At 40.0% G+C, this 144,179-nt stretch overlaps 2 protein-coding genes across 2 annotated transcripts; both read left to right on the forward strand.

Annotated features, from left to right (window-relative positions):
- Positions 1–72,922: 72,922 nt before the first annotated feature.
- Positions 72,923–95,822, forward strand: OBI1 (ORC ubiquitin ligase 1). The gene is made up of 6 exons (XM_054654820.2): positions 72,923–73,273; positions 77,827–77,962; positions 78,942–79,033; positions 80,684–80,932; positions 84,084–84,172; positions 93,491–95,822. The coding sequence occupies exons 1-6, from the start codon at positions 73,202–73,204 to the stop codon at positions 94,992–94,994; spliced, it is 2,142 nt and encodes a 713-aa protein (XP_054510795.2). The 5' UTR covers positions 72,923–73,201; the 3' UTR covers positions 94,995–95,822.
- Positions 95,823–104,487: 8,665 nt separating this feature from the next.
- On the forward strand, positions 104,488–106,770 carry POU4F1 (POU class 4 homeobox 1). The gene is made up of 2 exons (XM_054628014.2): positions 104,488–104,825; positions 105,672–106,770. The coding sequence occupies exons 1-2, from the start codon at positions 104,703–104,705 to the stop codon at positions 106,719–106,721; spliced, it is 1,173 nt and encodes a 390-aa protein (XP_054483989.1). The 5' UTR covers positions 104,488–104,702; the 3' UTR covers positions 106,722–106,770.
- The last annotated feature ends 37,409 nt before the right edge of the window (positions 106,771–144,179 follow it).

The raw sequence follows: 144,179 nt of genomic DNA on the forward strand, positions 1-144,179 counted from the left end.
TCACTTCCAGATGAGAATTCCCCTCTTAACTGAATGTCAGTCTGCACTCACCCTATAGGTGATTAGTTCTCACCCAGCTGGTTTACTGAAAAACTCACTGGTGGTTGGATGGAAACTAAAACAAAAACAACTCTGTTGCTGTTCAGAAGATATACTAGAAGAGCTCTGTATGTCTGTATGAAAGAGAACATCTGAAGAAATCAATAGTTCCTGGGTGAAAACAGAAGATATTTGGTTTTGTTTCATTGTCTTCTTATTTCATATATATGTTTTATCTTACTCCTTAAAGATTTTTTTTATGGTGAATATCTGTTGGTATGTTTTTGGCACATATATCTTGCTTTTTTAGATATAAAAGACTAATATTTTTCAAGTCAAATAAGGGCAAAGTTTTCATGCTTATATTTTGATTACTGTTGTGTCTTAGCATCTAACAGCACAAAATTCGATTTTCTCTGTGTATCAAAATACTAATGCTGGAAACTAATATTTAACCCTTATGTTAGAAAACCTAAAATAAAGTTGTATGCTAGGAGTTGCTGCTTATCACTATTCAAGTGATCAGCCAACATAAAATCAAATGAACCAAAAATGCCCAAGCTGACATTCTGTGTTTGGTGGGTTTGGAGACTGATGTGAAAGCTATTGTAAATACCCATTCATGAAATCCTTCACTATGATCAGAGGTACTGCAGTCTGTGAGTAGTTGAGTATAATTTCTGATAATACAGACATTGAAATGATGACAGGGACCATAAGAGGACATAAAAGTCATTTTAATTTGTGGGTATGTTGCCTGTATCCAGCCAGCAGAACTGAGAAAGCAAGAAAAAAGTGTGTAATAAGACAAAGAGAATTATTTAAGGGAAGTCAATGTTAGAAAATGCCAACGCTCTGCTATTAGCTGCTAATTTTGAAAGGGACTTTTAAACTGAAGTATCTCTGTATGGAAGAGTTTTCTGAAAGCCTTGCTCAAACTGCAGTGGGGAGGAAGCTAATTTTCCATGTAATATTAGCTGAGGTGTGGAGGATCCTGAGACGATACAGCAACACAAAAGAGAGCACATGACCACGGGATTAGTTTCAGTGAGCTCAGTAGTACCATCTACAGACAGCACATTAAGTAATGAGTTCTAGCAGTCCAGTCAAGCTGCTTGTGCCATTTCCCTACCTAAATATTTTATATATAAAAGTATCACTGGGACACCAACAGTGAAATTATAACAAGAAAGCATGTCTCTCTCTTTAGTGCCCAATATCCTTCATTTGCTGGATCTTGCAGCACAGAAAGAGAAAAGACTAAGCTGAGTTAGTTATAAAATATATTCATATAATACATTCTCTGATTTTTGCCACCAAACCAAATATATAGTGGCACATGCCATTCTGACCTTGTGGTGGGTGTAACAGCCTCTAAAGTTTTCTCAGCACTATGCCATCTGAAAAAATGTAAGTAACCCTTTTTCCAGTTAAAATATCTAAGGGTAAAGTAATACACTCTCCACTTTTAAGTGAGACGGGGAAATTTTTTTGTTAATATTTGTGCTATCAATACCATTACAAGGTGCTTACAAAAAATAACAGGCATTTGAAAGGACTGGCCCCTATTTCAGGATGTTTTACATCAGGACACTTGAAATACTAATGAAAGAAATGGGAGTAAAGAAAATTAACTCTGAAATTTACAAATTATGTTAATCTTATGATAGAATTTAAAAAAAAAGATGGAACAAAGAGCATGAAGATTTCTGAATGTGCTCAAAACTTGTCTTTAATACTAGAAAATCTATGGAGCACACTGTACAACAGTATAGGCAACTGCATCACATACTACTGATCTCTAGTAGATAAAAGAGAAAAAAATAGACTTTAAACAGAATACCACAAAGAGCACAACAATATTTGTTTACTTTTGTTTTCCTTTTTCAAAGCATCTTAAAGATTCATAAGCAATCAATCTACCTGCTTAGGTCAGTTTGAGAAAAAGATAAGTTAAGGCTTCCAAAAATGTTAATATTAGTGCTCAAATTTATTTGGTTAATTGCTGGAATAATCAATAACTAATTTTCATTCTAAACTAGGTCCTTCATGTGTCTTAAATAACCCAATGGAAGATCATTTACATCTCAATAACAACCCTTAACAATGTCATGTCATCAAAATCCAAACTAAATCTCAATAATGTAGGTTAGTGACCAGTAAAGGACTTATTACCTGGGTCAAGTCCTTGGGGGCCATGGTGGGCCAATTGGTGAACGCCTTCCTTGTGTGTGGCTTTTGCTTCAAAACATGAGCATGTCATCCCATAGGAATGGTGCCATTATTTGGTGCTATGTCATTTTCTAAATGGTTGTACATTACACATATTTCAGGAGCCTGCAGCAGATTCGTAATATGAAGGTCAACCAAGCATAACAAAACAAAACAACCACCAAAAAAGAAGCCAAAACAGACATCAAAGTAATATGCATCAGAGCACTTTAAAATAAACAAATAAATAAAGCTTTGAAAGCTTATTTGGATCTTTACCTTGCTTTCATTAAAGTGTTCCTGTGTAAGATGATAATTAGCAGAAATGGGAAGTTAATGTATATTAGTCTTATGTACAAGCTAGGAAGAGAGAAAGGCATAACTATTTTAAGATGCATTTTTAACAATGCTTTTGTGATACCAACACTCTTGCTGATGATATTGAAATTTTTATGTTAATTAAACAACCCCTAACCACTCAGTACATCTCAGATATATACACTTTGTAATTACCTCCATTATTGAAATAGCTAGTTTGATTTATCCTTGCCACAGTAACATTCTAGCTTCTGTTATTTTTGTCTTTAGAAAAACATAGGTCCCAGTGAGGGAATATAAAACTATTACTGTAAATTAAATATTAAAGCTAACTTATTTTTGCATAAGAACACTGTCAAATAATGGTGATAACTATTCCTAAGAAATGAACTTTTTTTTTTTTATTTTTTTGGAACACAAATTAAAATCCAATTTTCAGTTCTTTTGTAAATTCATATAGTTAGTGGGTTTAGTTTTACTGATGGCAGTAGCTTAACAGGGAGCTATTATAGTCTTAGCTTAGTGATTAAGAAATACAACATTTGTTGAAGAGCTAGGCCTTTTAGTCTAGAATGGATTATCACTTGATCCTTCCTTAAGCATTTTTATACAGGAGTGCATTATCCTTGGAGCCACCCTGGGCTCCATGCCTCATTAACCTGGGTGTTAGATAAATCAAAGGCAGCCTCAGAGACAAAGATAAGCAAACTGCAGGCCAGCAAGACGATGATGTATGGATCCAGGAGGCTAATAGGAAAGTATTGACAGGAAAATGGTGTGCTTATCCTGCAATCACTGCATATTGCAATGAGAGCTCCCAAAAGCAGATGGGAAACACTTCAGGGAATGCAGGAGTAAGAGATTGTTAGGCAGAAATGGATCTTCACATCTTAAATTCTAGCAAGAACTTTCTTTGGGGCTGCACTTCAAGCACAGCAGAGAGGTTAATACCCAAGCAATTGCAAACTCTAAAAAGTGAATTCATGGTAGGAGTAAACATTATTATTATTTTAAGATTGTAATATAACCACCAAGGCTGAATTTCGCATATGTCAAACATTAAAGCAAACACACTTTGAAGAGACAATACACAGAACAAAATTCCATATGCTGAGAAAAATAATTTCTGCAGCCTTCTGGAGAAAACAGCATTTCATCTGTTAATATCTTTCCAATGAGGAAGGAGGTGGGGGTCGGCAAAAATTCTTGCAAAACAGGGTTCGTTTTGTGTTTTCCCCTCGTGCTTGTTTTCCCTTCAGTTGAAAGGTAACATATTCTAAAGAATCTAAGCCTTAGCCACACATCAACTCTTGGGTCCAGTAAGTGGTCATCTTCCACTACTTGGAAAAGATGCAAAGTGCTCCAAGTATTGTAAGGCCTGCTTCTGGTTTTCTGGGGTTTCTTTTCCAAGAATCAATTCACTGGATTGATTTTAGGAGGATTTGTATGGGGGGAGGGGGGTTGGTTTGGTTTGCTTTTTTTTTTTTTTGTTTAAAATACAGATCAAAAAATAGCTGCATTAAGGAAAAGACCCTCAAAAAGTTTTGGACCAATCTCAGTATGAACATACAGCTCCTAGAAAATAAAGCTGGATATGACATGATTCATTCTTCCCTTTATTTATTTTCCTTAACCATGGTTTATTGTAATAACTTTTGTCTGAAATTAGTAGGTGTCCCCCCCAAGTCGTTTACCATGCTGTCTTTTTCCTTCTGTACAGTGACTGCCAGTTTAGTAATTTTAAATATTCCCGTGGACCACCCTGGGAGCAGGATCAAGCCCCAAACCTACACCCTTAACAGCATTGATCTTATTTTCCCCAGTGTTGTGACTTACTGGGGACAAGGGCCAGGATGAAGAGCACCCAGCAGCATCCTGAAAAGAGTAAACAACTGAAAATTTGAGTTAAGCTACACAAAATTTGATTTTTGATACACAAAATTCGAGGCTATTTTACCAAGCCTAGACCAGCCAGACTTTTTAATGCCCAACAACAGCTGGTGTTCAAAAAATGAATGTGCCCTGAAGGAAGGTGCTATTTGCAGAGATCCTCTGTCTCTTGCTGCAAAAGTAGGAAGGGACATAGGCAGGAAATTACTCAGGTCATGGAGAGAAGGAATTCATGTTGCTCCAGTACTAAGGCACAGATGAGTAGCACACTGGGTTCTCTCTGCACTTCTGCCATGGAGATACCATCTACATCTGAGCACATATTTTGTTCTGCAGTTTTCACTTTCTCAATGAGTACCTTGAAAAGAAGTGCAGTCACCACAGGTGAACTGATGGGCAGATGGACACCTCTGGGACTAAGTGTCAATTTTTGTTTCAGGGTGCTCACCTCAGCATGCCTGAGGCTTGATGCACCCAGGTGCTTATCAAAGGAAAATTTTGAATGTGAGGTTGTCCATTAACTCAGTACAATCCATACCTAATGTCACCACAGTGTATGGATTAAGGTTTGCACTTGACACTCCTAGGTGGAAACTCAAGGTAAAGGGAGTTTATATTCTTGGCCTTTGGTATGTTAGTTTCCCTTGCTGTGTATTCATCCAGTGTTTTTCTGCCTATGTCCAGCCTCTCTTCTAAAATTCCACCTGGCTCTATGACTACTACCTCCTCCTCATTCATGTTCCCAGATAAACTACTCCTTCTTTCTTGCAATCTTGGCATAACTAGGGAAAAGGATAAAAACCTGTGAGCAAGCTTCTCTGTGGTTCCCTGGCTGATAAAATGGAAGGATTTTGTAACAGGCTCAGAGAGTGCTGTGGAAGCAAAGCTTGTCTCTATGCCTGCTACAGGTTCTCATAGTGAGAAGGAGGAGGAGGATCTAGAGCCTTTGGTGCTGACTTCAAACATCAGCCCCCTTTCCCAGCAGTTCTGAGAAGCCCAACCAATCTCTAGCAAGCAAGTGAAAAGAAAGCAAGCCATGGATTTATGATTTGGCTGAGATTGGAGAGGTTTGAATAGGGATGGTGAAAAAGTATTATCTGAATTTTCAGCAGCATCTCTTTTTTCTGAGATGCTTGACCTTTTAAATAAAAGGTTAAAAAAATATTGTTTCCAGCAAAATACTATTCTTTTATTGTCAAATCTAGTCCCGAAAACACTGAACAATCTTTGCCATTTTTTTCCTAAATCAATATTTTTTCAGGCAAAAATATGGCATAGAAAATTATAGTCCAAATAGTCAAAGAGCAGCTGAATTAAAACTAACTGAACAAAGACTTTCAAAAGGGAAAATAGCATAGAACTTGATGTATATGTTCATGAGAGCTCCACCCTGAATTACTCTGCTTTGAAAGAACTATGGAGCTTTCAAAATTACTTTTTTTCATCTAGCTATTCTGAAACAATGCTTAAAGGAAATATCTAAGTGCAGAGCCACTACAGAAAGAAAAAATACATAAATAAACTATTTTCTAATTCTGAAATTTCTAGTAGCAATATTTTTCTACTATGGGACTTTTAGAATTTCTAGATGTTTTTCCACCTTCTCTTTCACTACCTCTTCTCCTCACAGAATATATAACTGCTAAATCTGTGATGTATACAGACCCGAAAATTTGGGAGTTTCTTCCTTGTACTCCAAAAATCCTTCTGTCATTTTCATCCAGAGGAAGACCAGGTGTTTTTTCTGTGATATAATGTATCTCTTTTCTTGTGTGACGAAGTGTTGTATAAGACTTTCTATTAAATCTGGGCATTGCCAAATGGGATGAGTCAAGTCCTACAGAAATATAGAATTGAATATATAGTTTCATGTATAGTCACAGTAATAGTTATGACTAGATACTGAAGGAGCTCAATCCTATTGCTAGGTCCTATTGCTTTTCTCTGTGAGACTACTTTCCAACCAGTTTTGGAAACTCTACCAACACCTACTGAGTTGATTAATCAGTAGTTTCATACTTTAGAAAATCTGTCCTCAATGTGGGTTCAAATTATGCACTATTGAAAGGATATTTCTTGAGCTTTTCATTACAAATTTTTATTATTCCAACAAATAACATGATAACAAAATGGAATTTCCTGAATTACAGATAATGTTACTATTATGCTAGGCAGAGTAATACTACAAATGTCCTCCTCTGCAGGGACACATGGACCATTTGTCTAAGCTAGATGCTTAGAAACTGAGCTGACCTTCAAATTTACCTGATATGTTAAGCAAAATCCCTCTTTATCATGGATGCTCTAGGAAACCTCCAGTCAACCTTTTTACCAGCGATAGTAATGCAAATCACACCACTTTCAAAGCAACATGCTTAATAAATTAAAACACAAGTCTTATTTACCTACTTGCTCACTTCTCAGTCAGCATGAGTCGATTCCCTGACAGGTTTGTTTACTAAAATACTGCTTACTTGTTTTGCTATCATCACTGACAGGGAAAGAAAATGACGAGTGTATTTTGTAGCTCAGCAGGTAGCTGGGCAATTTTGCAAGGCTTAATTTTATATATATATATATATATGTATATATGTGATATATATATATGTGTATATGTATGTATGTATTTATGTTATGTATATTATATATTTTCATATAGTAAGAATAATATATATAAGAAGAAATATAATACTATAATGCATTATAGTATGTATATATGTAATATTTACACATATAATGTGTAATAAAATAATGTAATTTCGTGTAATACATATGAAATATAATACTATAATACATATATAGTATGTACTATATTCTAGTGCATATATATATATATATATATATATATATATATATATATAGGTATGCATGTATGCATATACATTTCCAGCAGTAATTCCCAGTGTGAACAAGGCATCCTGAACATTCTCTCCCTCTGAATAATAGACCAAAATTAACTAAGCATAGCCTGAATGCTGTGCATTTTCCAGCCTCTTCCCTGCTCTTGATTTGTTTGCTGCACTTTATCTGGTCCCATACACGATCCCAGGGAGCAGGTTGATTAATGCCAGGCAGAGCAGGCAGGTGGGTACCAGAGGAGGGGCAGGGACCCTGCCGCTGTCCCGGTGGTGACAGTGCCTTTAACATCCCCCTGGGGGCCTGCCTGTTATCTGCCTGCCCCCACGGGCAGCAGCTGTGCTTCCCGACGGCCTGATGGACTGGCTGGTGTACCTGGGGACGCAGGCAGGGTGCATCCATTACTCATTTGTGACAATAACCAATCGAGGAAGATGTAGAACTCAATTCCAGCAGAAAGACCTATAATGTTGGAGTCAGGAGGTTATCGCTGTGGGACCTGCACCTTGCTCCTTACCCCTCTTATCGAGAGCTTTACGGCCCCTGCTGGAGCAGCATCTTGTAAAGCTGAGGGCTGCAGATCTGGGGCCCAGATTAGCATGCATCTTCCTAAATGCTACAACATTTAATTAAAAAGTAGGTCTTAGTCAAATTGTTACTGGCTGAAAAGATGCTTTTGGTAAACAGGAGGCAAAAGCTAAAGTATTTTACCACAGAAGGAGCTGTCAAACAATTTCCTTAAATCATATCTATGTAGAAGATGACATTTTTCTCATTATTCTCATTTCATGGTGAAATTTCATACAAGGGACCAGAACAATCCCAAATCCATGCCATAATGCCTGTTAATCCAGGTGAGAATTTGTGATTAAGGATTACCTAAAAAACCATAGCCCTTGAAAAATTACAAAGGACATAGCTTTTGGTAAAGCACAGATGTTGTTTGATGGCAGCCTATTCATATTTAAATGTTCTGAGAAAGAGCCTGTCTTTCAGAGATACATTAGTTAAAAACAACTCATTTGGTGATTTAGATGTTTTCTCTAAATATCTTGATCCTAGGAGGATTCAGGTAGACTTTTTAGGCGCCTTAGTTGATTAAAACAACTTAAACTTATGAAAGAGCAGAGAGAAATAGCACTCATTTATCATTAATGCCTTAAACTATATTTTGGAAGCTCTTTTAATCAGTCACAGAGACCACAGATTCTGGCAGTACCTTAGCAAACTGTGCCTGAACTGGAAATGGAAAGAAATAGTTTAAAAATGGTTTCATCAAGGATAGAAAGTCCTGGGTTAACAGTGTAAGACTCTTAATTGCCAAATTAGTGGTAGATGATATCACCATCTGCATCACCAGAATACAGAATAAGAATTTAATTTTATTCCTACAGAAGACTATAATCCTATTCACTTAGCTATAAATCAGTAGATCTAATAAAAACAGCATTCAAAAATAATCTGTAATCTTTTTACACCTTCTAAGAAAACTTGTAACATATTTTTAAACTGGAATGAATGAGGGGTTCAACTATAGAATATTTAGGCATAAAACTGACAATCAGTTTTATGTATCTATCTCCATTTATATCTACTTTCTTTAGGAGAGTACTTCATGATATATGAATGGCATTTTAGCATAGCTCATTTTAGTATGCTTTCCTCTGTGCTTTTCCCAGGTTTATTAACATATTTTAACCTTTTTTCAGCATTACCAATGTGGACTTTAGCAAATATTAATTATTCAACAGCATCAAAAGCCCTATAAAGGTAGGATGAGAATAGAGACAGCAGTAAAGAACCTTCTACTTTGCAACCCTAGAATAAAATTAGCCGAATTAAAAATTATACTGCGTTAGAATAAAATCAGGAGAAGCGAGACTTAGAGAAATATTTAGGTCAGGGGGAATAAGAGCATCCTTGAGAAGGTAAGAGACAAGAAAAAAAGGAGATAAATAAATTTGAAACTGGAAATGAAGAGAGTCAAACAATAGTTCTGGATATTGAAAATTAGTATTTGTCTGGACAGAGAGGAGCTTGCAAAAGAAAGATGGGAGAGGGAAGTGATCACAGCTACTGAGTAAACATATCTACAGCTGGGCTACTTTACAGAGGCTTGAAGAGCCCAAGCATCATGATACTAAAAGAGAAGAGCAGCAAGAACTGCCAGGTGACCACTGACCAGAGTGTTCCCTTCATCTCTGAAGGGCCAGAGTGGCCACTCTGAAATACTGATGGTTTCAAAAACCAGGAGAGAGTTCCAGCAGTTTATACTTTGAAGAGTGCAATCAATTATTCCTGTTCTCAACCGAGAAATCAAACCCCATTAGAGTCAGGAATGAGCATAGATAAAATAGCTAAAGCTTGGCTGAGGATCTGGGGACTTAACAGCTTTTTTATCTGCAGCTGGAGAATACAAAAGTGTCTAACCTCAGTCTTATGAAAGAAGATTAAGGGCACTTCTGCCTAAATCTCTCATGTGAGATGTTTAGACTTCAAAATTTCAGGAAATTACAAGCTACTGGGAAAACAGCAGAGCCTTCATACAATAGGGCCTTTCTGGAAAACAACACAGTCTATATGCCATAAAATTGAAGCTGTCTGGATCTTTGGTTCAGGCACTGATACTGTACAAATGTTGCTGTGCCTCCTGGTATGGCTAATGCAAGGGCCTGCCAGTGCAATGCCTGAACACAACTCAGGGAACAGCTCCAGCCCAGCACTGCTCTCTCCCTGTTGTAAGGGGAGCTAATTGTGCTCTGCCATTTGTTCAGGGGATGGAAGAGCCCCTGACCCACAAAGCTTACTAGTATAGACTTTAGGTTCCTTGTTCCTAGTGCTGATGTAGTCTAAAAGACAGCATGTACAGACACCGCAGGGGCAAAAATAATAAAATTCATAAAATCTTTTATGCTGGAAAAGATCTGAAGTATCGTCCAGTCCAACCATAAACCTAACACTGTCAAGTCCACCACTACTAACCCATGTCCCTAAGTGCCATGTCTACATATATTTTAATATTTTAAACATGTCCAGGGATGGTGACTCAACCACTTCCCTGGGCAGCCTGTTCCAATGTTTGATAACCCTTTCCATAATCAGGTTTTTTCTTAATATCCAATCTAAACCCCCCCTAGTGACTTTGAGGCCATCTTCTCTTATCTTGGGGAGGAACCCACCTCCACTTTGCTACACCCTCCTTGCAGGTAGTTGTAGAGAGTGTTTAGGTGTCCCCTGAACCTCCTTTTCTCCAGGCTAGACATCCCCAGCTCCCTCAACTGTTCCTCATCAGACTTGTGCTCCAGACCCTTTCCCAGCTCCTTATCCCTTCTCTGGACTCTCTCCAGCACTTCAACGTCTTTCTGGTAGTGAAGAATCCAAAATTCTTGTAGTGAAGAATCATATGCTACTATGCTACTCAAAATACACACACACACACACACACACACACACATATATATAGATATATAGATATATAGATATATATATTCAGAGAGGTAGGATATATATATATATAAATTCACAATAGTATATGATTATATATCTATATATATGTCATTGTGAGCATCTTATGCACACTAAAACTACTTCTGATGAGCTTTTCAAGTAGGATGTCTGCAAGTTGAATATCTAAGTCAAACCCGTGATGTATGGTACTTATGGTAATTTACAATCACCAGGGAAAAATTAATTGACTTCCAAAAGCAAACCCAGGCAGCTCAGGTTTGCCTCTTAGGAGGAGGTTAATTGTTCTCTGGAGGTGTTGCTTCTCCTTATTGGTAATCCATAAAGCCCAAAAAGATGAGATCAGCCTTAGGTTTTGGATGGCTAAAGTAGGCAAAATGAGTTCTACTGCTGTGACTTTTTGGCTGTTCGGACAATGCAGTGTCAAGTGTGCAAATCAGAAACATGCCCCTGGTCTTCTCCTTCTCTCACACATTGACCTCCCACATCATTCTCCCTAGCAGTGAGATTTGGCTCTCCACATGTAGAAATGGAGTTCCAATATTCCAATTCACTCTGGTTTGACTGCAGCAAACCCAGGAAATGCTTGTGAGACAGTGTCAGAAAACATCAAAAGGAAAGAAAGCATGATGGAAGAATAACTACTGTGCAGAAGTGCCTGAAAACAATATTCACAAGTTTATTTTAATTTGGTATCATCTAGATAGGAACACTTTGAAATATTATACAGCTTAATTAACTTCAACTAGTGTGCTTTTCTGAGTTAGCCCTCTAAACATGGGGTGAATCTGCAATAATATCTTTAGTCATTTTTAGGTCAGCTGTAGATTTAATTAGGTAAGCATGTGAACTTCAGCTTAGAGATGAGGCAAACAAGTTCAGATCCATGTGGTTAGATCCAGTCAGTTCACCCTGTTTTTTTTAATTAATATATCATAAACACTTTAAATCACTATACAATAAATTCACCTTGTTTTTCACCCTATTTAGGATCACCTGGTCACTGCCTATGACCAAAATGTTTGTGAATGTAAAAGAATCTACCCAGCTCTGCAGCCCAGTTCTAATTAGCAAAATTACACCAGTGAAAAGGAAAATGCCTGTGCTGAGACTGATTATTTTTGGTTCTAACATTCAACTTGTGTTGTTTTTCATCAACTGTAAATTAAATCATGATCAGAAATGCCCTTTGTGTCTCTAGAATGGCTCACTAGTCACAGCTAATAAAAGATGAACTTTCTAAAGTAGATCTGGGTAGTGCCTTACATGTATATTTCAACTGGACCACTTTGAAATAATGTGTCTATAACAGGAGCCTAGTTCACTTCAGACCAATGATAACATTTTTACCATATCAGTTGTAGTGATACCTCAGCTTCCTGTAATGTTCATGAGTATGAGGGTTTAGCTTTTCTTTCTTTTTAGGATATTGAGGTGGCTCTCTTTTTTTTCATGTTATTCCCTTCATTTGAAAAACCAAGAAAATTGAACAGCACCTTATCTGAGTAATATTTTCAAAACTGCAAGGGAAAGAAACAGCAATGTCCTTTAATCTTGTAAGAAAACTCACTAAGAACAAACTGCAAGCCTAACAATTTATGATACAGGGTTTTTTTTGGTAGCAATGTATTTCCACCAAAAAAGAGTTAATACCTGTTTATCTGTACCGTATCTGGCATAGCTGTTGGAAAGCTGCTTGGCAAAAGAACAGCCTGAAGGTCCTCATAGACACCAGACTGAACATGAACCAGCAATGTGCACCTGATGCAAAACAGGTAAATGGTGTCCTTAACTGCATTAGAAAAATTGTTACCAGCAGGTCCTTCCCCTTTATTCAGCACTGATGGGACCATACCTCAGTGCTATGCTCAGTTCTGGGTTCCTCAGGAGAGGAAAGACATGGACATAGTGGAGAGGGTTCAGTGCGGAGCCACAGGAATTATGAAGAGACTGGAGCATCTCTCATATAAGGACAGGCTGAAAGAGCCAGGACTGTTCAGAGTGGAGAAGAAAAAGCCTCAGGAGGTTCTTATTAATGTGTATAAATACTTGAAAGGAGGTTGTAAAGACGAAGCCAGACTCTTCTCGGTGGTGCCCAGTGATGGGGCCAGAGGCAGTGGGCACAAACTGAAATACAGGAGGCTCCCTCTGAACACCAGGAAACACTTTTTTACTGTAAGGGTGACTGAGCACCAGCACAGGTTCCTCAGAATGTCTGTGGAGTCATCTCCATCCTTGGAGATACTCAAGGACTGTCTGGACATGGTTCTGGACACCAGACTGGAGCAGGGGGTATGAACCACATGACCTCCAGAGGTCCATTCCAACTTTAGCCATTATTTGATTCTGGAATTCTGTGACTTTTTTTACTGGAAAGAGTTATCACACTTCTGTGTATACCCAATACTAATTTCCCCCAGGGTTACTCACACAATGTACATTACACAGCTTGTAACACAGTTGTATTTTCCATGGCAGCAGGAAACACTTGAACTGAGACTGCATGCAGTCTTTAACCATGTTCCATTGCCTTATACAAAAGGGGAGTTTCACAAAGTCTAGGTAGGTTTGGAATATCTCAAATTTTTAGTTTAAAAAATCAGGTATATACTAAAGATACATGATACATGAGTTCCATTAAAGAATAATTTAGCTGCTTCTCTAGCCTGTCTGGATGCAACCTCTATCTTCCTGGAGACAGAATAATTGTATATATAGCTGAATTTCAGTATCACTGTATTTGATGGAACACAAAACTTCAAAAACATGTTCAAATCTCCATGAAATGTGAAAAGCCACTCCCAGCACATATTCACAAACAAGGAGAAATTCTTGAATTTAATTCAGTAGAAACTGGTAAAACATAGAAAAATTTTCAACTCCCCATCACTTCTAAATGAAGTTATACAGACAAAATATTCAGTAGTAAAGAATTTTTAAATCACCTCAGATCAAAGGGTTCTACTTAAAATCAGGAAATCATGGCTTGGAAGGATAGTGGAAGTTTAGATAGCTTGGAGTTAGACTTTGTTACCACCAAAGGAAAAGTTAGGGTAAAGTCATAAAAATATCTCAATAAGAAGAGCTATTTATTAAGTCTTGGACAGCTGAAGAAATGCCCAGAAGTCTTAGTGCTTTTCCTGTTTCTCTCCTCTTCCATGACAGATTACACTGATGGATTGACATTATATCCCGGATAAAAATATACATGATTGAATCTCTGAATTTTAAATTTAAAAGTTTAAACTTACCTTAAACTAAACTAAAAATTAGCAGCTTAAAAAGAAAGTTTCAATGCTTTGATTTTTCCAGGAATTTCCAGTGTGAGAGGTAGGAAATTGTGAAAGTTTTGACAGCTTATGTTTTGAAGAGCAAGATTTTATATAGTTTAGATTATTTAAGAGTAATGGGAATAGTAAAATAAAGCATAAAAACCTTCACATAATACAGCACAATAGAAATTATTGGCAAAATATAAAATAAAACCCCTTTGAAACAAAGAGTGGAAAAAAAATAAAAATAGACTATATTTCACCTAAAACATAAATAGGCTTTTAAAATTAAATCATTCCTACTGTTTTTCAAAGCAAAATATCACTGGATCCAATACACTTGTTTGATGAATTGAGACTTTTTTCAGTAAGGTTATTCTCTCCTATAGGTCCTTTATGGGAATCATACTGTTGATATTTTGGTATCTGGATAATTTATAAGGTGTTGATTGAGTTTTAGTAAGACAAAGTTCAAGACTTTTCTCAGTCATAATTCCCAATCAAGCTAGAAGGAGTTCTCTTCAAATTGAGATGAGAAGCCTGATCCAACATAATGAAGTTTCAATGATTCAATGGAATTTGCAAAAGGGTCCTAATAAAAACTAACAAAAATATTGTTAGTTGGTTTGTTGCTGTTAAATGTCACTATAATACTTAAGAGGTGGAAAAGCTGCTCACTTCGAAAGGAAGCACTTTTAAAAAAGAATAACAGTAAGGGAACTTAGCAAAATGCCAACAAGGTAACTGACCACTATATTTGTTAAATAAATCTGTCCCCTGCAAATCTCCAACCTTCCCTTCGTAGATCAGTACACAGCCCACACTTTAATTGCATTTAAGTCTGCTTATGCGGAAGTTAAGAGACTTGCCCCAGCAAAATGTGATTCTGTATGGAGAAATAATTATATAATTAAGTGTGCTTTTCCTGTATTTTCTTCTCAATGTGTTTGTCTGCCAATGTTTTCCTCTCCCTTTCCTTCCATTATATCCCTTGTAACGGAGATGAAGCAGCCTTGGTTTCCAGTGAGATGGAAGGATAGCAGCAGGTCCACAGGAAGAATTCAAGATGCTTGCCATAAACCATCTACCACATACAGCAAACCAGGATTTTTTCCAGGATATTTGGAGCCAATGCAAGCCTGCAACATACAGTGAAACGTTTGTCTTGAACACCCTATGGTGATTTTAATGAGGGAACAGTTGTTCACAAGTGTGTGGAACTCCCTCTTTATTCCTTTTTCTTTTTTTTTTTTTTTTCTTTTTTTTCCCTTTAAATTTTTTCATCAGTTTTGTTACCGGAACATAGCTTTTAAAAAATTTCCCGGTTATCCACATTAAAAGTACCTTCATCACTGACAAGTACAGAATTCTTTATGAAAACTTTAGACATTATTTAAGCCTACAACATTATTCTAGTGAAATCACAATGTGTATCTTGTAAGACTTCAGTTTCAAAAGCATAGCTTCAAAACTTACATAGAGTTTGTCCAAAGTTTCAGAAACACCAGCAAACTGCAAACATATTTTCACTGGTATGATTTGTGGATTTGAGGTCTCACATATTTTTCATTTTATAAAAATGTTTTTTAATTGTTAAAAACCAAATCAATGAGAAATAATAACACTAAACATAAATTAATGGTACCTAAGTTATTATTAAAATACAAAATACATAGTTTCAAAAGAAAACTTATATTTGTATAAGAAAATCTCGAGACTCTTGAAGATTAAATATTTGTCTCTGATAATTTTGACACTACTTGGGCAGAAGCAGAAAATGTGGCTAAATAGTGCCCTAAAGTTTGGCTCGCATGACTGTAAAATCCAATGTACATAAGCCAAATATTTATCTGAAGAAAAAGCTGTAGAGTAGACTTTTGGTCATTCCTTCAGTAACAGTCCCAGAATATTGTAAATGACTGTAAATTATTGAAGTCATCCTTTAGAGTACAATCACACACAAACCAATTTTTTGTCTAATGAAAAGCAAAACATTTGATTTATACGACATTGTTTTACTGGCTGACCATTTCATTCAACAGATACACTCTTCAATTCTGCACAAACTTATGCACTGAACACTGAAGCAGAGAAATACATTCCTTGAGATCAAAGGTACAACACAGGCTGGAACTCCTGGTACTTTGAAGAGTAATAAAAGCTCTGGTTCTGGGGGTTTTTTTTAATTTCCAAATGTGAAATCCCTTGTACTTTTTACCCAAGACAGTGCATGTGCTCAGATCCACAAAGAATCTCAGATAACACCACAAAGCAGCGTGTTGCCAGCTGTTTGGATGGACTCCCCAGTGGAACACTGCTATGGGCCCAGGAATGGCCCTTTTCTCCCCCTCACTGAGCACTCTGTGTAACAAGATACAAGAACAGGCTGAGAAAAAAAAGCTCAGGGCCTCTCCACAACTTTACTTATCTGCTACAAAATATGCAATTGGCTTTCTGGATGTTCTCATACCACAATTTTTTCATCTTGAAATGTGCAGAATGGAGCCCTCAAAGCAATTTCAGGGGAGGGGTCCTGAAGCCAGGACTGAAACTTCACATCACGCTATACCTAGAGCATCAGATTTCCTTCCTCTGAGTTCCACTGCCAACATGCACGATTGCAGTTAAACAATTGTTCACACCTATACATGAAAGGGGTTTTAGGCAGAAAAGAGAAATATAGACGTGCACCATGTGCCAGCGACCTCTGCAGTGGCCTACCGTGGTGAAGGCTTTAAAATTCTCTGCATACAAACAGTTAATCACCACAACCATTTAAAATGTCAGTGGAAAAAGAAATGGTTTCCAAGAGCATATAACTGCCCAGATAACTTTCATCAGCCCAGCCACATGAAAGACCCAGAGGCAACTGCAAAGCCACCATCAATACAAATGCCTGTGGAGTCCTCTCTGGTGCCAGATCCTGCTGCTTTGGCTGTAAACAATTGCTCCTGTAGTGCTGCATCTAGGATCTCTGGCTGCCAATCAAGCAGGAAGAGAAGGAGAAGGAAGAGCTGTCTAATGCACTTGAGTAAATGTACTATTGCCATTAAGTGCTATATTTTATACCTTTGTGGAGTATGTGGTTTTGCAAAAGAGCAAACCTCCAAAATGTTAAAAACTCATTGCAGAGCAAATGTAGCAGCAGCTTTGATGCCTAATTTCTATGAATATGAACGTTTTTATAGACTTCAGTCTCCCCACAAAACATTAGGCTAATGGATACTGGGCAATTCTTCTTAAGCAACTTTATGGTCAGTCATTCTTGCATGTTTGGGTCAGTCCAGGTGATGCCCACAGTGAGCAAGAAACAGCAGACAGTGTTTGCAACACACATCCCTCCTCCTCATTGGTCCTGACACAGGTGCTCCCACTGAGAGCAGGGTTTATATGCTGAAAGCAGACAGGGAAGCGGTGGTTGTAGGCTGCACACACAGCACACACTGAAGCACTTGCCCTTAGCACTGCCATAATTTTGCACCTGTGTCTGAAGGAGTTCATTTTGTTTCACTGTGAACAAGGCTAAACATGATGCCCAAACAGGGAATATCTGATTTTGGTGCCCTTTTTTGGCTGGTGTCTGGTCTGTCTCTTGGATTAGTTTCATGTAATGGCTCAGATTATCATGAGACTCAACCCAGTCATTTGTGTTCACTGTCAGCTCAGGACATAATCAATTGAAAAAGAGCAGACTAGGCTCCAGTCTGCAAACACAAACTGTCTAGTTTTTATTAGGGTTCACATTTACCACAGTAGCAGTGATGCCACTTCCATAAACCCATCTGAATAAGAAAGGAGTGACAGACTGCAATCCTAGATATCTAGTCTATAATTTCTCTGTACTTATTTAGATATGTCAGCAATAGCATCTGTATCAGGGGCTAATTTTCCCTTCAGTTTTATGCTAGTAATTGACTACAAGCCCAGAAGTGCAGGCAGAAGGAAAAAAAATAGAAACAGAGAGGAAAATAAAGTCTACTAAAAGCTAAATATAAAACTTATCTCTGAAAGCTCTGGTATTACTTAGATAAAAATGAAGTTATGAATAATTATTGCTGTCAAACTTCTCCTAATGAAAATTATGTCCACTACAAATGTATTCAACAATTGCAGACTGTGGCTGAAGTCACAGTCTAACCATGTGGCACTTTCCTCTCTTAGCTGTAAGTTTTTCTTCCAAATTAAGGTAACTCTTCATTTATAGTTAGCTGCTAATATTTTAGGCAAACATCTGAACTCAATTGGCAGTGCTGAATTTATTACACATTATATAAAAGCTCAGAACCTCCTGGCAGTACATAATTAAACAGCACATTGGCTTGCTCTTTCTTTCTTTCTTTCTTTCTTTCTTTCTTTCTTTCTTTCTTTCTTTCTTTCTTTCTTTCTTTCTTTCTCACTTCAAGCGACTGGCTAATCAGAACAATTAGAACTTTTCTATTAATTCTTCAATAGGTCAACAGAATGCAGAAATTAATGCCCCAGTAAGGGTATTTCAGGTTTTATTACAAATCCTCATAAAATTATAAATATATATTTCTAATATATTATATAAAATATATGCAATATTTACAGGTAAATTATTAGTAAGGAGTTGATCAATGAGTTTATTTTTTTCACTGAATTCCAAGGTCCCATCAGTTCTTTACTGAGGTGATATATTACTGAAGGACAGAAATTTACTTTTGAGTTACAAGTAAGATGAAAATCAGAAAAATCAGATTCAGCATGTTCTGTGCTATTTCTGTATCAAACAGATATTGCATTGTTCAAAATCAAGTATAACATAATACTAAAATAGCATAGGTGATTAATATTGGAGACTGGTTAATGCAAAAATATTAGCTCTGCCTAAAGATGATTTCACTGTGAGACATTTGTTTTATTTTTATCAATTAGCTTAATCTTTGATTTGAGTTCTACACCCTCTGGCATCAAGAACATGCTTGTTTCCTTTTTTTTTTTTTTTCTTTAAACAAAGGATTATTCTTTCTCGAAAGGGGATTGTCAAGTTCTTTTATTGTTTTATGTCACACAGGGGAAAAATGCTTTTGAGGCATTACCTCTGAATTTAGCAGGGACGAGAGTTTACTGCTATATAATCATTAGTCAATGCAGTAGCTGAAACCTTAAACAAAAGAAAACAAACTACAAACAGGCAAGCATCCCCTAAAGGCACATCAGAACACCAGAGAGAGGAAGCATGGATTTCAAACACGGCTGCCCAAGCATGTGCTAAATATTGCCACTCCTGACTTTCAACAGCACACTGAGGAATACAACATCACCTTCTAGTCTTTGAAACAATACTAGGAAGCAAGAGAAAAAGAATTTAAAGGGTTTAGAAAATGTACTTCTACTCTTTTTCCTTATTTTGAGGCTTCATGAAAATTGTATCTCCAAGCCAGTAAAATCTTTCAGTATAAGGGAACCCTGCCATAAAGCTATCAGAAAGATAGGACGAGACCTCAAATGCCTTTTTTCATGATATGTGCTTCACCAAAACAAGCAAACTGCCTGATCCTTGTGAATTGTCTCCCACAGTTTCTGCTCACACTGTGCTTGTGAGTCACAACAAAGCTTTAGAAAGATTTTTACCGTGGCTGTACAATTGTGTGTACAAACAATCGCCAGGGCCACATTTGCTTTCATGGATGATCACCAGCCTGGGGTAACTGTAAGTACGTGGAAGGAGCTAATTAGAGAACTGTATTTCATCCTGATATATGGCCAAATACTATACAAATAATACATACAGTGAAAAGCATCTAATTTATGCTACTTGTGAAAAAGGAGGGTGATGCCTCTAACACAAATGAGAAACATTAAATACATTCTATTTTCTTAGTTTCTTTCTACTGGCATATTAACCATGAATTCAGAATATATTGTTGGTGTTATTCAAGAGAGTGATTGCTTCATTAATTTAAGTATTTGTCAACTCAGAATAAATTGTAGGTCACTGATTTGAATACAATCTACATCTGAAATGAACTGAGATTGTATCCAGCCCCTTCTGCAGAATTGTTTTGACAATTTAGGGTTCCAAGCAGGAGTCTAAATTACACCATCGGATGATTGTCCAATGATCTCTACATCTTGAGCTCCTCTATAAAGATGGGTGTCCAGCATGCATAAGCTTAAATCTGTAAGTAATTGACTGAAAAAAAATGGCTCTGTCGCAGTCCATCTCCCCAAGAGAACTGGCCATCCACTGCAGGATGCTCATGTAGGGAGGGGCTCTCTGATATTGGTACTTTATACACTTTCAGAACTCAAGATTCTGGAACTGCTGCTTCAGTTTGCAAGATTGAACCTCACCACTTGATTGTCTGTAATGACTAGAGGATTTGCAGGAGTCACTGGGAAAACAGAGAAGACAGGAGGCACTCACAGGAGTTTATGAGATTCAGATGCAGAGCAATAAACTGATTCCAAGCAAAATTATGGATTTCACGTGCCATGAAAGGAAAAGTTCCAGGTAAGAATGATAGTTTCAAAAACAGTAGGTATCAGAAAGAGTTAGAAAGCATTCTGCTGTGTTTGGTCTTTAGCTGTTTTTGTGAAAATGTGGAAAGGCAAAGAGAAGCTGGATGAGGTTTTTTTCAGGGAGAGCTCCATGAGGCAAATGACATATACTTTGCCATATTTTATTCCTCAGATTGATTCTTTCTGACAAGAGCATGACCTCATGGAATGATCTCTAGACTCACTTCCAAATCTTATGACCACATAAAAAAGCAGAGAAAACTTCCATCAGGGAGAGGTATTTTCCCCAGTGTCACAGCACTGTGACTGAGTGGGAGCTGCCGTGCTGGGTCCTCTTTTCCACCACTGATGCTGGAGCTTCCCCTTAAGCAAAGCCTGTCCTCTATTTCCAAAAAATTCAGAGTTTCTGCTGTCGGGCATAGTTTCAGTGGGACAGCAGAGCAAAAGACAAAGAACTGACCATTTCTTTTTTCTCACAAAGGACATGGGACTGACAGAAACTCTCCATTAGGTAATGAAGAAAGGCTCCACTCAACTCACTTGGTGGTTGACACCGCTCTTAGTACTAATAAAGAACAAATGCTTCCTTATATGGTCAGATTTTAATATAAGGCTTTGGCCTAGCCTAGCTGTTATTAAAAAAACACAATCCTTGAAAAATTGACTTTTTAAAGGTATTCTGAAAGTCTGATTTGCTGGAAATGCACTAAAGATGATACAAACCATCTGCTATACTACAGCCTTGTAAAACAGACTTTTCCATTGGATAATAATGTGGGATGAGAGATATTTCATCTTTCATACATTTATTTGACAATGATAAATTTAATTCATTCTATCACATTGAATGATACATTTATATTCAGTATGTAGTTTAAAATTTCATAAATGATTAAAGTCTTTGCCGTTTTAATTATAATATGAAGAGAGCTGCTAGAACTTATTTGCAGAGAATAATGTTCAAGTCAATAAATTTAGTAAGTTCTCCTGACAACATGTAAATGATGACTTTAGTTGCATGACTACCTGTGGAAGACAGCCCGATAACAAGAGTCCTTGTGTTTCTTTTCTAGCAGAGTGAAGCCAGAGTCTGATCACTTCCTAACTTCAACAGCCTCCTTTCAGCAACTGGTAGCAAACAATTCACAGAGCCTTAAAAGTTCTTCTATACTCCTGCCCTAATGAAAAAGGTCAGCCTGCTAAGCAGAGCTGACACCTATTATCTACCAAGACATGAGCTGTAATTTACCTCAAGAAGAAGAAGAAGAAGAAGAAGAGGAAGAAGGAGGAATCATCACCCTGGGAGAATCAATAAGGGCTCTGAATACATAAGACAAGTAGCTTTGACCAAGCTTTGCCCTGTGCAGGCAATAGTTTTGCCTTCTTTGTGCTCACCCCTGAACTGTTTGAATCATGGGAACAACACCTAATTAATCACTTGCACTAAATGCCAAACTAAAAGCCTAATGCAAAGATTTCATTGACTTCTTTTGGCTTTGGATGAGACCCACACGTATCAGCCACTACAAGGGGACTATCCAAGATCCAGTGGTGGCATTAGTACCATCCACAAGGAACTGAACCAGTACAGGTAGCACACAAGTCAGACATAAATCATAGGTCGGTTACTGTCTCTTCATGCACTTTGGCTCAGGCATTGCAAAAGAATTGGAAGGAACTTTGGCTAACTTCATGCAACTGAACAAATTCTCCTCTGGTCCACACAGAATAATTGAAGAGAAAAACAGTTGTTGAGTTGACCTTCACACAATTTTCTTCATAACACTCAGAGTGCTTATTTTAGAAAGAGAAATATTTATAATCTTCTCAAGAAACAGTATAAAAACTAAAAAAAATGTTATTTTTTTCCTCTAATCCTAATTAAAAACAAAACAAACGAAACAACCAAACAGCCAACAAAGCAACCCAATATATAAAGCAAATTTTGCCAAATTTTGTTGAAAAAGAAAAATGCCTTTAGGCTGAGGAATCATATGCCAAAGTATAGCCCAAAGCAGGTTAAACCAAAGGAATCAGAAAGTCTTCTGGAAAAGGAGGGCATATAATGGGAACAACAGCAGACCTTTTACTGTAGCAGTGCTGCTGGGTGCCACTATAATGAACTGAAACCTACAATCTCCTAGGGTTAATAAGACACCTGTCTTGAAACTAGCAGTCATATTGGTTTTCCAAGCCTGCCACAATAGTTAAAGTCTTGATGAAGTTCTTACTGTGCCAAAGGAACTTACTAACAAAGCCACTGAGTCAATTTAACCTAGTGAAACTGGACCCTGTAGACTGGGTTATCAGAGTTTTGTGTTGAGATAATTACAGCACTAAAGAGAGCATATGGGCTGTCAAGGCTGGCACATGGCCTGCGCCAGCTGTTACCTGGGTGCTTTGGAAAATCTACTGAACAGCATTTTGGACGCAGAACAGCTATATGTAAGTTTTCCAAGATATCTAGTGGGAAATCCTCATAATAAATTTATTTTTTTATATGGGGAAGGATTACACCCAATAACATGACTGCAAGAAGTACAACCATAAACTTCAAAAGGAAACTACCAGAGGAAAACAATTTTGCATGGTATGAAGTGTACCAATAGCAAGCTTCACGTTGCTATACAAAGTAAACTATTCAAGAAATTAGCTTTTGTATAGTCCAGCTGAAAGCAATACTGAAATAGTCCTGCTTAGAAGCTTTTCTAGAAATGTGCTTCTGAGTCAATGGGATTTATCCTATTATTCCTGGTATTGCTACTCCATGAAAAATGTCTTCCAAATGCAATGTCATAGCTAATCAATTACTAACAACAGTTATTATTGATTAGCTGTGATGCTCTTACAGGGTCTGTCTTTATGAGCTAATATCAACCAAGGAAAACGTTTCAAATAGGATGTGTCCAATGAGTTAGAGAGAAAATTTAAAGAGGAATCAAACAAAAACATGTCCAGATAGAATATAAAAAATGGAAAAACACACACCAAAATACCATAACACGTGAGGACTGGAAATTATGATTATTGGATCCAGGAGGATCATAGTAAATTACATTAATTATTTCGATAAGTAGACTTAATCACCCAAACAGAACTTCCTAAAATACAACATTATTCTAAGTTTGCATACTGTACTTGCAATATCTATGGTCTGAGAGAATGGCTGAGAAACATGGAGTAATAGGGGGGTACAAAACACAAGTAATAGGGGAGCCAATGCTGAATTTTCAAAAACTGACCAGATGAATCAGAGTTTTGTGAGTAAAACCTGTTTGCCATTACTATGGCTGGGAATAGTGGCAGTGCACAGATCTGAAAAACCCCTGCAAGATCCCAAATCTTAGTTTCTCAAACCAAGTTAAACTTTAAAAAGTTGAGGTAATGAAGCTCCAGCTTCAGTTTCAAGTCACCTTAACAGGCAAAAACATAGATTCATTCCTCTGACATCATTACCTTCATGGTGCTAAGGCAAATATATCACTATTTGTTTCACATAATTCAATTTCATGTCTTCATGAATCTCTCAAGAAATTTATGAATGGAAAATTTAAGATTTACTATCTCTTTGAACATGTCATTTAATTAGAAACCTAGTTAGCCCTTATTTCCTCCTTTTTTCACTCAATAATACAACTTCATTGCTTATGAAGAATATATGCTTATATTTTGGTACAGTATTTTTTTTCAAAGCAAAACCTGCATTTTTTAGCTCTCTAAACCCCTATTTGATTGAAAATGAATGCATTCTGGAGTTGAAAAATTCAGTTATTAGATTCAAAATTTTTTAACCCTGTCTTAAAAATGTTAGGAAATCCAGTTGTGTTACCTCAAATTAAGTGCATTTCTGCATTATATTTTGCAAGCTTTAGCAAACAACAAAAAAAATTCCCCAGAAGAATCTTAATTCTTATCTATGGAAAACATTAAACTGCTAAGTGCTAACAACTGGAATTAGTCCTTAAATCTCTAATGAGAATAATAAAACATGAGTGCAGTTTGTGCTGTAACTTGATAAGGCCTGAATTTACTTGCTGTTAGTAAAAGTTCCTGATCCAGCAGTATGGCGTTTTACTCCCTGAGGTACAGGAAACAATATCTGTCCTTTAGGAGCATCCTCTGTGGTAAGCACTTCTTATCAGGGCTATCAAAGGACTAAGATAGCAGTGTAATATCTAGTAACAGCAGCTTTATGAGCAGATCCATTACTGATTTAAATCAATCTAAAGCAGGTAGTTCTGATTAACCCATTCAGAACAAAGCTGACCTCCTCACGAGATTATTTCTTCTGAAAGTAAAGCAAACTCTATCTATGCTACCAGATGTGACATGAACTGAATCTAAGAAGTAGCAGCAGCAAACACCACAATGTCGTAAGCCACCTTAATGGACCAAACACCACAATATCGTAAGCCACTTAAAAAAAAAATCTTGTATTAAAACCTTGTCACTCTGCAAAGATGTAATGCTTTGCAGTAGTAAAATTTAATACTCTTGAAAATTCTGATTTGAACTAAACTAGGATACTATATGCAGAAGAAATTGATTTAACTGAGCCTGTCTAAAATCACCTTGCTCTCAATTTGTCTGAAAATCTTTTTTATAAAAGGCAACCTTCAAACACTGTTCACCACAATTTTCTGTCAAAACACTTATTGGAAGGCAGTCTTCAGGTTCTTTTTGCCTGTAATTATATTTTTATTCTTTGCAATGGAAAATGTAATTGTAACTTTTCTTGAATTTCCAAAAGTAAAATAAAAATGTTGCAGTCAGTCAGCAGTTTAGCAAGTCACAGCTATTTTAATTTCTAGTGTTTTCACTTAATGTCAATGGTGATTCCCTCCCAAGTTTTAATTAAAAATCCTTAAAACCATTGCTTATATTTTTTCATATGTGTTAAGAAATAAGGGGGCTAAACCCAGATTTCAAACATTCCAAATGTAAAATGGTTTCAATGATGATTTGCTAATATGGCCCGTAATTAGATCACAGAGCATTACCTTTTGATTGGTGTTTAGAAAGACAAAAAAGCCACTGCACTCAGCTTGACACAGCTGGGAAATGCCAGTGTGCTCCTGGCTGGGGGGAGGCCCAGCAGATGAACACAGCAAACACAGCGCTGCCAGAGATTGCCAGAGCACATAAACAGCACGCATTGCCGACATCCTCGCACCACTTGCTAACTTCAGGCAGTTGGACACACTAAATGGTCACCTTCACCATTATCCTGGGCCTGATCCTGCTCTTTCCAAAGTCAGTCTGAGCTAAATTATTGATTGCAACAGCCAGTCCCTCGTGTCTTAGGAGTTAATGGGATCGAAGTGACATATAATCAGCATGCGTAATTTGAGGAGCTCGAACTTCTTGAATTCCCTTGTGACTTATTTTGGAGACATTGCCTTTATTTCTGAACTATCCCTCTGAATTATAAAAAGAAAGGAAAAGAAATTTGGATTCTAGCAAAGAAGCTGCTTTTTCTCATTCCAATTTTCTTGGAGCTTGTTTATAGCCTGACCTTGTAATCCTCCCATAACCCTTCCCCAGTGACATACTTTCCTACGCTTAGTCTAAATCCACTCCCTATAAGAAATTTAAAAAAATATTGGATAGGGTAAACACACACAAAAAGTCAGCATTTCTGTTCCTGTCTGCATTACAAAGGTTCACAGACCAAATGAAAACCCTTACACATATGAACTATTTTAATTAGTGTAATTTAGTATTCTCCACAAACGCAAAAGGTTACACTCTTACTGATTCTTTGATTTAAACAATTCCTATTAAACTGTGTAATTTTAGTTCAGTATGTGCTTTTGCAGTACTTTATGCAAACGTGAACTCTTTGAGATAACAAAATCAGCATGAATTTTGTATTAGAAATATATTGCAACATTAATAAAACAAAGCAGTGTATTTTCTTATGATAATATAGTTTAAAGAAATTGGGTTTTTTAAGATTCATACCATACAGGTGACAAACTATTTATTTACTCCTGCTTTTACTGGTAGCTGTATATTTCTTATTAGATAATAAATTTGATCTTCCAAACTATTTTGCTTGAGCATCAGAAAATATCCAAGTGCTAAAGGGAGAGATGGCATCTAAAATATGCTGCTGAAGTTCTCTCTCTTGAAAGCACTGGAAGCTGTTCTGTAACTTGATCAATTTCCTGCATTTACAGAATATTGCTTTTTAAGCCTGGTATGGGAGAGAAATATCAAAACAGGCTGAGATATTTTCAGCTCTTCAGAAAGAGATGAAATTAAAAACTCTACCTTCAGTGACTTTCCAAAAGAATCTTAAAAAGGAGAAAATCCTTTTTTTTCCTCTGTCAGATTCAGGAATAAAATTTATGCTCTTTATATCACATATTGCTTTAACATTTTCAAAATGAAAGCTAAAACCAGGCCCAGAGCAATAGAGTATAGTTTTAAGAGTGTCAAATTACCTTCAATAGCCATTTTTTAAATAAAATATAAAATCTTGAAGCAGACAGCAAAGAATTGCATTGAGGGCAAAATCTTTCACTTAGACATAGATTTAAAGAAACCACATCCCTGAATCTTAAAAAAACACAGGGATACTGTTTTCTAATTGCCATACAATGCATATGTCAGTAGTATGAATAACTTTCACGTGTCAGTTTTTAACTAAAAAGTTCCTCTACATTTATTTCTTTTAAGACACTGCCATTTGGTAGCTCTGCAGACCTACATGAACAGAAGAACAGTAGTATTTGCACAGGCTTTTTGTTCCAGGCTGTAAATGTAATCCTGCATTTCAAGGTTACCAAGAAGGAGGAAAGGCATTATCATTGTTTTTTCAGTCTGACTGTCCCATTTAGGTGATGTACATACTCTGAGCAAATTAATTGCTTTGAATTTTACTTATATTTATTAACTGAGATTAGGAAAGGCAGTAAAACACTATATCAAAGCATTATGGAGAAAACAACCAGAATCAATCTTTTTCATTTGTCACAGACGCCACTTATTTAAATCTAAAATATGTTCTTTGCTGTCCTTGGTCTATTCTGGTAAATAATAGCTTATACCAAATACAGGGCTACAGAATCCTCTCTTCTTTTTGAACATAAAAATACAGAAATAATAAGTTAAAAAAGAGACATATCAAACTTCTAATAATTGGGCAACAACAATAAAAAAGCCCCACCAAAACCCTGTAGTCTGTTAGATCTCCACTCCTTAGCTAACTAGATTTTATTTCCATTTTCAAAAATCCTAAGTGCATTATTTTTGCAGGGCTACTTCCAGAATTTAATCACTGTACCCCATCATTCCGACATTTATTTGGGGGCAAACCCTGCAATAACAAGAAATTCAGAAGGGCCTTGTAAAGAGAAAAAGACAAAATTGCTAAGTAATATAGTGCATTATAAGTCCCTAAATAAGGCAGCTGCACACCACATTTCTCATTCAGACAATTCTGCAAGAAAAATATTACCTGACTGTAATCATTTAGAATCAGAAATTAATTTAAAATAGACATGCTTGCATGTACCCAATACTGATTCCTTCTCCCCAGTTTTTGAAAGTTTGGTATCTGAAACACTGTGACACCATCACCTGCTCATTATTATTCTTTTTAAACAATGTAATACTGAATCTCCCACATAGGAAGGAAGATAAGTAACAATATAGTGCAGGCTCCAAGTTAAATCTGGTTCAGACAGCGTAATAATGATGTCATTAAGGCTCCGAGCTGAATGGGAATCAGACAGTGCCATAGTACAGCTGCAGACATAAATCTGAAAGAACTTTTTTGGCTACATTCTCAGACTTACCTTGAAAGATATTTAGGAGCTCCAGCAATGTGAGTTGAAAGAAATGTTCTCAAAGGGAGGTTTGCAGACTGAAGAACCTGTGTAGGCCTTATAGGCACTTTCTTCTGTGGCACAGGAAGGAACATTTTGTTAAATGAATAAACTAAGAGAAATAATTTCAGAAGAAGTGCAAACCAGAAAACAAATAAACCTTAATACTACCACAAATAAATGAGACTAAGGCAATTGTGGGACTGCTCAAAGCCTTTTTGCCTTGCTGAATGAAAGCAATCCCTAAGACTGAATGGGTAATGAGATCCTGGCTCCTGAGATTTTAGCTTTCTTAATCATGTTCATAATTAATTCAAGAACATTGATAATTTCATTACATTCTTTTTGTCTTATCAATAAATGATGTGCCTGCACTTTTGGTCCTGTGTACAGGGAGAAAGGAGATGCTTTGGGTAATACTGCACCAGGAATTGTATATGTATATATGTATATATACATGCATATATATATATATATATATATAATCTATATGACCCAAAATAGCAATGTGGTAGCTATTACCCATAACCAGGCCTCTATTATCAGAATACGATGGCAAGCAGTTAGAAATAATTAATAAGCTTTTTATGTAGGAATGAAAAACCCTTTAAAGAAAAATATGCTGCAAATAGAATTCCTGTCTGAAAGATATGTGCCTAGAAAAAAAATACATTTTCAGATATATTTAGGAATGGATTTCACATTAATTCAAACTATAAACATATTTTTTAAGCATCTCTAGATATGTTGTTTAAAAAAAAAAATACCTTTTGAAGAAAAACCCAACTTCAGCTCCTTTTCCTATTTGGAGGGATGTGCCCTTCTGTTTGTCCTTCCAAACACATTTCCAGTATCAGCTTACATCTGACACCAAGCTATACTTGCCCTCTCAGTTGAAACTGTCTGGGGCTTTTTACATTGTGGCTTTTTTGGTGGTGGGATTTTTTTGGAGGTTTTTTTTGTTTTTGTTTTTTTAATGAGGACTGAAAGGTTTCTCTTTATCTAACAGTCAGTCAAATGCTGAAAGCATCCCTTTAGGATTTACAGCTTGCTCTGTGTAATCTTCAACAAAGCAACAAATCAGTTTTTGTCCCTTTTTTGTTGTTGTTGATTTAGAGGCATCATCGATTTTCAACAGCAGAGTATGTAGAAATGAAAAGTTTCTGACTGGGAACAAATACTGCTGTGTTATTTGCTCTCACTTGCACCTTATTTCATTCTGACATCAGTGAAATCATCCATGGAGAATGTCCCTGTGCAAGAGAAAGCACCATAAATGAATTACAAGCAGTTTAATAAGTGACTTCAAAAAGCTACACTCAGGAAACATCTACCACCCTGTAGGAATTTCTGTGGTTCAGCTGATTCTCTTTTAAAAATAATAAAATCAAGCATTTACTCCTTAAAAGCAGGTTAAATGTCAACTTAAGGACAAATAAATTCCCCACCAAGTGTTCTCATTTTCCACTCTGTTGACACCAGCTTCATGAGGATGTTACTCCACTGAAGGTCTCGGTGGCTCTGAGCCAGCACAGCATGTGACAGGTCACCTGGGTGCTGCATGTTCCCTGTTAAAGAAAGAACATTGATGCACGTACAGATAGAGGGTTTCCAGTCTGAGGATACTTATCAGGGCTAGGAAAAGGAGAAAGCCTGAATTTCATGTGTGTGTAATGTTCTGGGGTCATAAGTAGCTACGTACATATCACTGCTACTGATAAAAAAAAGGAGATGGAGGAGGAATCCCTGCTTCAAGGTCAAATGACACCAACAGACTGCAGCCTGTGCTGCTCACAGATAGTGCCTTGGAACAGAGGTGGCTGGGGAGACCTCACCCAAGGAGCCCAAAATACAGCTGTGGAACACACCAGCAGTTTGGCAGGGTGGACAAGGGGGGCACTGCACTTAGCCTGGTCTCTCAGCCTTCATTTATCTTTTATGACTCTGATATCCAAAGAGGTGCCAAAAGGTCTAGTATTAAAGACCTAGAGCAGCCCTAGAACCTAAGCAGCTCAGGAGACCTGTGAAGCAGTTTTGGTTCTTTAAAGGGTTCCTCAAGGGGTGGGGAAGGCAGCACAAAGGATCTACTGCAGTGTAAAAGTAAAACTCCCTCTTCAAGTTTCAAGCAATGCTATATGAGGATAACAAGAGATAAAATCAGGTAAACTCAGATTATTTAGGATGTTTGATATGTTTACCTGGACAGAAAGGCCCTGAACCATCCTTTGTTGTGTCCCTCCCAGACTACCAGCACTGTTCCTTGAGGATGTAGAAACAAATCCAGATTGATTTAGGCAATCCAGGTACTTCTATTCCCAATAAAGACAAGAGTGTGCAAGTCTTGAAGATGCCTTTACCCCAATGCTCCTGAGCCTTTATGGCCATAACTCCAAACCAGATTATCTGAATTGCCTCCTAAGGGGGCTCATCTCCCCACTCACAGTGCAAAAAGGCTCTGACTACACTCAGTTGAGGCATTTTCAGGGAATACCTGGAGTCAGATGGGATACCATTCCTGGATACGAAAAATTAAGAATGCTGAATGCATTCAATTAAGTAGAAAACACACCCCACACCACCCCCCTCCTTCATCCTTGCTGTTTTCAGAGGGCAGAATTCAAGAGAAGTAGGTTCAGATCCTGGATTCTGATTAGGTTGCTCTTGCTGTAGGTCAGTGTAATGCCTTCAGGTGTTATAAATCCAAGCCTTATTGCTGAGATCAGCAATGGTAATGCCTTTCAAATTTAGGGCAACATTTCTTTGAAACAAGTCTGAGCTATAAATGATGTGGAAATCTCTCTGAACCTGATTATAACTTTTACTGCAAGAGATATTGATAAGATGCTAAGCATCTTTGGCTGGTCTATGGAGTTTTTCAAGAATAGTCTCAAAACTGAAGCTGTATATGTGTTTGAAATACCTGATCCATTTTTATCTGTAATTAATATATAGTCTTAGGTCACCCATGCTTTATTCCTAATCTTTAAAATGTAAGTACTATTCCTTGGATTTGAAACTGTCTCATCAGAGCAGAAACCTTAAAATGTTCTAAGGGATTTGGAGAACCATCCTGAAATTCATGAGAAGAATCCACATCACAGTTACTGGTAGTTATCAACAGTTTTTTCCACAGATAAGCCATCTATAAATTCACAACAGCAAAAATTATAGTCAAGTTTATAGAATTGCTCTTTAAATCCACTCATGAGCATGAGCAAAATTATGTGGGGATTGTAGAATGACCTGATTACATGAGAAAGAAGTCCAAAAAGAGCAACACAGAGTCACTTAGCAAGGCAAGCTGTTGCTTGTGACAGTGATGTATGAGACATAGGTGATATATGTACTGGGTGGCTTTATCAGTAAATCATTGAGTTATTTACTTCCCTGAGGAACTGGGCCTGTCCCTGGAAGAGACTGCACTGTGAGATGCACCAGTGGGGGATTAATATTGGCAAAAGAGTCAATTTTGATTTGTTCACACAAAAGAATCATAAAATAAAATTTAATAAATAATACACCACAGATGTACTGTCTCTTCTAAGTATGAGTACTCTAAAAATGGTAGAATTTGGATCTCCCTCTTATTTCCCTCATTTACATGAAAGGAAAAATCTCCATAAAATTTGTTTAAAATAAAATATTTAGCCAAAACATCCCTGGCAGGGTGTAAACAGTTGCCCATTGAATAATAAGAAAAAGACAGAATATGGAGCTCATAAACTGAAAAGATATATTCTTTATTCCATATTAAAGGTAGACAACAATCTTTACCATCTGCAAGGAACAACTGTGAGGCCGCTGCAATTTCGAGCCTCTCCTATGGGTCTTTACTATAGGGCCATCCACAGGGACTCTCAAGCACGGCGATGGACAGGGCGCTCCCCAGACCCCCTCAGCTGGCAGAGCAGATGGAAAACCAGCCACTGGTGCCTGACCCCTTCCCAAGCTCCTGGGCTTGCACAGGCAGCAGCATCACCTGTGCTTGGCTCCTGGGCTCCAGCACCTTGCCCTCAGATTCACTGCATGAACCTGCTGCACACACGGCTTGAGAGAGAGCTCAAGAGGCTGTCCTGGTGTTCAGCCTGGCACTGATGGATAAGTCACTCTGTTCCTTGTCTCGTAGCAAATTTTTTTGTGTGTCTGTTTTTAACAAATCTGAGTTAAAACCATGTAGACTGAAACACTACAGAATATGTACTTGGTCAAAACTGCAAAATAAACAAAAACTAATCTATCATTGACATAAACACTATAACTATGGCTACTTTCTACATCAAAAACATGGAAAAAAGCTTAAATGCTCTAAACAATTGCTGTGCAGAAAACAGTTCAACATTATAAAGTGTTATAGAAGTGATTCTTTTAGCATTGACACCATTTTCCGAAAATCTTTGCACAAATAAAGAAAAATCAGGCACTAATTTTCAGAGTAATAAAAGCAGTGACAACTTTATCATGGGTAATGTGTGTGATGCACAGCATATTATGGCAGAAGTGCAAACAAAATACTTTTTCCTCTTTAATTCCCCCACAGCATGGTCATTCATTGGAATTACACCACATTTCCAGCACCATAGAGTGAATGTGCCTTATTCTGATTTGGGGCTGCTATTCATAAAAAAACTTTTTTTTCTTTCAGTTATTATGTGAGAGCTTTGAAGAATCTCAGCCTAAAACCTACACATTACTAATGGCATATGCCAATATTTTCAAATCAGAAGTGTGAAGTACAGTGGATATGGTACTCACCTTGGTCATGAAAATATGACTGGACATTAACACATGGCCTGACTCAGAACAGGGACTAGAAGTGTAATAGCCAAGGAGTATCTGGTTACAAGTAGCATTCCTTAAGGCTTCATCCTAGGCCCAATTACATCTTGGTTGTCATCCCAGACAATGAGGTGGAAAACATCCTCAAGAAGTTCATGAATGACCTCAAGACTGGAAGCACATTCATTATGCTGGAGGGCAGCCATTCAGCAGGATCTCAATAGGCTGGAGAGAGGAGCTTATGGAAATATCACAAAATTCAGTAAAGAAAACTGATAAGTCCCATTCCTGTGCAGAATAACTCCATGGATCTGTACAGAGTGCTAGCAAACACTGCTAGAGAGCAGCTTTGCAAAAGATAACCTAGATTCTTGAAGAAAATACGTGGAGCATTTGTCAAGCACCATGCTCTTGCAGACACGTGGACCAAATGCATACTGAGCTGTATTGACAAAATTCTAGCCAGCAAGTCAAAAGACATGATTATTCCTCACCATTAGACACCTCTCTGCCTGCACCTAGAATAAACTTCAGTTTTGGACTTCCCAGTAAAAGAAAGATATTGACATGTTGGACCAAGTCCAGAGAGGGACCAGGAAGATAGCTGAAGGCTTGGAGATGACAATACAAAGAGAAGGCTGAGACAGTTTACTCAGGCTGAGTGAACACAGCCCCAAACAGTCTGATGTAGCTAAACTGCATTGAATGGGGACCAGACCACCCTCTCCAACTTGGGTTAATCCACTACCCTGTGAACAGAAAGGAGTTGAAGAATATCATGACATATTCTAGACATAAAACCTTAGTACACTCAGAAAATGCTCCAGCCATGACCTGCACAGTTCCTGGTTTCCCATATTTTAAACTTGAGAGGTGGTGGGTGAATTGGTGTCATCAATTCCTTAGAGTACTTACCACTGCCATTTTTTCATTAATCACTTTAAACCTCATTTAGAGAACAACATTAATTGCATCAAAGCTTCAAAACAACTATAAAATTTCTTCTCTCTCTAAACAGAGACCTTCATGAATGCTAAACCAACCATTACAAAGTAGGATATTAAACTGCTATATACAGAAGCTCTGTTCTACTTGCTCTGACCTACTCAAATGTTATTTGCTTTAAGTATTTTTAATACCAAAAATTGACAGTGATTTCAAAGTCACAACAGCTATAGTTACCAAAGGCTTCTAGAAATGAAAATGTTTTCAAGGAGGTCCTCTTTATACAACAATTATTTTATAAAGGTTTAAGTATCATAAATATGTGACCAAATTCCAAACATCTGCATTCTAACTGCCACTATTTTTTTTTCTCCAAGCCTCAACTCTTTTTAGAGATCAGAACTACCTCTGCTTCTAGTAACAGTAGGAACAGCATGCACTTTCTTCTTCATATTAATCCTCATATTAATTAATAAATATGTGTAAATCCACTCATATTCAGCATACATAGATGTGAAATAATGTAAAAAAGATTTAGGTAAATCACACATACCTGACCCAGAAGGATCTAATAAATGAGGAACTTATAAAATGTTTTTTATGTATGGGAAATATTTGAGCAGGCAAAAATATGTCATTGCAACTTTTTCAAGGAGCAGATGGATAGGTACATGCATTGATAGTGAGACAAAAGATGGAAGGTAAGATTGGTCAATGGCATGTAAAAGGTGAAAATGATAAAAATAGAAGAAAGGCATGGAGATTACCAGAAGGGTAATTAGAAACACCAGGGAGAGAAAAATATAGTCGTTGTGGAAATAACAAAAATCAGAATAGGAAATATCTGCAATAGATAGAACTTGCTCTAAAAGCCATAATCATGGAAGATATTAAGCATTTGCATTAAAAAAAATCTTCTGATGTATCTAGAAAGTAGTATTCAGTTAAATACTCCTGAAACTAGAAGCTGCATTTACAGTAATTTACATTTTAAAAGAAAAAAATAACACAAAAGGTCACAGGAAAGAGAATAAATTTCAAATGCTGTTTCACAACTTTGTGCAAAATAATAAAGTGAGATGCTTTTGATTGAATTTGAATTGACAGGAAAAAATTCTCATTTACCGTTATTTGATGCTTCATTGAGTGACTTGTGGGTCGTTACCAGCTTTTTCAATTGATACATCTCTTTGCAGCCAAATAATGGATAAGTGACACACACTATGAAATATGCATTTCACTAAGAAACTGCTTTCCACATCTTGAGAACCCTGGGTAGTATTTATGCTTGAAATTAAACCAAACACTAAGCATTGATTTTAATATGTTTAGATGAAATCAAATTGCCCTAACTGCGTTAACGCTGTGGAACATGCAGTAATCCATGTATTTTATAGGCTGATAAATCTGAAACTACAGTAAATGCATAATTATGCCATCAGTGATATCTGTTTCTGGTGCCTATTACTCAGATATCGTGCTATCTACAGCATTATGCATGAAAGTAACACCAAGGAAGCAATTCATTTTTCTCACAAGTTACTGAATCAGTTTAAATCAAAAATCAATGGCATTAATCAACTGCATTTGTAATTTCAAGGAACAGTCTTTTGCTTCCTTGCCTATGGAGTGCCAATTGACTTTGAGGAAGCTTCTTGCATTAAATATTTGGAGAACTGCAAGTTTGTTGAACCCCTGCTCATTTCAGTTCCTAATGCTGTTGTTTTCCATATGCATATTAGCATGATTGTCTGAAGTCTCTTTCCATACTAGCCAGAGAAGCATTGTTTTGATAATTTCCACTCCAGGACAAACTTTTTAAAAAATCCAAACCTCAGACTGCATATTGCTCAGTAAATACTGTTTCTAATACTCACAGAAAAAATCAGATATGTTAAAAGAAGAGAAAAAAGGAAGCAGGCAAGGCACAAAATGGGGGGAAAGGAAGGCAACAGTGAGGAAAGGGAGACAGGAGGAAGGGAGTAATCAAACCATCATTTCCAGAAACTGCTAGATAGGCAACTTCAGGGTTTGTATTTTACTTTTTTCTTCTGATGGTATTGGAATGATTTTTTTTTTATTATTCATTAAAAAATGAGGAGAAAACATGAAATTATTTTGACAAATAGAAAAAAAAGTCACAATTAAGTGAGGGGGATGGCAAACAAAGGGTGAGCAGAAGAAACTTCAGTCATCAAAACAGGGCTTTAGGGTGACCACCTCAACCACATGTACACAAACACAGGAGTGATTACAGGACAGCATCATGGGAGCAGTTCTCATGCCTTTTCTGGGAAATCAGCATAACTGTGTTTCTGCAGCATGTGCACACAGTGTGCATAGCATGGAAAAAAAACCAGAGGTGTGTGCAGCTGTAGAGTAACAATCTTATTGAAACACAGATACGGTGGGACAGCACACACAGCTGCAGTACTGCAATGGATGAATAAAAGCTCTTTAGATGTGGCAGGAAAGGGTGGCAAGGGTGAGTAGGACTAGGAAAGCAAAAGTCTACCTGGAACTGAATCTGGCTGTGATATAAAAGGCAGCCAGAAGGGATTCTTCTGGTATATTAGTTACAAAAGTAAGACCAGGAAAAATGAGGGCCCACTGCTGACTGGGGTAGAAGATGTGGAAAAAGGTGAGATACACAATACCTTATTTTCTTTACTCTTTACTTACCTTTAGCAATCCCAAGGCCCCGAGGTCAGTGGAAAAATATGGAGTAAGAAAGACTTACCATCACTGGAGGAGGATCAGATTAGAGAACATTTAAATAAGCTGGACACTCAAGTCCATCAGATTTGATGGGATACACCCATGAGTGCTGAAGTAGCTGATCAAACTCTCTGAAAGGTCATGGAAGTCACAGGAGACTCTTGACAACTAGGAGAAAGGCAGTGTTTCTTCTGACCTCGGGAAGGAGGATCTAGGGAACAGCAGGCTGATAAGACTCAGAACATTCCTGTTAAAAATAATGGAATGGATCTATCTGGAAACTACTTCCAAAACCATGAAGGACTGAAGGATGATTTGGATTAATCAGCACAGATGTATTCAAAAGGAATCACTTTTGACTGAACTCATAGCCTTCCTTCCTTCCTTCCTTCCTTCCTTCCTTCCTTCCTTCCTTCCTTCCTTCCTTCCTTCCTTCCTTCCTTCCTTCCTTCCTTCCTTCCTTCCTTCCTTCCTTCCTTCCTTCCTTCCTTCCTTCCTTCCTTCCTTCCTTCCTTCCTTCCTTTTCTCTCTCTTCCTCTCTTCCTCATTTTCTCTTTTTCTCTCTTTTTCTCTTTTTTTTTTCATTCTCTCTGCTTTTCTTTGACATGCAGAAGATGAGCACTGTGTTTGGAGGTGACTGTCTTTCCTCATTATGGAGAGCCTAGATGATGTTTTATCTAATTTTTACATAACTAACATGATATTCCTCAGGCACAATACAGGAATCGGACAGCAAATGCACTTGCTGAAGTGCTTGTTTGGTCAACACAGAAAAATAGGCATTGTTATTCTGTGTTCCTTTTAGCCTGAAACTGATACACACATTTGGTTAATCAAACTGCTCCATGGAAGCACTTTCAGATACAGAGGTGTAAAATATAAGTTTACACATTTTTAGATTTTTTTTAAATGTATACAACAATATCAAAAAAAAAAAAAAAGTTTGGTTTCTTTTCTTTCACTAAGCTGGTGAAACAGAAGTGTAGCTGAGTTATGCCTGTTGGGAGACCCTTTCCAGGGTATTGTTTGTTGGTTTTTTTACTGTAACATAAGCTATACTGACATAAGAACTACTATATAACTGTAGCTGCTTGAAGAGGTTTGACATCACTCACTACCTCACCATAATTCAAGCTACAAAACTTGAATACTGACAATGATCAAATACACCAATCCATGTGACATTTAGCACTAGATTTGTTGATGAGATAAAAACCTGTAAATTCACTGATTTATAACATGATTTGATATGCACTTTCTGTAGAAGAAGTCATCTGCCGACAGGTGCTTTTGATTAGCACATTTCAGTTTTGTATCCAATACAGGAAGAACATATTAATATTTACCTTCAAATGATGATGCACACTCTTTGTTATCTAAAAGCTTGGATGCTGTTGGTTCCTACTCTTTCCTACTGTCTGCAGAGGGAACAAAGAACAGTGCTTCTACCCTGTGTGCAGCAAGGCTCCTGAAGGAAAGCAGTCGTCAGTCCAGAACAATCTGCTTTAGGCACCATAAAACACCAAACCAGATCCCATTCTGAACACCCAGAATTTACAGACCGTGATCATTTTTCACACACTGAGTGTGTGGTGGTTCAGAGAACACAAGTTACAGAATTAATGTTTTACTGTCCAACTACTAAAGTAATTTTTTCAAACTGGGACTAAGGTGGCTAATTACTTTTGAAAGTTAATAATAAGATGTTTCAGGCTTAATTGCATTGTGACTGTGCCTACAAGAGCCAGCTATTAATCAAGCTGTTATGTTCAATGCAGTACAAAGATAACATAATAGGATAGCCCTGGTTCTCTTTTTGCAAATGCCAGCAAATGGTATGACTTTTACCATTACTTCTAGAAATTTATGCCTGGATGAAATTAAATAGTTCTTCCCTCTCTTTTGCTGCTTATGGTCCTTGCTGCATAATTTCATGCTGTGTTGTTCTTGATTCTGAAACAAAAACAAATATGAAGTACAGCTCCACAAGGAATGCTACTGTAATTCTTTACTCCATTGCTGGAATTAACAAGATTTTTTTAAGGGACAAGCCTTTTTTTTGTAAAACTGCTACTAAAATAAAAATATAAACAATTATTGAAAATATATAGTCACCAAAACCCTATTAAATTTATCTCTTAAACAGGTTTATTATTTCACTACATATTTGAATAAAGATTTGTCTTCTGTAGCTTTGGCACAAGAACAGATTTATTTAGTTTATAGAAACAATTATTTTTTTCTCCATCATCTACCCAGAATAGAATTGTTTAGGAGGAATATGTGCTTTGTCAAATGTTATTCTCACAAAAACAATCTGTTCAAATCTATTTAGATCTTTTAATAAATATATAGGTGTCAATATTTTTTATGGCTAGTTCACAAAAGCTTCTAATTTATCAAGCTTTTTTATTGTGTATCACTGGAAACATGCTAGAGAGATGCCTCATCTACACTAATATTGCTACTCTTTTATGTTATTTAGGGAAGATTCAGCAATCTTAGGACTGACACAGCTAATACAGTGAAATACATGTATACATAGCATCAAATTTAAGGGATGCCATCACCCTGAGTTTTTGTAAGCTTAGCAACACAAGACATTCCTCAAAGTTGGACATCTTGCACTGGAAGAAGTGCAGTTACCAGTTCTGGCCTTGGTATGATGTTTCACACTCCTTTACAAAGCTATACCTGCACTGTTTCCTTTCTCAGGTGTTACTCTGTCAGTCAGTGTCACCCAGAAAAGTTCAGCTCCATTGAAATAAAATGAATTTCACAAATGTGTGGTCGTCCTTCCCACTATTTTCATTTTTACTGTTAAAACCTAAGTCACCTATGGACTACTAGAGCATGGGAATGAAAAGGGAAACACATCTCTCTGTTATACAGAATGTAGGGGGTGCAGCAGGTATTTACTAGGATTATTCTGCTTTGCCCACCTATTTCTGTAGGATTTCCTGAGGAGAAGGCAGGCTATGTAATGCAAGGACAAAGCACACCAGGTAAGTCAACTGTCCTTGGCCAAGCTTCCCTGAGAGCAAAGGGAACTTTGCCATTGACTTTGCTAGGTTGCAGGTGAGAACAGCCTATATTTGCATTCTTACACACCTGATGGCAGTAAAAACAAGCTCTTTTTTATGCCTTCCTTTAAAAATGTTTAAAAACCAGCTGAGGAAATGGCTCTTAACACAACTGCCAGCATATTTAACAACCTCAGCTTCTAATTCCTAGCTCTCAATTTGTTTTATCCAAAGTTTAGCAGAACTGAGAGTGCTTGGGTTAAATAGCTCCTGCACTGGAGAAACTCCCCTCTCTGCCATTGCTCAGGAAGCCCAGGGAATGCAAAGATGTCTCTTTGGCAGCTGGTTCGTTCAGCCTGCCAACCAAGCACGGAATGATTAGCAGTGCACTGCAGAATAGTATCTGGTAACTGCACCAGTGGTGCAGCAGCTACATCATCCACAATGACTGAAGAAAATACCCCAGGTTTAGATTTCTTAGCCAGCTTCACACTTCATACTCAGACAGCAGTTACAATGTACAGAGAATTCCATTTCCTAGAATAATTTCTGACTTAAGGATCTTGATTCTTTCACACATTCAGCAGGTCTGTGTCATTTAAATTACATCTCATTAATGTATCCCTCTTCTTCCTGAGGATTGTCCCTCTAAATTATTTTACTTCACATTTCTTACTCTCAGAATATTCCTCTTTTCTCTTCTGCTCTCCAATCTAAAGCCATTCTGTCACAAAAGTGTCCCTGCCCACATCAAGGGTTTAGAATTAGATTATTTTTAAGGTTCCTCCCCTACAACCCACACCATTCTATGATCCCATGACATTAGTCATCTCCAAATCAATTTACATAAGTATTTACTGGCTTGGTCATTATCATTAAGCAAATTGCTATTGTCTATTTTTTTGCTTCTACTCTACTTACCTTATGAATCTTGTGATTATTTTTCTTCCATTTCCCCTCTTTTTTCAACATATTTGTGTTAGAAATTCTATCCTCTTTAATTTCTCCTACCCTAATTCCAGTCTTTCTGCCACACTTCAACACTCATTTCTTTTTATTTCTCTTCATGATTTCTGAAATACAGTTATTCTACCTGATTCTGTCTCTGTTATTTAGACAGGCATCTGACACACAAAATACAAAATTGTTTAGCAGTTTGATCTTCCACACTTCCTTTCTACTGAAAATTTACATAGTTAAGGGATTTAAATGAATTTTCCCTACCTTATTGACCTATTCATACATGTTTTTTGCAGATGTGACTTTCTTATTCCAGGAAATAAATTGTCCTGTGGCTAATATGAATGGCAGGTCTACAGAATATTCCATTGTGAGTCTTTTAACATTCTATGACATATATTTCATTATGAACAGGAGGTAAAAATAAAAGGTGTCACCTACTGAGGAGGTAAAAATAAAAGGTGTCACCTTCCTTGAGAAAAAAAAAATTGGTTTGTGGTAAGAAACTCTAAAATATGCAGATTGAGCACAGAAGGCAGAAGACAGGTGCTTTAGTTTGAGGATATAATCCTGCTTTTTAAAGGTAAAGGTAACTAACATTTTCATAAGGCTTGGGCTGAGTCCTAGCACATGATTCAGCCAGAATGTAGATAAATAGTTTCCAATTGTTTAAAAAAAAAAATCTCCTAAGGTAGATAACTCAATCCTCTTTGTACAAAATAGCAATCATCTCAAATACCTGTTGAATGATGAATTTCCTTTGCACCCTGACTTGAATGGTAGCAACTCAGGCTTGTAAAATTATTGAATTTACTGACCACTATATGTTTTGGAGTCTCTTCTCTGTTTTATGCTACAATCCTTTTGACAAAATTTTCTTACCACCCTTCATTCAAAATATTTTAGATGGAGAGTCAATCACTTGTTATAATTGGATTGCATTATTTCCAAGAAGAAGGCTGATACAATGTCCATTTTCCCTTTTTGAGGCAGGTATCAGAAGTGTTGGAATAGATCACTGACAACCTCAGCCTAGCTCTGGAGAGTAGAATTGGCTAAGGTTATACTTACACTAGAAAATCAAGGCCATGATTGGTAGAGCAAATGGTAAGGCCAAATGGTAGAGCAGAGTGGGTACCTGTATTCCAAAACTCACCTTTTTCTTCCTTCCAAAACACCTACTAGTAACCATTCCTAAGTCTGTCTCCTGAACAACACTCAGTCATCATCTGGCAGAGGGCTAGGTTGTAGAGGGCTAGTTTGCACAGCTTCAAAATTGCAAGTATCAATCAATGGCTAATTGCAGGGCTCCAAGGATGCCAGTGTTGGAGCCTGCAATTTGGCCCTGTTCAGCTTAATGGAGAAGATGTTTTTGTCCGGATAAAACTAAAAGTGCAAACATCTCAATTTGCCAGCATCGCTGGAATGGAAGGGAAACACAACTGGTACTACTGAGCATCCCCTGCCACTGAGAGGGAAAAGTCAGCCTTCCAGCCCCCAAGGGAGTGAATAAGACATAAAACTTTTCTCCTTAGAGCTCACTCATCTCATCTCTAAAGATAGGCAGTGTGTGACCATAAAACTGACTATGAGTAATGGGCCATTAATTTTCATTTGCAAAATGAGACAATATGATACCACTTTTTACCAGGATGATAAAATGGAAAAGCTATTTATTACTTTGCCAGTAAGAAACTGGCTTATGCTATGGACAAATTATTTTGAAAATTTATTTTGAAATATAGGAAATTTCAAAAATTACCTATATTACCTGCAGAAACAGTACAACCCGAAAAAATAGAAATTACGTAAGGCTACTTCTTAGAAAACATGACATTAATAGGTTGCTACAGAATCTGTATACTGTACAGTTTGATGGTGCCTGCAGTAGTTTCTATGGAATGGAAACCTATTCAAATGGAGAAGAGGTCAATATAACTGAAGCCTGAGTAAGCAATGCCCAGAATCCTTGCGAGCTGAGCTTTTCTTGAAACAAGAAAATGCTTTGCTTGTTCTGGTTAACTCTGCATAACTGTGAACTTCTATGTGAACGCGGAAGACTTCTTTATAGGTGTGTCTGCAGATGAGCATGCACATTCATAGATGACCTTGAACTGGACATAGTTTAAATTCAGACATACATATGCATGAACATATTGATTTCCAATTGTGCATCAAGGGGAAGAGTTTTCAAAATATTTAAAAAATAAATTTATTTAGCTATTTTGCATGTCTCGGGTGGGCTTATTAATAAATTAGAAACACCTTATAAAACATTTTACATACCACCTGTTTTTACATAACACCTGAGTACTATAGAGGATGGACAGATAGACATCATAAAAAGGGAATTTGATTTTCTGTTCCAACTGCACTGGTGTCTTCAACACTATAGTAAGTGTACCTTGGTCAGCTGAGAAACATTCACCCAGGCTTTCTCCACAGCCCTCCTCCACAAAATGGGTGAGGAAATAGCATGAGAACCTCATGGATTGAGATAAAGACAGGGAAATCACCATAATGAGCATTACAGACTCAGTTAGGGAAAATTAAAATAAAAATTGAGTCAGAAGATTAAAAAAGAATCCATCCTGCTCCTTCCCCTTCTTCCCAGGCTTAAGTTTTCACCTTCATTCCCAACTGCTCTGCTCCACCCCCTCCAAGTAGTACAGGGCAGTGGAGAAGGGGGGCCTTGTGCTCAGTCCATAACAGTTTCTCTTTTCTGCCTCTTCCTCTCTCTGTTCCTCTGCTCCAGCTTGGGTCCTTCCTTTAGGCCACAGTACTTTAAGGACTGCTCCAGTCTGAGTCCTTTCCATGAAGTGCAGTACCTCAAGAACACGCTGCTCCACTGTGGGTCCCCCAAACAGGGCACAGGTCCTGCCAGAAAACCTGCTCCTGCCTGGGCTCCTCTCCATGAGGGGCAGTTCCTGCCAAGAGATTTCTCTGGCCCAGGGTCTTCATACACTGCAGTTTGGTATCTGGCCCACCATAGTTCTCTCTATGGGCTGCAACAGACCTCTGCCCCACCATGGAGCAGCTCCTTCCCCTCATCCTTCAGTGACCTTGGTGTCACTGCAGAGTTGTTTCATGGTTTCTCACTCCTCTCTCACAGTTGCTGTTCTGCAGCATTTTTCTACCCTTTCTTAAATATGTTATCACAGAGGCACCATCAACTGATAAGCTCAGCTTTGGCCAGCAACAGATCTCCCCTGGAGCCAGCTGGAACTGACTCTGTCTGACACTGAAGGCAACTTCTTGTGTATTCTCAGAAAAAACACCACTGTCAGCTCCTTGCTGTGGACACCCAACACAACAACCTGGCTTACAGTACTACACTCTCTGGAGAGCAGAAGCTTGACATGAGACAGCAACGTGCACTTGCAGCCCAGAAAGGCAACCATATCCTGGGATGCTTCAGAAGCAGTGTAGCCAGTGGGTGAAGGGAGGTGATTCTGCCCCTCTTCTCCACCCTTGTGAGACCTCACCAGGAGAGCTGCGATCAGCCTCGGGGTTTCCAGCACAAGAAAGACACGGACCTATTTGAGCAGGTCTGGAAGAGGGCCAGGGCCACAGAAATTATCAAAGGGCTGGAGCACCCCTCCTATAAAGACAGTCTGAGTCGGTTGGGGTTGTTCACCCTGGAGAAGAGAAGGCTCTGGGAAGACCTTAAATAAGGTCATTTAAAACTTAAAGGGACTTATAAAAGATAGAGAAAGACTTTTTACTAAGGTCTCTTGTAACAGGACAAGCAACAAAAGTTTTAAATTGAAAGAAGGTAGAAGAAATTTTTTAGAATTATATTGGTGAGACTCTGGAACAAATTGGCCAGAAATGTTGTATATGGCCCATCATTGGAAATGTTCAAGGCCAGGTTGGATGGGGCTTTGAGCAACCCAATCTAGTGAAAGACATCCCTGCCAGGGGACAAACATGAGAGTGATCAGGAGTTTGGACTAGATGGTCCTTAAATCCCAAGCCATTGGAATTGTCCTTTTCAACCCCAGCTAACCTATTACTCTAACAATAAGTATTACATAACTCAACAGCCAGCTCCTCTGTCATTAAGGAAAAGAATAGCACTTTTTCAGGTCAAAAGCTATTGAGAGATCATTGACCACAGTGTTGAGACTGGAACAACTCATATATGTTCAACTTGTTGGCGATGTGATTTTATGAATGCTTGACTAGACCAGCAATGAAGGAATTGCTGCTCTGTGGCCCCAGACAAGCTGCAGCCTGTCTTCCCACCAATTTCTAGCCTGTCTGCTTGAAAACTAAGTTTTCTGGGAAGAGATTATCTTTTGTCTGTATTATTCAACATCTGGTATGATATGGTATCTTCCAGTTGGAACCACTAGACACTATTGTAACACAAAGAGCAAATAAGAGTATTCTGAAGTATTTCTATTCTTCATGGTTATTCCTTAAATTTGATGTTATTCCCAAACAACTTATAGCAATATAATTATTTTCCTGAAATGCAATGTTTGCATTAGCACTGACAGTCTACATTTTCATTGTCTCTATCTATATGACATTTCCTATCTATTTGTCTACCAAGGATGTATTCAAATATCTTAAAAATATTTTTTCACTGTCTTATTTTCAAGTCATACAAAGCAGAGGCTCTCTTCCAAACAAAGAAACAAAAGCTGTAATAACAGATGAAATGTATTATCCATATGTATTTTCACCATTATTTCACAGGACTGTTTGAAGAATCCATCTTCATGGCATTGTTCCATCTTGCTTGAAAGATTATGGCAGTCAGTGTTCAAAGGATGAAAGCAATCTGTGGAAGTCCAGCCACCTCCAGTGACATCCTGTGTTTTCTATCTATTAAACACTAAGCCATTCCCTGGAGGTCCTTATTAGGCCTTTTAATTTTTTTATATTGTTTTAAAAGTTGTCCTCAAACACAACCATTTTAGATTTAGGATCACAGTACTTTCTTATGCATGGGACAAGCAAACTGCAGTAACCAATTTGCAACTCCATTCCTTCATTTCAAATACATGCAATGGTTAACTGCTTGCTATATTATTTCTTCTGCTTTTTCTCCATACGAATATAAGTAGATGTGTTTTTTGACCTCCTCCCTTTCCTCACACCACCACCTGCCAATGAAGATGCTTTACAGCATAAATAATTAATGCTGTCATCGTAATTCCTAGGCTGCTACCAAGAAGCGTGGCCTCTTCACAGTTTCCTTTCTGTTTCCTCAGTTATTGCTGCATCCATAATGAAATTCAACATGAATGTAACATTAAAGCTGCAAATTTAAACAAAGAGATGTTTAAATACACTGTCGCAGTAATGATAGGTGAACAAAGCTGAACATGTCCACTATTTCTGACACTTACCAAACATAAGGTCTTGCAAAACAATCTGCTAGTTAGCAGATTAGTGGAAAGAACTTGACCTCATAGAGCATGAAGAATCCCTCATTATCCATGATTAAGATCTTATGTTCCTGTTTCTGATTTCCGGAATATTGCTGGCAGATGCACTGTGAAAGTTGCTTTCCAGCTTGCCTCCAAGACCCCCCAGCCTCAGAAGCAGGAAACAAGAATTCACTTTCCTCTGCAATTACAAGATAGACTGATACAGAGCAGTTCCAGATTTTTTTCAGAACAAGTTAACCGTCAGCACTTCTTATGAAGCATCATTAACTCAGATCCAGCATCAGTAAAATTATGTTAAAGACCATGTAAGAAACTTTAAGAAGATCTGTTCTTGGATAGATTTTGGGTTCTAAACAAGTGCTTACCCAAACATGCTTCATAGCCTTACAGAGGTGTTGTAGTGTTGTTATACCATACCGTTGTGTTGGTTAGGTTGCCAGTTTTCAGGTAGGGGACATTGCCCGTAAGATTGCATGCAGACCCTGGAGTCATTGCTGCTGGCACAAGCTCGGGATGATAGGGAATATGGGAGGGCACTTTTACATATTTAGACATTACATATAGGGACCCAAAATATATAATCTGGTTTATGCCAGGAAAAGAGTAACTTGAAGAACCGGTGAGCAACAGTACTTGGTGCTTTCAGAATTTCAGAAAGTACCTCAATTTGTTCAGGACTTCAAGGAATGGCCAGTCATCAGTTTACTTTATTAAAATTGAGATAATCCCTTTAGTTTGATTCAGTTATCCTCCACAGTTACCTGAAGACATTTGACATGCCCTAGGGCACTCTACCTGCACTTCTGCTGCTACTACAGAGAGTCCCCAGTCTCCCATGACTCCTGGGTGATATCTGCCAGCCCCATGTACAGGTCTGAGATATTTAGGGCACTTACAGTGGTCAAAGGAATTTGGATGACCATATATGGATGACCAACTTGAGCCCATAGCAACAGAGTAGAATCTCACCTAAAACATTGTTTAGTCTAAGATGCTTGTCCAGGCTTTGGTCTATTGTCAGTAGAGAAATATGAGCACCATCAGAGAATATTCATTTCTTACTAAAGTAGATGTTGAAGATGACTGAGATGAACTGTCCTTGGAAAATTATATTTTCTTAGCCCAGGAATGCAAGATTTCTAGTAAGTGACTATTCACCTACTATAAATAAAATGCCTCACTATTGTAAGTGAATATTTATCTACAAATGCAATTTTAAGTATTTTCATACAGACAAATGTATTAGAATTATCATGTATTTCATCCTAAATATTATTTAAAATACTATAGATGGAATGTTAAAATTATTAAGCTCTTCAAACACAGTATTTTGACTTCTATTTTATTTAGTACCTGTGAAGTTTTAGACTTTCAATAGAACAAAGCACTTTTTTCCTTTAATGTTCAAAATGTTGTTTTCACAATGTGGAAACAAGTGAAATTTACACTTTGGAGGAGTATCATGAGGCCTACCCTTGAATTATATCTCCCAATTCCAATTTAGTGGTTCACACAGATGGCCCTGTCTTTAGTTTAAAGATTAATATCTAGAGAATGTGGTTTTCTACAGCAGCAGTTTCCAGACTTTTTACCGTACTGAAAATCCCTCATATATATTCCAGTGGAGGCTCCAATCCATACCAAAAAAAAAAATTAAGCAAATTACCTGTAGCAGCATTTTCATGTTTAATTTAGTAGGTCCTCATATTTGTTGATGAAATTATAGACTATTGGTTGAAGAAAATAGACTACTAGTACTCACTTTCAAAACAAAAAAGGGTAACAACAGCTTTCAGATCTACATTTTAAATATAATTACTGAAGCACAAAGAAACAGAAATATGACCAACCCTTTTACTGGGAACTAGAAGTCTATAAAATTGAAGCCACATTCTATCAGAAGTAACACCCATTAAAAGGGTTCAAGTTGCTTTTTGGTCTTTTTTTTTCTAAATTAAGATTTCTTAAAACTCTGAATAAGATTTTTATGCTATTTTTTCCCTGTAAAATCAGATGAGATGAACCCTACCACCCTTTCTGTCTGAAAAAAAAAAAAAGCATGTAAAAGCAGCTGGAAATTTAATCACAAAACTCTTAAATATGTAAGAAATTCTACTAATAAGTTTAACCACATAACACACTTCGGATTATCCCAATAACTTGCCTTCAAATACAAGAAAGAGCAACTCCAATCAAATATCATTATTCTAAATTAGTAAGGTTGTGAATCTTATCAAACAAAAGTGACCAAAGTTTTCTTAGAATGACCTTCACAAAGCTGAGGACTAAAGAAGCAGAACTCAGAGGAAAAGTGCATGTGACAACGGAGGGAGTCCCTTCACATTGTGATGATGATGATGACATTTCAACATCTGCTGTTAAAGCTTTTGTGTACCTCCAGCTTCTCACATGCTAATAAGTTAGATAATTCAATTTCATAAGAGATTAAAAGTCCAGAGACGCAGAGTTGATTTGGGGTTATTCAGCTGTATAAGAATAAAAATATCAGAGTAAAATACATGCATGTATTCCCCCCCAAAACCTGTCTATTATGATAAGTCTTTCCTGTGACATCTCAGGGCCTGGTTGCCAATAAAGACAAGGAGATTCAAGGGAGAAGGTAGTTGCAAAAAATACTGAACATGCACTGGACACCATGAGCAGAAAAGCATGCATATCCATCACTGCCTAGAGAACTTCCCCAGAGGATTCACCAAGTCTTGTCTTTGAAGCAAATACCTGAAGGAAAAATTCTGTTCCTGTTCCTGTTTATTTCACTTACTAAGAGAGTTAGGGTTTTGCCACTTAAATCTGGATAAAAATACAAATCAGGACTTTGGTATTATGTAGAGGGATTTCTCATTTCATATTGGTTAAGTCTTGACACTTTGACAAAAGAAAGAGTTACACACCAATTAATTTTTCAATATGTTTAAATCATGGGATCTTCTGAAATATGCAGGATTTCCTTCATTCTGCAACACAGTTTAATATTATCCTTAAAGTAATTATTTCCATTTTGCCTTTTTAGAGGAATCCTTGACAATATCAAAGCCCCTTGTATTCTATCCAACAAGTGTGCACAGGCAGTGGAGATTTAGCCTTAGATACTAGTTCCAATAGAGAAAAGCAGAATTTGTTCAATTCTTAATTTCACTGGGATTTTTCATGATAGACAAGACAGGAATAAGCAAGATAATTTGGATTGTCTTTTTAAATGTCACACTTTGGTCACACATGACATGCAGAAAAATTCTCTGTTAGGAAGGTGTTAGGCAAACTGTGTACACTGGGTTGCAAAATGCAGTCTATCATTAACAATGCTGAAACAAGAGCAACTGTTGAAAACAGCTGAGAAACCTCAAGTATATTGGGGAAAGCTACCCAACACAAATATAAGGAGGAAAAAAAAGAAGGCAGCAATTTTCAGGAGCAATATACCTTGAACACTGAGTTGCCATCATCCAGAAAAGTGGGAGTCAATATGTGCTACCTGGAAGGAGGAATGCAGGATAGGAAGAAGAAGGAAATCTGGAAGGTAGCTCAGGTTTGGGAGTCCTCTGACTTCCAAAAGAACCAAAGAGAAAATGCATCACTGCACTGAATTCTCTATTCTGCAAAACAACATCCACTTACCCTTAGAATTTCCTTTTCACCTCATCCTGCTGCACACAGCCTGGCATCAAATGTTGTGAAATACAAGTCTTTGTATAGGCTCAGGAGTAGTAAGTGTCTGGTTCCCAGAGACACAGAGAACTAACTTTGCTAACTAACAAAGAGGGCTCTTCCCTCTTTGCAAAGGGTGGCTTTGCTAATGCTGTTTTAGACTATAGAGGAGAGAAAAAGAAATGCTGTCAGGGGCTTTTTAAGACTCTACAAGGCAAGCTACCAATACAGTGCAACACAGTCCTTGTGCTGCTTTCTTTAGTAACCTCTTCTATTATTACAATAATTGAAAATTATAAGTAAAAATCCACCCCGGTATAGATTAATCCGACTTTAATTTACAATTGCCACCAGACTGCAAACTGTTTCCACTTACAAAGAGTTTGATATAAAATCACTATCTAAGAATAAGAAAAGAAATTGCACAATGTTTAGGAAAAAATACAAGAACTGGTCATAATCCTCGAGCACATTAGCAAAGTCTAAGGTAAATTAGAGAGCTGATAAATATATTATCACCAACAGTGCATAAAGAAATATTTTAAGTAACATAAGGGAAAGGAATAAAGTTATTAAAATATAAATGACTTTTTCTACAATGGTATATGCAAGGGGTCTCCACTGTATTAAAGCATATAAAAATAATGGAAAGGAATGAGCTGTGAGTACTGAGGTTTTCTACATTTGATTATTTTTAATGTAGAATTCAGACAGGTATATAAGGCAATATACTACAGCTTCATATATAAATGAAGCAGTAAGTTTCAGTAACTTGAAAATAATTTAGATTAAAATTGAAGTTAGCTCCAAATGGAATTGAGTTGTGAAATAGTCCTGTCAAAAATGAACAAAGATCTAAATCTAAAGTTACTATTGGTTAATGGAATATTGGTTAAAGACTGTGATTTGAAGCCCATACTTACTTAAAAAAGAGACAAAACCAAGTCTTTAAGGAAAAGAATCTGGCCCATGTAAGACATAATTTCAACTGGTTACCAAGTTAGCAATATTTATTTTTCTTATTAGTTTTATAAATACAAAATCATCTTTAAAATGAAACCATAAAAAATTTAATCTGATTTTTATAGTAAAGTGTCAGAAAAATTATCTACTGGTAGATAATTCCTTATCTACCAGTAATATTTTAAACTCTTTTTTATTTAGAAACAAGCAAGTCAAGAACTCCTCAGTTGCCTTATGACAGTAGTCACCAAATCATTTGGCTATTTTATTAAAATATACATCAATAAGAAACGTTAAAATCAGAAGTGACATTATTTTGGAGGGTGAATTTCTAATGAAGCAACACAGATTTCATCCTGTGTGAAACAGCTGGACCATGACGAGATCACATTAGCACTAATTAAAATGATATTTTTTGGTGCAGTTTTTGTTAATCCAGCTTCATTGGACTCAAAAGGATTTTTGAAATCTGTAATAAAAGCTATTATGTAATCTTACTCCAGTTCTCTTGCATCAGGTTACTGTGTGAAATTTCCCTATAATAAACAATATTTTCTTAAAATTCTCACTCAATAAAATCAATATTAACTTTTTACTATTATAGCTGGTTTTTCCCAATATATGATCCTCATTTAATTAAAAAAAATTAAAGCTCTAATTTATTTTTGCTTGATGAACAAGAAAAATATCATATTAAAAGCAACATTTTGCCATGTTTCTCTTTCTCCCTCACTTTCCCAGGTCCCTGTTGTTCCCAATGTATAATTTGCAAAACATATTGCTTCAATACTTACAATGAGAGAGGCGGCCCAGCTGTGGGAGGGAAAGGACAGCAGTCTCCAATATTACCATAATAATCTGCCTAAGGTCCCATGAGCCCTCTGGAGTATACAATTCTCTATACTGCAGGCCCCAGCTGGAGAATGTTCTCTTGACATGTATGCCAACCTTTGCCTGCAGGCAAAATAAAAAAAGGCAGAGAAGTAATCATGAAAATAAAAAATCTTGTCAACTGTGGTAGGATGCAGTTTCCATGTTTTTTTGCTCACGTAGGCAGTCGTGCTAACAAAATGATAGGAGACTTTAAAAGACTGCAACTGGTATGTGTTTTGCTGGAGAGGGGAGCACATCATATGCCACACTAATTCTGCAATTTTAACTTTGGGGCAAAAAGTGAGCAGTGATATTGTATTACTGTCAATATGCATGACAGCTTTATTTACCTCCTCTTCTGATGGCTGCTCATTATGGGATTTAAGCAGGAAAGTGAAACCCTGACAGTGTTGAGTTAATTGCAAAGGGCCAGATTGTGATCTCATTGTTTTGTGTTGGGTGGTTGGGGTTTTTTCATGGTGATGAGGGCTCTCAGGCAAATAGTCCTGCTGGCTCAGTGGGACTAATTGGGAAGCAAATGCCCATCCCTGTGAAAGGCATGCAATTGGCTCAGCAAACTTTCCAAGAGAAAAAATATAAACACGACTTTAAAACAAATAAAGGGAAAAGGTGGTTGGAAGACGCATGTAAAAGATCAAAGACCTAATATATGCTTTTGCTCTTCAGTTTCAAACTCAATTTGTATGCAAGAGCCCAAGGCCTTTCTTCTGGTTTCATTCAAACAGAAGAGGAACACCAGCACCACAGAGCTCAAAACAAGTCCCATGTTGTGGTGGGTTTCTAAACTGCTAAAAATAGCCTTTTCTAAAAAAAGAAATAATTTGTGTGCACGAGTCAGAGGTGCATTTTCAAAACAGTTTTCAAAGTAGGACAAAGTGCTATTTACCATTTTAATTCTAATTAGCAACAAAACCAGATTTCCTTTTACTTTCTTTTCCTACTAGAGGACATATTCCCACTCAAATGCATTGTATTTCAACTCACAATAAGATTGCAGATTTTGCAGGTTGTATTCAACATGGAAGATCTTTGGTATTAAACCAGTATTCAAATTAAAAATGTCATACCTCCTGCCTGAACGAATCCAGAAAATACCATCCTCCAAAGAGATACATTATATTTCTTAATCTTACATATTTTGGAGAGAGCAGATTTGTGTAACCATAAACCATTATGTAAGCAGAGTGAAAATGACTGTGGCAAGGTAACAGACGAGAGATGCTCCAGGCTCAGAGGACACAGGCGTGGGAGACATCCAGAGACAGGAGCTGCTCCAAGCAGGAGAATTTTTTATGCAATCACCATCTCACTCCTTCCTTCCTGCTCCCCACTAACCACACAGTTTTTGTTTATGCAATGAACAATAACAAGCCTGTTAATTTAAAAGTACTTTTCACATACCTACCTATATGCAAATACATTATTTAATTCCACAAAATCTGTTTAAATCTCCTTTGCCTCCTATCTTAAAGGCATTTAGAAGTAACAAGAACATGTTTAGCTCAATAACTGGTCTTGAAAGGTATGCACAGTAGCAAGTTAAAGAAATCAATTTGTTGTCTGAAAGTGGAAGTCATTATTTATACTGGGTGGGCTTATGAGAGACCCTGTCTGTCTGGCAAATGAAGGAGGTCATTTGTTAAGTCTGCCAGCCATGTGAAGCTTAACTGAAGATGCTGTAAAATTTCAAATGAGAAGATAAGTAAAACAAAATCAAATAGATATTGAAACTACTGGGCGAAGATTAAACAGGAATATTCCACGTGAGTGCAAGAGAAAGAAGGAATCACAGCCAAAGTGCATTTAGACAGACTTGAAAAAATGTCCCCTCGCAAAACCCCTGAAACTGAAGAACATAAAACTCCAGAAATAAAGAGATTTTGGACTCCAACACACTCACCATTAGGAGAAGTTTTCACTGCAGCTTGGCACCTAGGTTTCTAAAATGTCTTTTTGTCATCTGTAATAGGACATGGCAGTAAAAATTAACAAATAAACCCCACTTATTACCATAGAATGAGCTGGAAGTCTGGTTACAATCACTGTGGCTAAGCATATAACCTTGCCACCAGATTCATCTGTGTATTCATCTGTGTTTTTACAGGAATGAATATGATTTTAGGGAGGTTTTCCTTCTCTATTTTCTTGTGTTAACTACATAGTGCTGCAAAGCCACAGGTCCATCAGTAAATCAGATACACCCTGGGGCACTCACTTGTGCTGCGGCCAACCTGCATCACATAGCCCAGGTAACCATGTTTAAACCCAAACCCCACTATTCACTGTAACAAGGTGGCCTTCCTATCCAAGCTGCCTGCTGGGAATCAGAGATACCCTTCACAAACTCTCATATCACCCCCAGGAGCAGTTTGAGAAAGCATAACTCACCATGGGCCAGAACCATGGGCAGAAAGATTTCCAGTGACATTTACCAGTGCAGATGTAGTACTAACACAATTTCCTTGTATTTGAAATAAATGTAACAAATTTTTTCAGGTTAGTGAGACCTCCAGAAACACATTAAAAATAGTTATCATCCTGCAAAGCTACTGTAAGTAGTTCAAAACAGTAGTCTAAAACTAGGTTACAGATCTCTGCAAAGCATTTATGCTTTATTTGCTGGCTCAATCACCTAAAAATAAATAAAGTTTGATATGATATGTCATTGTGAAATGAAATAAAAAAATGAGTTTTCACAAAATGTAACTTGAATATATGCTAGCTTTAAAAAAAAGTGTTTGGTTTACATCTGTACAGTTTTATAAATCCAACCCAAAAACCCATAAAATTTGGACTTACATGTGTTTGCATTTTCCTTCAACTAGAAGTACTCATTGATATTAGGCATGGTAGTAATTATTTTGGTTGATAAGCATTAGGAGTAGGACAGGAGGCCAGAGTAAATAACCACAAAAAAAACACTGGCAGAAAACATATTTCAACAAATTTAGTCCTTCCATAATCTTCAAATGACACAATTCCATAATTCCATGGTTTTGTCTTGTTAGTAGCAATACAAGTAATACAAGTAATACATAATTTTTGCAAATTAACTGTGTCTTACTTTCATCATCCAGTGAGATATGAGAGACTGGTCTAATCCATTTGTTTTAGCCAGCTATTTTTGCTTGGGATGAAATCTGAAAATTCTTGTCTCTTGTTAAGATATGATTACTGAGAGATGCCTCTGCCCGAATTAAGCTGCAAACAAGACCATAGGCCAAAGTCAATAGTACAGATTTAATTTAACCATGAAGAGATGGTAGAAAGCAATAGAAAAGAGAGGAGATGGGGAAGGAGAGACAGACAGATTAGGCAGAAGATGGATAGTCTCCACACATGGATCCAGCAGTGTTCCATGGGTTCTTCTTCACTCTGGGCTTCTAAGTGGTGGGGGTCCCAAGGTTGTTCAAAACTTTTCACTATTTATACATTTTAGCAAACAAATTAATGTTCATTGCCTACACAGTTCTCCCACGCTATTAGCTAAATTATTTCCTTGACTCTAATGCTAATCATTTTGCATGTTCAGTCTTCTTTTTTTGAGTTGTGGGTTTCTTGGGTAGATGGATTGTGAGCTGGTGATCATGGTCACCCCTGGCTGGAATTACCTTTTACCCATTCTGATCTGATTTCAGCACAGTTGCTGAATTGACTTTCCTTGTGGCCCCATAAATTCTGCATTCTTTGTGTCCATTATCAGTGATGCACTCTTCTCCCAAGTTTTGTTATCCTCACCCTAGGTCTGAGATAGCGCTCAGACAATTGTATCACCTTTATATCTTATCTTACAGTCGAAGTTCCAGGTATCTAAAGAGGCATATTTGAAGGGGTGGGGATATGGGGGCACAGTTGAATGCTTGGTGGTAGTTAAAGATGCCATCTGTCCCATAACTTGGGGTGATCTTTGTTTGACCAGTGATGTGCGTGTGAGCAGTTGCTTCTTTACAAATTTTGCCACAGTGGGAATGTTTGTCTGACTGCAGTACCCAAGTTGTGCTAGCCAGATCTCACCACTGCTGGGCCTGGAATCAGCACCATCCTATCACTCCCTTCTGTGCTTGTCTCATGGCAGCCTCCTTCTGTGGCTTTAACAGTGTTTGAGACAAGCAATTGTGGTTTTTAAATCTGCATATGTCTCTGCAGAGAAAGTCAAGTCAGCTAGCTGATTAGACAGCCAGAGTTAGGTAAAACAAATGGCCTGTTTCTGTTACTTCAATTAGATTTGGAAATTCTCTCTAGGCATGAGGTGTGCCAAGTGCCTTTAAAAACCCAGCTCCAAATCTCTACAAAATCCCAACCACCTGTGTTATGAGCTCAGTCTGCAAGTACTTTTTTGAAAGTACTTTTCCATGCTTAACAAAGTCCCTTGGCTCATGTTAGCAGAAAATATTTGCCACCAACCCAAATGGTTCAAAACTGCAGATGCTGCTGACAAGCTGTCTCACCCCTGCAGGAGGAGTTCAGATGGCACAATAGTGCAGGACACTGACAAAAAACAAAAGCAAAGCAAAACCACGTACAGCCAAGAGTACCCAACAGACCTGAGATGAAGAAAGATACCTCCCAAGCCTTCCCAGCACATTTTGGGATTGGGTACTCCACAGTGGCTACAGACCTGATGCTGAAAAACTTTCTGTTGAGTGTCATAGAATCATAGAATATTCTGAGTTGCAAGAGACCTGAACATCCACACAAACAGAGAGACAAAATACCCCAAGCATTTCTGAAAGCAGGACTAAATATTTCTACCCTGCACTGAGAAAGAACCTGGGATGTTACTTTTCCCAATGGGCCTTGAGCATCTAAGCTCAGCCATGCAACATAGTTGTCCAACAAATCCTGTTGCTTCTTTGGGGATAGCCAGCTTACCACTTTTACTCAGAAAGGAAGTAGTAGACAACTATACATTCATCCTAGAAGAACAAAATCCCTACATTATTCTGGATATAGCTCAGGACCAATCACTGAGTCTTAGCAGGTTAAAAAGAAAAATAAAACAAAACCAAAATACAATTAATGTCTTCAGTATTTGCACTGTCAAATAGTCTCCTGTCGTCTCAAAAACTTTTGGATGATTCTGAAAATGCTCTACATCTGTTATGATGCTTATCCCACATCAAAGGATTATATTTGCCAAACACAACACACCATTCACACACATGACTAGGAAGATAGTATTTGTGTGTTGACATTCACAAGTTAGAAAGTTAGTGATAGGATTTTAAAAGAACCCCATACATAAAGAGGAAAATAAGCATTAATTGCCAGGAAAAACTGACATAACAGATACACTCCAAAGATGTAGGGATTTTTGTTTAGAAAAAAGAGAGCTTGGACAATTGAAGAAAGCAGGATTATGATGTTAATTCCTTGGTGAAAAGAAAGCTGGGTCAGTTCTCACCATCTTTTCTGTTTCTGAATTGTCTAGTACCAGTAAATTTTATTCTCACCTTCTCTATGTTTCCTAATGCTGCCAGCATGCTGTGCCCAGTACACCTCCAGTTCAAGAATGAGATTGTGATGCTGTGATTGAGCTGGTTACAGAGGAAAATTGACTGTGATAATTCAGATTAATGTACACACATCGGTTTCCTTGGCAAGCTGTTAACACAGATGCAGGTCTTTACAGATGCTCAGCTCTCTTTTTTGCTTCCAGAGTTTTCCCTTCTCTGATTCCCTGTCTCCCAGTGAGAATGAAAGGGACAGTGCCATCACAGGTGATTTTGCTTCTTAGTTGTTTTCCTTGACATCCACTTACAAGCCTAAAAGCATATTTATTCACTATTTGTTTTGCTGTCAGAACTAAAGGCCTCCATCAGATACAAGAACATCACTTTGAAACATACCAGAAGATTACCTCTGTCTCAGAAAGCTCTAGGGGGCAAGTCTAATTTACTTCTGTAGACTCAAAGACAGGGGAGAAGCTACTGGTGGAAATGTCATTCACTGGAGGGCCAAAACTAATAACATTCCACAGGAATGGAAATATAATTCCTTCCAAACAGGAAACATAGGAATGCAACTCATACAACCATAACTCAAACATTTTAAAAAAGTCAGATTTAGGAGTGGAACAGCGTGGAGCCAATTAGCTACTTTGTCTGAGAGATACAACAAAAACAGTGGCAGGTCCTAGTTAAGTTATTAATAAAATAACTTATAGTGGCACAGAAGGCTGATCCAAACAGCTTAATTTACAGCATCCCAAACACAAGTTTGCAGAATCCAGGAATTCAAATCAGGGCTGTTCTTTTGGTGTATGGAACAGTGCTCCTATAGTGGAGCAAAGGTTAGGAAACCATGGCTCCACAGTTACATCCAGAAAGAGACTTGAGGAACCCTGTGACAAACAACACTAAATTAAAATCCTTCATAAAAAGATCATTAATCCTGAATCCCAAATTCAAAGGCTGAAGCATCAAGTTGAAAATATGTGTGAAGTTTTACTATTGTGAAAATGCCAGAACTGAGAGTCACTGGAATTCATGTTGTACACAAGAAAATGTAAGGGTTTTCAATTTCAATTTCCATGCTTTAGAACCACTTACAAAGCAGTGTGCAAAGACAGCAAGTAGCATAAGGGAGTTGGAGCCACAGAAAAAAGCATGCTCAGGTTGTTTGCCCTTACACTGCTTAAGCCAGAACTTACAGCAAGAAATCACGACCTATAATAGCACTGTCCATTATTAAAGTCCAGGGACATGTTCTGGCTGTATCTCAACTACACACTGGGAGCACTAGGCCACTGCATGCAGCAGTCTCACAAGTTTTTATGCTGCTATTATTACTTTCAGTTCAATATAAGGAATCCCAGACTGCTGCCCAGGCAGGATGTAGATGGATCCAAACTATAATCATAGAACCATTGAATCATTTAGGTTCACAAAGACCATTAAGATCTTCAAATCCAACCATTAACTCAGCACTGCTGAGAACACCACTAAACCACGTCCCTAAGTGCCACATCTACACATCTTTTAAATACCTTCAGGTGACTCAACCACTTCCCTGGGCAGCCTGTTCCAATCCTTGACAACCCTTTCATTGAAGAAATGTCCAATCCTCAAGACACAAATTGAGGCTGTTTCCTGTTGAGCTATCCTTTGTTACCTGGGAGAGGAGACCAACCCCCACCTCACTGCAACCTCCTTTCCGGAGTTTTAGAGAGTCATGTCACCCCTGAGCCTCCTTTTCTCCAGGCTAAACAATCCCAGCTCCCCCAGCTGCTGCTCATAAGACTTGTGCTCTGATGACCCTTTACCAGCTTCACTGCCCTTCTCTGAGCACTCTCCAGTGCCTCAATATCTTATTTGCAGTGAGGGGCCCAGGACTGGCCACATTTGAGGTGTGGCCTCACCAGTACTGAGTACAGGAGCACAATCACTGCCCTGCTGTGATACATCATTGCTGATAGAGGTCTGGATGCCACTGGCCTTCTCGGCCACCTAAGCACACTGATGGCTCATGTTCAGACAGCTGTCAAACAGGGCCCCAGATCTTTTTGTGTCAGAGAGATGTCCAGTCATGTTCCCCTAAGCCTGTAGTGCTGCATGGGCTTGTTGTGACCCAAGCACAGGACCCCGAAACTTAGTAGATGGGCATCTTTCTGGAACTCTTGAACAGTCCAAAAGATCTCACAGTCAATGTTACCTAATATTGGATCTCAACAGTTTTCCTTTCTCCACTGTACCCAAGTACCTAGAATGCCATTTTTTTCAGAAAAGCTAGATCAAGATGACCTTGAGGCTGGGACCCAGAAAGAAATTAGCTTGATTATTCTTCACATTTCATTTCATATTCATGAACAAAAGGTATTTGTATCTCCTATGTCACATATATGACAGTGTTAGCTTGCACAACCATGTGATAGGCAATAGTCAGCCAGGTCATATTTGCCTTTAAAAATATTTTACCAAAAGTGGACTTGTACCACAATTGCAAATGCCCATGAGTCAAATGAGAGAAATTCATCTCAAAGTGACAACAATTTTTTGGGCCTAAAAATGTCAGGCACTGTTTTAAGCACCATTTCCCAACCTTCTCATGCTAGAAATGGGAGGTCTGAGAGAAGGAGAACCTTGACTTTTCAAGGGAATATTTCACATGTTTTTTACCATGTAGTGTAATGAGGTGACATAGTTCAAGATCATGCAATGATACACATTCATAGAAGAGCTACCAAAGATGACCTCACAATGGGAGAAGTTTCAAACATACTGTAAATAATGTTGCTTAAAACACTATAAAATAGTGAATTCCCTTAAAATAAATTGACTTAAACTCTTTCCCAACATGTGACTGCTTGGCATCATCCAAACTTTTCACTGTTATTCATCTGCAGATGACCTGCACAGCTTATTGTGAGGTTTTGCTACCTGCTGACTCTGCACCTACACTAAACACAGGCTGATAAAATTCCCCACTAGACCATCCTGCAGTTTGTATATATAAAGGCTGACAGAACTTCCTTCAGGACAGATATAGATGTTGGCTTCCTCACCTGGGGCACATTTGGCCACAATCAACAGCCTTTCACTCTCCAGTGACGCAACATTATTTCAGTTGTTGACTCCAGCCAAGGAAATTGGGACATCAGCAATGATGGGGTGCTTTAATCCTTGAGCACTGATCTCTAAAACAGGAAGCACAAAGGTGTTCCAAACATGATAGCTGACATCAGTCTCTCCTTATATACTGACTGGATTACTTTTCCAGAGAAGGTTATTGGTTTTCTTTTCAATTAATATCACCTTCCTAATGAACACCTGAATGCAGCATGCTACTGCCCCTAAGAAAGAAAACCCAGTCTTGGTGATATTCCATGGATGCCAGGGTTTTGTCCACAATTTCTAAAGTATCAACAGAAACAGTCAAATAATATACACCAGACACCTGGACCCCAACTGAGCAAAACACTAATTTTTCTTGCTTAAGGTCACCCTAAAAAAAAAATTAATGGATCTTTCTTAACTGAAGTGCTATAGAAATAGTATAACCACATCTTTATTCTTCAGACTAGGCACCCTATTACCCACTTACACTTAGCCTATTTATTAGGGAAAATTTTGGCATTTGATTTTTTTGCTAATTATTTCCCTGTTAAAATGATAATGAAAAATATCCTCTTATTAAAAAGGTAGGAACATATGCTGGAAAAAATGACTATGTGAAATATGAGCAGTGACAAACTTGAAAAGTGGTCTCACAACATGGCTATTGACATATGGTACCCTTGGCAGCATAAGCGGTCATTTAATGAGGCCCATTGTAGGCTGTACATGTAACTTATGCTTTAACTTTTGTAAACAGCACCTAGTTGCTATGGCTTGAGGCTCTCTATAAATCATTAAACAAATATATTCAACAATTTATACAAAATCAAGAAGCAGGAAATCTCCATTTTCGTATTTAAATCTGCCTATACATACATCATTATTTTATTAACTTCCCAATAGATGCCCTCCATCTCATACTGTATTGACAACAGTTGGCTTTTTTTAGCCTATATTCACAGAATTTTGTATGGAAGTGTGGAAGCATAAGTTACACTGTGGTTTGTAACCTTTCTTCAAGTATTCAAGTCAAAAGGGTCCATGACCAGATTAATAAAATAGCTACTTAGAAGGAAATGAGCTATGGCCACAAGTCGCCATCAAATCAAGAATTACAGAGCAACCATATACAACCTTTTCCAAGCTCACATCAGGCCTCTTTCAGAAATTGAAAGAGACAGTCCTACAAAGGCTCGAGAACAGTTTTTAAACTTAATGTGAGTAATCACATTAGCATCAGTTGAACTTTTCTTGTGCTTAAACACGTATAAGTCTTCATGGTATTGGTATCTAAATTCATATGGTTAGACTTTATGGAATACAGAAACTGCAGAGTGCATAAGTCTGAAAAAATGTACTTCTATCGTTGATTTTACACCCAAACAGTTCAGAGTTCTAATAAAAGGCACACAGAATAATGGTATAAAATTATTCTTATCCCTAATTCTCAGAAGCATCAGTCAATGAGAAGAAAAGACTATAGCCTATCCATATTTAATTATAAAGACGGTTTCTCTCTGATTAATTGAATCATTAAACATGCACAGATACATTTCATGGTATTAAATATTAGTTACCTTCCAGTATATTAAGAAGTAAAAATCAGAGTGGATTAAATGGGAAGAATTACTCTTAGAGTACATCTTGCAGTGCATACCACCCCTCACTTGTTTCCCAGGAAACCAAATGAAAGCATAGACATTTCACACAGAACAAGAAAATGTGCATAGGCTGCAGAACAACTGGCAAAAAATCTTGACTTCTTTTTAATTTATTTATGGTTTAGCAATTGTACTGTTTATTCTAGTCTTTACAAATGAACAATTTCAGCACTACTCATAATCTGGTGCTGGCACTTGGTGTCTCCATTAAAAATACAATAAAAACACTAGTTCAGGCATTAGGAGACATGGAAAAACATACTGAACCAAAATATTCACAGCATATGTTCATAATAACAGAGGATTTATCAAAACATTTTTATCTGAGAACCCATGTTTTAAGTGGCAAGGAACAAATGGCATGCTTCAGTTCACAGGTTAGCAAATGCCATACCTCAGTTCACAGGTTTGTTTATATATATTTATTTATTTATTTATTTATATACAATTTACACCCAGAGAATTTATTTCTGCCCTATAACTTAATTAAAAGAGAGTATAAAGGAAAAGATTAAAAAAAAAAAGGAAATTAGGTGTCACTCAAAGAAATGACAAGGCTGAGAGAATAGTTTGGAGCAGAGGCTTTGAGCTGCCATGCTGTGCCTTTCACAGCTGCCTGCACTTCATGTCATTAATAACCAGTAAATAAGATCTGCAGGTGGGCATATAGGGCACCCTGAGCCAAGAAGCTGTAGCTAGGGCTTCTGTCTCTAAGATGGGTGGCCGGGCTCATTTGCACAAGGCTGCTTATGTTTCCATACAGAAGTGTAACCCTACTTAGCATAGCTTCAGGGAAGCTGCTACAATAGAGAGAATGCTAATTACTGTAACCAACTGGCAATGATGCATCCAAAATTAAATGGCCTGTGACTGAGCAGATGAACAATTTTTATAGCCCTAAGTTCAGGGAACATGGATATTCTGTCAAATTAACAGACAGTCTATTTGGTCTTAATAGGTAAATTGAAGTATTTTAAAACACATTTAGGTGTGCTATTAAGTGCATATCAGTTATTAAGTGCAGTTCTCCTTTCAGCTTAAAGGTATACAATTTAAATCTAAAATGCCTGTAGTTATTACATTTAAAAAAATGAAAACACACCACCAACCAAACAAAAATAAACCTACAACACTTTATAGCCCCTAAAAGCTTAATTTTCAGGTGAAACTGCAACATTGCCTCTGCTCCTACTCTTAGTTCCTGCACCTCTCTTTGTACTTAGGCAGAATTCCCACTGAAGTCAGTAGCAGCTTTGAACATAGAGGTCTTCAGGTACTGACACGGGAGGCTGCCTCTTCAGTCTTCAATTCCAGTGAATGCTGGGATTTTTTTCTTTTCAGAACACTGTAAAATCAAGGTTTTCTACAGTGAACATTTATAAGAAAATCAAAACCAAGGCCAGATATAAATAGTCCTTGATTTTTCCTCATTGCACTTAGCAAATTAATTAGCCATACATTTCGGCACAGATGACACAGCAGTCCAGGTTTCCTATAAGCATTTAAAATAAATTAATGTATTCCTCAATCAACTTTATTATACTCTTTAAAGTTACCAAAGATCTTTCTCTGAATACTAGAAAATACTTGATAAAATGAAAAAAAAAAAAGGTGAATAAACAACATACAAAAAAGTCCCAAAAGGCAGATTTTATTGCCAGAGTACAATCCTTTTCAAAGGATGTTTTGTAGCAAGTAAGACTCACAAAGAAAATTATTGGTGCAGTATATCTGGCAAAATGGTTCATTTAGAGAGTTTTCAGTAAGCAAGACTGGTTCATTTCGGGAAAATACAATTGTAAGCAAGTCTGCCTTAGTGTCCCCCCAGAAAATAAACAGCTGGCTCTAAAATCCACTGCACTTAGGATACTTTACAAAAATGTCACTGAAATCAAGATCTTTAGTTACTGGGCAGACTTCACTTTTTTTGTCAATTGAATTCAAACAGACATTTCTTCACCCAGCTTTCTAATACCAAACTGTGGGATTCACCTTGTCAGCCCTAAGAGAAATCTACAATGACTGGCCAACTCACTCCAGCAACCCTTTATAGGCCCTGGATTAAAACTAGACACTTGTAGAATACAATTCAGCAAATTTATTTAGAATGTTTATCTGAAGATATGATGTCTCATATCCTAGAAAGCTCTGTTTCTTGGCAGTGACTCCCAGATGTGGTTAGTGAGATCTGCTTTTTGTTGGGTGAAAAAGAATCTAAAAAAATTTCTGACTCATTTTTCAGACAGCCAAGCTGGAAGTTGTGCACACTGCACTCCCTCTTCAAAGGGCTCTTCATGAGTTCCTTGAAGAGAGCACACACCAGGGAGCCCTTCTCAAAGCTGCCAGGACACCACCTCCTCCACCCCCATGAGCACAGAGGGGTGGAAGGAGCTGCAGGGATGAGCTGCAAGGAGCAAAGCTGGCAAGAAGAGCTGCAGCCATCACTCAAGCCAGAATTGATGGATATTGATAACATCACCACAGCATCGCTGCAGTTTTCTCATTGGCCCCTCACTCCTCCTATTCATTGTTCATTCCAATCACTTCTCTCTTTACTCTTCTGTTTCTCCATTTCCTTCCTAACATACTCCCCCCCCCCCCAGACAGATTTGAAAAACAATAGCACAAAGCTTATAAAACTGCAGCAGTTCCTGGATATATGTTACATCCTTCCCTCCCTTCTTCTCTTGTCAATTTAAGATCTGTACAGCAGCCTATTTCTTGACCATGTTTTTTTGTGAAACTTGCCTCAGAGGCTAAGACCACATTTACCTGAACTGTGGTGTCCCAGGAGCACTCTGAAGTCACATCTGACAAGCTATTATAAAATACTAAAAACAGGGTGGAAGATTTCTGTTTTAATCCGGTGACATTACAATGACAGACAAGAAGAAAAAATTCTTGAATATTTAACATCTTTGCTAAATATTTTTGCAATGAAGAGATGGAGAAACTGGCATTACAGTTTTCAGAGGTAATTGAGGAAGAAAAGATCTGGGGCTGATTTGGATCTATAGCATCTTTTACATCTTTCTGGCAGACACTTGGTCCTGCAAGGAGCCATGTACCATGCCCTGGTTGCCACTTCACTCCAGAGGTCTCTGATTTTGAGCCAAGGGTAACCATATATATATATCAACAAAATGTAAAACTCCATTTTTTTATATTTTTAAAAGAAAGGTTTTTCAAATATCAGCTGAATTTAATCAATTCAATCCACTTAATGGAAAATTGAAAAAGACAGGTGTATCTACTGCATATACTCACAGGAAATGCATTGGTTTTCTCTTATATTATTCTGAAGTTTAAATAATTTCATTGAAATACACAGCTCTGCATATTCTAGACTAAAGGAACTCTGCACATTTAGGGAAAGATTGAATTTTTTTAGAAAAAGGCATTTTCATAAGCTTGTACCTTATATTCAACTACCATATCCATTCTCAGAAGTGCTGAAGTTGTTGAGCAGTGAATTAGTAACACAATACTTCAGTGGGAAAACACCAATTGGGCCATTTTGCAGGTGTCTGCAGCAAAAAGCCAGGAAGAGTTGGGGCACTGTCACAATCATCTCTCTCTATTGCTTTGCAGCTTTCCTTTTTCTTCTTTTCTGCCAGGAAAGATTGTCTGGGATTACCAAACTCAACATAAAACACTGCTGAAATTCACAGTAGCACCTGTCAAACCACTGGATAAACTGGATAACCTGGTTCCAGCCATCACACTATTGCAAAGAACTGGTCAGAGAGTGACATATTTACTGGATCTCCTTGGCAACCCTCCTCTTTGAAGATGTTAGCTGCAACTGGCCTCAGAATCCACTTCTGATCACACAATACAGAGAACAGACAAGCATTTTTTAAGGTTACAGCTGAAGCAATTTAACATGTCCCCAGTTGCATACCCTTGCTAGCTCTTCTCTGCTGGAAATGACTGTGCCGTAGCAGACAATGCCCTTCTAGATTTGCCATAATGCAAAACCAAGAAATTATGTCCAGCATGTTCATAGTCCATGGATAATGAAAGTAAAAAATGGTCTAACTTTGCAGCAAACAGATAAGTAGCAAACAGCTCAGAGATGAAAATATCTTAAATCTTCACAGCTATTCATAAAATAAATGGGCTATCTGAATGCCCTCTGCACATGTTTCTGACATGATCCTTACAGGCTGACTTTTCTGAAAGTGCAGAAAAGCAGTGTGTGTGACAGATTTAAAGGAAGGGGTCTGATAACTTGCTGCAGTGTGATTTAATTTTTTATGGTAAATGAGTGGTATATTTGATTGGGGAATACATCAGCTTTCTGCAACTTTAGATAAATGGATAGTCACAAAAGTGATCCATTCTCCATCAGCCAAAAAAAGGAATGCTAACAGGGGTCTGCATGACTCCATACTGATGCTGGAGAGCACACCAGGACACTCTGCTGCTCATGATTTGAAGCTGTATTTCAGAGCCTCTCAGAAGAGCAGTGCCAGAATAAATAAGAGTTTTGGAGTGACAACAATGGGCAACCAGTTTCGATGTCAGACATTAAAGATGAATCATAGAATTTTTCAGAGCTGTAAAAGATAATAGTCCTTACATTATCCCATTACTCTAAAGTCCTTAGTCAAGTGAGATTTTAGGAAACATTGACATGCTTTTTCTACCAGAGCATAGGACAAAGAACCAAATGTACTGCAGAAGCCAACAAAGAAATTTGTCAATCTCAGCATGAAGTACAGCATTCAAAGTAAAATACAAAGTAGGGGGTAGAAAAGGATGCATCCTGCATGAGGAATGCTTCAGGTCACTCTTCAAATGTGTCCTGATATGTCCATATATCTGTTTCTTAAACTACAACATCAGGCATAACCACAAACACACACACAAAAAAAGATAATTAATTGTCAAGATGGAGATTATTAGGTGCAACTGGACCAGAAATGTTAATAAAGATTGCTTGTATTGCTTCAGTACTGCTTCAGGTGTGATGAACATGCTATGAGGAGGACTGTGTTCCCTCCAAATGCTTGGATTTTTTCCTAGGCAGAAAAGAGACAGTAGCAAGCCCCGCAAGAGCACTCCCAGGTACCCTCACCATCCTAGAATGACCCACAAGGTCATGTGTGACCTCCATGACAGGGACTGCAGCAGGGCTGGGGACATTCAACCTATGTACCCACAAATATACCCCTCACACGGCTTGTGGGATGTCTGGCAGAGGCCAAGGGGCAGCCAAGTGCTGTATGACAATCACGAACACACCACCATCTGTGATGGACTACCAGGAATCAGGACATGGCCACTGAGGGCAGCAAGAGAAATATCAGAGCCCTCTTTACTCCTCTCAGAGAAATCCACACTTAGTCACAAATTACTGCTGCCTGGGATGAGTGGTATGTAGCTTCCACATGAAGAGGTGGCAGATGCCAGTCAGCAAGCCCTACAGGATGACCCGTGGGCGCTCAGGACCTTCCAGGAGGAGGTGACAAACCTGCCAAAAGGTGGCACAATGTGCAGTGGCTGCACTGTTGGCTGGCTGCTCAAATTAAATTTTAATAGAACTTTTAAAAATAATTTCAGTGTAAACCACAATGTATGTGAGTGAGCCTAAATTAATAAAAAACTATCTTTCAAGAATGAAGAATAAATGTAATCTGAGATCAATATTTATGAAGCTGTGATTAATTGACTGATGACCAAATGATTACAAACTTCTGTCTGAGGCAACTACTCAAATGTATTAGCTTTGACAAAAAAAATTTAAAAAAATACAAACTGGGTCAATGAAAAAATGCATTCCTAATCAATTTTTAATAGCACTTAAGATTTTATGATTTTTTAAACTTTCCTTTTAATAATTAATCAGAAAAATGAATCTAATTTAAACAAGGTGGTGTAAGGTGTTCTGTATCTGTTTAATGGTGTTCTTAATGAAGAAATTCAATTAGGGCTGACTTTTCACTATAAATCTCTGGTTTTAAGGAATGCTCTGATTGGCTGGTAAACATTTGAGACTGGGAGAATAATGGAGGTGAACCGCACTGCTCAGCACAATCTACTCATTAAGATTTTACACTGTTAATTCCAGCCTCCCCTTGCTTAACAAAAGGGAAGGGAAGGGAAGGGAAGGGAAGGGAAGGGAAGGGAAGGGAAGGGAAGGGAAGGGAAGGGAAGGGAAGGGAAGGGAAGGGAAGGGAAGGGAAGGGAAGGGAAGGGAAGGGAAGGGAAGGGAAGGGAAGGGAAGGGAAGGGAAGGGAGACCATGATTTCTGTAATCTCTGTAACTTTATCAAACTTTTCTGATGTTTTGCTTCATTCTTCACTACATCCTAGGGGACAGATCCTCTGCTGGCAGCAGGCACCACAAGATTTTCTGAAAGGCTTTTGTAATTACAATTTAAATCAAGGCCTGTTGCATCAAACCACCAAACACTTGGAGCAATGCCAGAGATAAGGTAGCAACCAAAACTTGTAGAATAATGGCCTAAATTTGAAGATATTCCCTGCAGAAGCAGTCTCCTAAGTCAGTTAAATCTACGCAGATGGGTTAGCAAGAGACCTTCTATGCATAAAAGATAGCTAAAATTCACCCCTCTTCGCTGTTATATTGCCTATTTCACAAAGGCTCTCTATGTACTAGCCAGTAAAACAAGCAAATAAGATTAGAAAGTCTGTTTATCCATACCTCTTGATGGTCAGCACCTCACCTGGTACATCTGTGGCTCATTGCAACCAGCCTTCATCCAGACAGTCTCCTGTCTGGTGAAAAGTCCATGGAGACATCCTTAAGCTTAACTATATGTGCAGGGTAGAAGAGTACCTACACAGCACAACAGTTGTGGAGCTTCTCCCTGCCCTCAGATGTCATTCTAGTATAATCCAGTTTGTTTAGATAAAATATCTGAACAAGGATCTAAAGGGAAATCAGTCTCTTGCATGACCCTCAAAAAGAAAGAAGGGCACAGCCTAATGTCCTGAGTATGAAAGCTGCACCGACTTCAGGTACAACCCAGCATTTTCTATTTACTTGTTTGGCTCCTTGCTGACACATCAAGAAAAATGGAAAACATCAGAACTGCAAGATCAAAAAAATCTAAAAGAGATCATGAAGAATGGGGTTTTTCTTACTGAACTTCAGATGCCTAGAAGCAAGATATCTACATTTGAGCTAGTTCTTGAATTCCTTTGTGGGTTTGGAACCTGAGAGCAGAAATATTCTTCTTTAAGAGGGTAAAGTTACAGCGGTTAAACTCAAAATGAAAACTCATCTTTTACTATTTCTTGTGAAGAAGACTAACTGCACTAAGGTTCCACAAGACTGTCAATCTCAAATATTATTAAATTAACAAGTTATTCTCTTTCTCTGTCCCAGTTCTCTTACCCCATGGCCAGAGATTAATCTTCTGGCCTCTAGCATTCATTTTATTTCCTTTCTGGAAATACCAATTTTTTTTTACAGCCAAGCCCCAAAATACCCTTTTAAAGAGAGAGAAATTTGTTTACATTTTAAAATGAAAGCCACATGGGAACTCCCAAAGAGCAGGTGGCAAGAGCAGCCTACAGTCCTCAGGCAGCATAGACAGGGATATCTGAGAGCTACATATTTCCACTGAATGGTCTCTGAATGGAAGCAGGTGAATCCCCAGGATAGTGTCTCACAACAGGAGCCAGTGAGGCCACCACTCTGCAGGGCTCCTCAACAGTAAAATTCTGAGCTGGGGGAACCTGTTTTCACCCTTTAATAACCACAGGTCTGATTTAGGCACCTAGAATCCAATGCTTCTTTACTCAGTTTGAGGCAAATTTCACTCTATATTCCCCTAAATCATGCAAAACCACCTGGGAAACCCTTTTATGAAAGCTGAAGATCCATCCAGTCTTGTTCCTGAAGAAGAAACTTTTCAAATCTAACTTGAACAGACTTCACTGTTGCAGAAGTGGCCACTGAGGGTGGATATCTATTTGACTGTCATATCTACTTGTGTTGGTACAATAAATGACCTTTAAGTTAGGTTTTCATGGCATAAAGCCCCACATCCAAATGTATATATATATATATATTCAAATTATTGGAAGCAATGTGACTGCATTATTTGTCACTGGGCTAATCAGCCAAGAAGACAGACATTTCATACCTACACCTGCTCCTTCCTGTCTCCGTACACTACTGGGAAACATGCACAAATCCAAAATAAAGGAATTTATGTACTATATGCCAAAAATATGGTAATTTTATTAATCTTTAGAAAAGACTTAATTATCTCAATTTAGTACTCTGATCAGTTTTTCTTGTCCTGTATTGGTTTTTTCCAAGCTCTCATCAAAGTACTTTTCACATTTTGTGACAGATGCTACTTTCATATTTCCACTATTAATCCTCTCAGATTTCTGAGATTTCAGGAGCAGGTAGTGAAGTTGCTGAAGTGTTTCACAAATGAAGCCCTAATCCTAGGAGATCATTCATGGTTAGAGTCTCAGCTTTTAACCCATCTTTTCTCTATAGATTTACCAGCAGTGCCTGTTTGATCCTTATGCCTCAGTGCCTCAGCAGAGGCATGCGAGGCATTCCAGGAATTTTTTTATCTGTTTCATCCTGGCTCCAGCCCTCTTGCAAAAGTATCCTTCATGCTATGTGGACTATGGTGTTCAATAGCCTGGACCTGTTAAACATTTGTTACCTCCTGCATTTACATGGTATTTCTCAGCTCCCCTCAGCTGCAGCAGATTGTTACCCCTCCAGCTCCTTTCTCCTTGCTCTCAGAGGTCTCACTTTCAGTACTACAGAATTAAGTATTTTCCATACCCCTGAAGAGTTGGTAACATCAACCCATAAATTTCAACAAAACCTGAGGCGCTACTAGATCACAAATAATTTTTTAAGTATTTCTTCACAGACTATGCATACAACTTCAGCAGAAATCCACTAAACAAATACGTTTAACCTTCTTAAGAGAAAACATGTTCCTTTTAGCAGCTTATTCAGAAAAATAAACTCCTTTACAAGTTATTTTTGGTTGAGAGAAAATGTATTCATCCCAACAGAGCTTGTTCTCTAACAGGTCACTTTCCAGTTACATACACTTTTTTGAAGCAGTGGAAGTCATGTCTTTGAAAGGGCTCCTGCTTTATCCCAGATTCATCTAAAAGAGTTTCACATGTCAAATGTAAGACATATTTCCTTGCTTTTCATTTCTCTTTCATGCATTTACCCTTTCTACTCTCGATATTGTCTTCTCACATTTTTTCAATAAAATAAAAATAAAGGCAAAAAAGATAAATAAGAGGGATTCATTGCATTCCTGTGTAGTTTGCTGGCTGCACAATAAACTTACTCAATGAATTTCAGGCTTCAGTGGTTCTCTTTCAAGCTCAAAAATCTCAAAAATTTTACAGTTCTCTTGAAAAAATTTCTCTGAGCAGCACGTCAGTAAGTGCCAAGACTAAAAGAATCTCCTTGAAGTGGATGTCCACTCACTCCAGGCTAAATAATGGTACATGCATTATGTTGGTAAATGGTTCTTTTCTTATTTGACAGAAATTTTTCCTGAAGTTTACTAGAAAGTGTTGTAACATGTAAGCACTCAATTTTTATCAAGCACACCTTATTTAAATCCTCTCCTACCCAAGCATTGCGTTACCACCAAATCCGCTAGGTCTTGTCTATGCTGGAATGTCACTGTGGATTAGTTCCCTCGCTTTATTTGCAGTGACTTACCTATATCAAATTGAAATGCATCCATGCAACTCTGCTATGTCAGTCTAAGATACTTTCCTTGTTCATCATTGCATCCACAACTTTATGCTTGTTTGAATTAGCTGCTCAGCGTTATAAGCATTTATCTTGTGGTGCAATGTTAAATCACTCAGGTCTATAATTTTCAGCATGCTGTGGCACATTTACAAGAAACTACAGGAATCCTGGGACTGAGGTCAAGTGAGCAGGCTCCTAGGAGCCTCATATACCGCCAGCATTGCTTCCCAGCTGCTCTCCATCAGCCCAGAAAGTGCAACACAAAAACTCCATGATTTGAGGAGTCATTAGCACAAGCTGGGCAGCAGATGCAAAATTTTCATCCTTGGATTTGGCCCCTTGGTTTCCATGGATCAGAATCTTCCACAGGGCATCATCACACGCAGCACCTTGCAGGGCATGAGGGCTTATCCCCGTCCTCATTTCCTTGTTGCCCCCAGAGCTGCATGGGCTGTGCAAATCCCACCTGAGCTGCCCGGCAATGCGGTGGGCCAAGAAGCAAAGCTGCCCGTGCAGTGGGAGGGCAGTGTGGGAACCCAGCAGTAATGCCAGGAGAGGCTGCAGATGGACTACAGGTAATGGGGAAGGTGGGCTCATGCCCTAGGAGCTTCCCCTAGAACATGAGAACATGTTCCCATATCCCAGGAAGGACTTGTGGGACTGAGACCAGAGGAGGCCACCAAGTTGGTTAGAGGGGTGGAGCACCTCTCCTAAGGCTAAGAGAATTGGGAATGTTAAGGCTAGAAAAGGCTTCAGGTGACCTAATAGTGACCTTCCAGTAACTGAAGAGAATTTACGGGAAAGATGGGCTAAGACTATTTACATGGGCATGTAGTGACAGGAAAAGGAGGAACAGATTCAAATTTAAAGAGAGTGGGTTTATATTAGAGATTGAGTGGTGAGGCACTGGAACAGGCTGTCCAGAATTGTGGATGCCACATCCCTGGAAGTGTTCAAGGCCAGGCTGGATGGAGCTCTGAGCAACCTGGTCTAGTGAAAGGTGTCCCTGGCCATGGCACCGGGGTTGGAGCAAGACGATCTTTAAGGTCCCTTCTATCCCGAGCCATTCCATGATCCTGTAATTCTATAACTCTGTGATTCAGGGCAATTAACAGAATTAAACCAGCCGTTTATTTAATTCAGCATGATGAAACCTGAGCACAGCAAAGGTTTACCAGGGGGAAGGCGATCACCCTTTCTACCGCGTCGGCCTCCTCCTGCACAGGCACTGTGCCCGCGCTCCTCATGGCGCCGCGCTTCCCCCCAGGAATGCCGTGCGTAGGCTGAGGCCTCCACGGACTCCGTGCCGCCCCTCGGGGGGCAGCAGCAGCACCAGAGCAGAGCCGTGAGGGGCCGCGGCTCCCGCCCGCCCTCCAGGGGAGCGCTGCCAGCGCGCAGGGCGCTCCGCTCCGCCGGGCGGCGGCTTGGCCTCGCCGGCTGCCGTAGCGGGGCTGGCGGGGCCGGGGCCGCCCGCCCGCGGGACTTCCGTGCTGCTGTGGCCGGGCCGCGCCGCTCGGGGCCCGCCATGGCGCAGCACGGCCCCAGCGTCACGCTGTCCCTCACGCTGCCCATCACCTGCCACATCTGCCTGGGCAAGGTAACGCCGCCGCTGCCCGGCCCCCGCGGGCCCGCGGTGGGTGCGGGGGACAGTGAGGTCCGGCCGGTGGCGGCAGCTCAGGGGCCCCGCCGCGGCTCGACGCTCTGACCCTCGCCGGGGTTGTGTCCTTTAAGGCTCCGGGCGGGGAAGGAAATTTGTGTGCGGGCCGTTCCCGGCAGTGGCCGAGGCTTGCTGGCACCCTCGGGATGTTGGGAAGCGCGCGTTGTCCCGGCGGGAGCGGCCCGGGAGGTGTTGAATGGGCCGGGGGGGCTCAGGTACGCGGGTGTGCAGCTCCCCAGGTGCTGGTGCTGAGGTTTGGGGGTTTCTCCCGGTACGAGTAGGATACTCTGTTATAAAATGCTCGGGGAGCTTGCGTTTGAGTGTGGTGCTGTGTCGCGGAGGACAAGTGAAACAAAGAGGGGGTGTGTAAGCAAGGAGGTTTAAAAAGTGTTGAGCAAAACTGCAGCAGTCTGGAGAAAAAGTTTCCGTTTCCTCTCTCTGACCCTTTCTCAGTTCCTTTCTCTTCTCCCTCGGGAAGCAGAGGGCTCTTGCTAGCCTGTTCTTCTCTAAAAGCCCCAGAGCTAATTTCATGGCTGTCACTAATTGCTTCTCAAATTCTTTGCGCATTCCTTACTACTCTTTTTTTTTTTTTTTTTCCTCGTTTTCTTTTCTTAAAGCTCAACAATAATTACAAGGGGAGACGTAGCCTTTTATGTTTGTTCTCTGGCATTTATCGTCTGGTTTGTTTTTACCTCACCTGGCCTTTACTCCCAGACCTTCTCTGTTGGAGTGATAACAAAAGAGCAAGTACATTTGATGTGTGAAGTAAGTGTGTAGCACTGGCAGTGAAAGTAGTCAGACGTCTCCCTTTTCTTTTGTCTCATAGTTCTAACAGTGTGTTACTTTTAGAAACCGTGTTTACTCATTTCTTGCGGTTTTTTTGTGGAAGCTGAGCAAGACTTTCTGGCTGTTGTCCTGTTACTTTTCTTTTTCTGTTTATCTGTCTAATGGAAATGGAGGAGAACCCAAGTGTACTCTGAATGTAATGCAGCGTGGATACCTTTCACTCTGCAAAAAGTGGAAGGAATGACAGGAGGAGACTGAAATTAAACTGACAAAGATATTTGCTATTTGAATCCATTCCTAGTTACTTTCTGATCTGAGCACTTACCATTTTGGTTAGGAATTCATTCATATCTTGCTCTAAAGCCACTGTGTTATTCCAAGCCACTATTTCATACTTTTGCTTCCTTTTTAGATGTTCCTGCATTTGTACTGGAAGAGGCTTCCACCCTCTTCCTTGCTGTCTTGCACTGAGATAATATATTCACATATATGAATGAGTTGTGAATCCATTGGTGATGCATGTAATAAAGATATTTGAATGCTTTCATTTTTAGACGTGTAAATCTAATTAAATTTTGGCAAAGCTGACAGCTCTGACTGCCCTTTCTTTTTGATCGACATCTTTGTCTCTAGCTCGGAAGTTCATTGAAAAACTTCACCAGAAAAACCCATTTTCTTAGGATTAAGGTTAGAGGAAGGAATTTGTTTAGCTTGAATTAGGGAAAAAAATCTTGTCAGTTTTTACTATCTCTTGAGGGAAGCAGGGAGTATCATGGAGGGTTGACATAATCTGATACTTCCGTGGTTTGTAGCATAGACTTCAAATCAAGTGGAAGGCCCACCCTAAACTCAGAATGTATCTCTTGCTATCCCTGCAAAATTTGCAAAAGTCTGACTGCAAGATAGGAACTATTCACTGAGTATTATGGTAAGAGGATAAAAAAGAAGATATTGCAGAGAAATTCTTTCAATGAGTTGGGCGCTCATTGTTTTTAATGGAGCTGAAATCTTGGGCAGCAGGGACATATCAACCCATTTTGTTAATGTGAGCAATGTCAGAAAGAATATTGGCAAGATGTGCAATGACCATTTAAAATAAGAGTGAATTGCTTGGATCAATTTCATGTTTGTTACCTGAATGTTCTTTTGGTACACTCTGGGCTGTCTTCTAACATACCTGTATTTTTTAATTAGATAGCAGATCAGGAGCCATCTGCTTCAGACTGTTTTACTTGTCCCAGGATGTCTGAAGATGTCTCTTGTTGGTTTTGGTGTCAACAGGTTGTTTGGGCTCGAGACACAGTTCTGTGTTGGTTGAAACACTGTAGGATGTCTGAGGATTGGTTCTCTGATGTGTATCTGATTTTCCATGTGCCTGCTCCTCCATTAGTGCTGCCTGAAGGACCAGAAGTGCCTTCAAAGTGAAGTAGATGAGTACAGGATTGGATGTGGATCTGCATAGGAATGGCATTATGTTGGAGAGGAACATTAGGAAATTGCTCAAAATCACTGAGCTGATCAAGCCTTCTGAATTAAACTATAGTCTTTCTAGACATTATGGTCAATGAATGAACTGGAACTGTGCTGTAATTCAAATAAAATGCTTTTTTAGTAATTGGTATGTCCTGATCCCCCACCCCCTCGGCTTGTCACAGTTAGTGGGAAGGGCAGTGGCACCACCAGCCATGGTGTGACATTTCTATAGTGGCTTTTGCTCTTCTGGTGTGCCTTGCTTTGTGTGGATCCTGAGCCAACAAAAGTGTAAAACCCCAGCCCTGAAATGAAACTTGTAAAGGTGTGTAAATCAGAAGCACTGTACCCCGGAGAGTAATAAATGTGACTTACTATTTTGCTAGAGATATGGAGTAATCATTCATGTGCAAGAAGTGTGCTTCTGTGTCAGGTTTGGGGTAACTGAGGGTCTCTTGCTCCCTGGGGGGAAAACCTGCACTCATGAAATGTCTTTTCCTGTTTGGATTATTTTATGTTATTCTGCTCTGTATCTTTTCATCACCATCTATATAACTATTCTCAGGCTGCTTCAGAGTAAGAAAGAAGTATGGCTAGAGAAAAAGTCTTTTTTTCCCTGCTAGCTGCAGGTGCGAAGGCTCTTTTTCTTATAAAAGAAAGCAATAAGTAACAGGATTTTTAAAATTAGAAATAATGGAAATTTAAATGTTTCCAAAGCATTGGTGTGCTAATGCTTGCAATAATCATAAAAAAAGTCTTCTTAATTAGAGGTGAAAGTTCAATCTCTCTTTGTTCATACTTTTAGTAACTTGAGTTTTTGTTTATGTATAGATAACTTCCTTTGACTCTCAGGATTGTCATATTGGAGGTGTTAAAAATACTGTGAATCCTGTAAGGTGACAGAGGCATAGAGAGTGAATTGGAGAAGAAGGTAACAGATCTGGGCCTTAATGAATATCCATGAATATTTCAGTGGTTAAACAGTTGGGGTTTAGCTCGTGCAATGCGGATCATATGGGTACAGTTGCTACAGGACACGTCTGGTCTTCTGGCCCAAGTGGTTACTGACTGTCCTTTCCAGGTGCTTGCTTCTCTCTGCCAACATTTCATTTTTCCTTTTTAGTTTGACTACTTTACTAACAGAATGAAAGAGGAATATCTTGAAAATTATGAGGAACTTCATTTAAAGATGAAGATTCTCTTGAACTTGGGTTTTAAGTGCAGTACAGTAGAATTTACAACAGTGTATTTTCTGACACTTCTGTGTCTAAGAATAAGTTTCTTGGAAAAAGACAGGAGTGAAGGAAAAACAGTTATTTAAGACCCCTAACACAAATGCTAATGTTAACAAGTAAGAGATTCGAGAGTGTGTGTTACAGTAAGCTGTAGCCAACTGCAGTAAGGCATTAAGTCTTTTTCTTCTTTGTCATATTTGGTCCCTCTATGCACATTTACTTTCAAACAGGGTTTATAGTTAAATGACAAGAGAGAATAGTGCATTGTCATTAATATTTTCTAAAAGTTTGTTTACCCTGATGTTTTGGAAGGGGAGGGCAAGCTTGAAAGAATCTGTGTCTGATTGGAATATTTAATCCTTCAGTTAGCTGCCCCATTCTTGGCTAATGACTTATTTAGTAGCAATGCATATCTAGCAGGAGACTTGAATTAGTGATTGCTGGTTCACATTTCAGCTCTGTGGTTTTGGCCCTGATCCTTTTAAAAGCTGCTTTGCATGAAGCTGATTATCCGAAGGCTAAAGTTAATCTGTAACACTTTATGTTCCAATGATACCTCTTCCACAGCAAAGTGTTGGATGGTGCCAGTAGAGATCCCTCTGTGCCTCGTTTTTGAAAAGGCACCTACTTTGATTGTGTTCTGCCTTGGGAGGAGAATGCATTTCCCTGGAGTGGCTTGCTGTAGTTCATGGAGGTTGTGGGGTAAAGAAAAGGTGCTGCTGCCCCTCTGGTTATTAACAAGCTCTTGCAAACAAGGACCTTAGTTCTGCAGAAATTGTTATAGCTTTGGTGCCTTTAATAAGGGAAATCTGGTGTTGTGAGTCAGGAGATTGCTCCTAGCTCGCTTTGCAAAACAAGTGTCACTTTCCTGCAAGGCCAGACTTACACTGAGAGATGGGGTTGTGTATTTTTGTATTTTGTTACTCGAAGGAGTTTTAAGATATTCATGGAGTCTGTTTGTTTTTTTTTTTTTTCTTTTTATTTCCTCTTTAATGCTAAAAGGTCCGTCATCCAGTTATCTGTGTGAACAACCATGTTTTCTGTTCCATTTGTATTGAAGTGTGGCTGAAGAACAATAATCAGTGCCCAGCTTGCAGGATTCCCATCACACCTGAAAATCCCTGCAAGGAGATTATAGGTAAGGACAAGTTTAGGCTTTGAAATAACTTTCTGGTATTTAATGCTGGAGGAGATTTCTTTGAGTCCAGAAATGCCTAGATACCTTTTCTTCTGTGTGTTTTTTACCAACATCTAAGGAAGAATTAACTGAATCTTTAGCCTTGTAGCTATTAGGGATGTTGCTGGAAAGTTCCAAACACGTTATGTATATTAATGGCTAGATTATCCAAACACAATAAGTACCCAATGGCTCTAATTGTTTTTAAATCTTGGTTGGATGGTGCCTTTAACTGAAAAAATGCATTAAAAATGCATTCTTACCTATGCATTGCAACCTGTTCACCTAAGAGACCAGCAATTATCTCAGAAGTAGTGTACTTCAATCCAGAATCTTGAATGAGTATGCGGGTTTTTTTACTTATTTATTTGTTTTGTTTTGTTCATCACTTCCTCCTTTTCTTTTTTTAAGAAAATTACCCTTAGCATAGAAATAAGACGAAGCTACAATAACAGCATGAGGCTCTTAACTTTGCCAGAGCTAGGAAATACTGCAGTCTTTATTTGACATAAAATATCAGCCCTGCTATTTCGTTCTAAGAGAAAAATATCTGAATAATCTCACTTTAAAAACTTACTTAGTACAGTAACTTGTACTAATTAAATGTATGTTTGATACCCTGCCCCTTTCCTTCAGTTCTGTTTTATTAGTATGGTCTTAAATAACATAGGATTCTGTTAAGGAAAAAAATAGTTAAAGAATGTAAAATTTTCTTCCTGTTGTTAATCAAGATTTTGACTTCTAAACATTACTAGTAGGTACTCAAGTTGAACCTGTTTTGAAGGTGAAAGGACTTTAAATCTTCCATGGTAGCCAGTTGGTCCAATTTAGCTTCATTTGTTGTTGATAATATGAAAAGTTGTATAAGGTGGATTACTAGTATTGAATTGACTGAAAAGGAAACAGTATCAGTTCTTCTTTCATCCTATTGTTGCTTTAGGAGGAACAAGTGAAAGTGATACTATATTTAGTCCAACAGTCAGAAAACACCTACGTAAAACAAGACTTGAATTGCTCCACAAAGAATATGAGGTAAGGACAAGGGGGAGTGTTGTGACTTTCCAGATGAACTGCAGCTGTTAAACTACAACATACAAATGGTCCTTTTGCTTTGAGTCCTGCTGTTTCTAATTTGAGTAAAGGTGTATACTGTATCTACATGAAACTCAGTTGCATTAAAATGCCACCTTTTGACTAAGGTTACAAGAGAGCATTTGCTGGTGCTGGAAGTGTTCCCACTGAAGCCATGGTAATAGTCTTTCTAGACAACAGGTAGCCAAGTACAGCCAATTCTTTCGTTTTGTGGGAATTTGACCCCCAGGTGGTATGGCAGCATTTTCTTTATGCATATTAGGTGTAGGGAACTTTTTGGTTTGTCTTCAATACCAACACAGACATTTTCTGAAATAATTCTCTGTTGCTCAGAGAGACTAAATTCTGTCTTAAAGAATACAGCTCACTGTAACCTTCTGGCATAGGTTAATTTTTAGCATTATTGGTTTATTGTTTTCTGAAAGTGAGTAAATGCTTGAAAGTAGAGCTGAATGCTCCAATCTCCTGCTGGAAAAATACTCTCTTGGGAAGAAGATGGAAAGCTGTTAACAGGGAATGTGCTTAGTTTTTTTTTTCTCAGCTGTTGTTTCCTCAGTAGCGGCAGTGTGAAGACATCACATATTTTTGAAGGAAACCTAGAGAGGAGAATGAGGGAAAGGAAATGGACTCTCTCTATATCCTTACCACTGGGGAAGTAAGAGCTGTCTTTTATGACAAGCTTGCCCATAGGTCAGGTTCTTTTAGTCTCTCTGAGAGGAGTAAGGAAAAGATGCTTCCTGCCTTTCTGTTGAATCAACTCAAAATTCATACAGCTAGGATAACATTAATTTCTTCTAAAAAACCTGCTTATTTTAAAATGATTGTTTTCATGCTGGGGACAGGGGCAGGCATGATTATTTGTGAAAATATGCCTTGGATTTATGTAAATGCTGTATATGGCCTCCTTAAGTAGTGTTACCATGAGCAACTCATACACTTGAATTGGTAAACAGTGTAGAAGACATGTTTTCAGGATAAATTATTTCTTTTATCCCTTTAACAAGAGGCTTTGGAAGGTTTTTGGTTCCCTGTGGCTTCAGACTAATACAGCTAGGAGCTTTGTTCTTTGCATTTTGAGAGTCTTCCCTAAGATGTTGCTGCTTTGGTGTAGCTCGAGTGGCCTTTTCCAGGCAATGTTCTGCCTGTTTTGGATTTGGAGACTTTCAGCATCCCAACATGTGACGTTTCAGAATAATAGGAGAGAAACACTCTTAAATAACAGCAAATGAGTCAGCAGAGGACAACCTTAAGAGCACTCTTGATACAGGAAATCCTCCCACAGAGTGCCCTAATAATAGATTCATGTTGCTGAATGCTTTGAAGCTTTTGGTCTGCTCGACAGTTTGTTCAGGGTCCTTTATGTAGTCAAGGGATTCCCTGCACTAAAACCTTCAGTATGCTTGAGTGTGCAGGTTGATTAAAATCCTGCCTAAAGCACAGTACATGAGCGTACTTAGATATATGTGTAAGTGAAGGCATGCATCTGGGCTTGCCAAAACACGTGTTTCTAAAGTGCTATGGGAACTTGCCAGTATTATTTAATTAATCTCACAAATTATTTTAATTCCTCTGAATTTATGACAACTTTAGGATGAAATAGAATCCCTGCAAAAAGAAGTAGAAGATCTGAGAGGTAAAAACCTCAGTTTACAGATACAGCTGAAATCTCTTCTGGATCCTGCAGCATCAGCTTTATCTTGCCAAAATGAGGAAACTAGCCAGTCAGCAAATGAAGCAAGTACCAGTGGCCCAGAAGCCCCAGAGGAATGGAGCAAAAAGCTGAAAACTGCCAATGATATGTGCGAAAAACTGATGGATAATGTGGACAAGCTAAGGGAGGTAATAAATGTAACAAACACATTTCTTCAGCTATTTTGTAGTGTAACTGTTTTGTGTTAGTTAAATGGGAGTAAGAGGTACTGTGACCTTCAGGTACTTCATAGATCTAGAAGAAGGAGGAAAAAAATTGAATTCCAGTGACTGTTGGCGTATCATAGTATTTCCATATAGCCCTTGCAAGTGTCAGATGTTATTGCTTGTTCCAGTGAGTCCTGTATGTGACTCTTATTCAACTCCTCTGTCACTCTATGACTGGGTAATTGGATTATAGTAGCACTTGTCGACAGTATTGATGACCAGATTTTTCAGGCTTGCAATAATCTATATAATATATCTATTTTGCAACATTCAGTGGGCAAACACAGTACAGTTGGCTAAGGCAGATTTTGCACTATTGCCCTCCCTGCTAGCCGATATTTTTGGTGCAATTTGCTGAGGCAGAGTAACTTGACCCTTTGACTGAAAATAGACAAGCTTCAGCATTTTATGACCAGAATATCCTTTACTGGAAACCTGCAGACTTTTTATACATCTTGATGTAATACAGAAGTAAATCTGATACTGCAGAAGCAAGGATGAAGGAGATAGGCATGTCAAAAAAACCTCTAAATAAATAGCTGCAGGCACAAGTAAGATCACCTTAAACATTGAAGAAGAGTGAAATTTCAGATTAATTTGAAATCAAGGTAGAAAAAACTGGACTTGTATTTATTCAAAATGCTGCCTTGATTTCTTCTATTAACAATACTGGGTTACTTCCTGCAAAAGTGAAGTGTGGTGCGTTTAGGACTTTTTAAAAAAGTTTTAGCATTAATAGTGTTCACACTTTTTCTGTGCTATAGACTTGGAGGCACTCATTGTGCTATTCTGTTATTTTGTTAATGTGACACTTCCAGGACCCCAGGAGCTTCAGATTCACTTGTAGATGGCAAAATAGGATTCACAGCAAGAAGTTCTTGTCTGCCTATATTTTTGTTAGGTTTCTTTTCATCAAGTTAAATTGTACTGCCTCTTTCTTTTTTCTCTTTTTCTTTTGGGATGACTAAGTTTTTAACTTTTTTCCCTAGGTAAGTAAAAAGAGCACTGTAACAGGAACTGAAGAAGGGGTTTGCTTGGATATTTTTTCAGTGTAACTTTAGCCTTAGCAAGAGAAGAGATTTAAGTGTATGAAATCTCTGAATTTGGTGAAGAGTTAGAAAAAAATAGAGGCTTAGATAGGTTTTAAGGAAGAATTCTTAAAACTGTTGTCATAGAATCATTTAGGTTGGAAAAGACCTTTAAGATCATTGAGTCCAACACTTTTTTCCCATCTGTTCCCTGTCCAACAGCTGCTCAATTCCATAAGTACCTAAAGTCAGTTGGCTCTGGCAGACCTTGTCTCACTTGTCAGCGTGCACTGCCCATCCCTATTCTGAACAAGACATCTTTCCCATGCCCACACTGTCTGGAACCAGAAACCTTCTCCCTGAAAGTACCTGACCCAGGAGTTTCAACCAGTCAGCACTTCCCAGTTAGACAATATCCCTCAGTAAATGTGGTTGCCACCACTTTCTTTTTCAAATCTAGACCGAATCAGGAAATAGCAACCACCTTTATCATTTAATGTTCTAGAGCAGACAAATATAGGAATGCCCAAATAATGCCCATTATTACTTTGAGTGGAGTCATAAAAGCTATGGGAGTGGTGAAACAAACTCCATGGGAGAAAGCCTAGGCTAAGTACACTCATTAAAAATGCAGTTACATTAACTCATTAATGTAGACATTGTGCTATAAGTGGGGGTCCCTTGCAGATTACTGACTTGGAGGGTAGAGCACTAGAAGAAGGACACCAGAGGGGTTCAGTCCCACCTTTCCATGTGCCACATGGATGCCTTGCCTATCAGTGCTACACAAGTAATGAAGTTTTTTACTTTATTATGTAGCTGGGGGAACTGTGTTTTTGGAAAGACAGAAAGGGCTTGGCCATGTTGTTAAATGGTTTGATGATGCTTTGGAACTAAGCGCTCCTGAATTCTCATTCATTGCTTTCAGGATAGCTTTTTTGTGCTTTTATTTTTAAATATCAATTAGTTGACACTCATCCCTGGGCTCACCCTTCCCTTCTTTGCCATAAGTCTCTAGCTATTCTTTCTGTACTTAGGAATATTGTTATGTTGGGGATAGGAGGTGTTTGTTTATATTTTTCTGCTCCATTTCTCCTCCCCCTCACCTGGAAAGGTTGCTAGGGATATTTGTATGAGCATTTAAAGTTCTCTGCCTCTCTTCTTTCACTGCTTGATGCTTCTGAATAAGTACATTTTACTCTGAGTCCAACTGCATAGCTCTTTCTTCAGATCTAGCTCTAGATCATACTTTTATTATGCAGTGGAAGCGTTATCTAATTGAGGCTATGAATTACAAGTCCTGGACTGGTGGTGCTGTTTTTAGCATAGGGAGATGGAGCAGACTCTAGGAGGTGCAAAGAGTGTATTCTGCGTGTTGGGATAGTGGCATTTGTTGTTCTGAAACATGGTGGCAGGAAAACTCTCTATATGAAGTGTATTGTTAACAAGGGTGAGCTGAGCTGAGAAGAAGGAATTGACCTCAATTCAAGGAGTAAGAATGGTTGTGAATCAGGAATCTTAATCAGAATGTCTTGGAAGAAAGTGAAGAAAGACTGCAAATAGCTTGTCATAATGGATTTGTATCCACAGGATAACTATGCTTTAAAAACAAGCCAAAAACCCACAAAGTAATCTTGCTCTAATTTGGAATGGAGGAAGCTGTTCAACATAGTTTTGCTGATACCTGCACATTGTAATGTTAATGTACTTAACGTATTTAGTCATGTGGAAAAAAAAACATGGAATTGCCATTAGGACATCTCCTTAATGACTTTCTGTGCTAACTAACATAGCTGTGTTTATTTCCCTAGATAGGACACTTGCAATGTATTTTGGGAATATAAATAAAAAATGTCTGTTCGCTATTCAGTTTTGCAAACCATTTCCCATGGTGATTTTTAAGTGGTGTCCCTGTCTGAAGGCTGTTTCCTGCCTGCACATTTCTAGTTCTGTCTCTTTAAAAAGGAGAAACAGCTTGTCCTATAAATATTAGAAGTCATTTCTGTTTCACTGTATACTTATTTTTTTCCTTTTCTTTTCCTTAGGCAAATAAGAAACTGAGCGTGGAAAACAATAGCCTTTTAAGAGAGAATTTGCGACTAAAAGCTGAAGTTGATAGTAGATCACCCCAAAAGTATGTGAATATTTTAAAAGCTACTATCTTTTATTTATAGACTGTTTAACTGTTGTAGGCCTGTTTAACCTAAAATTGTGATGGTGTACATGGTGTTGCATATGTGTCTTCAGGTATACTTTGGAATTTTTATCCTCATGGACTTAGGTGAAAAATGAAACTTACAAAATAGCAGCAAGTGGGTGAGAAATGCAACTTAGAGAATCACAGCAAGTCCACAGTGAAGGAATATGACTTGACTACAAATGCTGTTCCTTTGTTACGTGGCCAGGATTGAAGTACTGGATTTGTGTCTGGGCAACATATGCAGAATTGAGCTTCTGGAGCATGAGAACATTCTCAGAACTGACATTTATGTTTAATAGTCTGTTTTAAACAGTTATAACACCAACAACAATACCCTCAAAAAGCAAAAACTGCACCATACTCATTAGAGCTGTGTTCTAAGGTGCCTCTTCTTGGGAGGACTTTGTGAAGCAATATATTGATATTTTTGAAGTTCTTTTCCTTTCTTTCATTGGTTTTCTGCCTTTATTCTCTCATTTGTTTAGATATTAAAAAGCTAGTAGCTATATTGGCCAAAGGTTTATACAGAGCTTTTGAGGAAGGGGATTGGGAGGCACCTAGTAATGTGAAAAGAAAGTTCTCCGGATTTTGTTCTAGTTCTGGCAACATGCCTGGTGGAAGAGGAAATTCATCCTTGTAAAAGAGCTTACTTGCCACACTGCTTGTTATTAGAGGCAACAGGAAAGAAGATGCATGATCCTTTTGCTGTGGATACATGAATGTACATGAAAGTACATTATGCCCTGATGACCCCTAATAAGATAGAGCCCTGTTTAAGGCCATGGCAATGGCTTTTATGGCATGGTGTATCTTTTCCCATAAGACTCAAGAGTGAGTTGGCAAGGATGGCAAACTTAAAAAGTAAATAGATATAACTAAATAAATCCTCGAAAAGAAAATCTAGAAGAGACCACATAATCTAAATTGATTTTTACTTTTCTGATATCAGGTGAACTCCCCAGTGGAAACAATTTCCCTTTCTTATAGCTTGTACGTGCTTTACCGTGGTTGCCTAAAACAATGCTGTCACTTTTCTGCTTTAGAAGCCCAGATATAGCAAATGTGATTACAAATTGGACAGTGTCAGGGTCTGTCTTGCAATCCAGATACCCACTAGACTGGCCTGTCTGTGTCTCTGCTATTATTTTTTTTATAATTATTTTTTAGTCTCCTGAACAAATGTCACATCCTGCCTGCCTATTGGGAATTTTCTTTGGCCTGTGATAACTCCAGAGCTGTGCATGGGATTTAGGGCATTAATTGAATCAGGCTTAAACTGGGCTAGGAACAGTTCAAACACTTCTGGAGTTTGTATTTTTGTACCTGATTCTGCTGTATTGAGTCTTGTCTTTGCTTTGAGCCCAGTGTGTGCTACAAGAATTTAAGTACATGCAAGGAAAAACTTGTCCTGAAAACAACCCTTCAGCACAATAAATTTAGCAATTTTGGTTCATCCAGCCTATACCCATTCATTCCTCATCACATCTTAAAGGTTGAATTTGTCCAGGTCTTCTAGATACTTTTGACTTGAGAGAAAAAGTAAACTTGTGTTTATTTGGTTTTGCTCTGCACTCGAGAACCTCCAGTGTTTATGCCTTTCTGAAGTCATAATGCTTAGAACTGGTACAAGACTACAAGAAGTCTTGGTAGCACTAACGAGAGCAGAAAAACTGTCTTCTGTCCTCTAAAGCATATCAATATCTTGCAATACCTTTTTTTGTTGTTTCCTTTTACATGACACTTCTAGCACAATGGCCAGTACCAGTTCTGCCAAATTGCTATTTAAAAAGTTACCTTTCTTACTCATTTTGCATTTGTGCTTTCAGTGTCCCCTTTCAAAGTGTGGGAATTAACCCATTTATTGGCTTTCTTTAGGTTGATGTTTTGATGCATATCAAACTCTATTCTTTCAAATCCCAGATACATCCTTCAGATGGTGAGAAATCTCTCCTATCTTAATGTTGTTAGCATAATTTTTAAGTTAACTTTCATCCTTTTGGTCATTAGTCTGGTCAATATCCAGATCAGACCTAACATCAAGACATTTTCTAAATATTCCTTCAGCTCTGATGGCAAACTTTGATAATATTTAAAGGGTCTTTCAGTTAGGCTTAACAGTTTGAACAGGGCTTGGAATAGATAGGGTTTTTAACATGCCTATAAAATCAGAATTGAAAGCATAGGTATCAGAGCCCAACAATTTCACTAGAATTAAACTTCTGTGTGAGTACATGGATTTGCAAGTATAGTTGTTCCTGTGTGCTTCATTCAGAAGTTTTCAGAATGTAATTTTTGCGAAAGTGTCTGAGTAGGTCTCTAATGTAATTTAAAATAGCTACTGAATTGGATTTTTGTAATTTAGTGTCACCACTGTTGTTTCATTTTTCATATAGTCCTTATCTTCAGATTCTCAGGTACAGATTCATGTTTAAACAAATAACTAAAGTAACTAAATAAAACTGTTTTATTTTGTAAAGGTTTTGTCAGTATTCAGTCCCTGTGTATCCCAGCTGTAGTTCATTTTGTGCATGATGACATTGGAGCTAAATAGCTCAACATAAATTGTTTTAGTGGACTTTTCTTTACAGAAGAGGGAACACTATTGGCAGGTGAATGATCCCTTTGTAACACAGACTCTTCCTCTTACATCACAGGGAAAAGTATAATTAGTCTCCTTCAGTGGTCAATAAAAAACTTTCCTTTTATCATAGACTTGGATTCTTTTTTTCTTTGTTCTTATCCATTAAAACCTGCTGAAAAATGTCATGTATGTCAATATAATCGATATTTCAGCCATGTCAGGAATTTTTATACATTTTTTAAACTGATGATGTTGATTTATTGATTAGCTTTTTATTTTTTTCCTGAAAACATTTTTGAGACTAGACCTTCACCAGAATACCATACCATCATATAGTTGGGACACAGGTCTGAAAGGCAAATGAGGGTAAGTTTCTAGCTCTGATTCTTGCCAAAGACCTGCATTAGTGCTCCATTTCTCAGGCAAATCAGGCTGATTTGTGGTTGTTGTTTGTTCTTTCTTTACCTTTTCTCCTGATAAATTTTCAACGACTTCCACTTTCAGGATACAGAACAAAAAAACTTCTGAAACTTAAGTTTTGCAGGATAATAAAGCCCTATTACTTCCAGCTCTACTTGGAATAGAAAACTGTTAGGTCTGTTGGCAGGGCACAGTGGATCTAAAAGCATTTTTGGCAAAGGGATGTTTGCTTTTTACCTGAAGGAAAATAACTAGCAAGTCCATCTACTCCAGGGTATAGTGTATTTTATGAATGGTTAGATTCAAATCGTTTTGAACCAGACTTCTAGGCTTCCTAGGAGTCTTTTCCCTAAATATTTAATTCCTTCTGCCAGTTAAAATCCCAGTCTGCAAAACTATCTCTAACATGCATAAAATTGTTGCATTATCTTTTTTCTCTGGTTTTGCAAGTTGTTTTATTGTTGCCGTTTAAGGAGGGAGGAGCAGTTCTTCAGTTTTACTGTTTATCTTGTCTAGATTTGTGATTTCAGGTACACTGGTATCTAAACCTGTTGACCTGTTGATTTTCTTCGTCATTCTTTACAACATTAAATTTGTACCTAACTCAAATATTTCTGCACATACCAGACTAAAAAATTCAATCTCTACTTCACCAGACCTATAAATAGGCTTCTAAAAACTCATATCCAGAGGGTAAGAACATTTGCTGTCTTCCCTGATAGAAAACTGGGCTATGGTCTCACCTCTGTAAGTTTACTGGTCCAGAGTGACCATTTTTGAAGACTAGCTGCAGTGTGGCCTTAAAAATAAAGTAGAGGAAAGTAGCATATAAATAGCCTTCAAATGAGCTCTGAGTTCTTGAGTCATAGCATTAAATCCTAAGAAAGAGCCCACTTCAGGCATGAAGATCTAAACCTTAGGCAGATGGGTAAGGACATTCAGATCACATTCTGGTTTTGTGAGGTTTCCAGGAGGATTGGGGATTTTTTAGTAGTTCTGAAATAATTCTTTCTAGCTTTTGCTGTTTGCTGACCTGGTGATAATCTGCCTTTCTTACATGGAAAATCAATGATTCACTGATAGATGTTAAAATGCTTGGAGAGGCTTTGGATATTTGTCTAACTTCAGCCAAGTCCCTTCATGAAAGGGGAAGCTCACTTCAAAGAATGAACCTGACTTGTCTGTTCCCAGTGGACAGTATGTCTTGATTTTTTGTGGGTTTTGGGGTTTTTCTGCTTGCTAGGAATAGGCCCACATCTGGCAGTAATGCTTTTTTTAGTTCTGATGTCTATGCAAATATGACACACTTTTAAGATAGTTGTATGAAACCTGGGATGTTGCCAAGATGTTTCTGCAGATCACCTTTCATAGGTGATATAGAGGGGAATTGCAGAACTGGTACAACTGGTACATGATACCACCAAAGAATTGTAGTAAGTAGTGGTTCTTTCAGCTGGTGTGTTCTTGAATTTCCTCCCTTTCTTTCCATCTAACTGCAGAACCCAATGGAAAATGTGTATCTAAATGATGGGGATGGGTTTGGTTGTACACTCTGGCATTGCCCTAATCTTAGACACTAATAAGCCCGGAGCGTACCTTGTCATTTTCCACTTTTCACCTTTTGTTTCCTTTGGAGGATGCATCCTGAACTGCAGGGTGGTCCCCAGCCTGGGCCATCAGGTGATTAGAACTGGGGAGTCAAATTCCATAGCACCCTTGCAGCCCCAGTCTTTGGGAAGTGGTTATACAAGAAAACTGTCCATTGCAGCTGCTTGCTATCCAGAAAGAGAAAAGTTTGTTTGGGGTTGTGTGGTTTTAAACTGACTCACAGGCTCAACCAGACAGACGTGCTGCAGTCAGTGGTCACTGATGTGTAAAATAAAACCTTAAAGCTGAATTTGCAGAACTGATAGGTAAGAAGAGAAGGAAGAAAAAACTGAAAAATTTGTTCTTCAACCTCACCAACAGTTTCTAAATGGACTTCTTCAGAAGTTGTTGTGCTTTAACCCCAGGCAGCAACTTAAGCCCCACACAGCCTTTCACTCCTTCCCCTTTTGGGGTAGAGAAGTGGAGAAGTAAAAGTGAAAAAACACATGGATTGAGGTAAAGACAGTTCAGTAGGGAAAGAAAAGCTGTGCCAAAGCAAACCAAGGGATTCATTCACGACTTCCCACAGACAGACAGGTGTTCAAATGTCTCCAGGAAAGCAGGTCTCTGTCTGTGCCTAACAGTGACTTCAGGAAACAAACACTGTCACTCAGAATATCCCACCTTTACTTCTTTGTTTCCCAGCTTTTTCCTCTGAGTGTAATGAGTTAATGGTCTGAAATATCCCTTTGGTGTGTTGGGATCAGCTGCCCCAGCTGTGTCCCTCCCCAGCTTCTTGCGCACCCCCAGCCTTCTCACTGGTGGGTTAAGAGGCAGAAGATGCCTTGTAAGAACTGCACAGAAGCTGTAAGAAGTTGTTCTTACAACTGCACTTTTGTGAGAATGGCACAGGAGTAACTAAAACAGTCCCTGTGTTACCAGCATTGTTTCCATCACATATGCAAAACATAGTCCCATAGTAGCTACTGTGGAGAAAAGTAACTGTATCCCAGATAAAACCAGGATAGGAGTACTCAAACATAACTGAGGGAGCAGTTGTGGAATAATGCAAAGGAGGGTGACTCCAGCAATGTTAGTTATTCTTGCTCACTATAGGTGAGGGATGACTGCAGCTTTCTGATTGGTGTCAGGTTAGAATCATGCTGGACAAGAAAGGGACTCTGACCGAAGAAAGGTCCTGAAATATGAGCTTGAAATGTTCATCTAGACATCCAGTGTCACTTCAGACACTATAACATGTACACTACCGTTCCTGGGGCTGGTAGCTGTGATACAGGGTCTGTAGATTCACCCTTCCAGAGTGATATGTGGGAGCCAGCAGTCATGTAGAAGACTTAAGGTGATGTAAAATATTGTTAGGTGTCTGTGTTAAGGATCCAAATCCCACTTGAAATGTGTTCCTGTTCACTTTATGAGTGATGATTTTGTTTTTCTGGGCTTGCAGTTTTCTATATGAAGGATGTACTTGAAATGCAGTGAGATCCAAAGTCATTGTTTCAGTGATACAGCTAAAGAACAAGACCGTAACATTCAAAAGTCTGTCTATGTATGAGAATATGGCTTTCCTTTTGGTATATGTGTGCTCTTTACCACATGTATACTAAATACCTTAACTTCTACCAAAGAATTCATCACCTTGTTACCAAGTGTGAAATAATTCAAAGACTTCAGGAAATATAATTTATCTGGATTGTCAGGTGAATCTTAAATTTATTTTCATGTAACTGTACTGCATTCTGTTACTATTGTCATAAGACCATAATTTTTTGACTATAGCAAGGCTCACTGTACATCTGAAGGAAAAAGAAAAAGAAAAAATCTCTTACAAGTGGTTTGGTTTGGGGAGATTGGGAGGGTTCTGGTTTCTTTAACCAAAATATGAATGTTCTCAAACTCTCTTCTGGCTTGCTAGATCAGTCTCTTAAGTACCTATATCTGGAGTAATTGGCTGTCTTAAAAATCTATGTCCTTGAAAATTTAGGAAATAAATGTATAGAAGTCTTTAAGCAGGAGCAGAAAGCAAGTACTGTTCTAATGCCTAACTGCAAAAGTAACTTTGTAGGCAGCTTGTCATAAATTACATTTCTGAAAACCAAAATTCCCAAGCACATCCCTCTGCAACAATTAACATATTAGTGATGCTATTTGCCTTTGAACAACATACTGTATTTTTTTAACCTGAGGACACTTGTTATAAAAGTTACACTTGAGAATACAGTGCTTCCTCATAAGCAAATCTCAGGCTGTCACTAATGCTATTTGCATTAAATAAACATATTACACCATTCTTCCATTAAAAAGGAATTACCAGGTATGCATATAAATGTAAACATGTTTTCATTTTTATGTCAGCATGTCTGTTAGAGGAGACTCCAGAAAATCTTCCTCGTTTTACAAAAGCATTTTTCCCTCTCTGTCACTTGGCTATTCAGCTAAATTGTATTTTTGTGTCATCTTTCTTTTATTAGGGAATGTAGGGTTTGCTCCTGTAAGACTGTGTGAATAAGTCTGTTAGAGAAAGGCAAAATAAATACCTCTGGATCACCTTAGGAAGTGGGAAGGTTCTTGCTTCGGCCCTGCTGTGCCACAGTGACTCTGTCCGTATCAAACTAAAATCTGTGTTCCTTTAACTGGAGGAGAAAATAAACCAAAATGTGTTGTATATAAGTATGGTCGTTTCATGTAACCCCCTTCCCCTGAAAATATAATGGAAACATTTTTGAGCTGTGATTCTTCTTTTCATAGGGGAGAGAGAAAATCTTCTGTGCCTTTTTTCCTATTTCCCTCTTGTGTGCAGCTAGAAATGGACCAACTGCTATAAGCAGTTGGGAAAACTTGTTTTCCAGAGGGCAAGCAAATGAAAAATTGTCTGTCTTCTTTTTTTTATGAACATGGAAGATAACTGGGTAGAGATCCTGTGGGGGTGAAGGGGTCCTTGCCTCCATCAAGTTTCAGTCCAGCTAGCTTCTTTTGAGGAAAAAAGAAATCTTACTAAATATAAAATTTCTACATTGCCATTTCTTGTCTACAAGGAAGTGAATGGTACACACCAAAACTGTGTGAAGCTTTAGGCTGATCTAATTTAAAAAGTGGTCTGCTAGCTGTGACAGAAGTGACTTAGACTGTTCTGTAAATCTTATCCATCACTGAACCATCTACACCAAAGTCTTCAGAGTTCTTTAAATATGCAGAAGCAGTTAAACAGTGAAATATATCAGTAGATCTGGTCACTCCTGCCCAATTTTTTGGGGCTTATGATAGACCTTATTGCTTTCCCCAGCTGTCCAGTTAATTGTATTGCAGTTGTCAGCATACAGCAGCTTCCTGCTGCTTCGAGCTCACAACTTGAAGAAGCAGAATGTGGTTTGCTGGAAATGCATGCATGTATCCATGGTTGTTTTGCCAGCATAGTTGGAGGCCACAGATACCCACCTTCAGATTTCACTGATCCAAGGGTTGCAGTGGGAGTGTTTTTTGAAGAGGTGAGCTAATGGAATGCGGAAAATGGAATGGAAATTTAGTGTGACTCTGAGGGAGAGACAGGCAGACAAACAAAAAAATAGAAATTTCAGGCAATGTTTAAGCTGAAAGAGTAAATAGAAGCCTGTGCTGTAACACGGAGCTGCAAGATGGAAAATGGAAATTCAGTGTAGGCCCACATAGAGTATTATCCTTTCTTTGTGATATAAATAAAACCTTATTTGTCAGAGTTGCAGGGTGGCTGCAGGTCGTTCCCTCCTTTCTAATAATATCAGAACTTTAATTGTTTTTTCTTTCTGTAAATTGAAAGCCTTGGATGCAGCAGGGAATTCCCTGGTGCTCACCTGTCAGTGACAGGTTAGAATTAGTCAGGGCATATAGCTGAAACTTTCACCTGCCCTCTGGGGAAGGTCAGTCTTGAAAGCTGGTGGAGGATGAGCAGAAGGCAAGTCTGTATCTTGGCAGTTGAAAATGTGCTCAAGCTGGAAACCCCATGAGCAGACAACTTTCACAAACCACAAGCAGCAGATTTTTGTATTGGAGTTAAGACAGAAATCAGATTGTTCTGGTTGTAAAGCTCAGAAAAGCAAGTAATTCAAAGTGGATATGCCATCCACAGGATGGGTGAGGAAAAGCTGTATATCTAACGGGAACATAATTGAAATTGTCTATGTAAGTATTTAAACCACCTCAAAGGACTAATGCAATTTCAGCATTTCATATCAGCATTTTGTTTTTGACAAGGTGACATTGTGAAAGAAATGTATTGTAAAACACTGCTGTACTGTAGGAAAATGATTGAATGTAAATATTTCAAGATGTGGACCACTGTTCAAATGTTATCATAAATCTTTGCCATTGTTTTAGGGGATAATTCTTCATGCATATTTGAGTTGAATTGATAGAACCAGCCCCTGGAAGGGTAATCTGCTTGTTATTGCCTTGCTACCACTAATACTTTAATTTTGTCTTTTCATGTATCACCTCCACCTGTATGTTATTTGTGATGATTTCAGGGGTTTTTTTTCATAACTAGCAGAGAGAAGTTCTTTTGTTTTCAAATTAACAGTGTTTAATAGCTTTGTTGTGTCTTGAAATGAGCTTGTAAACCTTCACAAAAGTGTCTTTTTCCAGCTTAATATTTTCTTTCTTTTTTATTGCAGGTTTGGTAGGTTTACAGTAGCTGCACTTCATTCCAAAGTGGAACAAAGTGAACGTGAAATGAACCGTCTGAAAAAGGCACTGGAAAGAAGTGATAAATACATAGAAGAAATAGAGTGTCAGCTTTTACAGCTGAAAAAGGCAAGCAAAGGAAGCCAGACAGTGAGTGCTGTTAGTGAGAGAGTGCTTTCCACAGATGCTGAAGGAGGTGAGAGCAGTGAAGATACAACATGTTTGAAAACCCAAGCTGAGGAGAAAAAGGCTTTGAATACCAGTCAGAGTCCTGACAGTCTTGAGCAGCTGACAAGTGGTGGAACTTGTTTAGGCTCTTCTAGTCAAGATGGCTTGAACAGCTCAAATACCCAGTGTGCCCCAAAGAAAGAACTATTTCCAGGATGTCACAGGGTTCTCCTGGATGAAAATAGTACAAATATGGATGCCTGCTTAGAAGACCAGTGGAATAAAATTGAGGAATGCACCCCGTACAAAGATGAAGAACTTTATGATCTTCCACCACCATGCACTCCTTTTCTGTCTCTCAGTCGCCTTCAATTGAACACTCCTGATGGAAAAGAAAATGCAAGAAAACCATCAACATTCCTGAGAAAACTGAAATTTGAAGGGTTTCATGACACTTCAGATGATTGCAGCAAAGATTCTTCCGAGCACAGCACAAGCAGCTGTAATAGTGAAAAGAAGCTGAACTGTTTTACTGCAGGAAAATCAGGGGTTTGGGGCACCTGCCCAACAAATTTTGCTGAGAACTTAGATTTTGATGGATCAGAGCAAAATTCTGTAGCTGGTCAGTCAGATGAGACAGCAGCAAAGTCCAGTGATAAAACAAGTTCTTGCTTACCTAAGAGGTTGCATACTCTCTGCTCTTCCGAAATGAACCGCACAAGAACCTCCAGCGAGGCCTCTATGGATGCTGCCTACCTCGATAAAATTTCTGAGTTGGACTCAATGATGTCTGAATCAGACAACAGCAAGAGTCCTTGCTATAATTTCAAGTCCTCTGATATTGATGGTTCTTCAAAGTCAACAGAATGCGCTAAACTTCTGAATGGAACAGAAAAGAATGTGGAAGAGATGAATGAGGAGCAGAGTATGAAGTGTCCAGAGACAAGTGATCTGGTAGCTGACAGAACGGGCTGGAAACCTGCTATGTTTTCCAACCTCTCCCCGTCTGATGTAGATATGAATGATCACTTTCCACTGTTTACAGGCCAAAATGTAGTGGCTACTGATGCCAAACCTCCAAACTCTTTATTTCAAAGGGACTTTTCCCCAAATGTACTGTTCAGTAACTCACAAAGGTTATTTGAGGAACAGAAGTTTGGTTCAAGTTTTTTAAAGATGTCATCTGATCTTCAAAGTCAGATTAATCCTCCTTGGGTGTCTTCCTTTACAGCTGAAAGGAAAAATAAAAATGTCAGTCAGTCAACCAAGAGGAAAATTCAAAACAGCCTTTCCAGTGCTAGTCCATCAAAAACCACCAAAAACTGATTCTGCTTAGGAAATCAAACGTGACTCAAAGTTGTAAACCTGCAAATGTTTAATATTTACAGGTGAACTTAATTTTTAATGACTTCGATGTAGTTCTGATCGTGTTGCTTTCGACTATGTGAAAACTGAACATTCGCCTGCCCATTGCAAGCTCTTTCCCAAGGAAGAACCATTCCAGATTCTTTTGACTGGGCATTTTATTTACCTGGGGGCTTGGGAGTTTTTGATGCTCTTTAAGTTATCAGATTACATGCTCTTCCAATTGTGAGCACAGCTAATGGCTCCTTGACAGTTCTAAGTGGTCTTGTCAAATTAGTCATTTATGCAAGAATTAGTTTTAAAGGTTACATTTCCCATTCCTAAAGATTACATTTTGTGCATGTAAGGCAGCTACTGGCCATATATCCTATGGATTCATGAAATTGCTATAAATTAATGCCAGTTTTGCCATAAAACCTGCCTCCCAGAGGAAATGTTTCTGCTTAGACTATTTCATAGCACTGTACTGTACTGTTTTAAGTGGGTGTAAGGTAGCAGCCCCTTTCTTTTCAGGGTCACAGCACTTCAGTTAGAAAACATCACTTTTAACACTGTAATTATGGCTTGTCTCTTTTTGAAGTTAAGCACAATTTTTAATTTAGTACCCAAAAATCATTGTTATTCTAAATGTGCTTAGTATGCCTGTATAGACCATAAAAATGGGTTTGTATGCTAATGATTTGTTTACCTAATGTGCACTGAACATCTTACATTAATACTGTACCATTTTACATTAATACTGCATGCTTTTCTATGTGAATTGAATAAAACATGTTATAAGCACTGTAATCCTTCATGTTGCCTCAAATATTGAATTAGCAAAAAAAAAAAGGGGGGGAACTTTTTCCCTAATTTGGAATATACATATCTAAGTTTTGTAAAGCATAAACCTGAGCTTATTCACAAAAAAAAAATTTAAAGATCTCCCTTCCTCCTCCTTGTTAGACATAGTACCGTTCCAGTGTCAGCATCGATGCGGTTGATGGAAATGGCTTTCAGCCTCTCTGGAGGTGACTCTTCCAGAAAGTATTGCATAGGTCAACATAATGTGATGGCCTGCTACAGGCAGGAGACCTAATTAAGCAGCAGAGCAAAATTGGTTTCTTTGCATTATTGTGTTTTAAGTTCTTTTTAAGGCCATGTTTAATTACAAGATGCAGAGGGGTTTTTTTTCCTATATAGGACTCTGATGGCATTTCTTAGAAACAGACGTCCTCGCTCCATCAATACCTATGATATGAAAAATCCATATGCTGCCTTTTGTCCCTTTGAAAAGAGTGATAGCCACTTGGAAAATTTCAATGGACTGGCTCATCTTGTAGAGTTAGGTTCTGTAAGCTGTTTGAACAAGAACTATGCCTCCCATTGTAATGTGAGCGTGCATTTGTGCAATTGATGCGTTCATTCTGAAATGGGACTTTTCTTTTTTGAGCTTTACCAAAAAATCATCATTCAAGCCATACATGCAGTCATGAAAACTCAGACTGCAAACAGTCCAGTGTTTTGTGGTGACAGGCAGCATGGCATTGTGCTTGCATATACTGCTTTCAGTATACCACCTGAATTTTTAATCTTCACAGAAAAATCCAGTTGTTCAATTTTAATATATATTTCAGAAATTAGGGAGGTCTCAAAACTGACTCTTAAGTTATCTGTTACTTGATTTGACAAGTTTTACTAAGAGTCAGAAAAATGCTGCCTTACTTCAACTCTTTGGGAGAAGAGACAAAGACTTTATTAAAACATCCTTGTGTTACAGAGCAATCACAAACACACACTAAGTGCTGTGTGTTGTGGGTTTGTTTCATTTTGTGAATTTATGGGCTTAATTTTACACTCTCATTTTTCATGTTTCACTTCCAGCTACAGAGGCATGAATACAACTGGTGTCATGCCTGAAGTCAAACTAGAATAAAGGAGATTTTTTTCATGTTACTCATCCTTTGAGCAGGAACACCACATACAGGCTTGCTTTTCAATACAGATGTTTTGACCACACGTGTCTTGCAGCTTGAATAGATAGAAGAGCCAAGCCTAAGGTTAAAAAGGTTGCATTCCTCTTGTCTTAAAATTTGGTAATGTGATCAGTGCAATATCAACTCCAAAATTTCAACTAAATGTAATGACTGGGGTTTCTTCAGATACAAATTTCTCAGCTGTACATGGGGTTTCAGTTCTCCAGGCTGTGTTCAGTCAATGCCTTCCTTGCCTAATCTCCTGCACTTGACAAAGTGGCCTAAAGTAGAGCTCATTGCTGCTAATTTTTCATGGTAGTTACCTAGTTATGTGATAATGTAGAACTGGAGTACACAAGATCTACTGGTTTAGTATTAAAATATTTATTGAGACAATAGACATTTCCCAGGGATGTCCAGATGGGATTTATTATGTCTAATGATATTTAATAACTCATAAAATTTTCACTTTATCTAGTAATACCTACTGTACTAAATACAAGACAATTTGCATATTTTAACACATGAGAATGCTCTCCAGGACTTTAGCTCAGAGAAGTGAGTTTGCTACCAGTCTGAGGTTGTTGTTAGTGAAATCTTTTGGGTTATTTGTAACAGTAGGAGTGCTAAGGTCAAGTTTTTACTTAGTTATCCTCAGTTTTACCTCCACAAAGTCTGCCAAGTGACCTGCTTATCCACCATTCCCTATAGGCCTTATTTCTGCTTGGTATTGCTTCCTCAGGCGAGGGGCAACCAGAATAGCTCTGCCTACGAGCACCAGACACAGACTTGGGCTGTGTTGGGTTTTAAATGTGCACTATTGTCTCTTCATGAAGAACCTTTAAAAAGGGGACAAGGGGCACAATGCACAGTTTCTATATGCAGTACAAGCTGTGCTGACTTGGTCACTCATCCTTCAACCTTCATTTCTCACCTTTTTCCCTCACCCAATAATGCCCTTTCAAGGCAGTTTAAACTGAGTCTGATCCTATTTCTTGCCCAGCATCCAAGTCATGCCTCTGACTCCCAGCAACTGTAGGCTTGAAATACAGCCCTTACACACCTCTTTTGTGCTGTGGTTATGGTTAAAGTTTTGCAAACTGTGGACACTCCTTCCTTGCTACTTTTTGGCATAAGAGCATCCCCATGTAAATGGACTAAGGCTTCTACACTTTTTCCTTCCCAGGTTTGAACCAGGGAAAAGCAGCTCTGAGGTAACTCAATATGGAGGTTGCTGGTTATTCCAAGGATTGCCCCTCTGGCTACTAATCCAAGTTCAGCCCTTCCTGCACCTTGATTCCTTGCAGCAGTCCTCTGCTGCTGTGACGAGCCACCTGCTTGTCAGGCCTGGCCTAAAGGGGTGGCCTGGCTGTCCTGCCTTTGTGGCCCAGCATTGAGGTACTGCCTCAGTATCCCTCAGCCCTAAGAAAAGCCATCTTCATTAGCTGGAGGGTGAAGGGAAAAGCACAGCTGGAAAGCTTGTGTGTGCTTTGACAGCTGTGAATGTGGTGAGAGAGAGCAGGAGAGTGAAACTGGGATGCGGAACAAATGAAGCTGAGTATTCCTGATTTTTTCAGCTTTTCTCAGTAGAAAGCATTATCTCCTCCCTAAAGCTCTTACAGACTGTGTGGGTGCTGGTTTTCAGGGAAGCTGAGAAGACAAGTAGCCAAGCTGCTCATGGGGCCATGGGGTGCCCGTTCCAAGCCAGCAGAAAGTGCCGGGGGAACCCAGGGACGGGATGAGAGGAGTCCCTGTCCCTTTCCCGAGTCACTCTCCCCTTGGCAGCATGCCTGGGAAAGCAGTACGGACTAGCCACAGGGCTGGGCGGCTCCGAGGCCATCCGGCTCTCACAGAAAACGGTGTCGGGGGTGCTTTTTATCCTGGCCGCCTTAGAGCTGTCCCCAAATTTTGGGGAGAGGAGTGTTGGCGCTGGCTGCCAGCGGCTGCCATACGGAGCCCCTATGCCCTGCCCAGAGGGGGTCGTGGAGATGCTCCTGCCCCATCCCTTCCCACCAGGACTCCACCTGCTCAGCCAGGATTCCAGCTCGGAAAAAAGGCCGGGGAGGCCGAGGTGTCCCGTGTCCGTGGGCCGCGGGCTCGCTCCTCCCCGGCGCTGTCCTCCCCGGGCTCCCCCACCCCACACAAACCCTCATTGCGGGTTTTTTTCCCACCTTCACTGTTAACAAAACGCGGTGATTAAGACTTGAAACCAACAAAGAGTTTTTCTTCCACCTTAACCTTGCACACAATCCTTTAACAAATTAATTAATCCTAATGAATTAACACTTCATTTATTTAAACGCGCTACAGTTCATGAATTAAATTTTCATGCAGTGATTAAAGGCTGTTAAAATATGCATGATTTCGTTAAAATTTTATAATAAATCAGGGCAATGTGTTACATGACAAGGCAACTACTTCCCAGCCCCTCGGAAGGTGCTTTGATTCGCGCGGGGGGCGGGGGGAGCCGAGCGCTCCGCTCCCCGTTTGGGCAGCCGAGCGGAGCCCGGGGCGCGCTGAGACGCGGCTGGGACGGAGCCCTGTCCCCTCGGAGCGCCCTTCGTGCCTCTCGGGGGGCGGGAAGCTGCGTTTTCCTGCAATCCCACCGAAACGTGGCGTCCGTGCAGTGCGAGGGACCGTGGACACGGGTGAAAGCCAGCAGCCGGTTTGCCCACGGAGCGGGGCTGCAAGGGAGCGGGGATGTTTCTGGGAAGTTTTGCTGAAAGGGCTTCTCGGTGCGCTTTTTAAATCCTCCGCATCATTTGAAATAGAGAGCGAGAAACTTTATACTACCAACAGGACCTGTAGTGTTTTCCACCGGACCTCTCCCTAGCTGCTCCAGGCTCCTTCCTTTCCCGAAAGGGGACGTTGTGAACTACCTTGGGACTTAAATCATCATCAAGCGTTTCAATTTTTAATATGACAACATTCTACACTTTGGCTGCAAAAGCAATTATTGCGGCTTGTACATCAGTAATTAGCAGGTCTTTGCTGATGTAAGGAAAGTCGTCATTAGGACAAGGAAATACTTTTTGTGCATTCACCCAAGGGTTGGTTGTGTTTTGTTGTGCGTTTTGTTTTTTTTTTTTCTTCTGAAGGTTAATTTTGATCATTTAAAGGGAAAATAGCTTTTACTTTAAATGGGATATTGACTTTCTGTGAACTTCACCAAATAACACATGTACTGTAGGTTTTGTCTCAGTGCTCCCAGTGACACTCAGGGTAGGACAAATACCGCGACTGCAAAGTGTAAAGCTAACATTTGCTGAAATGAAAATATCCAGAGGGTTTAGAGTGAGCGGTGAGATCCACATTAGCATTTTTTTTTAAGTCGGGACATATAGCAAACTATGATCAGACGTTAATAGTTAATATCATAAGCTTTAGTATATTCATCTTTGGGGAATCCTAAAAAGAGAAATCAAATACAATGGGTTACAGTAATTAATTTATAAATCGTTTCACTGTGGGAATAAGGGGTTACTTTATTGCTTTCTCGAGATAGGCAGTTCAGTCAATTAAGGAATTCTGCCTATTTCTTGCATTTGAAACAGGAGAAAACTACGGGAGACGAGTAAATGTGTATATATATGTGCCTCCCTTGCTTTATTGAGCATCTCGGGCCATAAACGTGGGGCTACAGCATGGTCGTGTCGCCAATGAACTCGCTCCTCAAAGCCTGCGAGTTTATTGCCATCAGTATTCATGAGGCTGGGCGTACCCACGAGGAATAGAAACAACAGCTAACATTAAAATAAAATCTATTACCAGGCCGGCGCGATTCCGAGCCTGGCTCAAGCCGTCTGCCCGGGGAGCTGGCGATGTGTGGCGGGGACAGGGGGGCCACCGGGGGTTGGTGACAAGGGGTGCAGGCTCCCGGCGGGCCCCGGGGAACCCCCTCGGGCAGCAGCCCCTGCGCTCGGTGCGGCCAAGCAAGCAGCAGGGCAGCGCCGGGACCGGCTGCTGCAGCCCCTCAGTCGCGGGAGTCACGGTCAGGTGGCAATTTTTAGCGATGCTTTAAAAGTCAGCCTAAAGTTAGCTCTTGAGGAAAAAAAAAAAAAAAAAAAAAAAGTCCTGAGAAGAAAAGTTTTTCCTTCGGGACTTGATAAGTGACAGACCAAACGGTGCTCCACGAAAACTCCTCTTGTCCTTCTTCTCCCCACTCCTGAAAGATCAGACTTGGCTGCAACTCCCTCATCTCCCCCGGGGACGCAGCGAGGAGCGGGCGGGGGCAGCAGCAGCAGCCCCCCAGGAGCCGGCAGCAGCAGCAGCAGCGGCCGCCGCCCGCCTCCTCCCCGGGGTCGGGAGGCTTCGCTCCCCCGCACGCCGCCACCCCCGTCCCTCGGGCGGCCGCCACTCGAGCGGCTGCAGTGATGGAGCGAGGAGTCCCGGACAGGGGGTGTGTCTCCAGCCGGGCGGGACTGCTTCCCCCCAGGAGAATCCAGTAGGATGCATATCGCCAGCTGCAGAGACGGCGTGCCCACCCCCATCCCAGGGTTCAGAAGACACCTCGGAGGTGGGACCCTTAGAACTCCTAAAGGTCCTCACCTCCTCAGCCTCCGGCTAGCGCTGGGGGTGGAGGTGGGAGAAAGGCTGAATTCTCTGCCTTTCTGGCCTTAAAAAATAAGCCAGTGAACAGAAGGGGTCGTTTTAAAAGTACTGGTGGGGGTTGATGTCCTCCAGCCAAGGAGAAGGTCTCGCCCAGCAGCACTGCCATAGCCATAGTATGTTCCCATTCCTCTGGCTCGGAGCTGAACCCGTTCCTACCCTGGCTGTCTGCACTCCCTGCCTGCCCTCGCTGCCCCGAGCAGCCCCTGCCAGCCCAGAAGTTCAAGACCCGGGCTCAGAGGCAAAGCAAGTGCCCGGTGGTACGTGGGCAGGAAGGCAGGTCACCGCTTAGCCTGGAAACCCTCCCCTGGCCGCCTGTGCCACCGCTCGCACCATTTTCCCTTCTCGCATAGTTTTCCCTTCTCTCAGCGTTTTCCTTCGGGAAACCTGATGGACTTGGTCTGACAGCATCCTGGAGAGTGGGGTTTGCCAGAGGCACACTGATAAGCACCCATGCATCCCAAACGGAACAGCATCCCTCGCGTTCCCCCACGGGACGAGACGTGATCCCGGTAATCCACCTCCCTGCCCCGCCGAGCTCAGCCCAGGAGCACCGCGGCTCTGGGCTGGATGTCGCCATAGTCGGGAACGGCAGCCTGCTCGGCTCGGGCCTTGCTCCTGGAGCTGGGCGCTTTTCAGCAGCTTTGGCGAAAACCCCTGATGTCTCCCACTTGCTTACTCCCCATCCCTTTCCCAGGAGCGTTTTCCTTTACAATGGATGGCAGCTGAGAAGTGGCTAGAATAACTCATGGCTTTAAAAAAAAGTCAATAAATACACATAAAGTATGGTTTGTGGATTCTGATACAATGATTTCGATAAATAAGGAGAGCCCAATCCCAGTTTCGAGTTCACCCCCTTCAGAGATGAAGTTGCATTTCGTTACCCCAGGGGACACAGTAATGGATGGAGACCTGGCTCCCTCTCGCACAAGTAATTGGCAGACGTTCCCTCCTTCCTCCTGGACTGGCTGGGGAGCTTGGGAAAGGCTTATGAAGACAAATGTGTCTTCACTTGGGGTTGTGGTGTGTGCTGGTGTGTGCGCCTGTGTGTTTTCCTGCGTGACCTTTCGGCTGTGTTTATGCGCATAAATAAGAGGCGCTCAGGAGAAACGGAACAATTCCGATGCACTCCCTGGCTGTCACATCCCTGATCCAAACACCCCGCTGCCTCTCCCCGCTGCCTGCTTGCCTGCAGCCCTGCTGAAACAAGCAAGGCAGCATCTGATCGGTCACCGAGGGATGGCTCCAGAGTGCCCCAAGGGACAGACAGGATTCACCTTGGGCCGCTCGCTAAGGATTCGAAATAATCTCACAGGCGCGGTAGCAGATTGGCTCCTTCCGTAGTTTTGCCTCCGGCTTCATAAGCAACTACAAGAAAAAATAGAATCTACTCTAAAACGGGACAGAAATCCCAAATCACTCATAATACCAACAGTGTCACTCCTCAGCTGTTTGATTCAAAGGCAAGAGTATTCTAAGGATAAACCACAGAAAAGGGAGGGAAAGAAGAGGAAGGAAGGAAGGAAGGAAGGAAGGAAGGAAGGAAGGAAGGAAGGAAGGAAGGAAGGAAGGAAGGAAGGAAGGAAGGAAGGAAGGAAGGAAGGAAGGAAGGAAGGAAGGAAGGAAGGAAGGAAGGAAGGAAGGAAGGAAGGAAGGAAGGAAGGAAGGAAGGAAGGAAGGAAGGAAGGAAGGAAGGAAGGAAGGAAGGAAGGAAGGAAGGAAGGAAGGAAGGAAGGAAGGAAGGAAGGAAGGAAGGAAGGAAGGAAGGAAGGAAGGAAGGAAGGAAGGAAGGAAGGAAGGAAGGAAGGAAGGAAGGAAGGAAGGAAGGAAGGAAGGAAGGAAGGAAGGAAGGAAGAAAGAAAGAAAGAAAGAAAGAAAGAAAGAAAGAAAGAAAGAAAGAAAGAAAGAAAGAAAGAAAGATAAAGAGTTGGTGATTGTTTTCTGCTTCAGGCCACGCCAGTGCAACTTGGGTTTTCCCACGGAGCAGGAGTTGGGGCTGGGCAGCAGGAGGAGATGCAGGAGGAGATGCAGGAGGAGATGCAGGAGGAGATGCAGGAGGAGATGCAGTCTCACGCACACGCACGCCCCGCGTGGGCGCAGCGGCTGTAACCCGCGGCGCCTGGCACAGCAATAGGTGCAATAAAACTACACGGCGTGGGGGGAAATTTAATTATAGGGAAAACAGTAGCTTCTGAGTGTTTCAAACAAATGTCTGCCGCCGCCCGTCTTCTCCAGGAGCCGGTGTACAATTCTCGGCAGGGGCCGGCAGCGGCCGGAGGACGCCCCTCTCTCTGGCAGGGCTCCGCTGCGCGGAGGGGCAGCGCACCTTTGTGCTCCAGTGCCGACGGCCGGGCCGGCTCCCTGCGCCGCTCCGACGGCAGGGCAGGGAAGTGGCGCCCAGCCCCGCATCCCGCCCATCCCCGCCCCATCGGGGCGCCCCAGGCCGCGCTGGCGGCCGCGCAGCGCGCACGTGTGGCAGCCACAGGTGCCGCAGCCGCCCGGTGCTCGGTGCCGCTCGCTATAAGAGTGGCCCCGCCGCCGCCGCCCCGGCGAGACGGGCGAGGGCTGCGGGAGATGCAACAAGGCGCGGGGAGGCAAGGACCGGGGGCGGCGAGAGGAAAAGGAGGAGGAGGAGGAAAAGAAGGAGGAGGAAAAAGAGGAGGAGGAGGAGGAGGAGGAGGAGGAGGAGGAAGGGGGGGAGACAGCTGATGTCTGTCAAAGCCGGAGCCGCCGCGCTCTCGCGAGAGCCCGCCCGGCGGTAGCCACGGGATGCGGGGCTCAGGTGCGGGCAGAGCGCAGCGCAGCGCGCCCGGCGCCGGGCAGCGGCAGGCAGAGAACTGAGCCAGGGAGGGAGGGAGGGAGCGAGGGAGACGGCGGGGGCCGGAGGGAGCCTTGCCGCCCGCTCGCCTACCCAGCCCAGCCTCGGCCACCGCGGCAGCAGCGGCGGCGGCGGGGGCAGGGTCCGCTGCGGCACCGCCGCCACCACCGGCTCCGCCACCGCCACCCGCCGCTGTCAGCGGCTTCCCCCGGCGGCAGGAGAGAGCCCGGAGAGCACTTTTCCCCCGACTTTAGGAGTGTTTGTGGATTTACATGCCAAGCCTTCAAGATGATGTCCATGAACAGCAAACAGCCTCATTTTGCCATGCATCCCACCCTACCTGAGCACAAATACCCCTCTCTACACTCCAGCTCGGAAGCAATAAGAAGAGCATGTCTACCAACTCCACCGGTAAGGGACAGACAGCTGCAGCTCTCTTCTTTCTTTCTCTCCCTTACAAGCATACACTTTTCTTTCTTTCTTTCTCTCTCTCTCTTTCTGTATACTGCATGTATGTGTATGTGCATTAATAAAAAAACCGCTGCGAGGCACATTTTGACAAGCGGCGCTTAATGTTTTTTTCATGTCTTCCTCTGCAATCATCTGAGCGCCTGTGATCTTTTTTGAAAGCGGTGTTCACACGAGTCTCCGACTTCATCCACTTTCTGTATTAATTTTTATGACTCGGCCTCTGAAAAGGAATGCGTTTTATGTGCTCTTGTGTTTGACACAATTCCCCAGCTGAGAGTTACAGATCCATTTCTTCTCTTCCTTTCTCTTCTCCTTTCGTTCCATTTCCCCCCACCTTTTAATTTTTTAATTTATTTGTTCCTTTCATTCCTTTCTTCTCTCCTTTTCCGATTCCCCCTTGCTTCCTTACCTTTCTACTCTTTGCTTCTTTTCCCGTTTTTCTCCCTCTTCTCGCTTCCTTCCCCTCCCATCCCCCCATTATTCTGACCCATCCCCCTGTTTCCCCTCACTTCCCCGGGCTGTCGCCTGCTGTACCACGCTTTCCCCAATCTCTTGGCTCGATCCCATACTTCCCTTACACGCTGATCCTCCTGCCGCCTTCCCGGCCGTCGCCCTAACTTTGCCCACCTCTCTCTCCCCTCCCTCGACTTTCCCCCTCCTTTTCCACACCGCTCCCGCAACCCCACGCTGTCCCCCGCCCGTCCCCTTCCCCCTCCGCACTTTGCCCCCTCTCTGCCCCCTTGCCCTCCTCTCCCCGCACCCCGCTCTGTTTTGTGTCTCCTGCAGCTGCAGAGCAATATCTTCGCCAGCCTCGATGAGACCCTGCTGGCGCGGGCCGAGGCTCTGGCCGCCGTCGACATCGCCGTCTCGCAGGGCAAGAGCCACCCGTTCAAGCCCGACGCCACGTACCACACCATGAACAGCGTGCCCTGCACCTCCACCTCCACCGTGCCCCTGGCGCACCACCACCACCACCACCACCACCACCACCAGGCGCTGGAGCCCGGCGACCTCCTGGACCACATCACCTCCCCCTCCCTTGCGCTCATGCCCGGCGGAGGCGGCGGCGGAGGCGGCGGCGGCGGCGGCCACGACGGGGCGGGCGGCGGCGGCGGCGGGGCCGGCGGCGGCGGGGGCGGCGGCGGCAGCGGCGGGGGCGGCGGCGGCCTCATCTCCACGTCGGCCCACCCGCACTCGCACATGCACGGCCTGGGCCACCTCTCGCACCCGGCCGCCATGAACATGCCGTCGGGGCTGCCGCACCCGGGGCTGGTGGCCGCGCACCACGGCGCCGCGGGGCAGGTGGCCTCGGCGGCGGCCGTGGTGGGGGCGGCCGGCCTGGCCTCCATCTGCGACTCGGACACGGACCCGCGGGAGCTGGAGGCCTTCGCCGAGCGCTTCAAGCAGCGCCGCATCAAGCTGGGGGTGACCCAGGCCGACGTGGGCTCGGCGCTGGCCAACCTGAAGATCCCGGGCGTGGGCTCCCTCAGCCAGAGCACCATCTGCCGCTTCGAGTCCCTCACCCTGTCCCACAACAACATGATCGCCCTCAAGCCCATCCTGCAGGCCTGGCTGGAGGAGGCCGAGGGCGCCCAGCGGGAAAAAATGAACAAGCCCGAGCTCTTCAATGGGGGCGAGAAGAAGCGCAAGCGGACTTCCATCGCCGCCCCGGAGAAGCGCTCGCTGGAGGCGTACTTCGCCGTCCAGCCCCGGCCCTCCTCCGAGAAGATCGCCGCCATCGCCGAGAAATTGGACCTCAAAAAGAACGTGGTGCGGGTTTGGTTTTGCAACCAGAGACAGAAGCAGAAACGGATGAAATTTTCCGCCACCTACTAGGGGCGGGCGGGAGGGGCGGCCCCGGCATCGGGGGCACCGGGGGGGCCGGGCCGGGGCCGCGGGGGACGCCCACGCACCGCCACCGTCGCCTGAGACGCCGTGGGAGGCTCCTGGGGACCAAGGGACGATGTAGAAATTAAACGCGAACTACTCGGGGAGAGGGGGGGGGCGAGCGTGTGGGGGGGTGCGCTATCAATTATTAAAACAAAAAAGACACCGGGACACCAACGAGAAGAAGGAGGAGAGAGGAGGTAAAAACGCTCTAGAAGCCCAGGGGGGTCACTTCTGCGGCCCTCTCCCCTCTCTGCCCCCACAGCCCCCCGTCAGAAAGCGGGAGAAAGAGCAACTTAAAGCGTAAACACACACAGACACACACCAATAAATACCGTGACAGCAACAGCCACAAACCGAGAAACCTAAGTCACAACTTTCCGAAGGAAAACAAAACCGACCAACAAACCCGGAAGGCGAAACTGTTGGTGATGATGATGCTACGTTTGGTTTGGGTCTCTTTTCATTACTTTCTGCTTTTTTTTTTTCTTTTCCCTGGCTTAGTAATGAATGAGGACAGAGGTGGTTTGGTGCGGGGGAACTTTTTCTTTAGTTGGCTTGGGTTTGGGTTTTTTTGTTTGTTTGTATCGATTTTTATTTTTCTTTGTTGTTTTGGTTTTGTTTTTTTCCTGTTGTTTTTTATTTTCCTTCGAACGCGGTTTTGAGCGAGGCTTTGGCGATGGGTCTTGTCTGTGCCGGGGGAACGGTGAGAGCAGGGCAAGGGCCAGGAGCGGGGGAGCGGACCCCCGAGGCTAGGGAGCAGTCCCTTTCCTCTCCGTTGTTGCCTCAATAATCCTAGCTAGCTCAAGGAATACAAGGGGAAAAAAAAGTTACTCCACAACCCCTTTGTCTCTCCTCCCTCGCCTGCGTGGTTTGCGTTTCCAGCTGTGTCCAAAGACAGGTCCCTCTCTCTGCAGAGATGCATCTGGAGGCAGATGCCAAACCTGCCAGAGCGGGCATGCTCTCCAAAAAATTATGTTCAGACTCATTAAGGCTCATGGTTAACTATGTTCTTTCTCCTCACTCCCTCCCTCCCTCCCCGCTGCTCCCAACCGCATGCCCCCCGGCATCCCCACCAAATCTGCTGGATTTTGGTTAAGGTCCCCCCTTGGTTTCCTCCAAGGGCTGGAGGTTATTGCACCCGGTAGGCAAAAGAAATCACCGGTGATGGGTTTGGGATGACATTTGTTTCTGAGGGATGTGCATGTTGGGAACAAACACACGACAAAAAAACCACTTGGGCTTAAAAGTCGTTTATTGTATACCATAAACGTTACGTGGAGGAAGGCTTTTGGAAGGGGTGTGTGGGGTTCAATTTGCACTATCACAGTCTCCTGGATTGGAAGCGATGATGTTATTCTCTAATAACCATGCTGGTATTGCTAATAATCGTCAAGGTGCGTTACATGTCTCACGGATTGAAAACAAACAAAATCATCAGGGCTTGTTAGGTAAAAAAGAGGGTGACGTGCAGAAGCCATCTCTGACTCTGTCTCTTGCCGAGAGACTGCTGAGGCTTTCGAATAAAAAAAGAATTTCTGGAAAGAAATACCATTCCGTTTAAATCAAAACAATCAATAGACTGAAATTATGCATGACATGACCTGAAAAAAAAATTTAAAAGAAAAAAAAAAGAAAAAAAGAAAAGGAAAAGAAAAGAGGGGGGGAAAGGCATAGAAAGATCCGTGATAAAGTCTCGATATTATTTATCTATTTATTTATCTATTTATTTATCTATTTATTTTATTAATATTATTATTATTATTTTGTGTATCATTGTTTGCAGCGCAAACATTCTATGCATTTTGAAACTGAGCACTAAATAGACTAGCTTCTGGTAGAATCTTTTGTGGATGGTGTAATTTCACAGTTTAACTGCCTGTTTTCACCGAAAACACAAACGTTCTTGTCACGTTCTTGTATTTAGATTTAAAAGAGGGGAAAAAAAAAAGAAAAAAAAAGATAAGAAAGACGATTGTAAATATTTTCTTTAATGCACAAAACAACAACAACAACAACAACAACAACAACAAAAGGTTTCAAACTGCAACCACGTGTGGATCCTGAAATGTCTCACTGAATAATCTACCTGTCCATGTATGTTTGCTGAGCTTTCTCCTTGGTTGTGTCTTTACTCTATTTAATTTCTATCAGAAATATTTCTGTACGCCAAAATACAACAGGGAGATGTGTCCCAGCATACTTACAAATAAAACAAACGTTAAAACAGAATAGTTATTATTATCATTATTGGGTGCATTTAAAAAAAAAGAAAAATATTTCCACGGCTGGTAAATTCAAGGTATGGCCGTTAGGCGATAAGACTAATTCTACCAAAAAGAAAATAATGAGAGATGTATTTTTCTGCTAAATCCAGAAATCATTACTTTGAGATAGCTCTTATGTGAAAATCGGTGCTCTGAATAAAATTAACTATATATTAGCTGCGTGTGTTTCTTGAAGTTTATTCTATAACTGCAGAATATAAATCAAAGTAAAATTTTAAGAAGGACTTCTGAAGTATTTCTTTTCAGTGTGCTGGAAAGGATTATGCACCTACAAAATATGTATAAAGAAGAAAAGCTTGGGTGGTTTCAGGTTTATATGTTGTTCTGACTGGCCTAATTGCACTTAATTATGTATCAAGATACTTTATTTTTATTTTGGGTTAATAAATATGAAAATCCTAAACTGATCTCTCCTTATGTTGTGAATGCAATTGTTCATTAGGAACGTATAGGATGCCACCTACTGCTTCAAGTGATCAAAGAACCTCTTTCTATTTTCTGATGACCTGTGACTAGATCAGATGCCAAATGTAAAAAGTTACTTAATAGCTGGGATTATTTCTTCTGTAGATATATTTTAGCCAAATCTTTTTAATTTTGCCGGTAAATCTGTGAACCAAGACACGTGATGTTCAGAAAAGAATAATACGTTTAAAAAAGCTGTGATTTTAAACAACTGTTGATGTTAAAAAAAAAAGCACTAAAGGTATTTTTAAAAAAACCCATAGATCTCGTCCACCGGAAATTTACTTGTTTCTGTTGTTATTAACTTGAAATGTCATCAGAATTTTTAATAAATGCATTTGTAAAAATATTATTTTATAGAAAAGTATAACCGGATTTCATTTTTTGGAGAGTCAGGAATGAACAAATAAAAATAATTACAAATGCTGGGTTTTCTTTTTCATCTGCCCCAAATGATTGAAATGTTGAAAGTGATACCACATTTGTATCATTCAGTAATGACCGATGTATGTATTGAAAAGTTGAGGAGTTTGTTTTGTAATAAGTACAATCCTTATCGAGTACAAAGAAAAAAAAGTATGTTAATAAAACAGATGGTGAAAAAAAAAAGCTTTGCAGAGTTTCCTATTTTTCATGGTAGGAAACTGTGCAAAACCAAAAACGTCCCGCTTTCTGTTGGATGAATCTGAATAGTTCATAAAGCCACAAAATTCTCGTGAGGCTTTTTTAATAAATGCCAAGAAAGACAGAAAGACAGACAGACAGACAGAAAGAAAGAAAGAAAGAAAGAAAGAAAGAAAGAAAGAAAGAAAGAAAGAAAGAAAGAAAGAAAGAAAGAAAGAGAAAGTTAGTTTAGAAGGTTTAACCTAAGGACTAATAAAACTTTTGCGTCCGAGGAAAAAAGTAAGATAAAAGACGAAGAGGCAGAGCATGTGTTCGCATTTATCCCCCAACAGTGCGCAGCTTCTCGCATAGAGAAGAGCCATTTGTGGCCAAAAAGATGTAGAAATCCCCCCCACCGCCCCAGTGCCAGGGGCCGAGGCCGCTGCCGGGCGGCGGCTCTGACGGCTCCTGCTCTCCAGCCTGCGCCCCTTGCCGATGAGCGTTTCGCTGCTGCCATCCCTTGAATGGCCTTTTCCTCCACAGCCGAGGTATCTCGCCGCTCTCCTAGTGTTTCCTAGTGTGATTTTCCCGTCCTAAGTCTGCTAGACGCGGTTTGGCTCCCGGAATTTCTGCCTAACACTTGCTCTCCGCTTGCTTTCAACTTAGATTAGGCCATCATAAGTGAGTAACAGACACCCACTGCCACGGTCGTATTGATTTTTACTCTCCTGTGATATTAAGACTAATTCGGTCCTGGTTCAACAAGTAAAAAGGCTTCCCAGAAGGAGAATGAAGTGTCCTACAGCACTGACTTTATGGTTTATGTGCCTCCCTCCCCGCCTCCCCGTGTTACCCCTTTCCTCCGAAGAGAAATAGATTTGTCGAAAGATAATTATTTTAACTCTGACGGACTCGAGCGCATAAAGCTTGATAGCGCCGGTGGTGCCCTGTGTTATTCTGGCATTTCCCAAACGATTTTAAATCCCTCCAGTTATTTATATCTCGCTTTTCAGCCGGCGCTATTTTTTTTTTAAGCTTTATTATATTTACCTGCTGATTCCAAAGCGGAGGCAAGCCTAATTGATTTTTAAAAGATCAGCAGCAGAATTCTAATCCGCTTGGGAACCTGTTTCCACCTGCCAGACGAGGGTCTGATTATGGGTAATTATGTTATTTAAGAGTTGATAAAATAGCGGGGCCCGGCGCTGCCCGGGCCCCTTCCTTCCGCAGCCGGGGCGCGGAGGGGACCCGCGCGGGGAGAGCGGGCGCGGCGGGGCCGCCGCCATCACGTGCGCCGCTGCAAACACAATTACGGGGCCGCCGTTAATAATTCATGGGCTGAGATTTAGAAAATTAATAAAATGAATTATAACAAGAGGCTAATTAAAAACTTTAGTAATTGTTGTCAAGACAGCTTGATGGGAGGCGTGCTGAACGACGCTTCCCCCCGCCCCGTCCTCCCCTTCCCTTCCTTCTCCGTTCCGCTTTTGGGAAGCTTTTTCTTTTTCCTCCTTTGCGACCCCTTCGCACCTGAAGGAGGCTCGGTTTGGGAGAAAAGCAGTGGATGAATATATAGGTCAGCTGAATATATAGGTCCCAGAGATGAGACCGAGGTGGTAAAACTGCAAGCAAGTCTCTTCGCATCGTAGCAAGATAGATAGGCAGGCGGCGGGTGGGTGGGTGCCTGGATGGATGAATGAAACCCAGGGCTCAAAAGTTAATTTAAAATAAGATGTCACATATAAATCTTTGAAGAAGCAGTCGTGGCAGAAGGAGCGCCCGCACCGGAGGGCCCAGCCCCGCCGGCGGGCGGACGGGCAGCGCTGGGGGCAGCAGCGCCGGCAGGGCGAGCAGCGCCCGCGGGCACAGGCGCGCACTTTCCGCCTTCTCTTCCGCACCAGCGAGGGCAGCGGCGGGCGGTGCGGGGCCCCCACCGCGCCTGCTGCTCCGCGGGGGCGGAGGCGCCGCGGGATGCTCGCCCTCCCCCGCCGAGAGCCTTTCCGCCGGCTGGTTTGAGATGCAACTTTGAGGCGGACCGAGCGCGGCGTTCCCGCGGGCAGAGGGGCCCGGGAGCCCGGTCCCTGCGCGGGTGCGGGTTTATGGCCGTGTCACCAGCCGAGCCCTGCTCCGGAGCTCGCCGTGGCTGGTCGTCCAGGGACAGCTGCACATGAAAAATCTGCTTCCCAAATTGGAGTCACAGCCCCTCTGGGAAAGCAGACGTCCTCCTTTGAACTGCTTTTTAACTCCTTCAGCCTGCTTACCTAAGTGTACCAAAGCATCTCTAACTCTGGGGGAAAAGTGGTTAAACACTTTTTGTTTTAATATAATATTAAAATTTATCAGGCAGTCGGGGGGTAGGGAAAATTACTTTTAAAAAATGATGTCTTAAGACGTTAATCACTCTAAACGCTGTACTTAAAGTATTTAAAAGGTTTTATATAAAAATTAATAATTTTTTAAAAGACACTCGGCCCTGGTACGTTGAAGATAAATTGTAACTTCTCACTGATTTCCACAAGCGAGCCATAAAAGCCTCCGAAGTGCCTCGCTGGGTGAGAATGCCGAGCGATCCTGCCGCTCGCACGGCTGCAGTGCGGGGCGGGTCCCGGTGCGGGCACAAATCGCCCCGAGCCCGGGTCCAGCAGCGGCAGCAGACAGACGGCTCATGCTGCAAACACCGCCGTAAGGAGAGGGCTTTTCATCCCCTGCCCGCGTGGAGGAAAGAAATTTAAAATTGTGAGGCAGAGCTAAAAGATGTAAGATCTGTGTGTATGCTTTTAGTTTGATTTTCTTTTTTTTTTTTTTTTGTTTTTGTTGTTGTTGTTGCTTTTTTTACTTTATTTTAAAAAGGATGTTCCTTGACAAGAAGATAGCGTGTCAACATGAACACATCTTTTTAGGGGCTGCGCGGAAAGGAGACGAGGCGCCAATATACATAACTTAGCCCTTGATTATGGTCATTATATAAACCGAATTACTAACAAAAGTTTGTTTGGTAACTAATTATAGCTCACTAAATCTCTGCCTCTCTTCACTTCAGCATAATGTATACAAACTTTTGTACACGCGGATCAGAATAAAACAAAGTGTTGACAGCATCCAGCAGTGGAAATTCACTTACACAAGACTTTTTTTTCACTGAAGTGTTGACAATAAACATTTAATGAAGGCAGAGACTTGGATGTCTCCAGACAGTGTCAGAATACTTTAAACAGACCATTAGCATGGCTTCTTCTACTTCAAACAGAGCACACTATACCATAACATTATAAAAATACAAAGTATGAAACAAATAATCTGTTTATACAGATATTTTAAGCTGTTTTCACCAGCTCTGACATCCCCTGTATTTAGTAACAGAAACTTACTCATTTCAGATTACTCGCGCTTAAAAAATGTTAAATACAGTTAATGCAATATTAATCGCCCTTTGGTGATATAAAATGCAATATTTTCAGGCAGCTATTGAGCTTTTCTAGAGGAAGAGCTGATGAAAACAGTCACAGCTGAATAGTGGAGAGAAAAAAGCTCTGTATTTATTGCTTTTGTTTGGCTTTTGGCTACAGAGACAGGAACATTCTAATGGGGTAAGGACATTTATTTTATCTGCAATCTATTGCTGCTAGAGCAGGAGTGGCAGATGGGGTTTGGTGTTATATTCACAGAGTAATTTAGAGCAAATCCTAATAACTAATAATGATTTATGTTAATTTCAATCACTTATGTGACTTTATTAAAGCACTGCTGTAAGAGGAATAGGAGGGGAGTGGGGGGAGAGGAGATACGGGAGGGAGACAAGCTGTGTCTGTCTGAAACCGAACCGCGTGCTTGAAAGGTTGCTGTGGTGGGCTCCAGAGAAATTTCTGACGCGAGCAAGCAGTTTTTGCTTTTGAGACTCTCTATCGCCGGGGCTAATTTCTTTTAAAAAAAGCCCCGTGTAGAAACCCCGGCCACCGACGAGAGGCAAAGCAGAATAGAGAGGGAGCAGGAGAAGAGGAGAGCGTTCGAGGGAGACTCGTGTTATGCAAAATGTATTGATTGTGTGTGAGGAATCTGGGATGTTGATGTGCTGGGCTCCCGAAAGAATAGAGGGGGCTACTGGCGAAAGAGCTAGGAAAGCCCCAAATGTACATACAGGATACAAAACTTTTATTCCGGGCTGCTTCAGCGGCGATCTACAGAGAGATCTACAGTTCTCTACTCACGTTGCATCGGCTTTACTCCTCACCGAAAATCTCGAGGAGGATTTGCCCCACGGGATTTTGTATTCTTACTAGGGAAAAAGAAAATAATCACAATAAAAAAGCAGCTACGGCAATGACCCTTTTGCATTTCCCCCCATAACCTTCAGTTTCATTAGCAGCTGCTAACACTGAAATGTGCACACACATAAACACAGGCACACGTCGCCGTGTGTGCATTGAAAAAGAGATATTGGTGAAAGCCAGGAAATCTCAGAACAGCTAGCACTGCTCTGCATAGGGTCGGTTTGATGTAAGAGAGAGGAGTACTTACAGGATTTTGAAAGGGGGGGTGCTCTTTGCTTCTGGCAATTTACTTTCCCAGGTACCTTTATGCGCTTTTCTGCCTTAAGGCATACAGTCTGAAAGTAAAACAACATCAAAGCTCCTTATTAACACTATTTTACTGAAATCAGAAGATGAAGCCACCTGAAACGTTTAATCTGGTATTAGCATTTATTTCCCAACTAAACAGCCAGAACAAAGTTAAAAAGAGTCGGGGCAGCTATCTACAAGGCAAAGTGCAGGGGGTGATGTATGTTTCTGTCAGAACCCTTGAAATGTATCAAATAAACCTCAGGTTTTGCTGCATTCTAAGCCACTTTTTGTCTAATATAATTCCTCCTTCCAAACACCACGGCTGGGAACAACCTGTCTCCCACATCGCCAGGTGCATTAGGTGCGAGTTCCCTAACTTTTGGATCACTGGCAGGAAAGTCTTTTCTGCACTGCGAGATGGCACTGCATTGTATATGCGACCGGATTCCACAGAAGGCAATTTTTGTGTACTCTGTGGTAGAGGACTTATATACATAGAAACAGCTTTTTTAATCTAGAATAAAGAAAAGAAAAGAAAAGAAAAGAAAAGAAAAGAAAAGAAAAGAAAAGAAAAGAAAAGAAAAGAAAAGAAAAGAAAAGAAAAGAAAAGAGAGAGGGAGAGGAATCCTTAGATTATGTACAAGGAGTAATGCCGATGTTGCTTTCCTGCTCTTCGTTTGAAAGCGGCTCAGGACTTTCAAATCCGCCTGGGCGTGCACGCCTGCTTTTTGAACTCCAGCACGGCGGAGACGCCGCGGGCGGGCAGCGCGCAGGCGGAGCGGGGGCAGCGCGCAGGCGGAGCGGGGGCAGCGCGCAGGCGGAGCGGCGGGCGGAGCGCAGCTTCAGCACCACGGAGAGCTCCGGAGGGCCGCGGCGGGCGGCGCGGGGCGAGGGGAGGCTGCGTCTGTCTGTCTGTCTGTCTGTCTGCCTGACTCTCCCCCTGTCCGTCTGCGGCTGCACAGAAGCCTGTAATATGTTAATAGCCGTAGGGTATGCCCGAGGTGCCATCTCAAGCTGCTTCGCACACCATATGTCAGGCCGTTAGCCACATGGATCTATTAATCAAAGGGGGAGAGAGGAGAGGGGAGAGGCAGGGAAGGGGGGAAGGGAGCTTTTCATACCCCACCCTGTGTTGCTGTACACTTTCTCCTTTCATTTCTCCCAGATATAAAGACCCGGAGTACCTCGAATAGGCAGCTGTAATTCTCTTTTGATCTGCTCTTTCATAGCCTCGGTGTAACCAGCTCGGGTTAGTGGATAGCGATATTTGAGGGAGGAAGGGGGAATGCGTCGCGTTTCCCCCGGCAAAGGATTTGGTTTTAAAGTGCTGCTCAACTTCTGTGACAAAGGGGGTCTCTGTCCACCCCTTCAGCCATCTCCTTGCGGAGGGTGTGTCTGAGGAGAAGGCTTTTTCTAGCGAATCAAGCATCGTCTCCCCCGCAGGCAGCCAGAGCTCTGGCCATCCTCACCGCTTTTATATCTGCCCTATTGCCTATTGCCTCACATCATTTCTTCAAGGAAGGTTTGTCCCACGTGAGATCCACGAAAGGGTTGGATCCACAAAATTACCGGGAGAAGGAGAAGAATCAGTCTGTATAGGAGAGTGCTGTAAAAGCTCTTGTGTATGTGAATTTTTCATGCAGCCCTCAAAGCCCCCACATAAAATTCTGCCTTTCAGGCTCAGCGTCTGAGAAGATGCACGAGCTCTCAGGTCTGGTTTCTACTTTTGTTTGGAGGACAGGGTTTTGGGGGGATTTTGTCTTCAGGGTTGGAATGAACATGCTCGCACGGGCTCCTCCTGGACCTCGTTTGCCAGTCCGTAGGTGACGCGTTGGGGCACAGCCCCTGCAATTGACACTTCCCACCTAATTCCGAGGCCACCGGGTTATTTTTTTTCCCCTTTCACGGTGACCGAGAGGGAGCATGAAAGAGACTCACCTTTCATTCAGATACCTGCTGCATAAAGTTTTGAATTTCTAGATTATTATAAAAGCAGCAGCTCAGGAAAACGGCTCAGGAAAGTTACTGAGTGGTGGAGGAGGGGAGGGCAGGATCATTTCAGTGTGCCAGGATCCTGCAGCAGGGACCCTGCGGGTGGATGGGGCACGTTCCCTACCCCTGATCTCCAGGTCAAGTGACACGCATGTGTGTGATGCAAATGATGGCAAAAACACCCGAAGAAGAGGAAAGGATGCAGGCTACAGCTAACACAAGGATAAGCTTTGTTATTTTGCAGGTTTATATAAAAAGCACAAGATCCCCTAGCTGGTTGAAATTCCCTCTGTTGGTACAGAGCATCACAGAGAGGCAAGTAAGAGGCAAGAGGCACTTGAGACTATTTGTGCAATTGCAGACAGAGGATAGTAACCCTATTGATATGTATTGTAAGGTACAGTGCATAGGTTATGTTGAAGTCAGTCTTTAAGTCTTACTTTCGACTTATTTTCTAACATTTTTCCTCTTTCTGTGGCTGGAAAAATAATGAGTGCATCAATGCTTAGATCTAAAGCTGGCACCTATCTTGCAGAACCTTTGCTTTAGTACAGATTGCATTAAACCTGCAAAAATATGAGTGCCTCTCAAAGCAGTACTTTACATAAAGACAGAGGGAAATGCATGGGCTGAGCGTCAGTTGATTCTGCATTTCCACCTAGCAAAGAGTCTCTTATTACCTTTAAATTTTGGTGCACACACCACCCATCATTTTCTTCCTCTATTTAAAAGGTAACCCATATATCTGTCGTTTTAGGTTTCCAAAGACTCGTAACTTAATTCCTTCAGGCTATTCATCAGCACAGTAATTAAACTAGCAAATGGATGTAAATAAAGTGAAATTGGTTTCATGACAGATGAGCCAAAGAGGCCTCTGACATGAAACAAGCCAGGACAATAATTATTTCTGCACCGGGCTATATGAGGAACTCCATCTAGATTTATTAGGTGCTGCAAGTTATTTGCTGGGAGAAGGCAAGACAGGAGGACTCACTTTAATTTGACGGGATTTTTTTTTTCCTTTTTGCATCCTAAGTAGGTTAGAGAGATAAAAATCTGGAATTAACTTTGGCAATACTCTGAGATGCCTCTACCCAAAGTAAAAACACGGCAGGGAAAATAGGTAGTACAGGAAAGGCTTATTAAACAATTTCTTCCCAAACGCTTAATAGGAGAAAATCTACTTTAAAACACTCCTCGCAAACCATCCCCTGATAAAAAACAAAAACAAACGCAAAAACCCAAAAACAATCCAGACCACCGTGACAGCCTGCATGTGCTTCTCTTTTCTACAAATATGCATATGAAACAGTAGAGGCAATAGAAAGAAGGAAGATTTGGAGACCTTGGGAATTCTGAAGAGCTTCTCTTAAAAAATAAATAAATTATAATCTCGGCTAAATGGTGTCTGTTAAGATCACCCCACTCCCTTTTCTCTGCCAAGGAAAAGTTTATTGCTGCAGAGGAGAGAAGAGAAAAGGGCTGTGGAAGGGAGGGTATGGATTCTGCAAGGCTCAACTGTAATTGGAGCCATCAGGTCCAGCTTGAAGTGGAAGTAATATACAGAATAAATAAAAAAAGGGCTCTCACAGCAGGTGCAGATTAGTCCCTTTTCCCCTGAAAAGATTAGAAACTGACTGCTTTATGCTTAAACGTACTCTCAATTATTTAAGCGCCCCTTCGTGATTAGCAAGTAAAAGTAACGCTCCAGAGCGCTGAAGAAATGAAGCAAGAATAACACGGCTTTCGCCCGGCTCACGCAGGCTCTCCAGCACACGGCTCGCTCCCTGCCGGCTGACAGCGCCCAGCCCCGGGAACTCTCTTTGGATGCACACACCTGTAGGGTGGGAGCGGGGGAAGGAGAGAGGGAGGGGAAAAAGAGGGAGGAAGGAGACAGGGCAGATTCAGCGTGGTAAAAATTCCTATATCAAGGCAGTGCAGGCTACTGCCCAACCTGGTTTCAGAGGCGACTGGGATCCGTGGACAGATTTTCACAGGAATGCTGAACCCTCAACATATTTTCCACTGGGAAGGGAAAAAAAAAAAACCCCAGTCTCACACCAAAATCCCAGACACAACCCTTCCCCCCCACTCCCCTCCCCAGGCATTCTCTTTGAATGGGCTGGAAATGAACCGCGGACGCCTGTGTTTGCAGACGGCAGTTTGATCAGGGTTCACATCTTTCTGCAATCAAATCAGAGGCGTTTTCCTCCCTTCTTCATGGAGGGGACTATGATAACTGCAAAGCCGAGGAGAGATCCTAAAGGGACTGAAATCCCCTTACGTCTGAAGCTGTCCCTTTTAACACACACCAGACTAATTATTTAAAAGTTCTTGTAAAATTAGAAGACATAGCCCAGTCCTTTAATTAGAATACACTGTGAATAGGGATAGCATATGGAGGGGAATGTCAAGAAGAGGGTGCCAGGGGCAGATCCTAGGAAATCTGTATTCATTTCTGCCTCCTATTTGTTCAGTAATCTCTACCATCATAACTAAATCTTGGAGCACTGATGTAGTTCGAGTTGTTGTTGACTCAACGTCAAAATTCAATCACTGGGGGTTTTGCATCAGCCGGGCCACTTATTTGTCTAATAAATCCGTCATTTTGTAAGAAAAATATTTGAGCAGCCGTACTTGACCTCTTGGTATCCACAAGCCACATTTATTTCTACCAGTTTACAAATGCAAAGTGGAGATGATCATCTTAATGCCTCGAGGTACTGTGTTGATTTCTGATTGGATTTTAGATGGAAATGTCTATTTTAAATACCCCGTGATTAAATTGTACATATAATAGAATTCATGCCTCTTCAAACCAAATCGTGATTTGCGAATCCCGAATTTATTTTAAAGGAAATATTATTTAAGCAAAGATGGTTTCTTAAATGATTTGTGACACCCCCCGCGGTAAGATTTTATTATAGCCGGGCATCTTTCTCACTGGAAAACTATTTTGATCCTGGAGCGTTCGTATGGGTGGAAAGATGTCAGACGGGGTGAGGTGGTAGAACTCCCGTTCGAGGGTCCTGCCTGGCCCCTGCCATCCCTCGCTGGACGATTTGCTGCCTGTTTAGATGCATATTTCTTCCGAAAAGGGGGCCTCGCTGCACGGATTTAATTGCTACTGGAGGGAAATAACTTTCTCCGGAGCTTTTGTGTCGCGGAGGGGGGGAGATGGGGATGGAAGGATGGGGCGGTACAAGATCAGTGTCCGGAGAGGGCAGGTTTGGGAGCCTTCCGCCGGGCGGGGGCCGGCTGCAGCCACGGCCACATGCCCCGGGAGCCCCCAGCGCTGCCCGCACGCCCAGCCCGGGCCCTCCCGCACGGCCCCGCTGCCCCCGCGCCCGGGCAGCGGGAGCCCCTCTGGGAGCGGTGGGGGCCGGCGGGTCTCCTGCAGCGAGCACCCCCCACCCACTCGCCGCTCTGGCTCCCACCCCTCGAGTTCTCCCCTTGGGCGGCTGCCGGGGTCTGTCCGTCTCCATGGAAATCGAAGGGGCGGCTGTCAGCCCGGGCAGCGGTCATTATTCCCGCATTAGAGCCAGCGATCGATTCGCTCCCCAGCACCCACTCGCGCTGGACCGCTGAGGGCCAGGCTGGAGCCGCCGGCCGCATCCCGGGAGCATCCCCCGACAGTCGCCGCCTGCGAGCTCCTGCAGGAGCGGCCGATGCAAGGAAGGGGGGAAAAGGGAAATATTCCAGCATATTGGAAATATTAATGTTGGCTTGTAGGAATTAATGTAATGGGCCATGGTTATTAACAACTTATAAAGGCTTAAATCAATATAAATTAACTTAATTATGATTTCTAATTGCATTATGCATGATCAATTTGAAACACTACATTAAAGATAATTAGAGCAGGGTGCTAGTCACTAATCACTTCCCTAATAGCTTAATGAAAAGGAATGCCATGTATTACCTGTGGGGTGGACCCGTGAAATAATATAAATGCTTGTTTTCCAATGGAAAATAATTGTACCTTTTAATGGACATTTTAATCATTTTATTATAAGCACAGAATGGGTTTGGGCTTTTTACATGGCCTTGGTTAAATTTTCCTGGTGTTGATTGAAGTGCTGATGTATTACGAGTCCACCTATTGATGACCCAAAGGAGGACTAACTTTTATGTAAAAGTGTCATGCTGTCCTCAGAAGCTAGTGCCAAGAGGTCACAGTAGATGGAGGTCCTAGCTTAGCATAATGGGTTTAACATTTCCATGACATCATCAGGGAATCTGAAAAGGAGTCTAAGGATAATCAGAGTGGTCATTCAGAAGCAGAGTAAATATTTTATGAGGATATATAGAAGACAGGAAAGAAGGTTGTCAGAAAGGTGAATCTCTACTTCTTCATGCTCTATGAAGAAGGTTTTTCACTTGGTACCAATTTTGATTGAAAACTCGTGTATTGTTAATAAAAAAAAAGGCAGATCATGACTGTTGGAGAGGTGAATTCTCTTTTAGGGGATGATCTAAATAAATTTGTATTCGTGGTTGTCTTGAGGGGTTACAGGTTATTTTGCTCCTACTTTTTATATAAATACATCCTTAATTGAATATTTGTCAGGGATACTGTCACTTACTCAGGGATCTTCTCCTACCTTAACAATAAAAGTTCATTCATTGCTAAAATTAAAAGCAACCAATGTAAATTAATGACTTGTACATGGACACAGCGTGTCAGATTAATTGAAAATGCCTTTCCTATGATTAGCTTTATTTTCTTATCTTTGCTTGATAACTGAAGCAGTAATGCAGCATATGCCTTGGTTAGACTCATTATATAATTCATAGTTTTCTGAGAAGTAATGTGTAATTAGGGAAACTGAGATTTGAGGAGAACAGTAAAGAACAGTAGCACATAATACTCACATTTGTCACAGCAAGACCTGTTTGAAGCATTTCCCTTCTTTTCAAGTCCTGATTGAGACCTAGAAGCTTTGGGATTCCTGAGGATAACACTGAATAAAGCATCTGAATAAAAAGAAGAAGTGAAAAAGAGAGCATAAATGTCACCCAAGGAGTATAGCCCTTCAAGGCTAAGTTATTAGGAACCTACTGATTTTAGTACTGAACCATGACTGCAGACAGCTCTGTGGATGGAAGGATTCCAAGGATATACAGCTGTTCTTTTCCACAAAGATTCCTGTCTAAAAGTGCATAGCAGAATAGCTGTCCCCCCACTCCACCATGTCCTGCAGAGGGAAGGTAGAGGCAGAAATAAGCTTACTTTGCATAAGAATTTCTAAGCATTTCAGTGAAATGGGATGAACTGCAGGATGAATCTGGTCATTCCCTCTGTTGTTCACAGTTTGAAATGACGTGGCCTCATACTGCCAAGATCCAGGGACGAGATCTGAGAGCAATTTATGGAAAGGTTTTAAAAAGCACAGTTCTCCAATCTCAAACTTGCTATTTTTCATAACAACAACAACAACAACAACAACAACAACAACAACAGCAACAAATCCTTTGCAGAGGCCCTTGGTTCTTGAAAGGAAAGCTCTTCTATATGGAAGTAGAAATAAAAACATATGGCATCTTACACCTCAAACGAAGGGTGGGACATCAACATGGCTTAAAATATCCAGCTGAAAAAAGCCTGATAAATACCAGTGGAGGCACATTATTGTGGCTTCTGTGTCCCTTCAGCTGCAGTAGCTATTCCAGCTGTTGTGACTTTCTTACATCCTGACCCTTGCTCTAAATATTTCCATGACTTAATCTGTCACTAGTGAGGAGTCCCCAAGCATTGAGTCTTTGGTAGCCAAAGAGCTCACAAGGAGAAAATAGTCTGGATTTCATAAATAGCCCAAGGACTAAAGCTTGTATGTAAACTCATGTTGAGATATGCCTTAATCTTCTCTGCCTTCAATAAATATTGCACCAGCCTATGTTTTTCCTTTCTGCACCAAGGCTGGGGAAGTCTTATCTACCAAAAGGTGCAAGTGAGGTATCAGCTTATACATCTGCTTCTAAAAATATTGATTTTTCTCCTTTTTTTTTTTTTTTCTAAGTAGAAGCATAAAGAAAATCTTTGCTTTTTCAGGGGACCCTTGGTTAGAAAAGCTTCACCTCTACATTGTTGAGTGGCTAGGTTGAGAACTACGTGGAGTCTGTTTATGCTGGTTTTTTCATATAGCAATTGATTTTAGATTGCACTGCAAACCAAAGAGGGAGCATGAGTGCTGTTTGTATGCCAGGGAAAGGAATGAAAATAACTCTGTGAGATATAGTGACAACTGAAACAAATATATTACTTTGTAGCTACAGAACAATCCTGTGCTTCTCTCTCTAAACTAAATCCAGTTGTTAATAAAACAAATACCTTAGTGGTTCAATCATCTTAGTGGTTCAAACATGTTTTCATGCTTTTGGAGACCTTCTGAATGATTGGCATATTTGCAATGGTGGCAATTCACCAGAACCTTAAGATTAATTTCTGTAAATTTTTACTCAAGTTTTTTTGTTAAATGCAAAATTGATATTTTTGTAATCTAAAATTAAATAAAAGGAAAATTTTAATTCATTTAATAGCTATTTTCATAGTTTATAGGTATTTAAATAGTCTATATTTTTAAAAAATACATTTGCTGCCTGGCATTTCAAGGCTTCCCATTTTCTGATTGATGGATTTTTTTGCAAAATTCACTGACAGCTGCAGGCAAATGTTTGCAGAAACTTTAATAAAGTCTTTGTTTTTTAAAGCTTCAAAACGAAACCTGGAGGCTTTAGTTTTCAACAGTAGCACTAAGTACATTTTGATCAGTGGCTGTTTTAGTGCAATGCAGGTATGATAATTGTGTCTTACCAGGTTGTCATTGTGATTGTGCTAGTGAGCTGTCACACTTGGTGTTAATGTGTTGGATTGCAATGCTATATTTAAAAAAAAATTAATGGTTCAAAGACTGTATCACAGTATCAGCTAATTGGACACTGGGTACCATGATATTTTGAAAATACCCAGGGTTGTGCCTGAGAAGTTTCTAAGTAATATGAAAAAAAGGAAGGTCTTTTTAGCATCCATGTGAGACTGAAGAGGATGAGGCTCTTAGCATGTAATTAAATATTAATAATAGGGAGAGGTTGGACTTATTTTTATTCTCTAAAACATTGTTAATACGTCTCAGTCTGGCACTGAAAACATTAGGCACATTACTGTGTGTGTCTCACCTTCTTAACCTTGTTTGCATGTTTTAAGTAAACATATTTTAAGGGTTTTTTTTGTGATTAGTGACAAAAACAATATGTATGCTAAATCAGTGCTGGGCTTGGGGAAGGAGCACATTCTGGCTCAAATTCATCTGCTGCAAACTGAGTAAATCATGATAGTCATCAACAATTTTATCTGTATTTAAACTGCACATTGTTTGGTTGTCCATAATAAAGGAGAAGAAAGTGGAGCTTAAAGTTATCCCCAAAAAAGAAAAAAAAAGTAGAAACATTAAAAAATAAACTGGATTAGGAAACAGATGAATATAATGACCTTCCTTACTCTCAATCATATGCTGCCAGATAAGTGTTAGAGTCTGAAAAATTGCACTAATGAAGCTATTTGAAGGCTTTTGTGGACAACTGCTTACTCTTTGAAGATTAAATGAATGATGTTGATGTGATTAATCTTAGTACAGGGAGTGATGCAGCAGCCAGAAAATACCTTGGTGATTTTCATAATTAAACTGAATCAACATTTCAAAGAAATGCCAGTGTTATCACTTGTATATTAGAATTACATTCATTAGACAGAAGAAACAAATAATTTGAGCAAACAAGATTTTCCTTTTGGTGTACTGAGACTTCTGTCATGTCTCAGAGTATCTTACTAGAAATCATCATTACTGTTTAATTTTATCTTGGCTTTTTCAGTTACTTTTTTCTGTTTATTTTTTCCTAACCATCTGAATGATTCACAATTACTTGCTTCCTGATTACTTATTTTACTATTAAATAGCCTTTCCCAGTTTTCCAGTTAAAATTGCCTGCCCAATCTGGGGTTTCAAACCATTGGCACTGAAAAATAATGTGAATAGTAGCTGGTTCACATGGATAAGGGACTCAGGCATCCCAATGATCTCTAGCTTTACAAGGGCTCATCTGTAAAGGATAGGACAATCCAAAGCATACAGGAGTGACAACGGACTGCATGAGACTAAGAACACAAATGGTTGTTTACAATGATCTGTGGAAATAGCAGTTTGGGTTAGATTCTGCCTGACTAACCCATTTCCTAAGAATCTTACATATTTCAGTAGGACTGCCCAAAGTAATATTCCTTAACAGCTGCTAAATTGGCAGAATCTGGGCTCACATAATTGAGTCACCTTAAGTGGTCTTTAAGAGTGCATGTTTAAAATATTTGAATAATATATGCACACTGTTTTGTAACATAAGGAGCTCAGGGTATATTGTTTCCCAACAAACGTTCACAGACACATAGGTGGACACACATGCACATATATACTCAGAAACAGTAAACTTGCTGACCTGCTAAACAGTGCTGGTAGAAGCAATGAGCATGAAAATACAGCCAGCTGCTTCTTTAATGCAAATCCAAGTGAGGATGTAGGGTTAATGATTTCTGCATCAATACAAATTCACTGTGTTACTCCTCCTATCACCACTTCAGATTATTGGAAAGGTTGCTCTGTGACTTTTGGTAACCTTGATATTTACAGTGTATTTCTAGTTGTTGCACAATCTTTTCTTTCACAGTTGCTTAATATATATAAAAAATCCCCAAACTGCTTTAGTATAGTGGATAAAAACCTAGCTTTTCACCTTGAGGACATCAATTTTAGTTCATTCCAAAATCTGAAGTGGAATGAACTTGATGATCTGCACACAATCTCTAATGGGCAATTTTCATCACAACCACCAAGCAATAGTTTTCTTCCATATTCATTTAAAAAGCTTTACATGGACATGGAATGCCCATTGATTTATTTTTTACTGTTGAGATTTCTTTTTTACTGTTGAGATATGATATAAGGATAATGCTCCCTCTCCCCATCTGACCTTCAGACCCTTCACCCAGCCCTGTTTTTCTGCATAGCATACTCCATTTACTTGTGCTCATTTTTCCCATCCCACCTCTCTCTTCTTTGAACAAGGAACATTATATTTTCTATCTCCCTATACATAATTTTTCTATATCTTTTCCCTTTCTTCTTTATTCTGTGGTGTGCCCCTTAGGTTTGGCACTACTTGGCACTGTGCTTTGTGAATGGCTTAGTAGGTGTTCCTTACTCTCAGAGTAAATGTGATTACCACCAGTACAAGGCACCTGCTGTAATTAATGGTCTGAAAGAGAATCTGATGAAATTCATGTGTTGGCTGATTTCATACTCACATCTGTCATGCTGGGTGGCATCTCTGTATTTATCAGTCATCACAGAATGAATCTAGTGACCAAAGAAAATGGTCAGTGAGCTGTGTGTTCATCTCACCTACTTTTCACCATAAAAGAGACAAATTGCCTAGTCTAGGCTAACAGTTAGGTTTCTGCTATTGTTCATGAATAGAGAGGTAGGCATTTCTGGATGGAGATTTATTTCACCTGAGGACAACTAGCTGTGATAGCTGAGCTGAATAGCTCTCTGGAGGTTCTTATCCTTTTCATGGCACTGGCACAGATGTAAAGCCTCAGCTAATTAATCAGCCTTGGAGAGCTGTAGCTCCTCACCTCAGTCTTTGTGGCCCAGGTCTGCATGAAATTCAGGTGGGTCTGAAAAAGAGCGTGGGAAAATAGGGAGTATGTTCATTCAGGATTTTGTTTTGGCTGCAGATGTGTGAACATGAGAATGACTCCAAAGTCATTCATGTGGAAGGAGCAGATTGGTTGGCTGGGCTAGAAACTTCCCTCACCTTCTCAAAGATCTAACTCAGTTTCTTTGCCTTAAGTGCGATGGAGGAGAGGAGAAGAATATAAAAAGAGGAAGTGTCCTCCACTCCCAGGGTCAATAGTGAAATGTATTTTGTATGACTGTATATTGAGCTGGTCTTTAATTTCTGTTACTTGCTTCTTCTCTTAAAAATTAATGCAGTGGGCATCCCTCATGGCATCTCAGATATTTTAAATACAGTCTGCCTTTTTCTCCTCTCCCTCTTCTCATGCCTGAGCTTGACCTGGGGCTGCGCAATCCCAGCAGAAGGCCCAGGTAAGATCAGTGGCTGAGTGCAATGCAGTGCATGTGCTGCCAACGTGAGGGCACAGGTCCTGGTGAAGATGGTGCTGCACTGCTGGGCCTGAGAGTTTGAGGTGATTATCTGGCAAAGGTACAGACAGGAAAGGGAAAGTAGCTGAGATAGTTAGCTGTGATAAGCAGCTCCCACAAAGAGGTGGCAAGGAAGCAACAGCAGAGAGTGGGTGTAAGAGCTGTATTAATCTTCTGTTATACCATGGTAGCTACATGGATATCATCAATTCCTTTTGTGTAGGTACAGTAATACTGATTTCTTCCTTTGGGACAGAACAATTAATTAGGGTGAGATTCCTTCAGCTGGCTTTAGACGTTCAAAAATAGGCATTGAACCTGAACTGTTTGTTCAAGGTCTCTTTGGACTCAATGTAAAGCTATAACACCTCATGGGAATTCAGTCTACCTCTGAACAAGTATCTCATGCAGGATAGATGAATCACTCCTTGGAGGAACCTATTTCTCTTCATTTTTAAAGGGTTACAGCTAGGGAGAATCAATCCTTTTTCTCCTGTAAAATATTTATGTGATTTCAATGGTCATCTGACCATAAAAAAGGCAGGCAGGAGGAGCACATTGTACAGCACAGGCGTGTTGTATGCCCACACCAATGTGCACACATGTGCATTCATGTGGCTCCAGGAACCACGAGTAGTACAGGGTATTCATTCTTTTAGGGAAGCAACACTATGGAACAGTTCCTGTGAAGGAAATTCAAAGACAAAACCTGCTTCTTCTGTTGGAGATTTCCAGTTTATTAACGCTATTGGAAGCTGGGAAGACTACTTTTTCAGACTTTTGAGAAACAGACAGATTGAAGAGGGCAGTAGTTATAGGGTAAGCCTTTATTAACCCTTGACAGGCAGCTGTTGTTATAGTGACTATTGGTTGAACCATACAGTTTGTAAAAAATACTTAGTAAGTATGGATAGAATGAGTTTAGACAATGAAAACAGCAAAAATATCTTCAGAAATAAGCACTTTAAAAAGTATTTAAAAGAAATAAACACTTTAAAAACATGTTCCTACCCATCATACATAAACACCATGCTCATAAAAACAAGGAAAAGAACTATAAGGAGTATCTTTTATTTTTTTTCCCCTGTACAATGAACATTCATATTAAACAAGAAAGATACAGCATATAAACCTTAATTTTGAGCTAGTTATTCCTGAGGTTCCTTTGTATATAACTTTAAAGTATAATATAAATTTTTATTTCTGCCTATTTTTAAAAGTATGAACAAATAATATTTCTAAAAAAGTATTGTTTTATAACTGTTTTGTGATAGAATATTTATAGTAGTTGTTTATCCATAATAATGTTGTATATTTAACACAAAGATGAAAAAAGTACAACACTGTTGGCTTAAGACAAAACAATGTGTTTTTATGGTTTACATTTCAGTATTAATAATTGAGTACACAGATGATTTTGTTTCCCCTTTAAAGGAGCTTTCTAGGAAAGCTACATTTCAAAATTACTAAAGAGTTTTTAGTTTTTAGGTGTTTGACTGTAAAATGGTTTGGGATGAAGTACAGATGGCTTCATTTTTTATAAGAATGGTGCTTAGTCTCATTAACTGGTACTACTAATTTTTTTTCTATTCCAGACCTTCAAATGCCTTTCATAAGTGATGAAATGGATGTTTCAGACAGACAAGTGAGATGTGATTCTGTTCATTGGATCAGGAGACTCAAAGATCTTGGTTATGGTTCTTGCTGAGGTGCCAAGCATCACTGGAGAGGTGATAGGGTAACCAGGATAGCTATATTGTGTTTTGGGCTTACAGGTACAAAGCAGGACCTATAAACTTGACTTATAGAGGCCAGGAGGGATGTCTTATACTGTCTGGAATGGCATTAGATGCTATATTTAGGAAAAGGAGTCCCTCACTGATCTAAAGACACATTGATTTTATGGAGACATGACTTGCACCCTTGAAGTTGCCTTTGTCAATGATAAAGGGAATCTAGACTGACTTGTCCAGTCATGGGCATTTAAGCTGTAAGAGTAAAGTTAGGTGAGCTGAATTCTACTTTTGAGACCCAAGTCCAAAACCTACTGCTCTAATCTTCTGTTCAGCTGCCAGTTCATCCTGGGAGGCCCATAAAATATTTAAGTTTCTAATTTCTATTCTTCCTCTGAATTTCATAGAAAAGCTGAGTAACAAAGTTAGCATTTAGGACCATAAATTGTTAGATCTCCATCTCCAAAGTGTATTGATGTCATACCATGGACTCAAGGAGCCCTAATGCCTTACAGCTTTTAAGTATGGCTGTTAAAACACATCTGGAATTGATCCTGTTTTCTCTAAGAAAGTCTTATCATTAGGATACTTGTTTAAGAATTGTGTTCAGGACTTGTTTCAGCTTGAGATGACTCAAGGTTGAATTTAGTTATCCATGAATAAGGCCCTAGAGTTATTTCAAATATCCCAGGTTTATCTGTCTGCAGAGCTGGTGGGCATAACACAGGAACTAAGTAGACCTGGGGTGTCAGCTAAAGAGCAGCTGGAGGTCTACCCTGCACACATTTATGACTCCAGATGCCTTTGTATAGGCAACAGGAGGAATCTCTGAACATCAGTGTACAATCTTCAGAGGGAGGCAATGGTATAGCCAAAAGCTGTGGCTGATGTTTCATAGCTGCTATCTTTATGTGAGCCTGCTCCTGGTAGGCAAACTTTCTGGCCTGCTCTTTGATGCCTGGTTCATTCTACCAATCAATTAGGAAGCCGAAGAACCCAATTTGGGCAGCCTGTGACTGTCTAATTAATGTTCTTAATTTTACTAACTCCAAAAAGGGAATTAGGAGATGATATAACTCTTTGAGACTGTGCCCAAGCAGCCAGCACTTCATTATTGAAATTTTCCAAGAGTCAAAAACCTGCTTCTGGACAATCTGTTAACTGCCTAAATCCTGATCCTCCAGATATGTAACACATGCCTATACAATCTTTGGATTTTGTTACTTTATCCCACACATTTATTGTATATGTAACGCTGTAAGAATAGTTTAAACTCCTGAACCTTGCCAAGTTCTGTGGCCCTATAAATGAACGGGGGATGCCAATCCATTCAGGATTTGCTGCATAAAAGTAGAATAGAGTGTATGCCTTAAGTTTAGTGTGAACTTGTTTTCATTTAAAGGTAGAAAATTCTGATCCATTCTGTTTTGTTAGGGATTTGAAGTGGCATCTCTCACCCAAATGTTCTAAGCATCAGGCTAGTAGATTTTCTGGGGTTGGCTGCTCACAGCCTCTCCTTGCAAGATGTGATGTTCCACTTCACAGAGAGTGATTAAATATTCATTAAGCTAGTGAAAGAACAAGCTTCTCAGAAGACAGAAAGAGTCTGGTACTTAAGGCAGTCACCTGGGAAAAAGGGAGATCTGGATTCCAGTCACTGCTGTAATGATTACTTAGTATTAAATACATACACTGGTTCACGAACTGGAACCCAGCTTCTTTTTTCTCGTGGGGAGGGGGGTTGACTATCAAGTACTTCACACTTTCTGTCCATTCCAGTGATTACTTAATTATCCAGGAAAGCTGTGGCTGGGGAGAACAAGCACTTCTCTAGGAGGTGGGAGATTGTAGTTCCATGTGGCAAAGAAAACTAAGTGTGCATTTTTAGGCCCTTTTATTATCCAAAAGCTAGAAGAGGAACAGAACACCCTTTCCTTAGGGAGTAAATGCTGTAATTCAGGGCTTTAGAAACACAGAATTCCAAGTGAAAGGCAGCATCTGCATCTCCCCTAATTCAAAAGTAAGTTGCAGCGCAGGGAGAAGGTTTAAGACATATGTGTAATATTGACATTTCCTGAAGTGCTTCCTTGACTAGCATGTCTTTGTGAATTCCATGTTTCTAGTACAATCTGTTAGAAAACAGACATCTAATTTAGGACTACAGATTTTGCTGTAAAATTTCATCTGTTGGATAGGTGCTATGATATTTAACTAAAATCCCATGCAGATCTATCCTTTAAGGTAAAATTCTCAAAGACACTTTGCATTGCTTTCATAGCTCCTCTTGAAGTCAGTGTAGATTTTACCACAGACTTAAGAAGGGGCAGACCTGTACCAGCAGAGATATCTTTTATGCCTCATTTCCCCCATGCAATTTCAAAAGAGAGTATATATCCTGTTAAACACGTTTCCACAATAATTTAATTCTTGATACAAAGATGATGGATTTCTTGCTTTGATTTTTTTTTAACATGTATGTTTCTATGCTGACAAATATAAAGTTATGTACATTGATGTGAATAATTTGAACTTCTAATATGCCTGATGGAGATGTGGCTCTCATTTATGACCTAGGAAGTTTTTAGGGTTATGTTGCATGGGGTGAATCTGAGCATTAAGTAATGTCTATGAACTTGCTAATTCAGGACCTGAATTACAAATATCAGGCCAAGAAAACACCTATTGGATGTTGAAAACTTCTGGCATTAGGCAGTGAGAGAAAGAAAAGAAAAATAAATATCGACTTTTTTGTAGAACACATTGAAAGAGAAAAAAAAAAACCAACGAGACAAATCTTTGCCATGTCACCTTATGAACGAGAGGTAAATTTTCACCTGGATAGATAAACAACTGGTTTTCCTCTCCTCAGAAAGAAGATGGAATAAGTGATTCAGGGAAAGAAAGGGGGCTAGATTGATTTTTGGATAAAGATAAATCAGAGTAGACCTTAAATAACCCCTTCTCATATTTTGTATTTTCTCCTTTCTCTCTCTCTCTCTCTCTCTCTCCTTTCTGCCTACCTTTAATCTGTTATTAGTTCCCTTTTTCTTTGATTTTTTCCTCTTTCACTTCTGTTATTGTTGCTTCCTTCCTGCACTCTTATCCCTCTATCCAGCCTTGGGCATTCCAGACTCACTTACAAAGAATAATCCTCAAAATCATCCTTAAATGGAGGATTTAGCTGCGAACTCATTCATAGCTACTTCTTTCTGTCCCAGTAGAACAAAATATTTATCCAGAAAGGCATGATAGGAAAGCTAGGATCCTCTGTCTCTGAAAATAGAGTCTTTGAACTTTTCAGCCAGAGGAAGTTTTCTGTTGGCTATCACTTATGAAAAACTGTTGGCTTTGTTCATTTTTGTTCTTATTCGCTAAAGTTCAACAAGCTGAAAGAAATATCTGGGCCTTGATCCTTGAATCTATTGAAAGCACAAAGGAGAAAGAGGGGACTAGAAAGGAAAACTATTAGGTTACACTAAGCTGGTGTGTGCTCTTCCAGACTGAAAGAGAGCAAGATTAAGGATGAGACGTGGATAGGATGAGGCAAGAGATATGGAAATTCTCCCTAAAGGCTCTGTACTTTTCTGCTGTTAATAACCTTTTTCAGCTTCATCATGCCGGCAGCTCTCTGAACTACCTGCCTTTCTGAAAAATAAAAGGATAGAAGACATTTTAAATAATTCCAAATTTAGTCATATTTAGAAAAAAGAAGTGAAGAAATGAGATGCCAGCAAGCGAGTGAGTTCCTTGGTGTGGCTCAGAAGTGCTGGAGCAGGTGGCTCACCCTGGGGGGACAGCCAGCACTATGTTGGCTGGTGTTCCACTCCTGCCCTGGCATCTCAGATTCATGTTCCAATTAGCCCTTAAACTGGGAAGTACTCGGGGATGATGCTAGGTCACATTTTAATTAAAATTCAGAAGATTCTTGGAACACATTGGGAAGAAATCATAAAATAATTTTACTTGTAACTGTTTTCCTACTGTCCCCATTCCTCTTCACCAAACCTCCCACTTCTAACAAAGGGAACAGAGACAAGTCTTTCACCTTGCAAAGCAAAGCAAAGCCTGGTCCCCACTGCATGACATGCTGATGCTCATTTTAAAGGAGTCACTCTAAATTAATTTATTAATGTCAGACTGTTCCTGTATGTGTGCAGCCACTACAAGTGTATGGAAGAAAAATCCATCAGGAACTTTAAAGTGCCAGAGATACCAATTCTGTTTCTTCATTTCTGTTTCAGTTTCTGGCACTCAGTCTAGCATCAAAAGAAATGCTACTGATCGTCTGCAGTTGTCACTAGGACAGACAGTCAATAAAGTCTGTCTGTCAAAAAAAGGAGCTTGAGTGTCAGCAGGCTGGGTAGGGTGTCCTGCTCTGGCATGCAGAGTGGCCAAAGAAAAATAATTAGACACTTCTTAAGGGACTCATGAGAGACTTCATGCTGATTTCTGTGATGTCAATGGCACTCAGTAGGAGAGGGGCAACAAGGGGCAATTATGTATCTGATTGCTTTCTTTTAAGTACTTACATAACAGATCTTCAATCAGCAACAAAACTGGGTGGTTTAAGCTCTTCATGAAGAAAGAAAGCAAGTAATCCACAGCCTTCTCAGTCTGAGGGTGAGAATTTATAGATATGCATGTCCTGATTGTGCCCTTTGGACCAACTTCAGGAGGAAAGGTGTGAACACACACACTGAATATACACCTACCCAGGGGAGGATCTTCTCTGGGGGAGACCTCAGGCTGATGTACTCATAGAACCTGGCTGTTCCACACCTGGGTGGGTAGTTTAGGACCAGAATTATTGTATATCCTGGTGAAGTGTTTTAACCACCAGACTAGTGTGTAATAGCTGGGAATCACAGGGATACCATACTCAGCAGGGCCCAGACAATTAAAGGTCAAACTGAACTGGTCTAGCAAATCAGGTTCATCTGGGAACTTCTCTGTCCTATTAGCATTCTAAAGTGGTGGTAGACACACAACTGCATTCTGAAAAGTCATCTCAGTTGCAAAAACCCCCACAACAACCAAATAAACAAAAAACCCAATAAAGAAGGTGATTTAGTACACTCATTTAAGAAACCCACACATTGTTAACTCTAAATAAGCTAAATATAAACAATTGAAATCTTTGAAGGCTATCTTGCAGCTGCATGAAATCCATTTTTTTTCTGGTGATTTTCTTAATAGCACTTAAGGCATTAGTCACTATAGCTTAGTCAGAGCTCCTGATGCTCTGGCAACACTCCTGAAATGCTGAAAAATTCCAAACAGTTTTTATGGAAGAATAAAAGGGAGGAGGCATCGATAACTATAGTTTTACATGCCATTTCTAATAAAATGAAGATTACATGGCCATTACGTGGCTGGCCATGCCAGCTAATCACCTCTTCTAGATCCCTTTAAAGTCACCAATTTTGAGAAAAGATTTGCTGAAATGCCATCACCATCCCCTCCACCAACTCAGAATCCTTTCAGAGTTCACCCTGCCAAGTACTACTCAAAATTAATGAAAATAACTACTGAAATTAACAGCAAATTACTTAGTTTCTATGGTGTGAAAAGAATTGCAGCCTACATTAATGAAGCTCTTAATTTTGAGAGTGAAAACAAAATCCTGTAGTTCACAGAAAAAATGCAACTATAAGTGATTTAAAAGCAGCCAGACACTAGAATCTGGGAAATATTAATTAGTGTACTGTCCAGTTTTGCATAATATCCTGTCTTTATTCTAGTTTTGGTTGAAAAGAAGAAAAAAAATTCAAGGTTGAATAAAAAGAGATGTCTTTTCAAAATAGTTATTTGTGTGCACACTTAGATGGTTATTTGCATTGGACATCTAGATACCGTAAGAAGAAATGGGCAAGAGGGAAATTTTAGAGACTACTGCTGTTTTTCATAGTCTCAAGAAATTATAAACCTGCTGATTTTCATCTTTAGGATTTTTTTTCTTCCTTTTTCTTTATACTTTTCCTGACCTAAATGCATTTGCACTGGACTTTAAGATTCAGCACATCTGTCTGCTACTTTTTTTTTTATTGTGTGCTAGGAGCCTCCAGAGCTCTCTCCCTGCTTTTCTTTTGTTATCAACCACAACAAAACCAAGTGCAAGTTTAGTTCTGTAGCAGATCATCTCACTGTGAGCAGCAGTTTCACTTAGTTCTCTCCATCCTCCTGGCACAGCTGGTATGGAGTCCACATCCACCGCATTCCATGTCAGAGTGGCTCTCGTCCTGACATGGATGTGTCAATGTGACATGTTTAAAGAAACAGAGAGTAAAACTATGTTTTAATTACAAGTTCTTAAGTGGAAGACACAGCATTGCTTTCATTTCTTCTAGTGGGTTTATACCTATAAGAAAATACCTAGCAGTTTATACCAAGAATGTAGGAACATAACAGACAAAATGTATTCTTTTTGTGGAGGTTGGGTCAAAGGCAGCTCATTCCTGTTAAAATATTTTGGAAGTGATGGTGACCGAAGGAAATGGAAGCATTTTTATGTGTACTGAGTTTGGCTGGGATTAGCACTGCAAGCTTCAATCAGAGGTAATTGCTTCCTTTTACGGGCAACAAACAACAACAAAAATATGCTTCTGGAGAGTGATGTTTCCCTTCTGAAAGTAGATGTCCAAATACATCCATGTGAATTGAGATCTACAAATGTGTAGTGCTCCTCACTGCCTAAGTATCTAGAGAAATAATTTATATGTAAACATCAACATGTAAGACATCTCAGGCTGGCCAAGGGGAACCTCTCACACGTTGTATTTTTCCAGGTACGGATTCAGAAATATCACTTAAAATGCACATCTAAAATACATGCAGGTACTTCATCACTCTCATCAACCAGTTCCAGTACAAAATTCAGATATCCAGATTTGTTAACCTCACACATTCACTGCTGAGATCCTCTGGAGCAAACTGCTTTTTGAAGGAGATGTTGGAGTGATCCAAAATGATCCAAGGGAGTTGTTAGCTCTCAAGTGTCCTGGATGGTCAGAGGCACTCTCACCTATTCTGCTGCTACAGGGTTGAATTGTGTTTTAGTTATAGAACACTATGGGACCCATATATTTATTTGTTTGTTTGGTGTAGGAAAAAAAACAAGAGGAAATTACATGAAACCTTTAAAATTAACATGGATGCATTTAGGCAGTAAATAAATACTTTTGGAAGAAACACTTTTAGGAGGAACATATTTTTGATGGTCTTTTGGATTTTAGTGCATTATTTTTATGGCTGCTTTGAGATTACTTTTAATTTAGAATAGAAACATTTATTTCAAGAAAGCACTCAAATTAGGAGGGAAAAGAGCACAAAATATTTTGTTTATTTCCTTTCTTTTCCCACATGTCATACCTTGAAAAATATTGAAGTGATGGTGTATTTCTGCAACTATCTCCATGTTTTGGGGAATACAGTTATTTTGAAGGAACCTATCTTTGCTTGCTCACTGGATTTTTTTGTCACCCTCTCCTTCTTTTTCCCATTCTCCTCTGACTAACTGGAAATTGATTTTTTTCTAAGTAGGATGGTTATTTCTGTGCTCTTTAGCTAAGTATTTCATTTGATACTTGATTTTAAAAAAATCCTCCTATTGGTTTGTCTTTACTATGTATTGCTTTAATGATCCTTGGTAGGCTTCCTATGCATTGATTAATACAAATAAATAGAACGTCAGTATTATGGTAAGAAGGAATACACATACATATAATTCCTGTATATTAGTAACCTGACTCTTTTGTTCTCTTTCTCCCTCTAAATGCAATTACATCATAAAATTGATTTTGCTCCTTTCCAATGCAGAACTACAGTGAAACAAAAACCCCCAACCTCTACAATTAATGGGAATCCTAATTCTTTCTTACAGGTGAGAAACTTTTGGAAGGAAAAATTAAATTTTTTTTGGCCTGCACAGCATGAGTATTATGTATCATTAATTTAATAACTGATCTTGCTACATATAATTCAAACAAAAAATTATTTGTGAAAAACTGAAAAAAAGTTTGAACCCATTATTTGGAGGGAAACCTGGTGAAATATTTTCTTGTTTCATTTGTGAAGAACTCTGTTTTGCTACCCAGAATAAAATAGACATCTAAAGTAAAGATCAGCAAGACACAATATTTCACCAACTGAAATGAAAAATCTCATTTATCTGATCACACACTCCTATGATATTTGCATTTTACCAAAGTGCATCAGTTCATCTAATGTAAGACTGGGGAAAGGGAGATAAAAAAAGTTGATGAAAGAAAAAAGTTATTCCCTTAATTCCCTGGCCAGACAAGTTTTTAAGATGCTGTCATCTGCTGCAAGAATAACCAGAATGCAAAGCCAGCTCTAGCAGGGGTGGAAGTGGACATCTCCATGATGACTTATCTCCTGAGGACATTACAGAAGCCTCTGCCTCATCCAGAATAAATTTTCTGGAAGACTGCACGTCAGATTATAATCATGACCAAAAGGCTTTCTCAGCTGGCTGATAGGTAGTTATCTTTGCAGACCCCTGTATCAGGACTCAGTACTCCTTTTGCAGGTATTTATATAATTATTCACAATTCAGATGAATTTGTGACTTCTGTGTTGGGGTACTTGCTGAACTCAGAGTTCCAAAATAACTAGCAATGGCTGTGAATACAAGTAACACCATCCTTTTCTGCTACTTTCACTTAGGGTTCTCTGCTTTTAAGTATACAGGAGCACTTGATGGTGCTGGCTTGACCTGCCAAGATACTTCTTCCCTTTAATTAAAATATCTGCTTTAACATATAATCTGTCAAATAACTACATTAATCAGAGTGCTAGAGAGAGGTATTTAAGGAAGAGAGTAGAAAAATAGAGACAAATATTTACTAGAAAATTCCAGTTAATGTACGTTTGGAATGAGACTTCAGGAATTCACACTAAAATACAACCACTATCTGTAGTACTAAAAAAAGTCAAACAGTAGATCTGGTTGCAAAATGAAGTTTCTATTTCACAGGAATTTTCACATTTCAAAATGCACTTGCCTTTAAAATGCGTGAAATGCTGAAATCTCAAATTATTTCCTGCCATACAAAGCCTGCAACATTTTTTATTCAGTAACTTCAAATAATCCTATTACAAATAATTACTTTGATAAAGCCGAAATGTTTTATTTATGAAAAGCATAATATTATCATGTGAAATGGGTATAACAATGTTCAAGACTCCACTTTGATTTTGATCTACTCAGAATCATCTAGTAGGTCACAAAAGAAATTTTTTAATGAACGGCACCCTCAAAAATACTTAGAGCCCCTTTTCACTGACACAGTACATGCAGCAGCCGAACAAGGGGAGATGCAATAGCATCCATCCACAACTGCAGTTATGAATTGCATGTTTCAGATACCCCTCCATGGCAATGCTCACAATCCAGCGGAGCTAGCAATATAAATCACAGGGCATAATGTAATGGAAAGGCAACTTGATAGAAAAACACCCTGCAATTTTAGCAAACAGCATGTGCACAGTGTTGGTTTACGGCATAGAGGGTGTTCAGTAAAAACTGATTAGCTTCTACACAAGCTGCAGAAGCCTACTGAGTTTGACATGACATTTCTCCAGAGCCACAAGTGCTGCTTCAGAGGACTTTGGCAACAAGCAATAGCCAATCTTAGCTGTCATATTTTGCACTGGTATGGACTGGGCCAGTTGATCATCCAGCTAATGAGCGCTTAGACTTGGTTTAGGTAGTGAATCTTGCTAAATGTCCTAGAGGAGGACATGGGAGGATTCTCCCAATGGCTGTTGTATCCAAACTCATATCTGTTTGACAATCCCTATGGTGAACTTTCACATATCTCATTTCTCTCTGCTCCTGAAGTTTTTCTCAAATTCTCATGTTATGCTAACTTATCAGGCACTGCTGAAATTGTCACAACAGCAAAAAAAAAGGGACAGGCCATTATTAAACACAGGAAAGAAACTACATCTCACTACAGTCATGATGATGAGGTTTTAGGGGATGCAGTGAATGACTGTGATGTTCACAGTGTGATATCCTCTACTGGCAATCAAAAAGAGAAATTGAAAGAATATTTTAGCATGTTTCAGTGCAAAGATTTTACCTTCCCAAGGGCTTTTAGGCTTCCTCTCCCAGGCTGAAATAGCACGTGATGATGACATTCTAGCTGAAACCTTTGCATGAAAGGTGACACAGAAAAGAGAGGTCATTCTACTCAGTAGTAGGATTGTGGTATCCTCCCTGAAGCTGTGGATTCAAGTTCTTTTAAGCAACAGAAGGCCTTAATCTCACTTGAGCAACATGGGTAACCACTTCTCTGAGATTCACTATCATTCGTTATTCTGTCGGTATTTCTTAGGGAGCCTAACCTTTTAAATATCTTAGAGGTATGAAACAGATGCTGCACAGCACTGAGATGCTTCTGGAATGGGGAAAAGATGGAATTTAGTGGTTTTGGGCAACATTGAATGACAGCAGCTGGGAGCATGACGGCTGCAAAGGCCATTTGGGATCAACTGGCTTTTAAACAGAGATACTAAAGAAATAGCTTTTGGATTTAAATGTATAAAATAGTAATAAAACACTTCAGTGTCATTTAAATCCCTTTGTGGACCTCTCTCCTACTCCCTCTATAATTTTTTCTTGTTCATGTGTCCTGGTGACTAGATTTAAATATCAGTATTCTCCATTAAAGAGATCACAGTATGCACACTTTTGAGGACACTTGACTGTCTTTTGTCCATAGTGTCTCTGCTTCTCACAGTTTAAGTTTTTCAATAGTGAAGCTGAAATACAGACCACCAAAGCAGATTTCTGTTCCTATGTAACCCTGCAAAATCAGGCATTTGCTCTACATTGTCAATACTGTTTTAAACTTCATTCACTAACACTGACTTTGCCATGCTTTTCTGAATAAATTGACCATTGGAAAGAAAAAAGGAAAATAAGGAAAAATAAAAGGAAAAAAACTTGCTGAAATTCACAGGTGTGCTCATCCACTTTGAATGCTAGTGATAAAATTTGAAAATACAGTTATTCTTGCTGCAGATGTTGTTTGGAATTGTTAACAAGAGTTTGTCACCAGCTTCAATGCTTGAAGTATTTAACAAAAACAATTGAAAATCTTCATACCCAGATTTGAGTAAAGCCAGTCCCTGACGGCTACAGAATTGTGTGTTTAATCTGAATATGCTTCAGGTCACTGCTCAAAGCTGCCCTTTATAAGAATACCACTTCCAGTTTCCCTTTCTAATAGCTATAGAATTTTTTTCTATTCTCTGAAAACATATGATCTCTCAGGCAGCTTCTGAGTAAATAACATTTTCTATGTCAGCTTCTCTGCCTGGTTTAGTTCTCCAGTGAACTCCACAATTTTTATACAGATTTTGTTAATGGTTATTTGTCTGAAAAGGTTATCCTTCCCCCTCAAAAGCTTTCCAGTTCTATTTTGCTTCACTTTGGATTTTAAGAAAGTCATTTATAGAATGATTTGCATTTTGTAGGATTGGTCTTGACACACCTTTCTGATAGATTTTGCCTCAGACATGAGAGTTCTTATGGAAATGACACTTGGCTTTATGCACTTTCCATTTCTTACCCCTGACAGTCTGCTCAACTCATATAAGCCGGCACGTTCTCAATCTGTGGCGCCCAACTGAGATTATCATCTTTGTACAACTTGTTAATGCCAGTGACATTTAGAAGTCTCTGCACTGAGCTATGAAATAATTCAGATGCAGAAAGAATCCCCAAAAAAGGCATTTGAAAAGAGCGCCTGCAGACAAAAAAAAAAAAAATTAAACATCGACTATCATGAACCTTCCCATTTGAGAGGATTTTGTCAAACAGATCTGAAGCTCCCCGAAAAAGAGTAGGGGCATTGACCAGCTCTCTTGGGATGGAGGGGCTAGTTAAGATGACATAATACTTCCATTATGATGTTAGTTCTAAAGTCCAGACACTTTACCCTTGATCACAGAAACCAAATTTCACCCTCCCTTCCCATACCCTTTAAAAAGTGTATGTTCATTATGTGGTTCCTCAGTTTTCTACTTGCTGCTCTTGATGTGATGTGCTGCCTCTTATTCTTTGGCCTTATTCTATCCCCTAGCTATTCTTATTCTAGAGTGGTTCTCTAAAAGCTGTCTATTTGTTGCAAACTAGTCTTTGCTCTATGAAAAGAAAGGAGGCTTTAACTCTATTCCACTTGGGATTCCTTTCATGACATTCATGTGGTCAAAAGGCAGAAGAGATTTATAGGATATGGAAGACATGTTTTCTTGAGAAAAGGCAACTTAATTTCAAGTCTTTTTAAATTTTTTGTTTGTTTGCTTGTTTTTTTTTCTTCCCATCACCAGTGTGTTTAGTCCTACTGGAGAACCTGCTTTTGTAAATTCAGCTTTTTACCTTAAGCCTGGACATAAAATCACAATCTGCATTCACTGGGCACTAAATTTAGAGGATGGTATAGCAATGTTTGAAATGGGAGGATGATAATTTAATTCCACAGCTACTTCAAACATGTAAGAGAAAATGTGTATTGACAAGTGTAAAAAATACTTTAAAATTTTGTAGCTGGTTTCTCGCAGAATGTAAGGTACTGCTCTAGGTATTTTACCCTGAACAGTGAGTGTGTGATGACTGCAGATGCCCTCCCAACCTAAAGGTATTTCAGATAAAGGTATCTCATCTGAATGTCTCATCTGTTTGGTGTGTAGTTTTAGGGTTATACTCTGCACCATTTTGTGACCATGAAGTATAGACAATATTAAATAAGATCATGCTTGAAAAATTGCCTTTTCCATTCTTGCAACATACCCAACATGAATGTTAGACACATTACAAAGAATTTCTCTTTTTTGAAGACTGACAGACCACTATTTTTCCTGAAACAGCATTATGTCAATTGATACTGTCTAATATCAGAAACCCCCAAATAAACCTTGAAATTTCTTGAGCTATATCTGCATTAGGCAATCAGATTTATCTGACTGCCACTAATTGCAGCTGTTACTGCTGAGTGAGGCCGTACCATGCAGAACAAATACAAGCTTTGGTTCTGAAAACAATATACCCACATTACAGCACTATGGCACTTTAAACAAGAAATCTTCCTCCTCTGCAGGGCTAATTAGTTCAGTTCAGGATTGCATTCCTGTGATCACAGTGTTTCATGTCATAGGGCTATCAAGTATTATGTGTTGGTCTCTATACTGTAAACATAAGCAGTCAATAACAAGGCTATTATTTATTAAAAAGGTACAGAGTACTAAATTCAAAATTTCCTGTCAGGTTCAGCTCTATTTTTGGATTTTCAATTGTTGGAAGTATTTTTCACTTGAGTTTCTACTGCTTAGACTGTTTCAGTGGGATGTTGGAATTTGTCGTGGCCTAAGCTCCCTGCTGTAGTTAAGTCCTGTTCTTCTTTCTGCTCCTACCTGGGCAATGCTGCTGCTCATCTTACACCACTGTAAATGCTCAGTGGGCCCTCAGTGATCCAACCAATCTCATCAGTCCTTTGAAAGCTATTCTGTCATAACACAGCAATGACAGCAACAAGTGTTTATCTTCTGGTAGGTCACCAAACTGAGTCAGTCTGATGAGTGCCAGGTTAGAAAGAAGGAGACAGAAGGACCATGTTGCTGGGGAGAAGACAAAACCAGCAAGGGGTGACTGGGAACTTATCCCCCTTTTTGGAGGTAGCTGATAAATAAGGCAAATTTCTGGAGAAGCCATGACCTTATCACATAAATTAGGTGAGTGCCAGACTAAAAATATCCATAATTGGGTAAAATCTACATCACAAAGGCCATGGTCCTATACTACCATTCCCCCTCTTTTGTGTTAGGCAGAGGCAAATTTATCTTAGCAAGATCCAACCAGCTCTTCTGGAATTCACAACTCCTGAGTTATGAATGCATTAAATCAGCCCTTTAGATGACCCATTTAAAAGAAAATGGGCCAAAAAGTCACACAGATTTTAAATAAATGGACAAAAACTTCCATACTGTATGAGCAACTGAAAAGTACTCACTGTGTGGGAAATGCTTTCCACCATAGAATCATGGAATGATTTAGTTTAGAAAAGACCTCTAAGATCATCAAGTCCAACCATTAACATGACACTGTCAGGTCCACCACTAAGCTGTGCCCCTAAGCACCACATTTGTGTGTCTTTGAACACTTTCTGGACAGTGATTCCCTTGACTGGTCAGCCATTGCTTGATGTTCTTTTTAGTGAATAATTTTTCCTAATATCCAAACTAAATGTCCCTGATGCAACTTAAGATCCTTCCCTCTTGTCCTATCACTTTTTTTGTGGAAGAAAGGCTGACTGACATGGTGTCCCTATCATGGAGAGAAAAGGAAAGGCATGAGATGCACTGAGCATCCAGGTCCAGAGGTGCAACTATGGATAACTTTTATAACATAAGAAGAATGAGAGGAGGGTATTTTTGAGATAAGGTCTGAAGATTTGGGGAATTTATCAAACCCCTATACATTAAATGGTAGCATTTCTAAAAAGCTGTATTTTTATCCGTGGCTGTGAGAAACTGTAGTATTTAGTGTATATAAATATTTGATGATTAACTTTGGTTAAGAGCTACGCTATCTCTGTTCATATCATAAATCCAAGCTCTGAAGCAATAGCTTGGACAAAACACTAAGGACTCAATTGTGCCTTGAAGGCACGGCAGCACATCAGGGATAATGCAGAGGCACATCACCTCACCAGCAGCTCCAGGAGGGGCTGTGCCTCAGGCATGCACTCTGCCTCCTGCAGCTCCTGGGGAATGCAGCTAATGCACTCCACTTACATGGGCTGTGGCATGCACTCCAGGAGACTCTCCTGGCCTCAAAAGACCTGGAGCTTGAGACCCCTCAGCCTCGTGAACCTGCCTTGCTTTCTGTGGAAGAGGACCATTAGCAAAGGTCCTAGCAGCAGTTTTGAAAGAGCCACCATGATGTCAAAGAGCTGTCTCTCCTCTGTACTTTGCATATTTGAGTGCTGCTTGAGGCAACTCTCTAGAAATCCAGCTGGAAGGCAGTAGAGGTGTCTCAACAGCACATTTGCATTCTGTTGGGAGAGGGTCACCACTCTGTACCTCGTGTGACAGCTGTCCTATCTAGTGTTGATGATGTGCCCTAAGATTGCACTAGTCTGTCCCAGGATGTCAGCTCAGGTGCAGTATAGGGGCTGATGGAAATATTGTCCACCAAGAGGATTACAAGGACTGCAATGAAATCTGGTCCTCACCAGGAAAGTGGTTAGCAGAGAGGTTCATTTTCTTCTGTTCTGCAGTCCTGAACACATAGTCTCACTCTACATCTCTGAAAATACCTTGCAATATTCATAAACTTGATGTTATACAGAGGAGATGACTTTAAAACTAACTTTTTTAAGGGAACAAATTTTGCATGCAAGGGGACTTTCATCATTTTTGTAATACAATAAGACACTGGCAAATGTAAGAAATAATATGCCTGATAGATAAAATTGGAACTCATTATTTTCTTGCTGTTTAAAATATGCTAAGGATGTTAGAC

The sequence above is a fragment of the Agelaius phoeniceus genome, chromosome 2 (genome assembly GCF_051311805.1).
Source record: "Agelaius phoeniceus isolate bAgePho1 chromosome 2, bAgePho1.hap1, whole genome shotgun sequence".
Classification (NCBI taxonomy): domain Eukaryota; kingdom Metazoa; phylum Chordata; class Aves; order Passeriformes; family Icteridae; genus Agelaius; species Agelaius phoeniceus.

Bases quoted from the DNA above. Each gene is read 5' to 3' on its own strand.
- OBI1 (XM_054654820.2), top strand. From the start codon at position 73,202: ATGGCGCAGCACGGCCCCAGCGTCACGCTGTCCCTCACGCTGCCCATC. The intron at 73,274-77,826 runs GTAACGCCGCCG...TAATGCTAAAAG, and splicing joins GCCACATCTGCCTGGGCAAG to GTCCGTCATCCAGTTATCTG. The intron at 79,034-80,683 runs GTAAGGACAAGG...TGACAACTTTAG, and splicing joins TGCTCCACAAAGAATATGAG to GATGAAATAGAATCCCTGCA.
- POU4F1 (XM_054628014.2), top strand. From the start codon at position 104,703: ATGATGTCCATGAACAGCAAACAGCCTCATTTTGCCATGCATCCCACC. The intron at 104,826-105,671 runs GTAAGGGACAGA...TGTCTCCTGCAG, and splicing joins CATGTCTACCAACTCCACCG to CTGCAGAGCAATATCTTCGC.